We start from the raw sequence: 144,179 nt of genomic DNA, 5'->3' as shown, positions 1-144,179 counted from the left end.
TCAACTTTATTTTTGATCTGATATAAATGCAGCGATTTCCACGTAAAACTGTATATTTCGTTTTCACTTGGATGTAACTTTTACGGCGTAACATTAAAAAGTAATATTTTTCTCTTTAAACACTATATCTCATGAATTTTTGTTTCTTCCACATACAGCATATGTGGAAGTCACACTTTATTTTATCTGCGACTGCAACATTCATTTGTCGCCTGACAATGGCCTAAGAAGCCTAATGTAATTCAGCGAGCCAATAAATTATAGCCGCGCGGGATTAGCCGAGCGGTCTGAGGCGCTGCAGTCATGTACTGTGCAGCTGATCCCGGTGGAGGTTCGAGACCTCCCTCGGGCATGGGTGTGTGTGATTGTGTTTGTCCTTAGGATAATTTAGGTTAAGCAGTGTGCAAGCTTAGGGACTGATGACCTTAGCAGTTATGTCCCATAAGATTTCACATACATAACAAATTATACTTTATAGAACATCAGAATAGCATTTCCTATTTAGTGTAAACAATCTTGTAATTTCAATTCACACTAGCTCGGTTTTTCTCATAACTGTTACGTTTCACTTGATACGTTAAACTGAATACTAACACATTAGTACAAATAGTTTAATTGAAATAATCGTTTCAGGGCTCGCAGAATAACAATATCTCGGTCAGAGACGCCTAACAAGAGGATAAGAGCGGAAAAATAATCGACAAACACATAACTTTTTTCACAACATAATAACTACCCTTTCTATTTTAATTATTTTAATATGACTACATGACGCACACTTTATTGACATTTTTGGTGCCTTTTCGTGATGTTCAGAATGCATAGAATTTGAGTTTATATCTCCAAACGCAACTGTTTGTGGATTCATTGTCACATCTGAAGATGTCACATCTGAAGATTGTAGAGACACCTCGTATCAATGTCCACTAGTTCTAATAAAAATGGTGTCGGAACAACAGAAAGCGTTTTGTGTTCTACGTTTTGAGCAGTGCGGGTCAGTAATAACTGTTCAGCGTGACTTCCGTAATAGGTATGGTGTGGATCCTCCTACAGCACAGAGCATTTAGACGATGGCATGAACAATTCTGAGAAACAAGTTGTTCGTGTAAAGGCACATCGCCGGGCCGTCCCCGAGTGTCTGACACAGACGTCGAACGAATCCGCCATAGTTTCACAAGGAGTCCGCAGAAATCAGTTCGCCGTGCGGCTCGACAACGTTTAGTTCTTGGCAAGATGGAGGATGACAGTTTTCTTCCGCGCTAAGTGTTTATTGACGAGGCAACATTCCATTTAAATGGAAAGATGAACCGTCATAATGTGAGAATATGGGAACAGAACGATTATATGAAGTTCTACAACATGAGAAGGACTCTCTAAAATTTAATGCGTTTTGTGCAGATTGACGGGAAAAGGTGTGTGGCCCATTTTTCATTGCCGAGAACACTATTACAGCAAGTACATATCTCGATATGCTTGAGAATTTTCTTTTTCCACAGTTGGAGACATTCGAACGACTTCATTTACCAACAGGATGGGGAAGTGCGGGAATTTTTAAATCGGAAGATTACTGAACGATGGCTCGATCGCACTGGAACAAATGATTCAGCCTTACATTACTGGCCTCTAAGGTCACTGTACCTGACTGTATGTGTTTATTTCTTGTGGGGGTTTATAAAAGACTCTGGTTATGTGCCTCCGCTGCCAACAACAATGAATGAACTGATACATCGCTTAACAGCAGCTGTGGAAGCTGTAACTCAAGACATGCTCCCTACAGTGTGGGAACAATTTGAACATAGCACTCCCATATGCCGTGCATCTCAAGAGTAGCGTATGAACACCTATGGAAAGGTATGAAAAAAATTATTTTTGAGTTTTCTGTTCATCAAAAAATAAAATACATTGTATATTTTTATCAGTTTCAGAAATATAGACTTGCCAAATAATTGCCGGATAATTCTTTTTGGTACACCCTGTATAGTAGTTTACCCTTACGAGAAATTAATCTATCTGGTAAAAAGTATTCGGACACCCCATTTAATGTGGAATTAAGCACTAGATGTTACGAAACGTGGAGCCTCAAGTTTAAAGGTAGGCAGTGAGTACCGTGTTGTCAGTAGAGAAACAGTAACAGGAGAATGGGCGATAAGGGTAGCACAGCGACTTTGAATATGGAATAGTCACTGGGCGTCACCTGACTAACATTTCAACATTTCTAAAACCAAGACCAGTGAGTCCTCAAGTACTGATGGCCACGGACCGTCCAGCAATGCAGAAGGTAGCTGGAAAAAATTGCATGAAATCAGCAGAAGGAATCGCTCTGAGCTCCGAAGTCCAACCAGCACTCGACCTAGCACAGCAACTGTATGTATGGAGTTAAAAATAACGGTGTAAATGGTCCAGCAGCGCATCATAACCCACACTTTTCTGTAGTCAATGCCAAGCGACGCTTGAGGTACTGTAAAGTGCGAGGCCACGGGGCAGTGGATGCCTGGAAACGAGTGATCTGTAATGATGAATCACGCTACATCCTGCAGCAATCTAGTGGAAGTGCTGGGGTTTGGCGAATGCCTGGCGAATTTTACTTGCCATCATTAGTAGTGCTAACAGCGAAGTATGGAAGTGACGGTGTTATGGAATGGATGTTTTTCGTGGCTATGATGTGTTCCCATTATTGAGCGTAAGAGCATACTAAATGCGGAAGCATTGTGAACTGCGTACAGTAGTTGAACCGTTCAGAGACGATGACTGTATCGACATGACAAATGCACCTTGTCATAAAGCAGTATCTCTAAAGCAAAGGTTTATGGACAATACCACTCCTTCCCGGAGTCTGGAAAGAACCCAAAGAAATCTCTTTTAGATGAGTTAGAACGTCGACTCCGTTCCAAACCCTCGTGTCCAACATCACTACTGTCTCTAATCTGGGCTCTTGCGGGGAAAAGGGCTGTCAATCCTCCATAGACTTTCAGACACCACATTCAAAGTGACTCCAGCAGAGTTCAAACCGCCTTAAAGGTGTATTGTAGAGACACCTCGTATTCATGTCCATGTCCATTAACAGCTATCCGGATACTTATGATCAGATAGTGCACACTGTCGAAACTTCAACAGTAAGGCACATCATGATGAACGCCTATTTTGTAGCGTCTGCCACTGGAGATGGCTGAACATTATCGATAGTTGATCTAATTTTACTTCTGTTTCTGCAAAACATCTGTCTGCAGATGCCTAAAGAGTAGCAGTTTTCGAGAGCAGATTGTATGCAGGACACTTGGTCTGTGCCTCAGACGCACGAGACTATGTCATCCAAGCTCAGCACTGAGGATAAGGGATTTTCGATTGTCACAAAGATCGTAATTAGAACATTAAAATTAGCAGAAATGTGCTCTTCTCAAATAAGCACGTTTTTGATTATTTTCAGTTTGAAGAATGCTTACAGTCACACATGTCTTCGGAGGAATTACAGTACTTAATACACTTACATGAACATTAGTGAAACAGTCACGATTGTTGATATGTTTCTAGCCTGGCTGACTGTCATGTTGTAATGACTTCATAGCTTTGTTAGTGGTATATTGCTAACGCACAGAGGTACAGAGCTGAGATGGTGCAATAAGTACAACTTATGAAACGTGCAGACTTATTTATCGTGGGCCATAATACCTGTCTGCATCGAACTGCTCCCGTGAATGGATTTCTCGCAGGTGAAGACCAACTGGCAACATCTCAGTAGTAAAACGAGCCGTTACTGTTTTTGTCATGATGCACGAAATAGAATTACCAGAGATTTTACGTGACTTTCTCACGTTTCCAAACTGTCAGTTAGAAACAGGACCAGTATTTCTTACGCGATTGTCACGTTTCATTTGTTATGCAGCACACGAGGTTAGAAACATATGGAAGAAAACAATGAAATGTACAAAGATCTTAACAATATTAATTGGCATAACTTCACCACATGATGGAGATTTAAACATCTGAAACGCGTAGTATAAATGAAATACAGTGTGACTGTTTGGAATAAACTTGTAACTGTAAGTGATTTTTCTGTCAGTCATCACAACATGACAACAATATTTAGTAGGGAACACTAACTTGAGATACTGAAAAATATTATTTATTTCGTCACATACTGGCATTTGGCTTCGTATACCATCGTCAGGTGACAACTGAATGTCACCAAGAAAGATAAAACGACAGACGACTTACACAGATATTATACAGAAGAATGATGTGATGTAGAGTGTTTTCAAAGGAAAGTATTCTGCTTTTATTTCACATAGAAGTAGCTACATTTAACTTCATTAAAATAAAGTCTTTTATAACAATATCATCACATTTCAGAGATGGAAAATAAATTTGAATTTACAGTTTACGTATTTTCAGTTACAAAAATATTAGATTACAGTTTAAAAGTCAACTTTATTTTTGATCTGATATAAATGCAGCGATTTCCACGTAAAACTGTATATTTCGTTTTCACTTGGATGTAACTTTTACGGCGTAACATTAAAAAGTAATATTTTTCTCTTTAAACACTATATCTCATGAATTTTTGTTTCTTCCACATACAGCATATGTGGAAGTCACACTTTATTTTATCTGCGACTGCAACATTCATTTGTCGCCTGACAATGGCCTAAGAAGCCTAATGTAATTCAGCGAGCCAATAAATTATAGCCGCGCGGGATTAGCCGAGCGGTCTGAGGCGCTGCAGTCATGTACTGTGCAGCTGATCCCGGTGGAGGTTCGAGACCTCCCTCGGGCATGGGTGTGTGTGATTGTGTTTGTCCTTAGGATAATTTAGGTTAAGCAGTGTGCAAGCTTAGGGACTGATGACCTTAGCAGTTATGTCCCATAAGATTTCACATACATAACAAATTATACTTTATAGAACATCAGAATAGCATTTCCTATTTAGTGTAAACAATCTTGTAATTTCAATTCACACTAGCTCAGTTTTTCTCATAACTGTTACGTTTCACTTGATACGTTAAACTGAATACTAACACATTAGTACAAATAGTTTAATTGAAATAATCGTTTCAGGGCTCGCAGAATAACAATATCTCGGTCAGAGACGCCTAACAAGAGGATAAGAGCGGAAAAATAATCGACAAACACATAACTTTTTTCACAACATAATAACTACCCTTTCTATTTTAATTATTTTAATATGACTACATGACGCACACTTTATTGACATTTTTGGTGCCTTTTCGTGATGTTCAGAATGCATAGAATTTGAGTTTATATCTCCAAACGCAACTGTTTGTGGATTCATTGTCACATCTGAAGATGGAAATAATTTGGCACAACCGGTAATCTGAAAACTTTAGTAATTAGGCGATATTGATATAATACATTATTATATAAACTCAACATGGCACCTAGAAACAACCAATTGTTATTAACCGGTTTGTTGTTTTGGGGCTGTGTCTAGTTTTGATTCCTTTTTAAAACACGCAATTTTGGTTCCACATATTTATGAGTGCACATTCTGGATAATCTCGAATGAAAACTGTTTTGCTAGTAAGATTGGCTTAGCCCTGTAACACTTTAGAAATTATACACGCGAAATATGACCTAAATTTTTGATTGTACGTAAGTTTATGTTCATGGAGAACTCATTTCCACGACTGAATGGTGGTACAATGTACTGCCAGCTCACCATAGTCTAGTGCGATTTAAGGAAATGATTCGAGGAATATGCCACAGCGTGTACTTACCTTCGTGTATAATTATGCTCCTCAGTCACTCGACGGTTGTGTTTTGTATCTGGCTTATTTGTGTCCGCACCTTCCACCCATGTGATATCCGCATCTTCTTTTGTACGTAGCTCCTGCTTCCTTCGCCTACCTCGTTTTTGATATGGCCGTTTTTCTCCAGATACTTGTTCCTTCTGCTGCCTAGCATCCAGCGTTGACTTCTCGCTGAAACTGCACAAAACACCTTTTAAGTCCATGTCAGGTTTGTTCTTGGAGTGAGTTCTAACGTCTGCGACTATAAACAGCTTCTCTCCTCCATTCTCCCGCTGCTCACTGCAAGCATCAAAAAACTAATCAGTGCTCGCAATAAATTACTCTACTTAACTTAAAGCATTTATGTGTGCACACATACACTGGTGTGCAAAACTACTGGACGAAAATAACTTCCGTATGCTATGTCACTGTCATGCAACATATCTGAGTGAAACTTATACCCTACACTGCTAAAGTGTAGTGCACAAGGTAACTACGAGAAATAAGCAATGAGGTAACAGAATTGACACTTTTGTTCAAAGGCAATAATTACACTGAAGTCACTGCCATCCCTGATGGTCTCGTGAACATTACAAAAGGCGATGTAGTTCTTAGTACGGTGTCTGATCAACACGGACGGCAATGCGTACTCTGCAACGTGCACCAATGCTGGCGACAAAGTTGGTAAAGAGTTCTTTTGGGAGGGCGTCCCATTCCTCCAACAACGCATTGACAATTGCTGGATAGTCGTTGTTGCAGTACGTCTCACTAACGCATCGCACATGCACTCGATGGGATTTAAGTCGGGGGAACGAGCGGGCCAATTCATTGGCTGACTTTCCTCTCATTCAAAGATCCCCTCCACTTGCGCAGTTCGATGTGGTCGCACATTATCATCCATAATAATGAAGTCAGGGCCGAGTGCTCATCCGAAAATACGCAAGTAGGGAACGAGTACAGTGTCACACTAACACTGGTCAGTGAGTGTACCGTATTCAAAGATTTGGAGGTCAGCAAGCCCATGCAACGTTGTGTCTCCCCACACCACAACATTTGGACCACCAAAACGATCACGTGCGACAATATTCCTGGGTGCATTACGTGTTCCCACCCATGTGAGAGTACGTCCAGCATTTTGCAACATAATCACTTTGGCGGTCCAGGTACTATGGGCGTACTGACATCCAAAACTTTGAACATGGAACACTCAGTGGTCAACATTACTGTGACTCTGTATCGCTTCCCCATGTGCACCTTTTAAGGGGTGTATTAGACCATGACCGTTGTCATGGATGATAATGGGCAACTGCAATGAACAGTGCAGATGGAGGACATCTTGGAAAGAGAAGATATTCAACGAATGAATTGGCCTGCCCATTACCACGACTTAAATCTCATCGAGTACGTGAAGGTTGCATTGGGGAGACGTATTGCAGCACGTCCAAAAGCAGCAACGACAATCCAACAGTTGTCAGTGCTGTGTTGGAGGAATGGGACGCCCTACCACAAGAACATCTTACCAGTATGGAAGCATGTACGACAGGAATGTAACGGTTGTTTGACAAGTACTCTCCCCACTGTACTTTTCGAAGTGCACTGTCGTCCGTGGTGATCTCACACCCTATTAAGAACCATGCCTCGCCTTTTGTAATGTCCAGGGTACCATGTAGAATAGAGGTGACTCCATTGTAATTACAGTCTTTGAATAAAAGTGGCATTTGGCCGCGGTGGTCTAGCGGTTCTAGGCGCTCAGTCCGGAGCCGCGCGGCTGCTCCGGTCGCAGGTTCGAATCCTGCCTTGGGCATGGATGTGTGTGATGTTCTTAGGTTAGTTAGGTTTAAGTAGTTCTAACTTATAGGGGACTGATGACCACAGATGTTAGGTCCCATAGTGCTCAGAGCCATTTTTGAAAAGTGGCATTTCTGGTTTGTCTCATTGCGTATTTCTTTCAGTTACCTTCTGTACAAACTGTAGCGGTGATTTCTCTGTATATAAACTCCGCCCGAACAGGCCATGAACACCGAACGGTACCGACCGGCCGTCGTGTCATCCTCAGACCACAGGGGTCACTGGATGGTAATACGGAGGGGCATGAGGTCATCACACTGCTCTCCTGGCCGTATGTCAGTTTAAGAGATCGGAGCCGCTTCGTCTCTATCAAATAGCTCCTCAGTTTACCTCACACGGGCTGAGTGCACCCCGCTTTTATTGAACTACGTTACTCGGCAGTGACACATCATGTGAAAGCTACTTTCGTCTTTAGGATCTGTAAAACGGTGCAGTTCCCATTTCGTCACCTATCAGGAGGTGTGATCACAACTGGTCACAGATCTTTAGCAGCAATGTTATGCACATGGTAGAGCATCTACTGGTAAATAATTTCAGAGAAGGAATGAATACTGAAAATTTATTTATTTAGTTTTTTATTTACATAAACAGCTTTCAACTTACGGCAACAACTTAATCTCATGCCAACTGATGAAAAAGACAATATGACAGGAATGTAACGGCTGTTTGGAAAGTATTCTCCACATTGTACTTTTCGAAGTGTGCCTTTCACTGCCAATTTCTAGGCCGTCTATTGAAGTACCTTCTCATACATGACACAACACCGTCCTTCGTAATTCTACTGTGCGAACAGTTCTTTCTTAAACGTCTTGGCCATCTCCACAGTCTTGGATGACCTAGCTTTTCCTAGGTTTTAATTCATACTAGTAAATGTCTTTCTATTAAGTTGACGATTTGTGGAAAAGATTTTTTTTCTATAGGGTAGTGCCACCTGTCTATGTGGGTGACAATTGTTTGTTATGAAGAAACAAAAGGGTTTACAAAAAATGTAGCTCACAGGAATTGCTCATTCGTGATCTCAAACTGCACAATGACATTTGGCTTAGGACCACCTACAATCTGCTTCACTTGACTCTGGAGGTTTGAGACATCGTCTATAACAAGAATTTTAAGACTAAAACAGCTCACAAATATGCAAGTGATTAGAGTCAGATCACTGCCTTCGTTTGAGCAAAAAAGGAATAACAAGTAGATGTGCTCTGTTTAAAGCAGAGCACAACGCACCAGACAGTCCAGGCAATCGGATAAATTACTTCGGGACACTTAATTACATTTTCTGAGAGAGATATTAACAAACCCTAAGCATTTCTCTGGAATGATTTCAGTTGAGACATCTTTTTGGAGAGTGTGTATTTTCTAGTGAGAGCGAAAAAAGTGAAACTTACTGACAAATAATTGGAAATGTGGAATGAAGAACTCAAGGTGGCTAACAAGAAATAAGGCCACAACCAAGGGAAAGAGTCCAGATCAACGAAGGACACAGGAGATTTAGAATTACTCTTACTGTGATGCAGTTTTTTGCCCCACACCTGATGTGAACCACTTCAGCATCTCCTGGAAAGACGTTCAATTATTAGGGCATTAGTATAAATGATGTCACTGTTATTAACCATTCTGTTCATATTTGCCAGGCCACAGTCCTATAGACAGCAGCTGCTGTACAGTGTAAAAACGTAACATATTGCCCCGAAAACGCTTTGTAACGAAATTCACTGTTTATACTTGAGTAAAAGATCCATCTGCTAATTTTTCATTATTATTATTATTATTATTATTATTATTAGAGAATGCCCCCATTGGAGAACGATAAATAGGTGATTTTCAGCCTTTCTTAGGGTTCTTCTTATTTCCCAATTATTTCTTCATTTTCTCCCCGAAGGCCTTATTTATTTCTGTGGTTAAATTTGGTTGGTATGGCTTTGGTTCCATCTCTGGAGTAAATTTCCACTTATCAATTTTTTTCTGAATGTATCTCTATCTGATGTGTTCGTCACGTCAATTTTTGCTTTTGTCAACTTCGGTTCCTTCTTAACTTCAGTTACCCTGAGTACCGACGCTCTAAGTGATGTCACATAGTCTAACAGACGTTTAGTTAGCCTTTTTCCAGGTAATCTGTCTACTTGTCCATAGAACTTCATTCTTCTCTTACTGATTTTAGTTTCGATGTTTGATACTTTTTCCTGTAGTCTCGATAGTTCGCAGTCTGTGTCCATCTTGTGTATATCATGGTTCGCCCAAGCCAGTCCCAAGCCCGGTTGTAAAAGGAGAAGGGGGAAACCTTGGTTCATCTCACCTGGGTGATACTACATTGTAAGGGTTCGTTGCCAGGATAACGGCGAGGATCTCAACGGCAGTGAAAGCGGTGATGCAGTTCATCGGAACGGTGGAACTGGAGGAAGAGTAATTTATTAATATATTTTATGGAGAGTAACTAACAGACGTACATCTATAAGCCAAAACCGATCAATTTTATGTAAACAGAAATAAATCTGACGCTCTTCAATTACAGTCCAGCAACTGGATCAACTGAACTATTTGTTTCATTGTTTGGAAAGGTTTTAATTAGCTGTACTGCTTTAATTAGCCAGTTTGATTGCAGTCTGCTGTACTTAGATACACAATCTGCTACACTATATGTAACTAACAAAAGTAACTGACGAAAAGTAGCTCCCGAAGCTGGAAAACATTACAAATCAATCACCAAAATAGATATCTTCCCTTCATGGGACTAAAAATCGTTTACTTCAGCATCAGTTAAGGGCAGCTACAGATATGATGGTGACCAAGGACTCCTACTGAGAGCACAAAAGCTATTGCCCAGCCACAGTCATTTCATGAAGTCAGGAGTTAGCAAATTATTCGCACTGAGGGACGCCATGTGCCATGTAGATTTCAGCACAATGGAAGTAACCAGTTGTAAGATGGCTATCAGTGGCAGCTGCAGTGCGTTAGGGGGGACCAGAAAATCTTCCATGTTGAACAGGTAGAGAGAAGGCCTCAAAGTTAAAGATGGGAATTTTCGAACTTAGTGATGATATCTGACAGGGCAGCTAGGGTTTTATGAGTTTCGATGGGGAAAGTGTAACTTATACAAGTTCCACTGTAAAGACCTTGCTACAATAAGCAGCTGATGGCTGATACTGTAAGAGTCTGGAATAATCTTGCTTCTTAATAATGCAGTGTTCCATGGAATAATTCAGCACAATGCGCAGACTAGGTTTTATGAGCATCCTGGACAAGTGCAAACAGCCACTGTCTGTATCTCAGCTGGCTGCAAGCCACGTACGAGTAGTGACAATACACTGCAGTGAGACGTGCTTGTGCACACTAAACTCAGCCTACTAATACCAAACAGATGTGCTGCATCCACAGACTGATTCCACGTCAGGTAAGGGCTGTTTCATTTCTGTAATTATATGGTCACATACAAAATATGAAGCACATACTGTACACCATACCTCATTTTAGTGTTATCAGCTTATCAGAAGGGTTTCACAAATATTCTTTTATTTTTTGAAGCCTTCAGCTGCCATTCTCTTTATTTCCAGTACGATTGTGCAATTTCGGCCTTAGGCCATTTTCAAGTATTTTATAGATGATTTTTTAGCAACAGATTATGTCATATACATCGTTGCTCCTATGAGATCATGTTATGCTCATACATTAGTTCGAGGTGTTCACGCTATTTTAGGAGCACGTGCAAATAACAGGCATGGAACTGCATCTCTAAACTGACAGTCCGGCATCTGTACAACACAATGCATGCACGTTTGCATGCTTGCATTCAACATTCCGACGGTTACACCAGTTATTAATGTACCTACATTTCACATTTTCTATGGCTGATCTCACGCTTACGTTAACCTGTGATCTTGAAATGTTAATAACTTCAGTGTATTACGTAGACAAATGTATTTCCGAAATTTTATTACTTTACGTTAATTATTTTTTGTTGTTGTACTTTCTCAGTGGCTTTCGACAGAGCCACAAGGGAACTTCAGCATGATAAACAGAAACACAACAACAGTGGTGCAAACCACAGGAAATGAGTATAGTTCAATTTTAAAAAAGCTTGGTGCCATAGTCCAGCACCAACAAACTTTGAAACTTTCTTTTCGCACGTCAGAAAATTCTCCACATCATTCAGTACAGCTTAGCAAAAACAGCAGCTCTGTATATTCTTTCCTGGTGACTCTGCCTTAGCAAGCTCAACGCTTATTACTTCAGTAAGAAACACATAACTAGGACCGTTACGTAAACACTGAGATACTGTTACAGGACTATAGGCAGCCCACAGTGCAAATACAGAAATTTCTTACTGAAGGCCATAATCGAAATCTGTAACTTCAAGTGTAGAATTGTAGTTGTTGGTTTCCAGTGGTAGAGTTGGAGCATCAAAATGGTTCAAATGGCTCTGAGCACTATGGGACTCAACTGCTGAGGTCATTAGTCCCCTAGAACTTAGAACTAGTTAAACCTAACTAACCTAAGGACATCACAAACATCCATGCCCGAGGCAGGATTCGAACCTGCGACCGTAGCGGTCTTGCGGTTCCAGACTGCAGCGCCTTTAACCGCACGGCCATTTCGGCCGGCTAGAGTTGGAGCATCTCTGTGGATAATTAAGACTCCACGCTTTTCTCTGATGGTATCAAATGCTGTTGATATACGCTCAGTAAGCTCAAGCACTGTCCCTACTGGTGTTGAATACACAAGGAACTTCACATAATACTAGAGGAAAAAATCAAGAGGAGTGAGGCCACGGAAGTGCACAGGGCAAAGAGCTGGAGATAAACTTTCAAATTACTATCTGCCTGAAGTTGTCTGTGAGATATATCTTGGCCTGACAAACAAAGTGCGCTGGAGCACGATTGTTCTGAAACCACAATCCAGAACGCAGCTGCAAGGGAATGTCCTCCAGAAGTTTAGGCATGGCAATGTCCAGAAAGTTGAAGTACCGTGCACCAATCAAACGATCCACTAAGAGGTGTGGTCCAGTAACGTCATCTCCAAAAATACCTTCCCTAATACTCACTGAGAACCTCACCTTGTAATATCTCGCACAGGTACTGCGAGGATTTCTAGCAGCGCAGTGGAGTAGGAGGGCACTGTGAGCTCTGGTCCAAAAATTGCTGATGTCAGCATCACGATTCTTCGAATCGTTAATGACAGCATTAGCATTCCTGAAATCGCACTGTCAGTGGCATTTTCTCCTGGAATTCCCTCCCCTATGCTTTCCCCATTCCTCCTACTGTGCCCAATGGCGTTACGTTTATGTGTTGCTGTCATCGTGCTCCAAGCCATTCGCTGTAGGGTCCTGGGGCACTGGCATTTCGGTCAATGGCGTGCAGGCAGGGACCCCCATCCCTCCAGAAATTTTAATTTTTATAATTCAATTGTGTAAGTGTCATCATTTCTTTGTTGTCTGTACATACATCCACACCTCATGTGCTCAACTGACTAGACACTTGCATTCATAAAGAAGACTAACAGGTCTAGGCCGGCCAGTGTGGCCATGCGGTTCGTACAAACATACCGCCGTTTGAGTCTCGCACGGATTTCCGTATGGAGGACATAGTGATAGACATCCCTGGGGTTGTGAAGCAGCTGGATGGGTTGAAAATAAATAAATCGCCAGGTCCTGATGGGATTCCAATTCGCTTCTACAGAGAGTACTCTACGGCATTGGCTCCTTACTTAGCTTGCATTTATCGCGAATCTCTTGCCCAACGAGCCGGCCGCAGTGGCCGTGCGGTTAAAGGCACTGCAGTCTGGAACCGCGTGACCGCTGTGGTCGCAGGTTTGAATCCTGCCTCGGGCATGGATGTGTGTGATGTCCTTAGGTTAGTTAGGTTTAAGTAGTTCTAAGTTCTAGGGGCTGATGTCCACAGATGTTAAGTCCCATAGTGCTCAGAGCCATTTGAACCATTTTGAACAGGTCTATTAGTAGTAAACACCCATCAGAGGAATACTTTCAAAGCCTTCTGTATCAAGACTGGAAAGACGTGATAATGGAGGAACAGATGACCACAAACCAGTGGAATATTGTGCAACAAGTAAGGGCATTGCAACAATATGGTAACAAGATGCAGAGTGCCAGTAAAATTTGTTGTATTAGCTGAAATTGTATCCCTTTTATAAAATGTCTGTCCAGTCTTCCACCACGCAAGGAGCAGTTGTGAGTTGTGCTGGAAATACCTGTCAGTAAGTAATCTTCCATCTCTAGTTATTATTATTACTATTATTATCATTATTATTGTTATTTGTCATTATTATTATGTGTTTATGTTGTTATACTTAGGTCCTTGTTACTATTGCAGCACTACCAGAACACTGTTGCCTGAACCATCAGAACAGCTGCAATAATCCACAGCACAAAGGGCAACAGACAACATAAAGATGTTCCATATACTTATGCACGCATCACAGCAGCAGCCTTCCACATACACTCCTGGAAATTGAAATAAGAACACCGTGAATTCATTGTCCCAGGAAGGGGAAACTTTATTGACACATTCCTGGGGTCAGATACATCACATGATCACACTGACAGAACCACAGGCACATAGACAGAGGCAACAGAGCATGCACAATGTCGGCACTAGTACAGTGTATATCCACCTTTCGCAGCAATGCAGGCTGCTATTCTCCCATGGAGACGATCGTAGAGATGCTGGATGTAGTCCTGTGGAACGGCTTGCCATGCCATTTCCACCTGGCGCCTCAGTTGGACCAGCGTTCGTGCTGGACGTGCAGACCGCGTGAGACGACGCTTCATCCAGTCCCAAACATGCTCAATGGGGGACAGATCCGGAGATCTTGCTGGCCAGGGTAGTTGACTTACACCTTCTAGAGCACGTTGGGTGGCACGGGATACATGCGGACGTGCATTGTCCTGTTGGAACAGCAAGTTCCCTTGCCGGTCTAGGAATGGTAGAACGATGGGTTCGATGACGGTTTGGATGTACCGTGCACTATTCAGTGTCCCCTCGACGATCACCAGTGGTGTACGGCCAGTGTAGGAGATCGCTCCCCACACCATGATGCCAGGTGTTGGCCCTGTGTGCCTCGGCCGTATGCAGTCCTGATTGTGGCGCTCACCTGCACGGCGCCAAACACGCATACGACCATCATTGGCACCAAGGCAGAAGCGACTCTCATCGCTGAAGACGACACGTCTCCATTCGTCCCTCCATTCACGCCTGTCGCGACACCACTGGAGGCGGGCTGCACGATGTTGGGGCGTGAGCGGAAGATGGCCTAACGGTGTGCGGGACCGTAGCCCAGCTTCATGGAGACGGTTGCGAATGGTCCTCGCCGATACCCCAGGAGCAACAGTGTCCCTAATTTGCTGGGAAGTGGCGGTGCGGTCCCCTACGGCACTGCGTAGGATCCTACGGTCTTGGCGTGCATCCGTGCGTCGCTGCGGTCCGGTCCCAGGTCGACGGGCACGTGCACCTTCCGCCGACCACTGGCGACAACATCGATGTACTGTGGAGACCTCACGCCCCACGTGTTGAGCAATTCGGCGGTACGTCCACCCGGCCTCCCGCGTGCCCACTATACGCCCTCGCTCAAAGTCCGTCAACTGCACATACGGTTCACGTCCACGCTGTCGCGGCATGCTGCCAGTGTTAAAGACTGCGATGGAGCTCCGTATGCCACGGCAAACTGGCTGACACTGATTGCGGCGGTGCACAAATGCTGCGCAGCTAGCGCCATTCGACGGCCAACACCGCGGTTCCTGGTGTGTCCGCTGTGCCGTGCGTGTGATCATTGCTTGTACAGCCCTCTCGGAGTGTCCGGAGCAAGTATGGTGGGTCTGACACACTGGTGTCAATGTGTTCTTTTTTCCATTTCCAGGAGTGTAGAATTTATTTGGACTGTCAAGTAATCAGAAGAGTTACAGCACGACAAAGATTAGCTATTACTGTAAATGTCACTTGTAAATTGAAGATATACATGCAAATAAACATATCCTATAGATATTGTTTTTTATTTGCAACCCTATCCATCATTAATAGCACACACAAGCTTGCAATTTATACAGGGCCTGCAATAATATGTAGTTGAGCTCACAGCAGCAGAGTCTTGTAACTGTCAGCTGTATCACATTATCACATTGACACAGGATGTGTCCACCCACTTATATATCAAGTACACCCACTTGCAACAATGCACTAAATAATAACTTTGTGCGATAAATGGAGAGAATACATACACAATCGTTGCTGTCTTAATGAAATTAAGATATGAAGCATCGAAGGAATAGGATGTGGGTGTTTGTCAGAACACATTAACTTTTTACACATATTCCAGTTATGCAACATTCACTGTAGTGAGAAGCATAGTTAAGAAAAAGGCTATGTAAGACAATTTGAGCCGGCCGAAGTGGCCGAGCGGTTCTAGGCACTACAGTCTGGAGCCGCGCGACCGCTACGGTCGCAGGTTCGAATTCTGCCTCGGGCATGGATGTGTGTGATGTCCTTAGGTTAGTTAGGTTTAAGTAGTTCTAAGTTCTAGGGGATTGATGACCTCAGATGTTAAGTCCCATAGTGCTCAGAGCCATTTGACCCATTTGAACCAAGATAATTTGACAGCATGAAATAATGACATCACAGCATAATCTGCTAAATGGCTGAGAATGGTAGCTCAATGGACCAAATTTAGAAATTGGCAAACTGGTATTATTGGCTGTAGAATTGGCAAATTAGTAGGACAACAAATTCAGAAACCGGTAAAACGGGTAGGAAATTGGCAAAACCGGCTGTAAAATTGGATAACTGGTAGGATGCCAAATCCGGAAATTGGTAATATTGGCTGTACAGTTGGAAAATTGGTAGGATGACAAATCTGATAATTTGTAAAATTTTCTGTAAACCTGGAAAATTGTTAGGATGTCAGATCCCGAAATTGGTAGGATAGGCCAAAATACATATGTACCAATCAAAAGAATTAAACACTTTATGCAGATGTGTAAGAGCCTCCTTTTTTGCAGATCTGCATTACAGAAAAATATTTGAGTGCTGTGAATTAATGATTGCTGCAGACAAACTGAACCACTGGCTTCCAAAGGTTAGAGTTTGACTTGTAAAATATTTGTTTGACTCCGATGTTGGTTAGGCACCAGCAGGCCTGGACGCTCATTCCTGCATATCTCAGCCTGTCCCTGCACACAAGCATTTCTACCGAGTCTGTCATTGATAAAAGTACTGACTAAGTACTTTCGCAAGCCTCAGCTTGTCAGGACTTGTTGCAGATGAAAATTCTACCATTGTGTGTAAACCAGCGTCTATCCACTGCAAAGATGTTATATTAAAGCAGCAGGAGGAACATATTTTATCATGACAATATTGTCAAATAGGGATATTAACGAATTTTGATTGAGTTCTACAAAAATTTTTATTTTGTAGATCTTAAGAACGTGAACCCATGTATCTAATGCAAACTGTTGTCGACCTGTCTATGGCTTCGATTATTTAATTAGCAAATCAAGGCACTGTTGTATAGTAGCAGACACCAAGTATTGAAGCATATGTTTGATCTGTTTTGTGCATCAAGTGTCAATTTATACACTACCCAATCACATTAATGTGACCACTTGTCAACGTCCTGAAAAACCACATTTTGCTCTACTACACATGCAGGAAGAGAGTCAGTCAGGTTCAGGAGGGTTCCATGAATCTGAAATTACACTTCCTGATTTCATATTTCGATGTATTTGCTGACAATCTGGGTACAATCAGTGCGAAACAAGGAGAGAGCCGTCTATGAAGAAACGCATGATAAATTCGAAGAGACAGGAAGTCGATAACAAACGAACAACATTTTACGGATGTGCTGTTTACAAAATGTACAGAAACATTAAATTTGATAAAAAAGAAACTTACAAGTTCGTTTGTAACGATTATACAAGTAACTATTGTATAACTTTCCTGACTTCTAAAACTCACCAGCGATCGATATTTCTGCTACACTTTGTAAACAAAATGGATCTTCGAGTGAAATATTTCTGCATCTACATTGGGGAATAACGTATTAAAATACACACAGCTGGCTTACCAGAAACATTAAATTCTTGAAACTTCCTGGCAGATTATAACTGTGTGCCGGACCGAGACTCGAACTCGGGACCTTTGCCTTTCGCGGACAAGTGCTCTACCAACGGAACTACCCAAGCACGACTCACGCCCCGTCCTCACAGCTTTACTTCCGCCAGTACGTCGTCTCCTACCTTCCAAACTTTACAGAAGCTCTTCTGCGAACCTTGCAGAACTAGCACTCCTGAAAGAAAGGGTATTGCGGAGACATGGCTTAGCCACAGCCTGGGGGATGTTTCCAGAATGAGATTTTCACTATGCAGCGGAGTGTGCGCTGATATGAAACTTCCTGGCAGATTAAAACTGTGTGCCGGGCCGAGACTCGAACTCGGGACCTTTGCCCTTCGCGGGTAAGTGATCTATCAACTGAGCTACCCAAGCACGACTCACACCCTGTCCTCACAGCTTTACTTCCGCCAGTATCTCGTCTCCTACCTTATAAGCTCTTTTGCGAACCTTGCAGGACTAGCATTCCTTGGTTAACACTAAAGCGGATCCAACTTACTGCCCAAACTACACTGAAAATTAGCTAAGCAAAAAATGGCTGTATCACGAACAGCAGTTCACCATACATTTTGGAATGCATCTGGTATAACATTACGATTAGAAGGCCTACCAACTGCACAACACAAACCGTTGTCACCTTCTGTTGTAATACAGTGAAAACTTGAGGGGGCAAAGTTGTCTTCCCTCAGTAATAGACTGTAATGCTGTTCCCCGATTAAAGTAAGCATTACAAATTGACATACCGACTATGGCTTCTCACCATCAAAACAGTAGTTCTTGCTAACTGTGCTTTCTATTTTTTTTTTCCGGCCGGTGCGGCCGAGCGGTTGTAGTCGCTTCAATCTGGAACCGCGCGACCGCTACGGTCGCAGGTTCGAATCCTGCCTCGGGAATGGATGTGTGTGATGTCCTTAGGTTAGTTATGTTTAAGTAGTTCTAAGTTCTAGGGAACTGATGACCTCAGATGTTTAAGTCCCTTAGTGCTCAGAGCCATTTGAACCATTTTTCTATTTTTTATTTGACCTTCATAACCCTTTACAGACCTGCCGACTCTTTTCACAACGTCTTCTTCGCCTTTTTTCTCCATCTTTATTATAAATACAGTTTTCAGAATGAGATTTTCACTCTGCAGCTGAGTATGGCTCGATCGCACTGGAACAAATGATTCAGCCTTACATTACTGGCCTCTAAGGTCACTGTACCTGACTGTATGTGTTTATTTCTTGTGGGGGTTTATAAAAGACTCTGGTTATGTGCCTCCGCTGCCAACAACAATGAATGAACTGATACATCGCTTAACAGCAGCTGTGGAAGCTGTAACTCAAGACATGCTCCCTACAGTGTGGGAACAATTTGAACATAGCACTCCCATATGCCGTGCATCTCAAGAGTAGCGTATGAACACCTATGGAAAGGTATGAAAAAAATTATTTTTGAGTTTTCTGTTCATCAAAAAATAAAATACATTGTATATTTTTATCAGTTTCAGAAATATAGACTTGCCAAATAATTGCCGGATAATTCTTTTTGGTACACCCTGTATAGTAGTTTACCCTTACGAGAAATTAATCTATCTGGTAAAAAGTATTCGGACACCCCATTTAATGTGGAATTAAGCACTAGATGTTACGAAACGTGGAGCCTCAAGTTTAAAGGTAGGCAGTGAGTACCGTGTTGTCAGTAGAGAAACAGTAACAGGAGAATGGGCGATAAGGGTAGCACAGCGACTTTGAATATGGAATAGTCACTGGGCGTCACCTGACTAACATTTCAACATTTCTAAAACCAAGACCAGTGAGTCCTCAAGTACTGATGGCCACGGACCGTCCAGCAATGCAGAAGGTAGCTGGAAAAAATTGCATGAAATCAGCAGAAGGAATCGCTCTGAGCTCCGAAGTCCAACCAGCACTCGACCTAGCACAGCAACTGTATGTATGGAGTTAAAAATAACGGTGTAAATGGTCCAGCAGCGCATCATAACCCACACTTTTCTGTAGTCAATGCCAAGCGACGCTTGAGGTACTGTAAAGTGCGAGGCCACGGGGCAGTGGATGCCTGGAAACGAGTGATCTGTAATGATGAATCACGCTACATCCTGCAGCAATCTAGTGGAAGTGCTGGGGTTTGGCGAATGCCTGGCGAATTTTACTTGCCATCATTAGTAGTGCTAACAGCGAAGTATGGAAGTGACGGTGTTATGGAATGGATGTTTTTCGTGGCTATGATGTGTTCCCATTATTGAGCGTAAGAGCATACTAAATGCGGAAGCATTGTGAACTGCGTACAGTAGTTGAACCGTTCAGAGACGATGACTGTATCGACATGACAAATGCACCTTGTCATAAAGCAGTATCTCTAAAGCAAAGGTTTATGGACAATACCACTCCTTCCCGGAGTCTGGAAAGAACCCAAAGAAATCTCTTTTAGATGAGTTAGAACGTCGACTCCGTTCCAAACCCTCGTGTCCAACATCACTACTGTCTCTAATCTGGGCTCTTGCGGGGAAAAGGGCTGTCAATCCTCCATAGACTTTCAGACACCACTATCAAAGTGACTCCAGCAGAGTTCAAACCGCCTTAAAGGTGTATTGTAGAGACACCTCGTATTCATGTCCATGTCCATTAACAGCTATCCGGATACTTATGATCAGATAGTGCACACTGTCGAAACTTCAACAGTAAGGCACATCATGATGAACGCCTATTTTGTAGCGTCTGCCACTGGAGATGGCTGAACATTATCGATAGTTGATCTAATTTTACTTCTGTTTCTGCAAAACATCTGTCTGCAGATGCCTAAAGAGTAGCAGTTTTCGAGAGCAGATTGTATGCAGGACACTTGGTCTGTGCCTCAGACGCACGAGACTATGTCATCCAAGCTCAGCACTGAGGATAAGGGATTTTCGATTGTCACAAAGATCGTAATTAGAACATTAAAATTAGCAGAAATGTGCTCTTCTCAAATAAGCACGTTTTTGATTATTTTCAGTTTGAAGAATGCTTACAGTCACACATGTCTTCGGAGGAATTACAGTACTTAATACACTTACATGAACATTAGTGAAACAGTCACGATTGTTGATATGTTTCTAGCCTGGCTGACTGTCATGTTGTAATGACTTCATAGCTTTGTTAGTGGTATATTGCTAACGCACAGAGGTACAGAGCTGAGATGGTGCAATAAGTACAACTTATGAAACGTGCAGACTTATTTATCGTGGGCCATAATACCTGTCTGCATCGAACTGCTCCCGTGAATGGATTTCTCGCAGGTGAAGACCAACTGGCAACATCTCAGTAGTAAAACGAGCCGTTACTGTTTTTGTCATGATGCACGAAATAGAATTACCAGAGATTTTACGTGACTTTCTCACGTTTCCAAACTGTCAGTTAGAAACAGGACCAGTATTTCTTACGCGATTGTCACGTTTCATTTGTTATGCAGCACACGAGGTTAGAAACATATGGAAGAAAACAATGAAATGTACAAAGATCTTAACAATATTAATTGGCATAACTTCACCACATGATGGAGATTTAAACATCTGAAACGCGTAGTATAAATGAAATACAGTGTGACTGTTTGGAATAAACTTGTAACTGTAAGTGATTTTTCTGTCAGTCATCACAACATGACAACAATATTTAGTAGGGAACACTAACTTGAGATACTAAAAAATATTATTTATTTCGTCACATACTGGCATTTGGCTTCGTATACCATCGTCAGGTGACAACTGAATGTCACCAAGAAAGATAAAACGACAGACGACTTACACAGATATTATACAGAAGAATGATGTGATGTAGAGTGTTTTCAAAGGAAAGTATTCTGCTTTTATTTCACATAGAAGTAGCTACATTTAACTTCATTAAAATAAAGTCTTTTATAACAATATCATCACATTTCAGAGATGGAAAATAAATTTGAATTTACAGTTTACGTATTTTCAGTTACAAAAATATTAGATTACAGTTTAAAAGTCAACTTTATTTTTGATCTGATATAAATGCAGCGATTTCCACGTAAAACTGTATATTTCGTTTTCACTTGGATGTAACTTTTACGGCGTAACATTAAAAAGTAATATTTTTCTCTTTAAACACTATATCTCATGAATTTTTGTTTCTTCCACATACAGCATATGTGGAAGTCACACTTTATTTTATCTGCGACTGCAACATTCATTTGTCGCCTGACAATGGCCTAAGAAGCCTAATGTAATTCAGCGAGCCAATAAATTATAGCCGCGCGGGATTAGCCGAGCGGTCTGAGGCGCTGCAGTCATGTACTGTGCAGCTGATCCCGGTGGAGGTTCGAGACCTCCCTCGGGCATGGGTGTGTGTGATTGTGTTTGTCCTTAGGATAATTTAGGTTAAGCAGTGTGCAAGCTTAGGGACTGATGACCTTAGCAGTTATGTCCCATAAGATTTCACATACATAACAAATTATACTTTATAGAACATCAGAATAGCATTTCCTATTTAGTGTAAACAATCTTGTAATTTCAATTCACACTAGCTCAGTTTTTCTCATAACTGTTACGTTTCACTTGATACGTTAAACTGAATACTAACACATTAGTACAAATAGTTTAATTGAAATAATCGTTTCAGGGCTCGCAGAATAACAATATCTCGGTCAGAGACGCCTAACAAGAGGATAAGAGCGGAAAAATAATCGACAAACACATAACTTTTTTCACAACATAATAACTACCCTTTCTATTTTAATTATTTTAATATGACTACATGACGCACACTTTATTGACATTTTTGGTGCCTTTTCGTGATGTTCAGAATGCATAGAATTTGAGTTTATATCTCCAAACGCAACTGTTTGTGGATTCATTGTCACATCTGAAGATGTCACATCTGAAGATTGTAGAGACACCTCGTATCAATGTCCACTAGTTCTAATAAAAATGGTGTCGGAACAACAGAAAGCGTTTTGTGTTCTACGTTTTGAGCAGTGCGGGTCAGTAATAACTGTTCAGCGTGACTTCCGTAATAGGTATGGTGTGGATCCTCCTACAGCACAGAGCATTTAGACGATGGCATGAACAATTCTGAGAAACAAGTTGTTCGTGTAAAGGCACATCGCCGGGCCGTCCCCGAGTGTCTGACACAGACGTCGAACGAATCCGCCATAGTTTCACAAGGAGTCCGCAGAAATCAGTTCGCCGTGCGGCTCGACAACGTTTAGTTCTTGGCAAGATGGAGGATGACAGTTTTCTTCCGCGCTAAGTGTTTATTGACGAGGCAACATTCCATTTAAATGGAAAGATGAACCGTCATAATGTGAGAATATGGGAACAGAACGATTATATGAAGTTCTACAACATGAGAAGGACTCTCTAAAATTTAATGCGTTTTGTGCAGATTGACGGGAAAAGGTGTGTGGCCCATTTTTCATTGCCGAGAACACTATTACAGCAAGTACATATCTCGATATGCTTGAGAATTTTCTTTTTCCACAGTTGGAGACATTCGAACGACTTCATTTACCAACAGGATGGGGAAGTGCGGGAATTTTTAAATCGGAAGATTACTGAACGATGGCTCGATCGCACTGGAACAAATGATTCAGCCTTACATTACTGGCCTCTAAGGTCACTGTACCTGACTGTATGTGTTTATTTCTTGTGGGGGTTTATAAAAGACTCTGGTTATGTGCCTCCGCTGCCAACAACAATGAATGAACTGATACATCGCTTAACAGCAGCTGTGGAAGCTGTAACTCAAGACATGCTCCCTACAGTGTGGGAACAATTTGAACATAGCACTCCCATATGCCGTGCATCTCAAGAGTAGCGTATGAACACCTATGGAAAGGTATGAAAAAAATTATTTTTGAGTTTTCTGTTCATCAAAAAATAAAATACATTGTATATTTTTATCAGTTTCAGAAATATAGACTTGCCAAATAATTGCCGGATAATTCTTTTTGGTACACCCTGTATAGTAGTTTACCCTTACGAGAAATTAATCTATCTGGTAAAAAGTATTCGGACACCCCATTTAATGTGGAATTAAGCACTAGATGTTACGAAACGTGGAGCCTCAAGTTTAAAGGTAGGCAGTGAGTACCGTGTTGTCAGTAGAGAAACAGTAACAGGAGAATGGGCGATAAGGGTAGCACAGCGACTTTGAATATGGAATAGTCACTGGGCGTCACCTGACTAACATTTCAACATTTCTAAAACCAAGACCAGTGAGTCCTCAAGTACTGATGGCCACGGACCGTCCAGCAATGCAGAAGGTAGCTGGAAAAAATTGCATGAAATCAGCAGAAGGAATCGCTCTGAGCTCCGAAGTCCAACCAGCACTCGACCTAGCACAGCAACTGTATGTATGGAGTTAAAAATAACGGTGTAAATGGTCCAGCAGCGCATCATAACCCACACTTTTCTGTAGTCAATGCCAAGCGACGCTTGAGGTACTGTAAAGTGCGAGGCCACGGGGCAGTGGATGCCTGGAAACGAGTGATCTGTAATGATGAATCACGCTACATCCTGCAGCAATCTAGTGGAAGTGCTGGGGTTTGGCGAATGCCTGGCGAATTTTACTTGCCATCATTAGTAGTGCTAACAGCGAAGTATGGAAGTGACGGTGTTATGGAATGGATGTTTTTCGTGGCTATGATGTGTTCCCATTATTGAGCGTAAGAGCATACTAAATGCGGAAGCATTGTGAACTGCGTACAGTAGTTGAACCGTTCAGAGACGATGACTGTATCGACATGACAAATGCACCTTGTCATAAAGCAGTATCTCTAAAGCAAAGGTTTATGGACAATACCACTCCTTCCCGGAATCTGGAAAGAACCCAAAGAAATCTCTTTTAGATGAGTTAGAACGTCGACTCCGTTCCAAACCCTCGTGTCCAACATCACTACTGTCTCTAATCTGGGCTCTTGCGGGGAAAAGGGCTGTCAATCCTCCATAGACTTTCAGACACCACATTCAAAGTGACTCCAGCAGAGTTCAAACCGCCTTAAAGGTGTATTGTAGAGACACCTCGTATTCATGTCCATGTCCATTAACAGCTATCCGGATACTTATGATCAGATAGTGCACACTGTCGAAACTTCAACAGTAAGGCACATCATGATGAACGCCTATTTTGTAGCGTCTGCCACTGGAGATGGCTGAACATTATCGATAGTTGATCTAATTTTACTTCTGTTTCTGCAAAACATCTGTCTGCAGATGCCTAAAGAGTAGCAGTTTTCGAGAGCAGATTGTATGCAGGACACTTGGTCTGTGCCTCAGACGCACGAGACTATGTCATCCAAGCTCAGCACTGAGGATAAGGGATTTTCGATTGTCACAAAGATCGTAATTAGAACATTAAAATTAGCAGAAATGTGCTCTTCTCAAATAAGCACGTTTTTGATTATTTTCAGTTTGAAGAATGCTTACAGTCACACATGTCTTCGGAGGAATTACAGTACTTAATACACTTACATGAACATTAGTGAAACAGTCACGATTGTTGATATGTTTCTAGCCTGGCTGACTGTCATGTTGTAATGACTTCATAGCTTTGTTAGTGGTATATTGCTAACGCACAGAGGTACAGAGCTGAGATGGTGCAATAAGTACAACTTATGAAACGTGCAGACTTATTTATCGTGGGCCATAATACCTGTCTGCATCGAACTGCTCCCGTGAATGGATTTCTCGCAGGTGAAGACCAACTGGCAACATCTCAGTAGTAAAACGAGCCGTTACTGTTTTTGTCATGATGCACGAAATAGAATTACCAGAGATTTTACGTGACTTTCTCACGTTTCCAAACTGTCAGTTAGAAACAGGACCAGTATTTCTTACGCGATTGTCACGTTTCATTTGTTATGCAGCACACGAGGTTAGAAACATATGGAAGAAAACAATGAAATGTACAAAGATCTTAACAATATTAATTGGCATAACTTCACCACATGATGGAGATTTAAACATCTGAAACGCGTAGTATAAATGAAATACAGTGTGACTGTTTGGAATAAACTTGTAACTGTAAGTGATTTTTCTGTCAGTCATCACAACATGACAACAATATTTAGTAGGGAACACTAACTTGAGATACTGAAAAATATTATTTATTTCGTCACATACTGGCATTTGGCTTCGTATACCATCGTCAGGTGACAACTGAATGTCACCAAGAAAGATAAAACGACAGACGACTTACACAGATATTATACAGAAGAATGATGTGATGTAGAGTGTTTTCAAAGGAAAGTATTCTGCTTTTATTTCACATAGAAGTAGCTACATTTAACTTCATTAAAATAAAGTCTTTTATAACAATATCATCACATTTCAGAGATGGAAAATAAATTTGAATTTACAGTTTACGTATTTTCAGTTACAAAAATATTAGATTACAGTTTAAAAGTCAACTTTATTTTTGATCTGATATAAATGCAGCGATTTCCACGTAAAACTGTATATTTCGTTTTCACTTGGATGTAACTTTTACGGCGTAACATTAAAAAGTAATATTTTTCTCTTTAAACACTATATCTCATGAATTTTTGTTTCTTCCACATACAGCATATGTGGAAGTCACACTTTATTTTATCTGCGACTGCAACATTCATTTGTCGCCTGACAATGGCCTAAGAAGCCTAATGTAATTCAGCGAGCCAATAAATTATAGCCGCGCGGGATTAGCCGAGCGGTCTGAGGCGCTGCAGTCATGTACTGTGCAGCTGATCCCGGTGGAGGTTCGAGACCTCCCTCGGGCATGGGTGTGTGTGATTGTGTTTGTCCTTAGGATAATTTAGGTTAAGCAGTGTGCAAGCTTAGGGACTGATGACCTTAGCAGTTATGTCCCATAAGATTTCACATACATAACAAATTATACTTTATAGAACATCAGAATAGCATTTCCTATTTAGTGTAAACAATCTTGTAATTTCAATTCACACTAGCTCAGTTTTTCTCATAACTGTTACGTTTCACTTGATACGTTAAACTGAATACTAACACATTAGTACAAATAGTTTAATTGAAATAATCGTTTCAGGGCTCGCAGAATAACAATATCTCGGTCAGAGACGCCTAACAAGAGGATAAGAGCGGAAAAATAATCGACAAACACATAACTTTTTTCACAACATAATAACTACCCTTTCTATTTTAATTATTTTAATATGACTACATGACGCACACTTTATTGACATTTTTGGTGCCTTTTCGTGATGTTCAGAATGCATAGAATTTGAGTTTATATCTCCAAACGCAACTGTTTGTGGATTCATTGTCACATCTGAAGATGTCACATCTGAAGATTGTAGAGACACCTCGTATCAATGTCCACTAGTTCTAATAAAAATGGTGTCGGAACAACAGAAAGCGTTTTGTGTTCTACGTTTTGAGCAGTGCGGGTCAGTAATAACTGTTCAGCGTGACTTCCGTAATAGGTATGGTGTGGATCCTCCTACAGCACAGAGCATTTAGACGATGGCATGAACAATTCTGAGAAACAAGTTGTTCGTGTAAAGGCACATCGCCGGGCCGTCCCCGAGTGTCTGACACAGACGTCGAACGAATCCGCCATAGTTTCACAAGGAGTCCGCAGAAATCAGTTCGCCGTGCGGCTCGACAACGTTTAGTTCTTGGCAAGATGGAGGATGACAGTTTTCTTCCGCGCTAAGTGTTTATTGACGAGGCAACATTCCATTTAAATGGAAAGATGAACCGTCATAATGTGAGAATATGGGAACAGAACGATTATATGAAGTTCTACAACATGAGAAGGACTCTCTAAAATTTAATGCGTTTTGTGCAGATTGACGGGAAAAGGTGTGTGGCCCATTTTTCATTGCCGAGAACACTATTACAGCAAGTACATATCTCGATATGCTTGAGAATTTTCTTTTTCCACAGTTGGAGACATTCGAACGACTTCATTTACCAACAGGATGGGGAAGTGCGGGAATTTTTAAATCGGAAGATTACTGAACGATGGCTCGATCGCACTGGAACAAATGATTCAGCCTTACATTACTGGCCTCTAAGGTCACTGTACCTGACTGTATGTGTTTATTTCTTGTGGGGGTTTATAAAAGACTCTGGTTATGTGCCTCCGCTGCCAACAACAATGAATGAACTGATACATCGCTTAACAGCAGCTGTGGAAGCTGTAACTCAAGACATGCTCCCTACAGTGTGGGAACAATTTGAACATAGCACTCCCATATGCCGTGCATCTCAAGAGTAGCGTATGAACACCTATGGAAAGGTATGAAAAAAATTATTTTTGAGTTTTCTGTTCATCAAAAAATAAAATACATTGTATATTTTTATCAGTTTCAGAAATATAGACTTGCCAAATAATTGCCGGATAATTCTTTTTGGTACACCCTGTATAGTAGTTTACCCTTACGAGAAATTAATCTATCTGGTAAAAAGTATTCGGACACCCCATTTAATGTGGAATTAAGCACTAGATGTTACGAAACGTGGAGCCTCAAGTTTAAAGGTAGGCAGTGAGTACCGTGTTGTCAGTAGAGAAACAGTAACAGGAGAATGGGCGATAAGGGTAGCACAGCGACTTTGAATATGGAATAGTCACTGGGCGTCACCTGACTAACATTTCAACATTTCTAAAACCAAGACCAGTGAGTCCTCAAGTACTGATGGCCACGGACCGTCCAGCAATGCAGAAGGTAGCTGGAAAAAATTGCATGAAATCAGCAGAAGGAATCGCTCTGAGCTCCGAAGTCCAACCAGCACTCGACCTAGCACAGCAACTGTATGTATGGAGTTAAAAATAACGGTGTAAATGGTCCAGCAGCGCATCATAACCCACACTTTTCTGTAGTCAATGCCAAGCGACGCTTGAGGTACTGTAAAGTGCGAGGCCACGGGGCAGTGGATGCCTGGAAACGAGTGATCTGTAATGATGAATCACGCTACATCCTGCAGCAATCTAGTGGAAGTGCTGGGGTTTGGCGAATGCCTGGCGAATTTTACTTGCCATCATTAGTAGTGCTAACAGCGAAGTATGGAAGTGACGGTGTTATGGAATGGATGTTTTTCGTGGCTATGATGTGTTCCCATTATTGAGCGTAAGAGCATACTAAATGCGGAAGCATTGTGAACTGCGTACAGTAGTTGAACCGTTCAGAGACGATGACTGTATCGACATGACAAATGCACCTTGTCATAAAGCAGTATCTCTAAAGCAAAGGTTTATGGACAATACCACTCCTTCCCGGAATCTGGAAAGAACCCAAAGAAATCTCTTTTAGATGAGTTAGAACGTCGACTCCGTTCCAAACCCTCGTGTCCAACATCACTACTGTCTCTAATCTGGGCTCTTGCGGGGAAAAGGGCTGTCAATCCTCCATAGACTTTCAGACACCACATTCAAAGTGACTCCAGCAGAGTTCAAACCGCCTTAAAGGTGTATTGTAGAGACACCTCGTATTCATGTCCATGTCCATTAACAGCTATCCGGATACTTATGATCAGATAGTGCACACTGTCGAAACTTCAACAGTAAGGCACATCATGATGAACGCCTATTTTGTAGCGTCTGCCACTGGAGATGGCTGAACATTATCGATAGTTGATCTAATTTTACTTCTGTTTCTGCAAAACATCTGTCTGCAGATGCCTAAAGAGTAGCAGTTTTCGAGAGCAGATTGTATGCAGGACACTTGGTCTGTGCCTCAGACGCACGAGACTATGTCATCCAAGCTCAGCACTGAGGATAAGGGATTTTCGATTGTCACAAAGATCGTAATTAGAACATTAAAATTAGCAGAAATGTGCTCTTCTCAAATAAGCACGTTTTTGATTATTTTCAGTTTGAAGAATGCTTACAGTCACACATGTCTTCGGAGGAATTACAGTACTTAATACACTTACATGAACATTAGTGAAACAGTCACGATTGTTGATATGTTTCTAGCCTGGCTGACTGTCATGTTGTAATGACTTCATAGCTTTGTCAGTGGTATATTGCTAACGCACAGAGGTACAGAGCTGAGATGGTGCAATAAGTACAACTTATGAAACGTGCAGACTTATTTATCGTGGGCCATAATACCTGTCTGCATCGAACTGCTCCCGTGAATGGATTTCTCGCAGGTGAAGACCAACTGGCAACATCTCAGTAGTAAAACGAGCCGTTACTGTTTTTGTCATGATGCACGAAATAGAATTACCAGAGATTTTACGTGACTTTCTCACGTTTCCAAACTGTCAGTTAGAAACAGGACCAGTATTTCTTACGCGATTGTCACGTTTCATTTGTTATGCAGCACACGAGGTTAGAAACATATGGAAGAAAACAATGAAATGTACAAAGATCTTAACAATATTAATTGGCATAACTTCACCACATGATGGAGATTTAAACATCTGAAACGCGTAGTATAAATGAAATACAGTGTGACTGTTTGGAATAAACTTGTAACTGTAAGTGATTTTTCTGTCAGTCATCACAACATGACAACAATATTTAGTAGGGAACACTAACTTGAGATACTGAAAAATATTATTTATTTCGTCACATACTGGCATTTGGCTTCGTATACCATCGTCAGGTGACAACTGAATGTCACCAAGAAAGATAAAACGACAGACGACTTACACAGATATTATACAGAAGAATGATGTGATGTAGAGTGTTTTCAAAGGAAAGTATTCTGCTTTTATTTCACATAGAAGTAGCTACATTTAACTTCATTAAAATAAAGTCTTTTATAACAATATCATCACATTTCAGAGATGGAAAATAAATTTGAATTTACAGTTTACGTATTTTCAGTTACAAAAATATTAGATTACAGTTTAAAAGTCAACTTTATTTTTGATCTGATATAAATGCAGCGATTTCCACGTAAAACTGTATATTTCGTTTTCACTTGGATGTAACTTTTACGGCGTAACATTAAAAAGTAATATTTTTCTCTTTAAACACTATATCTCATGAATTTTTGTTTCTTCCACATACAGCATATGTGGAAGTCACACTTTATTTTATCTGCGACTGCAACATTCATTTGTCGCCTGACAATGGCCTAAGAAGCCTAATGTAATTCAGCGAGCCAATAAATTATAGCCGCGCGGGATTAGCCGAGCGGTCTGAGGCGCTGCAGTCATGTACTGTGCAGCTGATCCCGGTGGAGGTTCGAGACCTCCCTCGGGCATGGGTGTGTGTGATTGTGTTTGTCCTTAGGATAATTTAGGTTAAGCAGTGTGCAAGCTTAGGGACTGATGACCTTAGCAGTTATGTCCCATAAGATTTCACATACATAACAAATTATACTTTATAGAACATCAGAATAGCATTTCCTATTTAGTGTAAACAATCTTGTAATTTCAATTCACACTAGCTCAGTTTTTCTCATAACTGTTACGTTTCACTTGATACGTTAAACTGAATACTAACACATTAGTACAAATAGTTTAATTGAAATAATCGTTTCAGGGCTCGCAGAATAACAATATCTCGGTCAGAGACGCCTAACAAGAGGATAAGAGCGGAAAAATAATCGACAAACACATAACTTTTTTCACAACATAATAACTACCCTTTCTATTTTAATTATTTTAATATGACTACATGACGCACACTTTATTGACATTTTTGGTGCCTTTTCGTGATGTTCAGAATGCATAGAATTTGAGTTTATATCTCCAAACGCAACTGTTTGTGGATTCATTGTCACATCTGAAGATGTCACATCTGAAGATTGTAGAGACACCTCGTATCAATGTCCACTAGTTCTAATAAAAATGGTGTCGGAACAACAGAAAGCGTTTTGTGTTCTACGTTTTGAGCAGTGCGGGTCAGTAATAACTGTTCAGCGTGACTTCCGTAATAGGTATGGTGTGGATCCTCCTACAGCACAGAGCATTTAGACGATGGCATGAACAATTCTGAGAAACAAGTTGTTCGTGTAAAGGCACATCGCCGGGCCGTCCCCGAGTGTCTGACACAGACGTCGAACGAATCCGCCATAGTTTCACAAGGAGTCCGCAGAAATCAGTTCGCCGTGCGGCTCGACAACGTTTAGTTCTTGGCAAGATGGAGGATGACAGTTTTCTTCCGCGCTAAGTGTTTATTGACGAGGCAACATTCCATTTAAATGGAAAGATGAACCGTCATAATGTGAGAATATGGGAACAGAACGATTATATGAAGTTCTACAACATGAGAAGGACTCTCTAAAATTTAATGCGTTTTGTGCAGATTGACGGGAAAAGGTGTGTGGCCCATTTTTCATTGCCGAGAACACTATTACAGCAAGTACATATCTCGATATGCTTGAGAATTTTCTTTTTCCACAGTTGGAGACATTCGAACGACTTCATTTACCAACAGGATGGGGAAGTGCGGGAATTTTTAAATCGGAAGATTACTGAACGATGGCTCGATCGCACTGGAACAAATGATTCAGCCTTACATTACTGGCCTCTAAGGTCACTGTACCTGACTGTATGTGTTTATTTCTTGTGGGGGTTTATAAAAGACTCTGGTTATGTGCCTCCGCTGCCAACAACAATGAATGAACTGATACATCGCTTAACAGCAGCTGTGGAAGCTGTAACTCAAGACATGCTCCCTACAGTGTGGGAACAATTTGAACATAGCACTCCCATATGCCGTGCATCTCAAGAGTAGCGTATGAACACCTATGGAAAGGTATGAAAAAAATTATTTTTGAGTTTTCTGTTCATCAAAAAATAAAATACATTGTATATTTTTATCAGTTTCAGAAATATAGACTTGCCAAATAATTGCCGGATAATTCTTTTTGGTACACCCTGTATAGTAGTTTACCCTTACGAGAAATTAATCTATCTGGTAAAAAGTATTCGGACACCCCATTTAATGTGGAATTAAGCACTAGATGTTACGAAACGTGGAGCCTCAAGTTTAAAGGTAGGCAGTGAGTACCGTGTTGTCAGTAGAGAAACAGTAACAGGAGAATGGGCGATAAGGGTAGCACAGCGACTTTGAATATGGAATAGTCACTGGGCGTCACCTGACTAACATTTCAACATTTCTAAAACCAAGACCAGTGAGTCCTCAAGTACTGATGGCCACGGACCGTCCAGCAATGCAGAAGGTAGCTGGAAAAAATTGCATGAAATCAGCAGAAGGAATCGCTCTGAGCTCCGAAGTCCAACCAGCACTCGACCTAGCACAGCAACTGTATGTATGGAGTTAAAAATAACGGTGTAAATGGTCCAGCAGCGCATCATAACCCACACTTTTCTGTAGTCAATGCCAAGCGACGCTTGAGGTACTGTAAAGTGCGAGGCCACGGGGCAGTGGATGCCTGGAAACGAGTGATCTGTAATGATGAATCACGCTACATCCTGCAGCAATCTAGTGGAAGTGCTGGGGTTTGGCGAATGCCTGGCGAATTTTACTTGCCATCATTAGTAGTGCTAACAGCGAAGTATGGAAGTGACGGTGTTATGGAATGGATGTTTTTCGTGGCTATGATGTGTTCCCATTATTGAGCGTAAGAGCATACTAAATGCGGAAGCATTGTGAACTGCGTACAGTAGTTGAACCGTTCAGAGACGATGACTGTATCGACATGACAAATGCACCTTGTCATAAAGCAGTATCTCTAAAGCAAAGGTTTATGGACAATACCACTCCTTCCCGGAATCTGGAAAGAACCCAAAGAAATCTCTTTTAGATGAGTTAGAACGTCGACTCCGTTCCAAACCCTCGTGTCCAACATCACTACTGTCTCTAATCTGGGCTCTTGCGGGGAAAAGGGCTGTCAATCCTCCATAGACTTTCAGACACCACATTCAAAGTGACTCCAGCAGAGTTCAAACCGCCTTAAAGGTGTATTGTAGAGACACCTCGTATTCATGTCCATGTCCATTAACAGCTATCCGGATACTTATGATCAGATAGTGCACACTGTCGAAACTTCAACAGTAAGGCACATCATGATGAACGCCTATTTTGTAGCGTCTGCCACTGGAGATGGCTGAACATTATCGATAGTTGATCTAATTTTACTTCTGTTTCTGCAAAACATCTGTCTGCAGATGCCTAAAGAGTAGCAGTTTTCGAGAGCAGATTGTATGCAGGACACTTGGTCTGTGCCTCAGACGCACGAGACTATGTCATCCAAGCTCAGCACTGAGGATAAGGGATTTTCGATTGTCACCAAGATCGTAATTAGAACATTAAAATTAGCAGAAATGTGCTCTTCTCAAATAAGCACGTTTTTGATTATTTTCAGTTTGAAGAATGCTTACAGTCACACATGTCTTCGGAGGAATTACAGTACTTAATACACTTACATGAACATTAGTGAAACAGTCACGATTGTTGATATGTTTCTAGCCTGGCTGACTGTCATGTTGTAATGACTTCATAGCTTTGTCAGTGGTATATTGCTAACGCACAGAGGTACAGAGCTGAGATGGTGCAATAAGTACAACTTATGAAACGTGCAGACTTATTTATCGTGGGCCATAATACCTGTCTGCATCGAACTGCTCCCGTGAATGGATTTCTCGCAGGTGAAGACCAACTGGCAACATCTCAGTAGTAAAACGAGCCGTTACTGTTTTTGTCATGATGCACGAAATAGAATTACCAGAGATTTTACGTGACTTTCTCACGTTTCCAAACTGTCAGTTAGAAACAGGACCAGTATTTCTTACGCGATTGTCACGTTTCATTTGTTATGCAGCACACGAGGTTAGAAACATATGGAAGAAAACAATGAAATGTACAAAGATCTTAACAATATTAATTGGCATAACTTCACCACATGATGGAGATTTAAACATCTGAAACGCGTAGTATAAATGAAATACAGTGTGACTGTTTGGAATAAACTTGTAACTGTAAGTGATTTTTCTGTCAGTCATCACAACATGACAACAATATTTAGTAGGGAACACTAACTTGAGATACTGAAAAATATTATTTATTTCGTCACATACTGGCATTTGGCTTCGTATACCATCGTCAGGTGACAACTGAATGTCACCAAGAAAGATAAAACGACAGACGACTTACACAGATATTATACAGAAGAATGATGTGATGTAGAGTGTTTTCAAAGGAAAGTATTCTGCTTTTATTTCACATAGAAGTAGCTACATTTAACTTCATTAAAATAAAGTCTTTTATAACAATATCATCACATTTCAGAGATGGAAAATAAATTTGAATTTACAGTTTACGTATTTTCAGTTACAAAAATATTAGATTACAGTTTAAAAGTCAACTTTATTTTTGATCTGATATAAATGCAGCGATTTCCACGTAAAACTGTATATTTCGTTTTCACTTGGATGTAACTTTTACGGCGTAACATTAAAAAGTAATATTTTTCTCTTTAAACACTATATCTCATGAATTTTTGTTTCTTCCACATACAGCATATGTGGAAGTCACACTTTATTTTATCTGCGACTGCAACATTCATTTGTCGCCTGACAATGGCCTAAGAAGCCTAATGTAATTCAGCGAGCCAATAAATTATAGCCGCGCGGGATTAGCCGAGCGGTCTGAGGCGCTGCAGTCATGTACTGTGCAGCTGATCCCGGTGGAGGTTCGAGACCTCCCTCGGGCATGGGTGTGTGTGATTGTGTTTGTCCTTAGGATAATTTAGGTTAAGCAGTGTGCAAGCTTAGGGACTGATGACCTTAGCAGTTATGTCCCATAAGATTTCACATACATAACAAATTATACTTTATAGAACATCAGAATAGCATTTCCTATTTAGTGTAAACAATCTTGTAATTTCAATTCACACTAGCTCAGTTTTTCTCATAACTGTTACGTTTCACTTGATACGTTAAACTGAATACTAACACATTAGTACAAATAGTTTAATTGAAATAATCGTTTCAGGGCTCGCAGAATAACAATATCTCGGTCAGAGACGCCTAACAAGAGGATAAGAGCGGAAAAATAATCGACAAACACATAACTTTTTTCACAACATAATAACTACCCTTTCTATTTTAATTATTTTAATATGACTACATGACGCACACTTTATTGACATTTTTGGTGCCTTTTCGTGATGTTCAGAATGCATAGAATTTGAGTTTATATCTCCAAACGCAACTGTTTGTGGATTCATTGTCACATCTGAAGATGGAAATAATTTGGCACAACCGGTAATCTGAAAACTTTAGTAATTAGGCGATATTGATATAATACATTATTATATAAACTCAACATGGCACCTAGAAACAACCAATTGTTATTAACCGGTTTGTTGTTTTGGGGCAGTGTCTAGTTTTGATTCCTTTTTAAAACACGCAATTTTGGTTCCACATATTTATGAGTGCACATTCTGGATAATCTCGAATGAAAACTGTTTTGCTAGTAAGATTGGCTTAGCCCTGTAACACTTTAGAAATTATACACGCGAAATATGACCTAAATTTTTGATTGTACGTAAGTTTATGTTCATGGAGAACTCATTTCCACGACTGAATGGTGGTACAATGTACTGCCAGCTCACCATAGTCTAGTGCGATTTAAGGAAATGATTCGAGGAATATGCCACAGCGTGTACTTACCTTCGTGTATAATTATGCTCCTCAGTCACTCGACGGTTGTGTTTTGTATCTGGCTTATTTGTGTCCGCACCTTCCACCCATGTGATATCCGCATCTTCTTTTGTACGTAGCTCCTGCTTCCTTCGCCTACCTCGTTTTTGATATGGCCGTTTTTCTCCAGATACTTGTTCCTTCTGCTGCCTAGCATCCAGCGTTGACTTCTCGCTGAAACTGCACAAAACACCTTTTAAGTCCATGTCAGGTTTGTTCTTGGAGTGAGTTCTAACGTCTGCGACTATAAACAGCTTCTCTCCTCCATTCTCCCGCTGCTCACTGCAAGCATCAAAAAACTAATCAGTGCTCGCAATAAATTACTCTACTTAACTTAAAGCATTTATGTGTGCACACATACACTGGTGTGCAAAACTACTGGACGAAAATAACTTCCGTATGCTATGTCACTGTCATGCAACATATCTGAGTGAAACTTATACCCTACACTGCTAAAGTGTAGTGCACAAGGTAACTACGAGAAATAAGCAATGAGGTAACAGAATTGACACTTTTGTTCAAAGGCAATAATTACACTGAAGTCACTGCCATCCCTGATGGTCTCGTGAACATTACAAAAGGCGATGTAGTTCTTAGTACGGTGTCTGATCAACACGGACGGCAATGCGTACTCTGCAACGTGCACCAATGCTGGCGACAAAGTTGGTAAAGAGTTCTTTTGGGAGGGCGTCCCATTCCTCCAACAACGCATTGACAATTGCTGGATAGTCGTTGTTGCAGTACGTCTCACTAACGCATCGCACATGCACTCGATGGGATTTAAGTCGGGGGAACGAGCGGGCCAATTCATTGGCTGACTTTCCTCTCATTCAAAGATCCCCTCCACTTGCGCAGTTCGATGTGGTCGCACATTATCATCCATAATAATGAAGTCAGGGCCGAGTGCTCATCCGAAAATACGCAAGTAGGGAACGAGTACAGTGTCACACTAACACTGGTCAGTGAGTGTACCGTATTCAAAGATTTGGAGATCAGCAAGCCCATGCAACGTTGTGTCTCCCCACACCACAACATTTGGACCACCAAAACGATCACGTGCGACAATATTCCTGGGTGCATTACGTGTTCCCACCCATGTGAGAGTACGTCCAGCATTTTGCAACATAATCACTTTGGCGGTCCAGGTACTATGGGCGTACTGACATCCAAAACTTTGAACATGGAACACTCAGTGGTCAACATTACTGTGACTCTGTATCGCTTCCCCATGTGCACCTTTTAAGGGGTGTATTAGACCATGACCGTTGTCATGGATGATAATGGGCAACTGCAATGAACAGTGCAGATGGAGGACATCTTGGAAAGAGAAGATATTCAACGAATGAATTGGCCTGCCCATTACCACGACTTAAATCTCATCGAGTACGTGAAGGTTGCATTGGGGAGACGTATTGCAGCACGTCCAAAAGCAGCAACGACAATCCAACAGTTGTCAGTGCTGTGTTGGAGGAATGGGACGCCCTACCACAAGAACATCTTACCAGTATGGAAGCATGTACGACAGGAATGTAACGGTTGTTTGACAAGTACTCTCCCCACTGTACTTTTCGAAGTGCACTGTCGTCCGTGGTGATCTCACACCCTATTAAGAACCATGCCTCGCCTTTTGTAATGTCCAGGGTACCATGTAGAATAGAGGTGACTCCATTGTAATTACAGTCTTTGAATAAAAGTGGCATTTGGCCGCGGTGGTCTAGCGGTTCTAGGCGCTCAGTCCGGAGCCGCGCGGCTGCTCCGGTCGCAGGTTCGAATCCTGCCTTGGGCATGGATGTGTGTGATGTTCTTAGGTTAGTTAGGTTTAAGTAGTTCTAACTTATAGGGGACTGATGACCACAGATGTTAGGTCCCATAGTGCTCAGAGCCATTTTTGAAAAGTGGCATTTCTGGTTTGTCTCATTGCGTATTTCTTTCAGTTACCTTCTGTACAAACTGTAGCGGTGATTTCTCTGTATATAAACTCCGCCCGAACAGGCCATGAACACCGAACGGTACCGACCGGCCGTCGTGTCATCCTCAGACCACAGGGGTCACTGGATGGTAATACGGAGGGGCATGAGGTCATCACACTGCTCTCCTGGCCGTATGTCAGTTTAAGAGATCGGAGCCGCTTCGTCTCTATCAAATAGCTCCTCAGTTTACCTCACACGGGCTGAGTGCACCCCGCTTTTATTGAACTACGTTACTCGGCAGTGACACATCATGTGAAAGCTACTTTCGTCTTTAGGATCTGTAAAACGGTGCAGTTCCCATTTCGTCACCTATCAGGAGGTGTGATCACAACTGGTCACAGATCTTTAGCAGCAATGTTATGCACATGGTAGAGCATCTACTGGTAAATAATTTCAGAGAAGGAATGAATACTGAAAATTTATTTATTTAGTTTTTTATTTACATAAACAGCTTTCAACTTACGGCAACAACTTAATCTCATGCCAACTGATGAAAAAGACAATATGACAGGAATGTAACGGCTGTTTGGAAAGTATTCTCCACATTGTACTTTTCGAAGTGTGCCTTTCACTGCCAATTTCTAGGCCGTCTATTGAAGTACCTTCTCATACATGACACAACACCGTCCTTCGTAATTCTACTGTGCGAACAGTTCTTTCTTAAACGTCTTGGCCATCTCCACAGTCTTGGATGACCTAGCTTTTCCTAGGTTTTAATTCATACTAGTAAATGTCTTTCTATTAAGTTGACGATTTGTGGAAAAGATTTTTTTTCTATAGGGTAGTGCCACCTGTCTATGTGGGTGACAATTGTTTGTTATGAAGAAACAAAAGGGTTTACAAAAAATGTAGCTCACAGGAATTGCTCATTCGTGATCTCAAACTGCACAATGACATTTGGCTTAGGACCACCTACAATCTGCTTCACTTGACTCTGGAGGTTTGAGACATCGTCTATAACAAGAATTTTAAGACTAAAACAGCTCACAAATATGCAAGTGATTAGAGTCAGATCACTGCCTTCGTTTGAGCAAAAAAGGAATAACAAGTAGATGTGCTCTGTTTAAAGCAGAGCACAACGCACCAGACAGTCCAGGCAATCGGATAAATTACTTCGGGACACTTAATTACATTTTCTGAGAGAGATATTAACAAACCCTAAGCATTTCTCTGGAATGATTTCAGTTGAGACATCTTTTTGGAGAGTGTGTATTTTCTAGTGAGAGCGAAAAAAGTGAAACTTACTGACAAATAATTGGAAATGTGGAATGAAGAACTCAAGGTGGCTAACAAGAAATAAGGCCACAACCAAGGGAAAGAGTCCAGATCAACGAAGGACACAGGAGATTTAGAATTACTCTTACTGTGATGCAGTTTTTTGCCCCACACCTGATGTGAACCACTTCAGCATCTCCTGGAAAGACGTTCAATTATTAGGGCATTAGTATAAATGATGTCACTGTTATTAACCATTCTGTTCATATTTGCCAGGCCACAGTCCTATAGACAGCAGCTGCTGTACAGTGTAAAAACGTAACATATTGCCCCGAAAACGCTTTGTAACGAAATTCACTGTTTATACTTGAGTAAAAGATCCATCTGCTAATTTTTCATTATTATTATTATTATTATTATTATTATTAGAGAATGCCCCCATTGGAGAACGATAAATAGGTGATTTTCAGCCTTTCTTAGGGTTCTTCTTATTTCCCAATTATTTCTTCATTTTCTCCCCGAAGGCCTTATTTATTTCTGTGGTTAAATTTGGTTGGTATGGCTTTGGTTCCATCTCTGGAGTAAATTTCCACTTATCAATTTTTTTCTGAATGTATCTCTATCTGATGTGTTCGTCACGTCAATTTTTGCTTTTGTCAACTTCGGTTCCTTCTTAACTTCAGTTACCCTGAGTACCGACGCTCTAAGTGATGTCACATAGTCTAACAGACGTTTAGTTAGCCTTTTTCCAGGTAATCTGTCTACTTGTCCATAGAACTTCATTCTTCTCTTACTGATTTTAGTTTCGATGTTTGATACTTTTTCCTGTAGTCTCGATAGTTCGCAGTCTGTGTCCATCTTGTGTATATCATGGTTCGCCCAAGCCAGTCCCAAGCCCGGTTGTAAAAGGAGAAGGGGGAAACCTTGGTTCATCTCACCTGGGTGATACTACATTGTAAGGGTTCGTTGCCAGGATAACGGCGAGGATCTCAACGGCAGTGAAAGCGGTGATGCAGTTCATCGGAACGGTGGAACTGGAGGAAGAGTAATTTATTAATATATTTTATGGAGAGTAACTAACAGACGTACATCTATAAGCCAAAACCGATCAATTTTATGTAAACAGAAATAAATCTGACGCTCTTCAATTACAGTCCAGCAACTGGATCAACTGAACTATTTGTTTCATTGTTTGGAAAGGTTTTAATTAGCTGTACTGCTTTAATTAGCCAGTTTGATTGCAGTCTGCTGTACTTAGATACACAATCTGCTACACTATATGTAACTAACAAAAGTAACTGACGAAAAGTAGCTCCCGAAGCTGGAAAACATTACAAATCAATCACCAAAATAGATATCTTCCCTTCATGGGACTAAAAATCGTTTACTTCAGCATCAGTTAAGGGCAGCTACAGATATGATGGTGACCAAGGACTCCTACTGAGAGCACAAAAGCTATTGCCCAGCCACAGTCATTTCATGAAGTCAGGAGTTAGCAAATTATTCGCACTGAGGGACGCCATGTGCCATGTAGATTTCAGCACAATGGAAGTAACCAGTTGTAAGATGGCTATCAGTGGCAGCTGCAGTGCGTTAGGGGGGACCAGAAAATCTTCCATGTTGAACAGGTAGAGAGAAGGCCTCAAAGTTAAAGATGGGAATTTTCGAACTTAGTGATGATATCTGACAGGGCAGCTAGGGTTTTATGAGTTTCGATGGGGAAAGTGTAACTTATACAAGTTCCACTGTAAAGACCTTGCTACAATAAGCAGCTGATGGCTGATACTGTAAGAGTCTGGAATAATCTTGCTTCTTAATAATGCAGTGTTCCATGGAATAATTCAGCACAATGCGCAGACTAGGTTTTATGAGCATCCTGGACAAGTGCAAACAGCCACTGTCTGTATCTCAGCTGGCTGCAAGCCACGTACGAGTAGTGACAATACACTGCAGTGAGACGTGCTTGTGCACACTAAACTCAGCCTACTAATACCAAACAGATGTGCTGCATCCACAGACTGATTCCACGTCAGGTAAGGGCTGTTTCATTTCTGTAATTATATGGTCACATACAAAATATGAAGCACATACTGTACACCATACCTCATTTTAGTGTTATCAGCTTATCAGAAGGGTTTCACAAATATTCTTTTATTTTTTGAAGCCTTCAGCTGCCATTCTCTTTATTTCCAGTACGATTGTGCAATTTCGGCCTTAGGCCATTTTCAAGTATTTTATAGATGATTTTTTAGCAACAGATTATGTCATATACATCGTTGCTCCTATGAGATCATGTTATGCTCATACATTAGTTCGAGGTGTTCACGCTATTTTAGGAGCACGTGCAAATAACAGGCATGGAACTGCATCTCTAAACTGACAGTCCGGCATCTGTACAACACAATGCATGCACGTTTGCATGCTTGCATTCAACATTCCGACGGTTACACCAGTTATTAATGTACCTACATTTCACATTTTCTATGGCTGATCTCACGCTTACGTTAACCTGTGATCTTGAAATGTTAATAACTTCAGTGTATTACGTAGACAAATGTATTTCCGAAATTTTATTACTTTACGTTAATTATTTTTTGTTGTTGTACTTTCTCAGTGGCTTTCGACAGAGCCACAAGGGAACTTCAGCATGATAAACAGAAACACAACAACAGTGGTGCAAACCACAGGAAATGAGTATAGTTCAATTTTAAAAAAGCTTGGTGCCATAGTCCAGCACAAACAAACTTTGAAACTTTCTTTTCGCACGTCAGAAAATTCTCCACATCATTCAGTACAGCTTAGCAAAAACAGCAGCTCTGTATATTCTTTCCTGGTGACTCTGCCTTAGCAAGCTCAACGCTTATTACTTCAGTAAGAAACACATAACTAGGACCGTTACGTAAACACTGAGATACTGTTACAGGACTATAGGCAGCCCACAGTGCAAATACAGAAATTTCTTACTGAAGGCCATAATCGAAATCTGTAACTTCAAGTGTAGAATTGTAGTTGTTGGTTTCCAGTGGTAGAGTTGGAGCATCAAAATGGTTCAAATGGCTCTGAGCACTATGGGACTCAACTGCTGAGGTCATTAGTCCCCTAGAACTTAGAACTAGTTAAACCTAACTAACCTAAGGACATCACAAACATCCATGCCCGAGGCAGGATTCGAACCTGCGACCGTAGCGGTCTTGCGGTTCCAGACTGCAGCGCCTTTAACCGCACGGCCATTTCGGCCGGCTAGAGTTGGAGCATCTCTGTGGATAATTAAGACTCCACGCTTTTCTCTGATGGTATCAAATGCTGTTGATATACGCTCAGTAAGCTCAAGCACTGTCCCTACTGGTGTTGAATACACAAGGAACTTCACATAATACTAGAGGAAAAAATCAAGAGGAGTGAGGCCACGGAAGTGCACAGGGCAAAGAGCTGGAGATAAACTTTCAAATTACTATCTGCCTGAAGTTGTCTGTGAGATATATCTTGGCCTGACAAACAAAGTGCGCTGGAGCACGATTGTTCTGAAACCACAATCCAGAACGCAGCTGCAAGGGAATGTCCTCCAGAAGTTTAGGCATGGCAATGTCCAGAAAGTTGAAGTACCGTGCACCAATCAAACGATCCACTAAGAGGTGTGGTCCAGTAACGTCATCTCCAAAAATACCTTCCCTAATACTCACTGAGAACCTCACCTTGTAATATCTCGCACAGGTACTGCGAGGATTTCTAGCAGCGCAGTGGAGTAGGAGGGCACTGTGAGCTCTGGTCCAAAAATTGCTGATGTCAGCATCACGATTCTTCGAATCGTTAATGACAGCATTAGCATTCCTGAAATCGCACTGTCAGTGGCATTTTCTCCTGGAATTCCCTCCCCTATGCTTTCCCCATTCCTCCTACTGTGCCCAATGGCGTTACGTTTATGTGTTGCTGTCATCGTGCTCCAAGCCATTCGCTGTAGGGTCCTGGGGCACTGGCATTTCGGTCAATGGCGTGCAGGCAGGGACCCCCATCCCTCCAGAAATTTTAATTTTTATAATTCAATTGTGTAAGTGTCATCATTTCTTTGTTGTCTGTACATACATCCACACCTCATGTGCTCAACTGACTAGACACTTGCATTCATAAAGAAGACTAACAGGTCTAGGCCGGCCAGTGTGGCCATGCGGTTCGTACAAACATACCGCCGTTTGAGTCTCGCACGGATTTCCGTATGGAGGACATAGTGATAGACATCCCTGGGGTTGTGAAGCAGCTGGATGGGTTGAAAATAAATAAATCGCCAGGTCCTGATGGGATTCCAATTCGCTTCTACAGAGAGTACTCTACGGCATTGGCTCCTTACTTAGCTTGCATTTATCGCGAATCTCTTGCCCAACGAGCCGGCCGCAGTGGCCGTGCGGTTAAAGGCACTGCAGTCTGGAACCGCGTGACCGCTGTGGTCGCAGGTTTGAATCCTGCCTCGGGCATGGATGTGTGTGATGTCCTTAGGTTAGTTAGGTTTAAGTAGTTCTAAGTTCTAGGGGCTGATGTCCACAGATGTTAAGTCCCATAGTGCTCAGAGCCATTTGAACCATTTTGAACAGGTCTATTAGTAGTAAACACCCATCAGAGGAATACTTTCAAAGCCTTCTGTATCAAGACTGGAAAGACGTGATAATGGAGGAACAGATGACCACAAACCAGTGGAATATTGTGCAACAAGTAAGGGCATTGCAACAATATGGTAACAAGATGCAGAGTGCCAGTAAAATTTGTTGTATTAGCTGAAATTGTATCCCTTTTATAAAATGTCTGTCCAGTCTTCCACCACGCAAGGAGCAGTTGTGAGTTGTGCTGGAAATACCTGTCAGTAAGTAATCTTCCATCTCTAGTTATTATTATTACTATTATTATCATTATTATTGTTATTTGTCATTATTATTATGTGTTTATGTTGTTATACTTAGGTCCTTGTTACTATTGCAGCACTACCAGAACACTGTTGCCTGAACCATCAGAACAGCTGCAATAATCCACAGCACAAAGGGCAACAGACAACATAAAGATGTTCCATATACTTATGCACGCATCACAGCAGCAGCCTTCCACATACACTCCTGGAAATTGAAATAAGAACACCGTGAATTCATTGTCCCAGGAAGGGGAAACTTTATTGACACATTCCTGGGGTCAGATACATCACATGATCACACTGACAGAACCACAGGCACATAGACAGAGGCAACAGAGCATGCACAATGTCGGCACTAGTACAGTGTATATCCACCTTTCGCAGCAATGCAGGCTGCTATTCTCCCATGGAGACGATCGTAGAGATGCTGGATGTAGTCCTGTGGAACGGCTTGCCATGCCATTTCCACCTGGCGCCTCAGTTGGACCAGCGTTCGTGCTGGACGTGCAGACCGCGTGAGACGACGCTTCATCCAGTCCCAAACATGCTCAATGGGGGACAGATCCGGAGATCTTGCTGGCCAGGGTAGTTGACTTACACCTTCTAGAGCACGTTGGGTGGCACGGGATACATGCGGACGTGCATTGTCCTGTTGGAACAGCAAGTTCCCTTGCCGGTCTAGGAATGGTAGAACGATGGGTTCGATGACGGTTTGGATGTACCGTGCACTATTCAGTGTCCCCTCGACGATCACCAGTGGTGTACGGCCAGTGTAGGAGATCGCTCCCCACACCATGATGCCAGGTGTTGGCCCTGTGTGCCTCGGCCGTATGCAGTCCTGATTGTGGCGCTCACCTGCACGGCGCCAAACACGCATACGACCATCATTGGCACCAAGGCAGAAGCGACTCTCATCGCTGAAGACGACACGTCTCCATTCGTCCCTCCATTCACGCCTGTCGCGACACCACTGGAGGCGGGCTGCACGATGTTGGGGCGTGAGCGGAAGATGGCCTAACGGTGTGCGGGACCGTAGCCCAGCTTCATGGAGACGGTTGCGAATGGTCCTCGCCGATACCCCAGGAGCAACAGTGTCCCTAATTTGCTGGGAAGTGGCGGTGCGGTCCCCTACGGCACTGCGTAGGATCCTACGGTCTTGGCGTGCATCCGTGCGTCGCTGCGGTCCGGTCCCAGGTCGACGGGCACGTGCACCTTCCGCCGACCACTGGCGACAACATCGATGTACTGTGGAGACCTCACGCCCCACGTGTTGAGCAATTCGGCGGTACGTCCACCCGGCCTCCCGCGTGCCCACTATACGCCCTCGCTCAAAGTCCGTCAACTGCACATACGGTTCACGTCCACGCTGTCGCGGCATGCTGCCAGTGTTAAAGACTGCGATGGAGCTCCGTATGCCACGGCAAACTGGCTGACACTGATTGCGGCGGTGCACAAATGCTGCGCAGCTAGCGCCATTCGACGGCCAACACCGCGGTTCCTGGTGTGTCCGCTGTGCCGTGCGTGTGATCATTGCTTGTACAGCCCTCTCGGAGTGTCCGGAGCAAGTATGGTGGGTCTGACACACTGGTGTCAATGTGTTCTTTTTTCCATTTCCAGGAGTGTAGAATTTATTTGGACTGTCAAGTAATCAGAAGAGTTACAGCACGACAAAGATTAGCTATTACTGTAAATGTCACTTGTAAATTGAAGATATACATGCAAATAAACATATCCTATAGATATTGTTTTTTATTTGCAACCCTATCCATCATTAATAGCACACACAAGCTTGCAATTTATACAGGGCCTGCAATAATATGTAGTTGAGCTCACAGCAGCAGAGTCTTGTAACTGTCAGCTGTATCACATTATCACATTGACACAGGATGTGTCCACCCACTTATATATCAAGTACACCCACTTGCAACAATGCACTAAATAATAACTTTGTGCGATAAATGGAGAGAATACATACACAATCGTTGCTGTCTTAATGAAATTAAGATATGAAGCATCGAAGGAATAGGATGTGGGTGTTTGTCAGAACACATTAACTTTTTACACATATTCCAGTTATGCAACATTCACTGTAGTGAGAAGCATAGTTAAGAAAAAGGCTATGTAAGACAATTTGAGCCGGCCGAAGTGGCCGAGCGGTTCTAGGCACTACAGTCTGGAGCCGCGCGACCGCTACGGTCGCAGGTTCGAATTCTGCCTCGGGCATGGATGTGTGTGATGTCCTTAGGTTAGTTAGGTTTAAGTAGTTCTAAGTTCTAGGGGATTGATGACCTCAGATGTTAAGTCCCATAGTGCTCAGAGCCATTTGACCCATTTGAACCAAGATAATTTGACAGCATGAAATAATGACATCACAGCATAATCTGCTAAATGGCTGAGAATGGTAGCTCAATGGACCAAATTTAGAAATTGGCAAACTGGTATTATTGGCTGTAGAATTGGCAAATTAGTAGGACAACAAATTCAGAAACCGGTAAAACGGGTAGGAAATTGGCAAAACCGGCTGTAAAATTGGATAACTGGTAGGATGCCAAATCCGGAAATTGGTAATATTGGCTGTACAGTTGGAAAATTGGTAGGATGACAAATCTGATAATTTGTAAAATTTTCTGTAAACCTGGAAAATTGTTAGGATGTCAGATCCCGAAATTGGTAGGATAGGCCAAAATACATATGTACCAATCAAAAGAATTAAACACTTTATGCAGATGTGTAAGAGCCTCCTTTTTTGCAGATCTGCATTACAGAAAAATATTTGAGTGCTGTGAATTAATGATTGCTGCAGACAAACTGAACCACTGGCTTCCAAAGGTTAGAGTTTGACTTGTAAAATATTTGTTTGACTCCGATGTTGGTTAGGCACCAGCAGGCCTGGACGCTCATTCCTGCATATCTCAGCCTGTCCCTGCACACAAGCATTTCTACCGAGTCTGTCATTGATAAAAGTACTGACTAAGTACTTTCGCAAGCCTCAGCTTGTCAGGACTTGTTGCAGATGAAAATTCTACCATTGTGTGTAAACCAGCGTCTATCCACTGCAAAGATGTTATATTAAAGCAGCAGGAGGAACATATTTTATCATGACAATATTGTCAAATAGGGATATTAACGAATTTTGATTGAGTTCTACAAAAATTTTTATTTTGTAGATCTTAAGAACGTGAACCCATGTATCTAATGCAAACTGTTGTCGACCTGTCTATGGCTTCGATTATTTAATTAGCAAATCAAGGCACTGTTGTATAGTAGCAGACACCAAGTATTGAAGCATATGTTTGATCTGTTTTGTGCATCAAGTGTCAATTTATACACTACCCAATCACATTAATGTGACCACTTGTCAACGTCCTGAAAAACCACATTTTGCTCTACTACACATGCAGGAAGAGAGTCAGTCAGGTTCAGGAGGGTTCCATGAATCTGAAATTACACTTCCTGATTTCATATTTCGATGTATTTGCTGACAATCTGGGTACAATCAGTGCGAAACAAGGAGAGAGCCGTCTATGAAGAAACGCATGATAAATTCGAAGAGACAGGAAGTCGATAACAAACGAACAACATTTTACGGATGTGCTGTTTACAAAATGTACAGAAACATTAAATTTGATAAAAAAGAAACTTACAAGTTCGTTTGTAACGATTATACAAGTAACTATTGTATAACTTTCCTGACTTCTAAAACTCACCAGCGATCGATATTTCTGCTACACTTTGTAAACAAAATGGATCTTCGAGTGAAATATTTCTGCATCTACATTGGGGAATAACGTATTAAAATACACACAGCTGGCTTACCAGAAACATTAAATTCTTGAAACTTCCTGGCAGATTATAACTGTGTGCCGGACCGAGACTCGAACTCGGGACCTTTGCCTTTCGCGGACAAGTGCTCTACCAACGGAACTACCCAAGCACGACTCACGCCCCGTCCTCACAGCTTTACTTCCGCCAGTACGTCGTCTCCTACCTTCCAAACTTTACAGAAGCTCTTCTGCGAACCTTGCAGAACTAGCACTCCTGAAAGAAAGGGTATTGCGGAGACATGGCTTAGCCACAGCCTGGGGGATGTTTCCAGAATGAGATTTTCACTATGCAGCGGAGTGTGCGCTGATATGAAACTTCCTGGCAGATTAAAACTGTGTGCCGGGCCGAGACTCGAACTCGGGACCTTTGCCCTTCGCGGGTAAGTGATCTATCAACTGAGCTACCCAAGCACGACTCACACCCTGTCCTCACAGCTTTACTTCCGCCGGTATCTCGTCTCCTACCTTATAAGCTCTTTTGCGAACCTTGCAGGACTAGCATTCCTTGGTTAACACTAAAGCGGATCCAACTTACTGCCCAAACTACACTGAAAATTAGCTAAGCAAAAAATGGCTGTATCACGAACAGCAGTTCACCATACATTTTGGAATGCATCTGGTATAACATTACGATTAGAAGGCCTACCAACTGCACAACACAAACCGTTGTCACCTTCTGTTGTAATACAGTGAAAACTTGAGGGGGCAAAGTTGTCTTCCCTCAGTAATAGACTGTAATGCTGTTCCCCGATTAAAGTAAGCATTACAAATTGACATACCGACTATGGCTTCTCACCATCAAAACAGTAGTTCTTGCTAACTGTGCTTTCTATTTTTTTTTTTCCGGCCGGTGCGGCCGAGCGGTTGTAGTCGCTTCAATCTGGAACCGCGCGACCGCTACGGTCGCAGGTTCGAATCCTGCCTCGGGAATGGATGTGTGTGATGTCCTTAGGTTAGTTATGTTTAAGTAGTTCTAAGTTCTAGGGAACTGATGACCTCAGATGTTTAAGTCCCTTAGTGCTCAGAGCCATTTGAACCATTTTTCTATTTTTTATTTGACCTTCATAACCCTTTACAGACCTGCCGACTCTTTTCACAACGTCTTCTTCGCCTTTTTTCTCCATCTTTATTATAAATACAGTTTTCAGAATGAGATTTTCACTCTGCAGCTGAGTATGCGCTGATATGAAACTTCCTGGAAGATTAAAACTATGTGCCGGGCGAGACTGGAACTCGGGAAGCCGCGCGGGATTAGCCGAGCGGTCTCAGGCGCTGCAGTCGTGGACTGTGCGGCTGGTCCCGGCGGAGGTTCGAGTCCTCCCTCGGGCATGGGTGTGTGTTTGTCCTTAGGGTAATTTAGGTTAAGTAGTGTGTAAGCTTAGGGACTGATGACCTTAGCAGTTAAGTCCCATAAGATTTCACACACATTTGAACATTTTGAAATCGGGACCTTTGCCTTTCGCGAGCAAGTGCTCTACCAACTGAGCTACCCAAGCACGACTCACGCCCCGTTCTCACAGCTTTACTTCCACCAGTACCTCGTCTCCTACCTTCGAAACCTTACAGAAGCTCTTCTGCGAACCTTGCCCGTGAAAGGCAAAGGTCCCGAGTTCGAGTCTCGGCCCGGCACACAGTTTTAATCTGCCAGGAAGTTTCAACTACAGATTTGTTCGATATATAAACTGTTAAACAATGTTGTCCTTAAATTAAAAATTTCCATTTATTTCTTATATCTTGAAACTTTATACTGTCCTCTTTCATTGAAATAACATGTAGTAATAACATTTTAGATTAGAATGTCAAAGGTAACTGCAAACCCTTTGAATGAAACAAAGTAAAAATCATGTCAGTTTCTTTTGAAAAACCTGTTACTCTTTCAGAGAACCTCAGTATCTCTCAAAATGTTTGACACAGTTGCTGTGTTCCCTATGGTAAACAAACATTGGGTATTACAGGGTGACAATTATTGAACTATGTGAAATAAACTTGTCATAACTTCTGAACCGTTTGCGTTAGGACATTCACACTGCACGGTTGGCCGCGGGGCATGATGGGAATTATTGATGGGGATATGATTTGGTTTAGCAACGAAGCCCACTTTCATTTGATTAGATTCGTCAATAAGCAAAATTGGCGCATCTGGGGAACTGAGAATCCGGATTTCGCCATCGAGAAGTCTCTTCATCCTCGACGGGTAACTGTATGTCCAGTCACGGAACAATCGTTGCGATATTCCTTGATGGCATGGTGACTACCGAACCGTACGTGAAGGTTTTCGAAGATGATTTTATGTCCATTATCCAAAGTGACCCTGAGTTCGACAAGATGTTCATGCAAGATTGATCTCAACCCCATCGAAGGAAGAGAGTGGTGGATGTCCTAGAGGAGCACTTTGGGGACAGTATTCTGCATCGGGGGTGCACAGAGGCCACAGGCATGGGCCTCGATTGGCCGCCGTATTCTCCAGATCTGAACACATGCGACTCCTTTTTATATGGGCTATGTTAAAGACATGGTGTGCAGCAATAGCCCAAAACAATTGCTGAGCTGAAAACAGCCATTAAGGAGGCCATCGACAGCATCGACGTTCCGACACTTTAGCGGGTCATGGCAGGCATTCGAACATATCATAACCTAAATCTGAATATCTGTAGTGACGTTTACATCATGAATAAAGTGTCTGCGCGCCGTATTTTGTAATTAATTTAGGTTTTTCTTATATAGTTCAATAACTGTAGACCTGTTATGTAGCAGCCGTCACAGACTAAAGCCCCTTAAGTAAATAAATCAAACTCTTATGCTAAAGCTGCTCAGAATAGCGTGTAGCCACCATATGCCGTCACAGTGACTCGAAATCTATTTCTAAATATTTCTTTCTTTTTTTCTGGGCCTCCTTACCCCCCTTCTAATCCGATCTTCGCTCTACAATTACGCTTTCTTCGGCAAGCTTCTTCCCTACTTTTTTAGTTATTGCTCAATTTTGTTTTCTGTGCTCTTTTTGCACATCCGTGCGTTTGTAGATATTAAATGGATATAGAAAATGAGCACTTTTTCTATTGGCAAATTAAACATTACATATCTTGCAGAAAATTAATTTGGTGGTCCTGTTTAAACTTGCCGCTTTTCCTTAAAATGACATGAAATTATACTTCTTCACCACGAATAAATTAAAGACATCTTCTAAATCTGACTGGATAACAAAAAATAACACTTCTGCTAATGCTACTCAATATTGCGTATGGCCTCCTTCTGCTTCCACAACGGCTCGAAGTCTGTTGAGCCCTCAACTCTAGCCACATCACTCGGGCATTCGGTTAACTCGTTTCAAGCGTAATGAATCACAACAGAAAGCTGGCGGTGAGTTGACAGTGAATGTCCCTTTTCGTTTATAATTATAATCATCTCTGCCCATATATTCTCAACTGGATTCGTGTCACCTCCTTTAGGTGGCCATTCCAAAACAGTAACATTTCTATGGTCGTCGAACCACCTCTTAACTACACGTGACATGCACTATGTGATCAAAAGTCTCCGGACACCCCCCAAAAGCATACGTTCTTCATATTAGCTGCGTTGTGCTGCCACCTACTGCCACGTACTCCATATCAGCGACTTCAGAAGTCATTAGACATCGGGAGAGAGCAGAATGGGGCGCTCCGCGGAACTCACGAACTTCGAACGTGGTCAGGTGATTGGGTGTCACTTGTGTCATACGTCTGTACGCGAGATTTCCACACTCCTAAACACCCCTAGGTCTACTGTTCCCGATGGGATAGTGAAGTGGAAACGTGAAGGGACACGTACAGCACAAAAGCGTACAGGCCGACCTCGTCTGTTGACTGACAGAGACGGCCGACAGTTGAAGAGGGTCGCAATGTGTAATAGGCAGACCATCACATAGGAATTCCAAGGTGCATCAGGGCCCACTGCAAGTACTATGACAGTTAGGCGGGAGGTGAGAACACTTGGATTTCATGGTCGAGTAGCTGCTCATAAGCCACACATCACGCCGGTAAATGCCGTACGACGCCTCCCTTGGTGTAAGGAGCATAAACATTGGATAATTGAACAGTGGAATCACGGTACACAATGTGGCGATCCGATGGCAGGGTGTGGGTATGGTGAATGCCCAGTGAACATCATCTGCCAGCGTGTGTAGTGCCAACAGTAAAATTCTGAGGTGGTGGTGTTACGGTGTGGCCGTGTTTTTCATGATGGAGAGGCCTTGCACCCATTGTTGTTTTGCATGGCACTGTCACACCACAGGTCTACATTGATGTGTTAAGCACCTTCTTGCTTCCCACTGTTGAAGAGCAATTCGGGGATGGCGATTGCATCTTTCAACTCTATCGTGTACCTGTTCATAATGCACGGCCTGGGGTAGAGTGGTTACACGACAATAACATCCCTGTAATGGACTGACCTGAATCCTATAGAACACCCTTAGGATGTTTTGGAACGCCGACTACGTGCCAGGCCTCAGCGACCGACATCGATACCTATCCTCTGTGCAGCACTCTGCGAAGAATGGGCTGTCTTTCCCCAAGAAACCTTCCAGCACCTGAGTGAACGTATGCCTGCGAGAGTGGAAGTTGTCAGCAAGGGTAATGGTGGGCCAACACCATACTGAATTTTAGCGTTACTGATGGAGGGCGCCACGAATTTGTAAGTTATTTTCGGTCAGGTGTCCGGATACTTTTGGTCACATAGTGTATGACTGGGCGATCATGTTTGAACATGGTCTGATCATTGCGAAATCTGTCGGTCACATAAGTCAACAAGACGTTCTCTAGAATGGAAATACAATTGCGCGCATTCGGTTTTCCTTCCAATTCCCATAGGATCCCTCATCCTTTGGCCGGTTTCCATGCCCATGCCGTTAATGATTCCCTATCATTTCTTCGGTATCTTTAATTATATCTCGTATCATACCTAGCACCTTTTCACCGGTAAACAAGTACTCTTCCTGTCGAGGCCGCACAGAAAACTTTTTCGACCGTATAAGAACCACCCGCCTGCCAAACTGGACAGTTCTACTAACTTTTGCATATGCAAAAGCAAGGCGGGCTTCTCTGTGGGAAATAGATAATGTCTCTTTCTGAGTGGCGTTTTTTGCTCGCAGTCCACCTTCTCTTAGACGACGAATGACGGTTCTGCTACTATAGGGAGGCTCAAAGCTTGCTGATTTTATCGTGCCTTGAGGAAAGGATTATTTTCACTGAAACGGCATATCTGCCGAACCTGAGCTGTTGCTGTTTTGTGGCGATCACCAGTAAGATGCTGTTTGTTCAGGTTAACATCTTCTTCCTTTCGTCTGATCCACCTCGCAACCCCCGACTTGTGAAAACCCATAGTCGTTAATATATAGCCATTTGAAAATCCTTGTTCATGTAGTGCTGATAGAGCACTCTTGTCTGCTTCAGCCAAATGAGTCATTTACCGTTGACTGAATCCTCCGTTGTGTATAACACATGCTGCGAATACACTGCTAGCCAGCGCTCAATCAGATTTCCCCACTCCGCAACTGCAAGCATAACACTGATTGGTGAAGCATGTAACATGGAAATCGGTGATACCAAAAAACGGCAATGGGTGACAGCAACGAGGAATCTCCAACCTGTACCCGTGTCATTACACAGAAGAGCAACTTATAATGTGTTATACTGCTTACAAGGGAATGGTCCTTGTTGTCATATATTAATCTGTTTCCGTCTTATTTTTAGGTTGCTGGTAGCTAACGTCACACAATACCCAGATACCAAAAATTAGCTCCGGACACAGACTACACTTTGTACGAAAGGAACTTTATAAATTTTTGCATCGTTTCTTTACCTGAAACAGTCCTTTATCATAATCAGGAGTCTCGTGAGGCGGGAGGTGGTACCACGTTTGACACTACTGCACAATGACAGAAACAAGCACAAAACACACAGTGGTCCTGACTCAGTTTAGGAAGTTTCCGGTTCGTGCTGTCACCTGAAGCATTGCATTTAGATTTACGAGGTGCATTCAAGTTCTAAGGCCTCCGATTTTCTTTCTCCGGACTGGAAAGAGATAGAAACATGCGCATTGTTTTAAAATGAGGCCGCGTTCATTGTCAATACGTCCCAGAGATGGCAGCACCGTACGGCAGATGGAATTTTACCGCCAGCGGCGAGAATAAGAACTGTTTTAAATACTTAAAATGACGACGTTTTCCTTACTTGAACAGCGTGCAATCATTCGTTTTCTGAATTTGCGTGGTGCGAATCCAATTGAAATTCATCGACAGTTGAAGGAGACATGTGGTGATGGAGTTATGGATGTGTCGAAAGTGCGTTCGTGGGTGCGACAGTTTAATGAAGGCAGAACATCGTGTGACAACAAACCGAAACAACCTCAGGCTCGCACAAGCCGGTCTGACGACATGATTGAGAAAGTGGAGAGAATTGTTTTGGGGAATCGCCGAATGACTGTTGAACAGACTGCCTCCAGAGTTGGCATTTCTGTGGGTTCTGTGCACACAATCCTGCATGACGACCTGAAAATGCGAAAAGTGTCAACCAGGTGGGTGCCACGAATGCTGACGGACGACCACATGGCTGCCCGTGTGGCATGTTGCCAAGCAATGTTGACGCGAAATGACAGCATGAATGGGACTTTCTTTTCATCGGTTGTGACAATGGATGAGACGTGGATGCCATTTTTGAATCCAGAAACAAAGCGCCAGTCAGCTCAATGGAAGCACACAGATTCACCGCCACCAAAAAAATTTCGGCTAACCGCCAGTGCTGAAAAAAATGATGGTGTCCATGTTCTGGGACAGCGAGGGCGTAATCCTTACCCATTGCTTTCCAAAGGGCACTACGGTAACAGGTGCATCCTACGAAAATGTTTTGAAGAACAAATTCCTCCCGGCACTGCAACAAAAACGTCCGGGAAGGGCTGCGTGTGTGCTGTTTCACCAAGACAACGCACCCGCACATCGAGCTAACGTTACGCAACAGTTTCTTCTTGATAACAACTTTGAAGTGATTCCTCATGCTCCCTACTCACCTGACCTGGCTCCTAGTGACTTTTGGCTTTTTCCAACAATGAAAGACACTCTCCGTGGCCACACATTCACAACCGTGCTGCTACTGCCTCAGTGATTTTCCAGTGGTCAAAACAGACTCCTACAGAAGCCTTCGCCGCTGCCATGGAATCATGGCGTCAGCGTTGTGAAAAATGTGTACGTCTGCAGGGCGATTACGTCGAGAAGTAACGCCAGTTTCATCGATTTCGGGTGAGTAGTTAATTAGAAAAAAAATCGGAGGCCTTAGAACTTGAATGCACCTCGTAATATGACTTCAACAGTAAGAGAGAAAAATCAGAACAGGTTTTAAAAGACACGAAGGACCACTGATCATACTCTAGTTAGTTTAGCTTTAATCGTAACAAATTAGTTTTCACTGACAACTGCAGGTTACAAACGTCAACAGCCAGAGACAATTTTCACCGCATGGCTAGGATATGGCAGAACTTAGGTCAGCTCGGATTAAGGTGTGCTCCCTGTAAAACATTATCATACAAAAACTTTCATAAAAAATATTGAATCTTCATCTACAGTATCTTGTAGAATGCGCATTGGTCGAGGAGCATGAGATGCACCTTACAAGAACATTGCACCACTTGAACCTGGTCTAACATCGATTCTGGCAACTAAAGATTCTTCGTACTTTTTAAATATCTACATTATAATCTGTCATCAGTTACCTTAGTATCTGTTTCCTATTACGCTCATGATTACCATCAACCTATTGGTGTGGCAGCGGACCATCACATCCCCTCGCTGTGCTGCTAACTTGGGGATGAAAATCCTTGACTGGGTTCGATCCCAGGTCGTTCGGAGACGGTTCGGCGAAAAAGTCTGTATGTGATTTACAGATGGTTTTCTACCTCGTCTAGGCGAATGGTGGCAAAAAAGATTACTAAATCTTTACTTTAACTCCAAATTTAGAGATATTTCAACACACATGCAAAGGCTATTCGAAATAACACTAAGATAAATTTACTGTATACATCATAGGTATTTACACTATTAAAACTTTTATTAAATACACTGAAGAGCCAGAGAAATTGGGACACCTGCCTAATATCGTGTAGGGCCCCCGTGAGCAGAAGTGTTGCAACACGACGTGGCATGGACTCGACTAATGTCTGAAGTAGTGTTGGAGGGAACTGACACCATGAATCCTGCAGGGCTGTCCATAGGAGTACGAGGGGCTGGCGATCTCTTCTGAACAGCACGTTGCAAGGCATCCCATATATACTCAATAACGTTCGTGTCTGGGGAGTTTGGTGGTCAGCGGAAGTATTTAAACCCAGAAGAGTGTTCCTGGAGGCACTCTGTAGCAATTCTGGACGTGTATGGTGTCGCCTTGTTCTACTGGAATTGCCCAAGTCCGTCTGAATGCACAATTAACATCGATGTATGCAGGTGATCAGACAGGATGCTTACGTACGTGTCACCTGTTGGATCGTACCAAGACGTATCAGGGCTTCTATATCACTCCAACTGTACATGCCCAACACCATTACAGAGCATCCACCGGCTTGAACAGTCCCCTGCTGACATGCAGGGTCCATGGATTCATAAAGTTGTCTCCATACCCGTACACGTCCATCCACTCGATACAATTTGAAACGAGACCTGTCCGACCAGGCAACATGTTTCCAGATATCAACAGTCCAGTGTCGGTGCTGACAGGCCGACGCGAGGCGTAAGGTTTTGTGTCGTGCAGTCATCAAGGGTACACGAGAGGGCCTTCGTGTCCGAAAGCCCATATCGATGTTGTTTCGATGAATGGTTCCCATGCTGAGGCTCCGAAAACCCAAATCGATGATGTTTTGTTGAATGGTTCGCACGCTGACACTTACTGATGGCCCAGCATCGACATCTGCAGCAATTTGCGGAAGAGTTGCACTTCTGCCGCGTTGAATGATTCGCTTCAGTTGTCGTTGGTCCCGTTCTTGCAACTTGCAAGTGCTTTTTACGGCCGCAGCGATGTCAGAGATTTGATGTTTTATTGGGTTCCTGATACTGACGGTAGACTCGTGAAATGGTCGTGCGCAAAATCCCACTTCATCGCTACCTCGGAGACGCTGTGTCCCATCGCTCGTGCGCCGACTACAACACCATATTCAATCTCACTTAAATCTTGATAACCTGCCTTGTAGCAGAAGTAACCGATCTAACAACTGCTCTAGAGTTTGTTATCGTATATAGACGTTGCCTACCGCAGCGGGGTATTGTGCCTGTTTACATATCTCTTTATTTGAATACGTATGCCTATACCAGTTTCTTTGGCGCTGTAGTGGATATTTTCATTATTTTGCTAATATCGTAATTAGAGTGAATAGTTATTTAAAATTTCACACAGTATCTTCACTTCGACAATCTATCGATTGTCATTATCACTCAGAGGACTTAAATAGTGTGTATCATATAGAGAATTCTGATTTTTTCAAAGTATATTTTTCCGAAACTGACAGCGAAACCTTTTGCTTCTTACATATCAGCAAAATATTTCCGGTCTATGACGTTGAACTGTAATCACCAGCAACTCTGACATATAGATCACGGAAATTTTATGAGATTACATTCCTCTTCTGTTCGAAGTCTTCTGCAATATGTCCTTCTGAACACGCTAAAAAAATCGTCTGCTGTACTCACTTCTGAAGAGGCTGGCAGATACAGCGATAATATAACAAATAGCTGCAGTCTTATTGTTTTTTCTGTTTATACGTCACACAATCTTTCAGTTCTACTTTCAGGCACTTAAGTGTCTTGTCTACAGATACAAATAATGAATTAATAAACAATAAAACAGCTATCCTGACGTTCAAAAAATATATAACTGACGTGACTTAATTGACGCATAATTTCCTTTTTAAAAGTTGCTGCTCGCCGCAGCTTTCGAGGTTATTGTACTCCACATTCAACAAAATAGAACTTTAGTGCACCACACAGAACGCTTTTAAAGCATAACGACTTGTTACTTATGTTACGAAGTTGAAGAGGTTATCCATAACGTGTAGTTCAGCAAGGAAAGGAGTATGGCGAACTACGTCAACTAATGAACAGGCTCTCCGAAAATAACCAAACGTACAATTTCGGTCTCATTCGTTGCAGTAGGTTCATTGCATAATAACATAAGTGGGAGCAGAGTCCATTACCATGGAAACCAGGCCTAATAAAGCAAACTTTCTGCAAAAGAAACGAAATTTCCAAGCACAAACACTGAACAATGGTGGAAAGGCGATGCATTCTCTACTCTACTCAATCACAGCGCATGTTGCGTCGTCAAGTCGGTCCTTAAGGCCAGCGAGAGCTCTGCACCAGAGTAAACTGCGACGTTAGACAACACGATGAGCGGGCATAACCAAAATTTTCTTCTTACACGGCAACCTACTGCAGCTTAAATTCATGGAATAAAGTTCAGTTTGTCTCAGACGTTTTAAAAATGCTTCTTACGTTAGGTGTATCAGTAACATAAAACTGTTAAAAGATATCTCAGAGTGCCATAACACCTGAAAAAGTTTCTGTGATAACTTAACACATATTGTTTACAAATAAATAGTTCTCGTGTTATCACTGCAGTCGGGGTAAACACAATACCTGGTGACAGTAGAATGTACATCTCGTTGGTGTCTTGAAACCCGATGGGTATATGCGATATAGAACTTCTTGTTCTACGTATATCACAAAATTACTCTCCCCTTAATGCATTTCCCTTTCGAATATAGGTAAATTTTCAATCACGAGACATAATACCGTGAAAACATGCCAGCATTAAAAATTTAGATGCATAATTGTTTTGTAGACTCGGCATTGATAGATACAGCAGAATAATTCCATACTTACGAACTTAAAAAAGCAGATGTCTTTGTTCCCACAATTATTCGGTTGGAGCTAGAATGTAAGATGACCCTGAATTTCGCTATGCTTACACGACTCGGCCAGCTAATCTGCACCGAGGATATTAACACTCATTGAATTTTCACTAATAAGAAGAGATGCGAATTTTCCCTCAGTGAACCCACCTTCATTCAGCATATGTAAAATTCACGACTAAGAATTCCCATACGCAAAAACATCGGGGCAATTCTCAGCCCCTGTCGAGAAAAAACATTCAACGATTGATGGTGCAGTGTAACACACTCTAGGCACAGTGGAGGTTCAGCAGTAAGCGCTCTGCTCCTGCACGCGGAATCGAAGCTAAGAGTTCACATATATGCTAATTTTTCAGTTTGTATCCATCCGAGCTGTTATATTATCTTTATTGTTGTGTTTGATATTTATAAATGTGTGCGTCACTTTATGTTTCTTCAAATCTCTGTTTAATAAAATCCTTTATATAGAAATATGATCTGTCAGTCGAACACATTCATACTATGATTCATAGCATCTCGGCTTCATTCTGCTGGTGGCAGTGATGATCTACGCAGAATATCTGCAACGCAGATTTTCCATTTATAGTGGGATGTGAACTAAGGACACAACTTCATCCAGCGATTGAAAAATATATTTTTGTTAGTCGTCCAGCAGTTTTCATAAATTTTACGTATAATATTCCCTTTAAAAAGGGATATGAGCAGGTAGAACGGACAGTTCAAATTTTTGGACACTATCTTCCCTTAAAACGTAACTTACGAGTTTCTGAATATCAAATACATCGAGCGTAAATTTTTTATTCGCTTAAATAAGATTGCATTCAAAAAATAAAACTCCCAGGAAACTACGTTGATCCTACGACGTCATTTCACGCATCACTGCGCTATCAATCCCCAAATATAGTCTGAACATATTATGTATTCTGGACAGCATCGATAATTTAGGAATCCGATTTTCTCGACATTGGTCCAAAGTTGCATGAACTTGAGTTATGTCTAATATGGATCGAATGGGTGAGCAAACTTTCGTTCACTCTCCTGTAAGAAGAGAGCTATATAACTTAGCATTACCGAATTTTGAACTTCTCCAGGAACATAATGTTTATGCAGAAGTGACAGACGCCGTCCGGAAACCATGCACTGTATTGAGATCTACATATTAACCGAGGATCTCTACAGTTTAAGGCTGTCCTACTACATCAACGTTCGTAGCAAAATAAGAGTCAATTTCTGAATCCAAGAGATCAACATATGAATCATTTAAATATCTAATGGTTTTTTTTATTTTTCTCCTTATTTTCACACAGTACGACGGCCACTACAAAGAAAAAGTTGAAAATTTGAATCTTACGCACGTAATTTATTCTTACATGTTACCTTACATCTTCGCCGTTCACAATGTCAAATTAATGCCTGCCTCTTGGGAAGGATTACAGAGTTCGTAAAAGACAATTATTAAGAAGTCTGCTTTCTAGAAATACTGTGTGTGTGAGGGGGGGAGAGGGGGGTGGGTGTTTGTGTGTGTATGATCTTGCGGGTTGGAAAATTGGAAATTGTTTGGTAAGCTCTATGGGACGAAACTGCTGAGGTCATCGGTCCTTAGGCTTACACACTACTTAATCTAACTGACGCTAAGGACAACACACACATCCATGCCCGAGGGTGGACTCGAACCTCCGAGGGGGGGGGGGGGGGGGGTGCCGCGCGAATCGTGACAAGGTGCCCTAGACCGTGCGGCTACTCTAGGCGGCTCTTGCGGGTTGGTTTTTGTTTGATGTATCAAAGATTGTGAAGAACGCCGGGCTCCGTCGTCATTCGGAATTCTCGTCAAACGTGCTGTCCTCCTCCCACTACTGAATGGAGCGTAATCGGCTTACAAGGGAGGGACTGACGTGTCGGTCTTCGACTTTGATGAAGTTTTGCAAGAATGTTCCATATTGAAAATAAAGAGACACGTGTTTCGGGTTTTTGTTAGACACTCCCGAGTTATTGAAAAACATCGAGGTCAAAGTTTAGGACGTAAAATCGTGTTTTCACGCTGTACCTTGCGTACTCGCTGGTTCGTGTTCGAGTCTGGTAGTGTTCGCGTCTTGGCCGTGTTTCTTTGTTTCATTCGATATTTCTTTCGGGCAGTCCATTTAGCAACCTGAATCATGTATGTTTTCCACGAGCAATGCGGAATGATTTTGTTAGTGTGCTGTTTATGGTCCGAGAACTATTTATGGTTTGCCTGTTTATATGATAAGTTTCACCCCATTCACTGTGAAAACGCTCGCGAACATACGATAAGCTGGGATTACGCAATAATTTACCTATGGTATATTTTTGTTCTTTATATACAATGAAAAGAATTTTAAATATATATACTTATTTCATTATTAATCACGTCTCCCGATGTTTTACTTCTATAAAAGGCAAAGAAAAGTACTCCCGTTATCAGAATATTATCAGATACACCGGACAAAAAGTTGAATGAAAGAAGGCAATATTCACGAATCGAACACGCATCCGCAGTCTGGTAGCCTAACACCTTCACCGCTTTTGTGTGTGTGTGTGTGTGTGTGTGTGTGTCTTGGTTCTACGCAGTTGGTTGGGGCGGACGTCGTAAGACACCTGCTCTAGTAGAACGCTGAATATTTCAGTTATCCCTCTGATCGAACACGCTGAGCTACCGTGCCAATATCACTAGATCGTGGGCCTATCGTTCCTATAGGCGAAGAATTATGTGCAAAGAAGGTGCAGGATGAAAACAAAGCTTTCCATCATCAATTAGTGTCACATCTTAACTTTCATTACCGTCTTCATTCACAGAAACTTCGACAGAAGGGATGGATAATAAAAAAAAGTGTCATTCGTGAATATCTTAGTGTATAACACTGCGGTGAAACGTGCAAAGCAGTTTGAAAATCCGTTTGCGATGTCCGATGCAGAAAAAAATGTGTGAGTTGTTTTCCTGGCTGTGATCTTCGTAAATGACAGTTTTCTTAGTTTTCCCTTCGTGTAAGATTTACTAATCACACATGTGACTGTATGTTTGTAGCACTTTGTCTGCTAGCTTTTTATGGTATGTACCAGACAGCAAAGCTTTGCAGTTGAGCATAACGTATAGGAGAGGGGTTTCGCGCCTTCTGTCATCGACTGCACATAATCTGTATCAAAACACCCGCTTCCCCAACTCATAACGTAAATAACACCATCCAACTGGTGTTATGCTACACAGCAGTCTTGTCACCACAACCAAGACTTAAGGGTGTGTGAGGGGGTGGGGGGAGTGGGGGAGGGGGGGGGTAGAGGAGGCTCAAATATCGCATGCTGGCCTCTTGACATTCCAACGCGAACGTAACAATTTTTGCAGCAGACCATGGAAACAGGTTAGGACATTCAGATATCCGAAATGTGTTTTTCTGTAGAATAAGCATACAAATGGTTTGAAAATTCGCTAGGAAATCTCACAATTCCACTGCTGAAAAGACTGTGTCTAAATGGAATGTGATGCGTACACAATCGGAGTCTCGACTTAAGCCAAACTGTGCTAAATGACAAGGAACTAGCATGTGGTTCTTGGTCCCTCCCCTCCCTACTAAATCTAGATTGTCGTAACTCTGATCTGTAACATAGCCCGAGTTATAAGTGATGTTAGAAGGTGATATTATAAGCAAATAAAATCGAATATTGCAGAACAAAAAAATGGCTCTGAGCACTATGGGACTCAACTGCTGTGGTCATAAGTCCCCTAGAACTTAGAACTACTTAAACCTAACTAACCTAAGGACAGCACACAACACCCAGCCATCACGAGGCAGAGAAAATCCCTGACCCCGCCGGGAATCGAACCCGGGAACCCGAGCGTGGGAAGCGAGAACGCTACCGCACGACCACGAGATGCGGGCTATTGCAGAACAGACTCCTATTACATTAATATGAAAGTCCGAGAATCTTTTACAAACACACAGGTGAAAAACAAAAATTGCCCATGGTCAGATGCGAATCTGCTTCCTTTTGTTTCTGAACTGCCAGGCTCTTCTCGCTATGCTATACAATAATTAAACAAAATAACACTTCCACTTATCTTTTAGCAACGATCTGACGGCTTTTTTTAACGGTGAAATGTCATTAGCTGACATTTAATTATAACAGATCGTAAAAAAAGAGTGACATGTTTGCGATAAATCCAATGCGCCGTTGCGTTGAAAGTTGAATTGGCTTCTCCCGAGCTAATCAGCAGATATGGGCACTCTGGACTCGCAAAACATCATGGTAGCATAGACATAGCGACATCTGTAGGATTCCTTGATAGATGAGCATCCCCATTTCCATTCACACTCGACTCCTGTCTAATGGCAATAATGAATATTTTTATTTTTAATGGGAAGTTATGTAATTTTACTGCATATCTGGCGGCATTTTAGGCATTATTTTAATATCACGTTCTAACTGGCTAGAGGGGAGTGGAGAGGTAGGGGGAGCTGGTACAAAATATAACTGGGTTAGTTAGACTTTGTAATTTCTCGGCAGATTAAGACTGTGTGCCGGATCGAGACTCGCACGCAGGACCTTTGCCTTACGTGGGCAAGTACTCCACCAACTGAGCTACCCAAGCACGAATCAGAACCCGTCCTCACAGCCTTATTTCAGCCAATACCTCATCCAATCTTCACAGAAGCTCTCCTGTTAAGAAGCACTTGTCCGTGAAAGGCAAAGGTCCTGAGTTCATGTCTCTGCCCCGCACACAGTTCTAATCTGCCAGGAAGTTATATATCAGTGCACACTCCGCTGCAGAGTGGAAATTTTACTCTGGAAACATCCTCCAGGCTGTGGCTAAGCCATGTCTCCGCAATATCCTTTCTTCCAGGAGTGCTAGTCTTGCAAGGCTCGCAGTAGATCTCCTGTGAAGTGTGAAAGGTAAGAGATGAAGTACAGCGAAAGTAAAGAAGTGAGGACGGGTGTCTGAGTCATGTTTGGATAGCCAGTCGGAAGAGCACATGCCCAAGAAAGGCAAAGATCCCGAGTTCGCGTCTCGGTGCAGCAGGCAATTATTATAGCTGTGACTTACTAAAAGGATAAAAAGAAAATCTTGTAAACAGGACAAGGAAATTTATCTTACAGATAGAAAGCGTAATCATCCAAAAACAGTGATCTGAACTGTATTACTAAAAGTTATTAAAAAGTCCAGAATTATGTACATTATGTCTGAGATAGCACCTCTGATAACAAAATTAAAACAATTTGGAATATTGTTAAAAGTGAAACAGAGCAAGAGAGAGCACACGAAGACTGTATTTGTAACAAACTCAATGAAAATTTTGTTAACTAAAAGTCGGAAGTAGAAAACATTTTTAACAATCATTTTTAAGGGTTATAGAGAAAAATACTGAAGAGGCAGTACCTACATAATTTGATACAATTGTAATTCAACATACCTCTCCTATTGAAACTACGAAAAAAATAAATTCACTCAAACATAAAAGCTCACATGGAATTGACGGCATTCCTAATACAGTACTAAAAGCTTGTTGCCAACACATAAAAGTATTCTCAGCCACGTATGTAGTAGCTCACTGAAACAGGGCGTTTTTCCAGATAGACTGAAGTTAAATCATTGCATAAAAAGCGGGATAGGTCTGGTGCTAACAACTACCGCCCAATATCACTTCGGCCAGCTTTACCCAAAATTCTTGAAAAAGGAGAGTAATCTATAGTAGCTTCACAGATTTGTAAAAATAAAGTGCTAACAAAATGTCATTTTGGTTTCCAGAAAGGCTTTTCAACAGAAAATGCTACATGCTTTCACTGATAAAATATTAAATGCTCTGAATAACCAAATATCACCCATTAGGATTTTTGTGATCTCTCAAAGGTTGTGATCATCAAATTCTTCTAGACAAGCTTAAGCATTGTGGCATTAGTGGGACAGTGCACAAATGGTTTAAATCACATTTAACTGGAAGGATGCACAAGGTTGAAATTAACACTACAGATAGTCTCCAATCATCGGCAGAGTCCTCTGTCTGGGGAGTTATCAAGAATGGTGCCCCACAGGGTTCAGTCTTGGGTCCCTTACCATTCATGGTGTACAGGGTGATTACAAATAAAGTTAAAATTTCAGACCGCTGTAGAAATAACACCACTGGTCAGAACGATGGTAAACTGCAACCGAATATTATCGGAGAAGGGGGGAAACGTATGACAGAAGAAAAATAAATAGTTACAAGATGTCGCAATAGATGGCGATGTAAGCATCACAATTTAATAGTGGTCGACTACAATGACAAATGAATCATACAACAATGCCTAAGGTGCACGTTTGACGTTAAACAAACTGTACTACTCAGTGTGCATGGGTGTACAGGTGTGATACTGCCAGTTACGTAAGCCCATCCAACACAGTAGGTCATATAACATCGAATGTGAGAAATCGGTTTTTAATTGTCCTGAAGGCAAAAACCGCATAAAAAGCATCAATCACATCTGTTTTTAATTGTCCTGAGGCCAAAAACCGCAAAAAGCATCAATCAAAATCAAATCGGATTTTTAATTTTCGTGTGACTGGAGCAAAACATGCTCAATATGCTGTCCATCGTTTTCTGCAACAAGTTGATATCGAGAAACAGCATGTTCCACAACTGATCGAAACGTTTCCGGTGTCACGTTCAGAATGTGTTGCGCAATGCGTGCCCTAAATGCAGCTAAGTTTACAATCGGAACACTAACCACAACATCTTTCAGATAACCTCACAGCCAGAAGTCACACGGATTAAGATCAGGTGATCAGGACCGCAAGGCTGCAGGGAAATGGCGGCTGATAATTCTGGCATTTCCGAAATGGCGCTTCAGCAGCTGCTTAACTGGATTTGCAATGTGCGGAGGTGCACCACTTTACATAAAAATGATCCCATCCACACATATACGCTGTTGGAGAGCTGAAATGATGTGGTTGCGCAAAACACACTCAAAGCGATTACCAGTGACGGTACAGGTAACAGGACCAGAAGCACCTGTCTCTTCGAAAAAAATATGGCCCTATGATAAATGATGCCTAAACCCGCACCACACAGTGACCTTTTCAGGATGAAGTGGTACTGGTTGATATGAATGTGGATTTTCCTTTGCCCATATTCGACAAATCTGTGCATTGACATATCCTGTCAGATGGAAGTGGGCTTCGTCTGTGTACAAAATCTTCCATGGCCAGTAACTGTCCACTTTCGTGCGAGCAAGAAATTATAAAGCAAAGGTTTCTCTTGCCGACAGGTCAACAGAAAGCAACTTGTGCACATGGGTTATTTTGAACGGATAGCAAAGAAGGATGTTTCGTAGGATATTACGCACCGTGCTCATGGGTATATCCAATGTTCGGGCAATTCTCCGTTCACTACATGTTTGCACACCACCACTTGTCTCCTCCTGCATTTCTGTGGTCACTGCCTCCACTGACGTCGAATATATTAGTTTCCTCCCTCTACCAGGTTTGTGCTAAAAAACTACTTGTCTTTTCGAATTTCCGAATCATTTTCTCCAGACCCATGGCACCATCGGACCAACACCTTCTTTCAAACCCTTCAGTGTCCAGAATCTCTACAGATAGATGTGTGCACAGTTATCATTTTTGTAATACAGCTTTACAAGCAAAGGACGATCCTGCATTGAGAAAGTCATGGCGAAAGTCGCGACGCGAAAGGAGCAAAACTCGTGTACCCGGCGTGCTTATACCAACTTCAATGGGTCGTGTGCATGACAGGTGTTTCTACTTACGTATTCTGACACATACAGCGCCATCTATTGATCAATTTTCACACTATTTTTTCTCTTCTGAAATATGTTTTCCCCCTTCTCCGATAATATTCCGTTGCAATTTGACGCCAATCTCACCAGTGGTGTTATTTCTGCAGAGTTTTGAAAGTTTAACTTCAATTATATCACCCTGTATATTAATGACTTGCCACTCTACATGCATGAAGATGCTAAGCTAGATCTTCTTGCTGATGATGGAAGTTAGCAATCACACCCAAAAAACAAGAATAGTAGCTGAGGAAACTGACAATAATATCTGTCAAAAAATTATTAAGTGGTTCTCTTGGAATCTTACTAAATTTTGTGGGAAAAACTGTACATGGAGTTGTGTACAGTAAATGGAATAACATTGTTGATAAATATAGATTTCGAACAGAAGTCTGGTGCTTAGGCAGAATCTCCAAAATTTCTGGGTGTGTACACTGATGAGAAATTGAACTGGAATAAACACACTGATGATCTGCTGAAATGTTTGACTTTACCTACTTATGCTATTGTGGTTATCACAGATTTTGGTGATAAACATATTAAATTAGCCTACTATGCCTATTTTCATTCAATGCTTTCATATGACATCATATTTTGGAGTAATTCATTACTAAGAGAAAAAATATTCATTACACAAAAGCGTGTAATCAGAATAATAACTGGAGACCACCCAAGATCACCATGCTGACACTTATTTACAGAACAAGGGATATTCACAATACTTTCACAAGACACATAATCACTTACGAAATTTGTTATTAATAACCCATACCAAATCAAAAATAATGACAAGGTGCATAGCTACAACACTAGAAGAACAGATGATGGTCACTATTCTGAGTTAAGTCTGACTTTGGCATAGAGAGGGATAATTTCTGCCACAATAGTCTTTGGTCATTTACCAAATGGCATTAAAAGTCTGACAGATATCCAACCAGCATTTAAGAACAAATTAAAAGACTTTCTCAGTTACAGTTCCTTCTACTTAATAGATGGATGTTTGGATATGAAATAGTAACTCTAAAAATAAAAATTGTATCATGGAAAAAACCCTCATGTTAAACTGGCACATTCTTCATAATTACGAAATGTTGTATTCATGATCTACGCAACAAGTATTAATTTAATGTAATTCAGTAGAGTCTAGTTAAACAGAAATCACGTGCATATACAATGATCAAGACACTAAAGAAGTTAGAAGAAATGTTGTATATTTGCTTTGATATCTACAATGTAGTAGAGGTACGATTATAGTGCATTTATTTCTGGAAAAGTGTATTGCTTTTAGTGCCTGTTAAAACACGTGAACACATTTTTCTAACTCATGTTGTATGTTCAGCATTTGTAGGGAACATAGCACTATTTTTTGTACTACACTCTTTGCCACAGTACCGTAGTTCAATGTATTAGTAGAACTGGACTCCACTGAATGTTCTTACAGGTTAATACCTAAATTCATATGTAACTGTAGTGCTCTAAGAGGTGTTTTCTTCTTTTCATAGAGTAAACATTCTGCACATGCTCCGTCTTTGTAGTTTCAAAGTGTCTGTGATTGTTGTATTTACTTACTTAGCATACTCACGTAACAAGTCAGAAAAACCTTCTCATCTGTTCGAAAGTCACATATAATATGTCCTTCAGATCAAACGACATTCATACATATTCTTTTGTCAATAGTAAGTACAGCAGAAATCTTCCCCCACTGCAAAACTCAGCCTAATATAGCAGACTGACATAATATAGCCTTACAGCATTAGGTGCAATAATTGATCCTGGTATGTAGCTGGTGTACATGTATATCGTGATATGTAGTATACACTTAAATGAGAACTGTATCTGTCATCAAATGCAGTTAGTAGCATTACAAATCCCACTGTATTGCTACGCCTATTCACTGCAGCTGCATTACAGATCTGTTGCAGAACAATTTTCAGTAATATTAAACACAAAGGAACTATACATACTATGTAATGATTAATGTACTGGTTATGTTATACAAAACATATTTTAGTTGCTTCATCTTCCTGCATAGTAATTCGGGAGCGCGACGGTTCAATCCCGTGTCCGGTCATCCTGATTTAGGTTTTCCGTGAGTTCCCTAAATCGCTCCAGGCAAATGCCGCGATGGTTCCTTTGAAAGGGCACGGCCGACTTCCTTCCCTAATCCGATGACACCGATGACCTCGCTGTCTGGTCTCCTCCCCACAAACAACCCAACCCAATCCTGCATAGTAGTAGCAGTAGCACGTCACAAAAGTCACAATCCATACTTAAGCTACGATAAACAATATCGGTCAGTAAAGGACAGTTGCATATCCTTTTTGCGTTGAGATCAAGTAGCATTAGTCAAATATAGAACCACCTTCTCCATTACCTGTTCTATACCGTCCTTCACTGCTACTAACAGTTATCACTTATAACATGTCACCATCTTACTCGTTCATTACAACACTCTCCATCAACTCAAAAAAACTACCCAGCACTCCTGTTCCTTCATCTCACATGAGCACTGTATCTTTAAATTGAAATACTTTTACTCTATATACAGAAAAATTCATCTTTTTGTAAGATATGAACAGTGAGTGGTTAGCTTCTTCTAAATATTAGTCCACTTAAATAGAGTGTTACTTTTTTAACAGGAATTGAAGGAGAAAAGTCACAACGATTAAGTTCATATATCATCCTAATGTATGGTATATTGATTTCTTTAAACTTAAAGCTTTAATGACATCTTAGATAAGTGCAGATGGAACACAAAGAAAGAAAAAAAATCGAGTTTGAGATGAGAATACTCAAGGATGCAGAAATGGTTAGTCTTTAAACCTTAACTGAAAAAACCAAAACACCTTAATACTAATTTCATCACTTTCTGATCTGAATCCACGACTGACACATTAAAAAGAAGTGGAAATAAATTTCCAGTATAGTAAAGGCATGATTTGTAGTTATTACTGTGTGTGTGTGAGAGAGAGAGAGAGAGATTATTTACGCCAAGCAGACTTTTGTAAGCATCTCTGGGCACAAATTGTATCCTAGAATTATTCCGAATCATATGGTATTGAATTTATATAAGCCTTCCCCCTATTTATCATACATGGGTGTTAATAGTGGTGGTAGTAGTAGTAGTAGTGGTAATATAGTTAACATTGTTTTCAGTTCAGCTTCAAATGCAAGTACAAATGCAAACAGCAAATAAATAGATAAAATGTAACAAACATGTCAAAAATAAATATTGATCTTATATCTAATTTCATTTTTTAAAACCTACGTGTGTAGCCAAAAATCTGATCAAACTTCGTCCCCCATCCAGTTGGTAGCAAAGTGATGTAATTTACTACGTTGTAAATTTTCATTCTATTTCTGTGATTGACCAAATTGTTCAGCTACACTCAAGACACATATACTTCCTCTACCTTAAATTTATTCTGCAGTTGATTTGTTTTTTGCACTCACCCTTTTGATGACTTTCCAGCATCGGGCTTGGAGCGAGGGATTACTGGTTTTGTAGGTGAAGCGTCGTCCCTGCAACATACAGAAAACTTGACCACTTGTAACAAACGACATGTGGGAAAATAATGTCAAAATCTAATGACCAAATGCAGTCATTAAGCCTGTAAAGTCATTGAAGAACTGATGAAGATGTGGTGAAGAGATGGTAAGAATACATTGAGAAATTATACTGTGGATGTAATAGGAGAAGAACAGGAAGCAGACGTAGCTGAGAAAGCAAACGACATTCTTCAAGAAGAATATGAGAAAACTCTTAAAGATCTCCAGGAGAACAAATCACTGGGTTTTGATGATATTCCTACAGAACTAATCATGAATGTTGATGACAACATGAAAACGATGCTGCTGAAATTGATTAGGTCCATCACAACCCAGATGAGAACCAACCGACTTCCAGAAATGCATCACAGTTTCTATAATGAAGAAGGTGACAGCTACAAAATATGAGCAGCACCAAGCTTAAGCCTAACATTAAAAATCTCGGCCCAAACAGACCTCAGAAGGTCTGGCGATACCAAATGACTGCCATGTCAACTTCAGCTGATAAGTGTCACTGGATGTGAATATGGAGGGGCATGTGGTCAGGACACCACTCTACGTTGTCAGTTTTCGTGACTGGAGCCGCTACGTCTCACCCAAATAGCTCTCTAATTGGCCTCAAAAGGGCTATGTGCATCACACTTGCCAACAACGCTAGGGAGACTCAGACGGTAACCATCCAAGTGTTAGCCAAGCCTGACAGTGCTTAACTTCGGTGATCTGACGGACACAGCTTTTACCATTGCAATAAGGCCATTGGCAAGCCTTATTCTGTATGAATTAAAATTCTCATAAAAATCATTCTGAGGAGAGTTGAAGAGAAGATGAAGGATATGCTGAGTAAAGATCAGTTTGGATTCAAAAACGGATTAGAAACAAGAGAGGCGCTTCTGTCATCTACATCTACATCTACATACATACTCCGCAATCCACCATACGGTGCGTGGCGGGGGGTACCTCGTACCACAACTAGCATCTTCTCTCCCTGTTCCACTCCCAAACAGAACGAGGGAAATATGGCTGCCTATATGCCTCTGTACGAGCCCTAATCTCTCTTATCTTTGTAATCTTTCCGCGAAATATAAGTTGGCGGCAGTAAAATTGTACTGCAGTCACCCTCAAGTGCTGGTTCTCTAAATTTCCTCAGTAGCGATTCACGAAAAGAACGCCTCCTTTCCTCTAGAGGCTCCCACCTGAGTTCCTGAAGCATTTCCGTAACACTCGCGTGATGATCAAACCTACCAGTAACAAATCTAGCAGCCCGCCTCAGAATTGCTTCTGTATCCTCCCTCAATCCGACCTTATACGGATCCCAAACGCTCGAGCAGTATTCAAGAATAGGTCGTATTAGGGTTTTATAAGCGGTCTCCTTTACAGATGAACAACATCTTCCCAAAATTCTACCAATGAACCGAAGACGACTATCCGCCTTCCCCACAACTGCCATTACATGCTTGTCCCACTTCATATCGCTCTGAAATGTTACGCCCAAATATTTAATCGACGTGACTGTGTCAAGCGCTACACTACTAATGGAGTATTCAAACATTACAGGATTCTTTCTCATATTTATCTGCATTAATTTACGTTTATCTACATTTAGAGTTAGCTGCCATTCTTTACGCCAATCACAAATCCTGTCCAAGTCATCTTGTAACCTCCTACAGTCACTCAACGACGTCACCTTCCCGTACACCACAGCATCATCAGCAAACAGCCGCACATTGCTATCCACCCTATTCAAAAGATCATTTATGTAGATAGAAAACAACAGCGGACCTACCACACTTCCCTAGGGCATTCCAGATGATACCCTCACCTCCGATGACCACTCACCATCGAGGGCAACGTACCGGGTTCTATTACTTAAGACGTCTTCGAGCCACTCATATACTTGGGAACCAATCCCATATGCTCGTACCTTAGTTAGGAGTCTGCAGTGGGGCACCGAGTCAAACGCTTTCCGTAAGTCAAGGAAAATGGCATCCGTCTGATACCCTTCATCCATGGTTTGCAAGATATCATGTGAAAAAAGGGCGAGTTGCGTTTCGCAGGAGCGATGCTTTCTAAAGCCGTGCTGATGCATGGACAGCAACTTCTCTGTCTCAAGGAAATTCATTATATTCGAACTGAGAATATGTTCGAGAATCCTGCAACAAACCGATGTTAAGGATATTGGTCTGAAAGTTTGAGGATTCGTCCTTCTACCCTTCTTATATACAGGCGTCTCCTGTGCTTTTTCCAGTGGCTCGGGACTTTACATTGGGCAAGAAAAAAAATGGTCCAAATGGCTCTGAGCACTATGGGACTCAACTTCTGAGGTCATTAGTCCCCTAGAACTTAGAACTAGTTAAACCTAACTAACCTAAGGACATCACAAACATCCATGCCCGAGGCAGGATTCGAACCTGCGACCGTAGCGGTCACGCGGTTCCAGACTGCAGCGCCTTTAACCGCACGGTCACTTCGGCCGGCTCGTTGGGCAAGAGATTCGCGATAAATGCAAGCTAAGTAAGGAGCCAATGCCGTAGAGTACTCTCTGTAGAAGCGAACTGGAATCCCATCAGGACCTGGCGATTTATTTATTTTCAACCCATCCAGCTGCTTCACAACCCCAGGGATGTCTATCACTATGTCCTCCATACGGGAATCTGTGCGAGACTCAAACGGCGGTATGTTTGTACGATTCTCCTGCGCGAAAGATTTCTCAAATGCTAAATTTAAAATTTCAGCTTTCGTTTTGCTGTCTTCCGTGGCCAGGCCAGAATGATCAGTGAGTGACTGGATGAAAGCCTTCGACCCGCTTACTGATTTTACGTAAGACCAGAATTTCCTTGGGTTTTCAGCAAGATCTTTTGCTAAGTTATGACGGTGGTAGTGGTTGTATGCTTCGCGCATTGCTCTTTTTACATCATGAATCTCTACTAACTTTTCCCTATCCTCATTCTCCCAATCTTTCTTGTATCGCGAGTGCAACTGTCTTTGCTTCCTGAGTATTCTCCGAATTGCGCTGTTAAACCACGGTGGGTCTTTTCCGTCCGTAACCCACTTTTTCGGCACATAATTCTCCAATGCGTGATTTACAATGTGTTTAAAATTTGCCCATAATTCTTCCACGTCCATCGTACCAGAAGTAAATGAAGTCGATTCATTTACTAAGTGGGATGCTAACAACTGCTTATCTGCTCTTTCTAGTAAGAATACTCTCCTAGCCTTCTTGACTGACTTTTTAACTTTCGTAACCATAGTTGTAATGACAACATCATGATCACTAATCCCTGTCTCAACACTGAGACCGCCGATGAGGTCTGGTCTGTTCGTGGCTACCAGATCTAAAATATTTCCATTACGCATTGGCTGTCGATTTAGCTGCTCAAGACAGTTTTCGGATAATGTGTTCAAAAGTAATTCACACGACGGCTTGTCTGTACTACCTGTAATGAATCCATAGACATCCCAGTCTATTCTTGGTAGGTTGAAGTCGCCTCCGACTAATATAGCATGATCCGGGTACTCCTGCGATGCAGAGTGTAGACTCCCTTTGAATGATTCTAGAACTGTCACGGTGGAACCTGGTGGCCGGTAATAACACACAACAATTACCTTTATTTCTCGTAGCCCTGTTAAACGTGTCCAGATAACTTCACAATCATACTCTACTTCGACCTCAGTAGACACAATATTTTTCTCAACTGAAATGAAGACACCACCTCCTACGGTGCCTAATCTGTCTTTCCGATACACGTTCCAACCCTCACTAAATATTTCAGAACTTCCTATCTCAGGGTTCAGCCGGGTTCAGTCGCGAGAATAATTTGCGCGCCACACGCTTCCTGGAGGGCAGTAAATTCAGGAACTTTATTCCGAACACTCTGAAAATTTACTGCTAATATCTTGATAGCTGAAGTGTCTTTACACTGAGCGCGTCCTGATTTCCTTGCCTGCACGTCGACTGGTGAGTGTTCATCTGGACACCTCGCACTACTGCCTAGCCTAAAAAAAAAACCATGTGCACGCCACAAGTACTCTGCTACCCGAGTAGCCGCTTCCTAGGCAATGAGGCTTGTTAGCAAAAAGCAAATACAGGAAAATAAACAAGCTTCTATTGCCTTTGTAGACCTGAAAAAGGCGTCTGATAATGTTAACTACGAAGAGGTGTTCAGAGCGCTGCAGAAAGCAGGCCTAAAATGTAAACAGATGACGGTGATACTCAGCTTCTATTAGGACAATGAGGCTGTTATTGGGAATTGTCATTAGAAACAAGAAGCAAACATTACAAAACGCGTGAAATAGGGATGTGTTATCCCTCCTCATATATTCAAAGCTTACAATCAGAAAGCTATAGACCAAGTTCGTGAAACTATTGAGATGGAAATCAAAGTCAAAGAGTGCTGTAGAACTGTTGGTCTTGAAGGCATCAAAGGCCCCTCATTCTGCCAACAGCTAGTATGATGATTTTCAAGAAAGATGATCCACACATAAGCTGCGGCGAACATACTATGGGCCTTGTGAAAGACATTATGAGAAGCAAAATCTAGCGAAGAGACGTTAAGTCTCTTACACTTCCAAAGCTCTATAAGTGACCTTCTGGTTTACTGCCTGCTAAGGAAAGGGATTTGTCGGTTCTCATACAGTACTTGAGGACTCTGTAAATCGCACATTGTACGAGTCTTTGTAGGAACTTTATGTGCACACAGAAGATCAACCAGCAGTGGAAAATGTTCATATTGACACCGATGGCGGTTCTGATGATTATGACGATGATTAGTTACAAGGAGTGTCTAACTTTCAATACTAACTCGTATTCTGTATGTAATAAATACTCCTACGTGCGGATTAAGTATTGTTGTATTGTTTCGATTGCCTAGGATTTCCACAAAAAGACAAGTTTAAAGGTTTTTTTTCATATTATCTCAACTATTCTGTTAAAATATGTATTTTTTATGTTCACTGGAGAGCTGTTATAGAACACATGGTACAAAACAAATATCAACTTGTTTCATTCGGCACAAATGAAGCTAAATAGTTTTTTTAAGTTCCTGAAAACTGTGGTTTTTGGACTTGTCTGAGTCGCGAAATCAACTGTTAGATTTTAAAATGAGGATAAATTTTTCTGGTGTTTAGTTCATCTATATAAAATTCTTTCGCCCAAGTCCTTCTCTGCTTCTCTAGGTATTTTACATCCAATCCTGCTGTTTCCCTTGTTTTTTAGAGTATTTTCTGGCTTTTATAGGGTGGTGATGTTTTGTAGGTTGTCGATTTAGTTTAATCCTTAGTCTGTCTATATTTCGGTATTGCGGTTGAGATGATTTTTTTTTCTGCACAGGTTTTAATTTGTAATACCATTTATGGGGGTCTTACCTGTGATTTCAGAGTGCGGTTATAGTTTGATGTCCATCGTTTCTTTACCCGAATGAATAAAGCTCAGGTGGGAGGTCAGTTCTTTCCATTTCTTTTTTCAGCCTTTGTTTAGTTTTATTATTAACCGTTTGGTAATTTCTCTCTTACCAGCCTCTTGGTCTTCTAAGTAAAGGGTTTGGATAGGTTCGTCCCAGTCTAACACGTAATACTTTATTACTTCTCTTTGGATATTACTGTGCAGGCGGTCACGTGTTTCGAGGAATTTGGGAGTGTTTTACTAGTAATTTTTAGTTAGTAAGTTTTCTCTCTTTCATGCTTCAAGTTGGCGTCTGTTCGCGGAACGGCTCCCGTGACTTGCACACTGTAACCAGCCTAAGACGGAGAGTAGGCACTCTTTTCAACCAGTACCCACAGCGATAAACTGAAAGTATTGGTAGCTGATCACGTGAAGTTATGGAGGATATGGGCACAGTGCCGGACGAGTCTCAGCCTCTGGCATGACAACACACAACCTTTCCTCACGCTCCTAATACTCTGGACTTCAGTCCACAGTAACTTAGCCATGATGGCTTCTGCAAGCAGCTGGTGCCATTTTCACCTTCCCTAGACTCGTCCCTTGTACTCCGAGTACCAAAATATACCAGGCTGTCTAATTATTTAATTCATATGTTATCATTTGAAACTACCCTTATTGGGTGCCAACTCCCCTGTACCTGTGCAAAACTGATGACACTCCTTTGCCACCTCCCACATTATGATCCATAAATGGCTATATGTTGTCATTGGTTGGGGATGTAGTAAGCCTATGTGCAACCTGGCCTTTCCTGGCTTTTGTTGGTCAACACTATGTGCAAGGGCTCCCTTCTCATGCTACCCGACACATTGCTTCACTGATGGATGGTTGAGCAGCCACCAGATGTTTGTCGACCAACATACCCGTGAGTGCTGAGTCAGGTCGGCAGCCAATGCGTCAACTACACTGAGACACAGTCATCGCCTTTCGGCCATGCTGTTCTTCAGTCGACTTGTAATGAACAGCCCACACTGGGCAGTCCGCCACTGGGGAACCTGCTGCCGCCGTTCGAGGATACGAGTTTCGCCACTGAGGCATGCCTTCGTTTCGCCTTTGCACTTCGTTGACGATTATGAATTCCTCACAGCATCGCACCACTACACTCTGAACAACTGTTGCCACATGCCACACTTACAGTAAGTGTTCTACACCTTTCAGTTTCGCACTGTCGACTTGCAGGTGGAATGTAAACGGGACAGCTGAGACGGATTGGGGAATTGTTTTTTGTACAGTTGTCGAGCTCCAGGATACGCTGTTTCCTTTTATTGTCTTATGATTTTGTAGTCAGCTATTAAGTTTTCGTACAATTATTTGTACCTATGCCTACAACATCCTCACAAATAGAAGGCAGAGTAGAAGGCGGCAGTGCTTTGCAAGAATAGATGTATGAACTTACGCTTATGAAAGGTGACATAGAGGACACGCTGCAGCAGATGCGGGTGCAACTATCAGTGCCATGGAAAGATTAGAATGATCAGGTTATCCCTGAAGGGCCTAGGGAAACTGGCGCCTACTCTAGTGCCACACAGCCTAACACAGTGGGCAGCACTTTGCTTTTACTCTTGCCCCTTCTTTTTCGCGGACACCCACAGAGAATATGCATTGTTATTCATCTTTATTCGTGCCCAGACAGCTTTCTGCTATATGTGGCATCCCTATAGCCGACGGGTGATGCACATAACAATGCGGAGTTAGTAGATGTGTTAAAAATTGCAGAAAGATTCGATGTTTTTCAAAGGTGTTGACAGCGAGGTATTTAAATAAGAGAAGTGTGAGCTATTATAAGGGCTAATTGTCCACTCTTAGGCGGAGGCACCGAGAAGAGTTCAAAAGTTTTGTGGATAGGATTCGCACAATCTCATGTCATACTCGTATGCCTTGGGGCATGATGTGACATGTAATGAAGTCTTGTTGGAAGAGGCCAAAGTATAAGCTGTGTGGGGAGACTCGGAGATTTGTTTCGATCCCCTTTCACAAAAATGGCATTTGCGATATACTCGGAAATGAGACAAACTGCATGCGATTCAGGCGGCTGGCTCACATCTCTGATAGATGCCAGGCCCGTTGTTGCCCTAACTGCACGAAGATTCTTCATTTCAGCATTAACTGCTAACTGCCTCAGATCACGAAGTGGATCTAACTTTGGCCGAAGTGTGTTTCGGAATTATAGAGGCAGTGAGAGACCAAATCAAGCAAAAACGAAAGCCGGCAAATCTAGTCACCCCGCCACACCAACAGTAAGAACAGTGAAACCTGTCAATTTTAGTGGGTTAAAAGAACATTCTCAGGAAAATTCATAGAAGGTGAGTTAGAAGTCTGACTTATACAAGCGCCGAAGTGAGCGCTGTGTTTTTACCCTCTGGTGATAATCAGAAATTATGCATCTTTGCTGTCACGACCCGACGTATTTCAAAGAAAGACAGTAGGCTGATATAGAGGCAACAATAAGGGCACGAGGGACAGGTGGGTTCCGATGAGTATCGATTGCATGGAATAATGCAATAGAATCCCTACTTCATCTTCACAGTTTCTGGACCACCCGAGGGAGGAGGGCTACATGTCACGATATCGATATTGAGTGAGTGGCTGGTGAAATACCAGGGACTGAAACCCACGATACAAGCCCATACAACCAATGTATAGAAGGACACTTTGTAATATTTCTTACCACAATATAACTACACTTTTCATCACATACCTAACATAGTACACTTTTATTATGTAAAACTAATGCGGCATTTGTCTCCTGCGCATTTTTATCTAGTGTAGAGCTAAAGACGCGGCATGATATTAGGAACTCCAGCAATTTGCTCCACGACCCCCTCTTGTAACGTCCTTGTGCCAGTTAACCAACCTATTCAGCAGTTGCATGCCCAGTAACTCTCTCTTGTTCGTAGTCAGATTATTATCTGTGTGCTTACACTAGCTCATCTTTAGTGAGATCTATTGTTGATGTGTTACTGGTCATCACTGCATGTTTTCCTCATAAAATTTAAAAATAGTGTTTCTACGCTGTTGTAGTCCCTGCATCTGGTATTTATGCTTGTTCGTATTGTTCGGTGTATGTAGTTGAGTGAAAGTCCTTCAGATGTCAAAACTTTGGACGCGGGCAGCAGTTCCACTCGAATTCCTTCACACACGTTCAAGCATACCATTCTCGAACAGCCGCACCACCTACTGTAATTAACCGATCGCCACTCAGCCGTACCGAGCGACGTGGCGCAGTGGTTAGCACACTGGACTCGCATTCTAGAGGACGACGGTTCAATCCCGCGTCCGGCCATCCTGATTTAGGTTTTCCGTGATTTCCCTAAATCTCTCCAGGCGAATGCCGGGATGGTTCCTTTGAAAGGGCACGGCCGACTTCCTTCCCTGTCATTCCCCAATCCGATGTGACCGATGACCTCGCTGTTTGGTCTCTTCCCCCAAATAATCCAGTCCAAACCACTCAGCCGCCTACGGTGGGATCTTGGGGCATGACTGTGAGACAAAGGAGAATGTGGAAGCGAATCTTAATTCGAAATAATATATCCTGAGTGCGGAAAACGATGGTCATAGCAGAGTTTGGGGGACATTTTCATTAGCGAGTGTTAAGGATGGAGATTATATTGACTATGTGTACTGTGGCAGGTGCTCTACTCTCCTGTGTTACAGATCTGCCAACACACAACTGAAGGCAAATGTCAGCAGAAAAAACAAACAGTAAGAAGTGAAGCATTATCAGTTTCAGTGAAAGCTGCGATAACTACAAAATGCAAAAAATAATGTGCCAGAGATTTTCATATATTTACTTAATATTAGATGGAGGATATCACACTTTGTCAGGAGCTTGTAGACCGGTTTCAGAAGTGGAAGATGTGGACGCCTCATCCTACGACAGTAGCACGGAACATTGACAGACAAGCCGATGAAATATAGACAAGTATGGGGCCCATCATAGTGAGGGCCGTAGCTGCAAAGCGTGTGCATGTACGGTGGATATATGGACCGATACATAACGCAAACGGTATGTATCTATTGAATCGCGTTTTATTGATAGATTAGGCATTGCGAAATACACTGCCCAGTCACATTAATATGACCACCTGTCAAAAGCCTGAATAACCACCGAGATGTGCATGAAGAGTGTCAGTGAAGTTCTGGGAGGTACGGACATGGATGTGGAGCCGTGACCATTCCAGTGCTGTGGCCAGCTGCGCTAGGTTTCTCAGTTCGGTTTATGGGGACCTGCACGTCATGGCTTGTAGGTTTTAGTAGGATTCTGAAATTTAATAACCCACAAACTTTAACAGATATGGAAATGAAACTTTAACGAAACAATTAATATACCGTGGACTGTGATAACTGATTTTTATCTTATATAAGATGTACGTGTAATTTCTATTTTATGTACACTGTACTTCCACAGAATTCAAAATAAAATATCAAAACAAATTTTGTTTTCTTAATAAATCACTAGATGGAACAGTAACCCAGAAACATTTATCAATTTGTTGTTTTGTGTATTTTTAAATGTTTTCTAGAAGTCAATTTTTTCGCCTAATAATTTAAGTACATACGAGGTACTCCAGTTCATACGAGTACTTACTATTTAATATGTTGTTGAATAATGTGGTTCACTGTGTTGGCAAAATTTAGTTTTTGTAGCTTTAATATCAGATGAGATGATACGTAAGTATGCAAAAATATTGATTATGGGCAATTGAAATTAAATATTTGCATGTCATTTTCTTCTCAATGATGACATGTCAAAATACAGGGTGATTCAAAAAGAATACTACAACTTTAAAAATGTGTATTTAATGAAAGAAACGTAATATAACCTTCTGTTCTACATCATTACAAAGAGTATTTAAAAAGGTTTTTTTTTTCACTCAAAAACAAGTTCAGAGATGTTCAATATGGCCCCCTCCAGACACTCGAGCAATATCAACCCGATACTCCAACTCGTTCCACACTCTCTGTAGCACATCAGGCGTAACAGTTTGGATAGCTGCTGTTATTTCTCGTTTCAAATCATCAATGGTGGCTGGGAGAGGTGGCCGAAACACCATATCCTTAACATACCCCCATAAGAAAAAATCGCTGGGGGTAAGATCAGGGCTTCTTGGAGGCCAGTGATGAAGTGCTCTGTCACGGGCTGCCTGGCGGCCGATCCATCGCCTCGGGTAGTTGACGTTCAGGTAGTTACGGACAGATAAGTGCCAATGTGGTGACGCTCCATCCTGCTGAAATATGAATTGTTGTGCTTCTTGTTCGAGCTGAGGGAACAGCCAATTCTCTAACATCTCCAGATACTGTAGTCCAGTTACAGTAGCACCTTCGAAGAAAAAGGGACCAAAAACTTTATTGGCTGAAATGGCACAGAAAGCGTTCACCTTAGGCGAGTCACGTTCATACTGAGTTGTTTCCCGCGGATTCTCAGTTCCCCATATACAGACACTGTGACGGTTGACTTTCCCGTTAGTGTGGAAAGTTGCTTCATCACTAAACACAATCTTTGAAACGAAAGATTCATCTGTTTCGCCTAGTCAACAGCGCCTCAAGCGAACAAATGTACAACTAAATGAAACTTTATAGCTCCCTTAATTCGCCGACAGATAGTGCTTAGCTCTGCCTTTTGTCGTTGCAGAGTTTTAAATTCCTAAAGTTGTGGTATTCTTTTTGAATCACCCTGTATTTCAGTCCCATAATGTTGTTAATTCTCAGTGTCCCCCTTTTCATCTTCTTTAGTTTTCTTTCTTTTCTTCGTTATTGTGGCCTCCTTTATCATGCTTTCAGCGGCTTTTTTTCAACCTCAATCGTATGTTGCCTGTCCACTTGTAACAGCTCACTTTTCACATTGTCTCCAGTTCTGATGCCTAGTCTGCTCATTGTTATTAATGTGCTTGTTACACCATTATTACAACGTATTGTGGCATCCATCACACCAATATGAAAAGCTGATATGCCAACAAAAGCAGATTTTGGCATGCATTCCCAACTACTCAAGCTTTCATTTGGATCTTGTGTTTTGTCATGTAAACATCTTTCCAGTAGTTTAAAATCTGAAAGAACTCTGTATATTGGCTTTAGTTCTATCATAACAGTTTCTGTCATGAGGTGTGCATGTGTATGTTGTTGTCGTCTATTTGCTTCACACCTATTATGCTTGCACAATGAAGTATAACATTTTGGACAGAGGCCATGCTGTGGATGTTCCTCAGTGGATACTCTGTGAAATGGAGTGGCCAAAATTTCTTTTCCTATTTTACTGACATTTCTACTGTTTCTCCTCATGGACAGACCATAATATTCTGAGGTTTTCTATTTTTGATTTAGTGAATGTGCCTTGTCTACCAATTGCTTTGCCATCAAAGAGGTTTTTTTCATATCGTGTTCTTGCAGAGTTCCCCAAATCTTACCGCATTTTCTTCTGCACATATCCTATTCAATTTTTTAATTTCAGTTTCACCATATGGTTTAGCACCCACAACACTATTAAAACTTTAGAGTCAGCATCACCAAGATAGTGAGTGTATCACACACCATGTCTTGCAATTGACCTACTAAAAACAGAGATGCCCCCTTGCTTTCCATACCACCACAGAAACCTTCAAAGTTTTTGTCACATTTGTGTTCATTTACTTTATTGGCAAAACCTTGGCAGTGTTTTTTCATATATTCATAGCCCTTTCTGTACCTACAGAGGTAACTGTGATAACTCCATTCACCGATGTAGGGCCTCTCTTCTGCCAGGGACTGTACCATGCAACAACATTATCAGTAAACTGACAAAAATATCCGCAGTTTTTTTCACTATCTTCTGCATAGATGCTTCACTGACTTCTGTTAGGTCATTATGCAAATGTTTATAATACTTTTCAAATCTGACAGATGTCAGTGTACGTTTTGTTACTTTACACACTTGACATTTCACTACAATTTTGCTGGATAGACATCTTCTCTTACTTATGTCTTCAATAAAGATAAGAAATTTTTCACTACAACAGTATTTACATTTAGTAACAGACAAAAGCAATTCTGAAAGCTTTCACGTACTAATTTAAATGTAACCGTTATTTTCACTATTTATAACACCAATATGTTGTTCATTTTCCGTAAGATGTTTCAACTTGCGCTGTGAAGCACTGTCTGGCGAACTTTAAGGCCTGCCCGCCGGGGTGGCCGTGCGGTTCTAAGCGCTACAGTCTGGCACCGCGTGACCGCTACAGTCGCAGGTTCGAATCCTGCTTCGGGTATGGATGTGTGTGATGTCCTTAGGTTAGTTAGGTTTAAGTAGTTCTAAGTTCTAGGGGACTGATGACCTTAGAAGTTAAGTCCCATAGTGCTCAGAGCCATTTGAACCATTTTTCTTTAAGGCCTAACCTCACTTGGCTGCAGCGTAACTATTTCTCCACTTTTACGATAGCCAACAAGGTGCTTCTCTTAATTTTAGTAAATTTTACGACCGCAGTTAAAAGTCTTCGTTTTTGGGATTTTACAATGTAAAATGGTAGAAACACGTTGTCACTACATAAGCTTACAACACCAACGCATGCGCAAAACATAAGTAAACTCAAGTAATGTATCTGTATCGACAGAAAGAATAAGTCCCTGATCAGAGTACATGCGATATGTTCTTCAAGGATATAATACAAACCAGTTGCTATGGAAATAGAGGCGCCAGAATTAAATAATGAGATACTACTGGCAAGGTTTCCGGTTTCACAGTGGTGTGACAACTAGACATTCACAAGTCGTATCTGCTTTAGAAAGGCATTAATACACTAAAAGCATATATTTTTGGAATGAGGAAGAATCAAAGGACTTTATTAAATTTAAAAAAAAATCATTTTTTCGACCCTCATGACATCCAGGTCCCCTTAAATCCGGGGAAATAGTGGCCAGGGGAGTATGACAAATTCAGCCTGCACATACACTGCGAGTGTTTGACACGTTGTATTGTCCTGCAGGTAAATGCCATACTACAGAGGAAAAACAAACTGCATGGAGGGATGGACATGGTCCCCAATGATAAATTCATACTTGTGTTCCTCCATTGTTTCTTCTACAGTGACGAAATCACCCATGGAACGCCACGAAAACGTTTGCCAAACCATAACACATGCAGAACGTTTGCTTTCAAAATTTTCATGCCGTACACGCCAACGGTCATCTGTCCGATAGAGCGTAAGACGTGGTTCACCTGAAAAGGTCACTTGTCACCACTCGGTGGACGTCCAGTTGTGGTATTGATGTGCAAACACCAGCTTTCATCGCCGATGAACAGCAGTCAGTGCGGTGTATGATCCAGGCGCATGCTGCGAAGACCCATAACCAGCAACGTTCGCTGAATGGCCATTGAGGAGACACTGTCGGTAGCCCCTTGGTTCGTCTGGAAGGTCAGACGCTCAACAGTTGCACGCCTATTCATCTGTACAAATCTCCGCAGCCGCCATTTACCCCTGCCATCTATGGCCCATGGCGCACCACAGTTCTCTCGACGCTGGTTTTGTATAGCGCTATTTTGCCATGTACGGTAAACACGGGCGATGTACTTGAGCACAATATTACGGAAATGGAAGAGGATGTAGATGAAGATGAAATGGGAGATATGATACTGCGTGAAGAGTTTGACAGAGCACTGAAAGACCTGAGTCGAAACAAGGCCCCCGGAGTAGACAACATTCCATTAGAACTATTGACAGCCTTGGGAGAGCCAGTCCTGACAAAACTCTACCATCTGGTGAGCAAGATGTATGAGACAGGCGAAATACCCTCAGACTTCAAGAAGAATATAATAATTCCAATCCCAAAGAAAGCAGGTGTTGACAGATTTCAAAATTACCGAACTATCAGTTTAATAAGTCACGGCTGCAAAATACTAACGCTAATTCTTTACAGACGAATGGAAAAACTGATAGAAGCCGACCTCGGGGATGATCAGTTTGGATTCCGTAGAAATGTTGGAACACGTGAGGCAATACTGACCCTACGACTTATCTTATAAGAAAGATTAAGGAAAGGCAAACCTACGTTTCTAGCATTTGTAGACTTAGAGAAAGCTTTTGACGATGTTGATTGGAATACTCTCTTTCAACTTTTGAAGGTGGCAGAGGTAAAATACAAGGAGGGAAAGGCTATTTACAATTTGTACAGAAACCAGATGGCAGTTATAAGAGTCGAGTGGTATGAAAGGGAAGCAGTGGTTAGGAAGGGAGTGAGACAGGGTTGTAGCCTCTCCCCAATGTTATTCAATCTATATATTGAGCAAGCAGTAAAGGAAACAAAAGAAAAATTCGGAGTAGGTATTAAAATCCATGGAGAAGAAATAAAAACTTTGAGGTTCGCCGATGACATTGTAATTCTATCAGAGACAGCAAAGGACTTGGAAGAGCAGTTGAACGGAATGGACAGTGTCTTGAAAGGAGGATATAAGATGAACATCAACAAAATCAAAACGAGGATAATGGAATGTAGTCTAATTAAGTCGGGTGATGCTGAGGGAATTAGATTAGGAAATGAGACACTTAAAGTAGTAAAGGAGTTATGCTATTTGGGGAACAAAATAACTGATTATGGTCGAAGTAGAAAGGATATAAAATGTATACTGGCAATGGCAAGGAAAGCGTTTCTGAAGAAGAAAAATTTGTTAACATCGAGTATAGATTTAAATGTCATGAAGTCGTTTCTGAAAGTATTTGTATGAAGTGTAGGCATGTATGGAAGTGAATCGTGGAAGATAAATAGTTTAGACAAGAAGAGAATAGAAGCTTTCGAAATGTGGTGGTACAGAAGAATGCTGAAGATTAGATGGGTAGATAAAATAACTAATCAGGAGGTATTGAATAGAATTGAGAAGAAGAGGAGCTTGTGGCACAACTTGACTAGAAGAAGGGATCGGTTGGTAGGACTTGTTCTGAGACATAAGGGATCACCAATTTAGTATTGGAGGGCAGCGTGGAGGGTAAAAATCGGAGAGGGAGACCAAGAGATGAATACACTAAGCATATTCAGAAGGATGTAGGCTGCAATAGGTACTGGGAGATGAAGAATTTTGCACAGGATAGTGTAGCATGGAGAGCTGCATCAAACCAGTCTCAGGACTGAAGACCACAACAACAACAACACGGTAAACTTCAACCACGATGGCACCATTCCTTTCGGAAAGGAAAGCCAATGATCATGCTCTTTTGGATGTGACGTCTGACAATCGCTCCTTTTCCGTATCACGACAACGACTGCACTGTTTTTCGCGTCCCCCGATACGCTTCATACACCCGCCACTGCTAATGCTGCCACCTGCCGTCTGTGAGTGGCTATTGGACGTTAACTTCGAGCACAGGCTGTGGTCACATTAATGTGGCTGGACTGTGTATAATATTAGTGACAACTCTCTTTTATGAGTAGAAACAATCTGGGAAATTTATTAATAACTACATTAAGGAAACATTATTTTACTTAGGAGAAAATCCACAGCAGTTTGCTAACATTTCATTAGACTCTGACGCACGCACCAATACATGCAAGGCATTGAAATCTTTTCACCACTGCACATGTTTTGAACACAGTCCTGAACATATGTGCCACGACGATTATCGAGAATATATGGTTGCTGTAGTTCAGTCCACGATTTATGCTTCCAAAATACTGTCCGTTTCATGAAGAACATTTGTGAAGCAAAATATGGAGAGTTAGAGGAGCAACTTGTTTACCTTGTAGTAGTCAATACGATGAAAACATTGAAATGGTTGTCGAGAAGGGTGTGTGAAAAACTTAATGGATACAAACACTGTAAAAGAACTTGTGACATTTTTGGAGCAATTGAAAAATGCAACAGATCTATTCGAAGGCGAGAAGTATCCTACTATTAGATTGTTTTACTATGAGTGAACATACTGAAAAGTCAGTGTAACGCAGGGTCCCACGATGCTGAAGTACGTTTAAGTAACTATAGGCGTAGTTTTCTCTTTTAATGCACGCTGCGTGTCCAGTATCACTGGTATTCGGCAATACAGTGCAACCGTGTTATTAGCGTCTATTAACTGTACATACTACAAGCGATGAAACACGGCGGTCTCTCACTTAGAATAGAAAGTCTATGCTTGGTGTTCCACAGAAAATCAATATTTTTGCCTCCGCCCATCCAGTTACTAAAAACGTCGTCCGTTTCTGACAAAGATGAAACATTAAATATTGAGCGCCCAGTTTGTCATGAAGTATCAGTTCCACATAAGCTAGAGGAAAATTCTAATGAGACAGTAAACCACACTCTGCTTTGTGGGATCTGCATACAGGGTGTTACAAAAAAGTACGACCAAACTTTCAGGAAACATTCCTCACACACAAATAAAGAAAAGATGTTATGTGGACATGTGTCCGGATACACTTAATTTCCATGTTAGAGCCCATTTTAGTTTCGTCAGTATGTACTGTACTTCCTCGATTCACAATCAACATGTGTGGGCTGACGAGAATCCGCACGCAATTGTGCAATCACGTCATCAACACAGATTTTCTGTGAACGTTTGGGCAGGCATTGTTGGTGATGTCTTGATTGGGCCCCATGTTCTTTCACCTACGCTCAATGGAGCACGTTATCATGATTTCAAACGGGATACTCTACCTGTGCTGCTAGAACATGTGCCTTTACAAGTACGACACAACATGTGGTTCATGCACGATGGAGCTCCTGCACATTTCAGTCGAAGTGTTCGTACGCTTCTCAACAACAGACTCGGTGACCGATGGATTGGTAGAGGCGGACCAATTCCATGGCCTCCACGCTCTCCTGACCTCAATCCTCTTGACTTTCATTTATGGGGGCATTTGAAAGCTCTTGTCTACGCAACCCCGGTACCATTGTATTGTGGACGGCTGTGATACAATACGCCATTCTCCAGGGCTGCATCAGCGCATCAGGGATTCCACGCGACGGAGGGTGGATGCATGTATCCTCGCTAACGGAGGACATTTTGAACATTTCCTACAACAAAGTGTTTGAAGTCACGCTGGTACGTTCTGTTGCTGTGTGTTTCCATTCCATGATTAATGTGATTTGAAGAGAAGTAATAAAATGAGCTCTAACATGGAAAGTAAGCGTTTCCGGACACATGTCCACATAACATATTTTCTTTCTTTGTGTGTGAGGAATGTTTCCTGAAGGTTTGGCCGTACCTTTTTGTAACACCCTGTATACTTATTTAGGGCCACCGAGCGAAAGTCAGCAGCCAAAAAATGTATCTGTTTTCGGCGTGACTAGGCTGCGGACCGCGTCATGCTCAGTCTACCGATAATGTTGACTTGTATGTATTTAATCCGAATGCGTAGTAGTGATGACGACAATCCGCTTGATTGGTAGAAGCGCAACAGTTGTCTCATTCTCAAGCTATCTAATTTAGCGAGAAGACTCTTTCGTGTTCCAGCCTCAGATATGGCTAGCGGAAGAAGTTACAGTCGGCAAGGAACCTTATGTTGGACAGACGAAGCAGACTTGATCCAAAATGAGTCGATGATATCCTGACAATCCGTTGTGTTTACAACCTTAACGGAGAATAATTTAAAGGCTATTTTGTTTCTGTTACATTTCTAACGCCAGGAAGATACGTCTATAGCACAACTAAACTGACCTGAGTATAGTTAAATGAGCTGGCGCAAGTATGTCAGAAGAACATCAACCTGCAGACACACAGAGCTCACAACAGAGCGTCAGACCGGCCGGTCTCTGCTCCGCACATGCTACGTCGTTCGACCACAGCACGCCCGCTCCGCGCATTCATACTCACCCACGAAATGCCTGAGTGCAGTGCGCCCAATTTACATATCTCTAGTGGCCATGCACTGCAGTTCTCAGCAAGAAGGAGCTACTGGCAACAACAGTAAGACGCAGGAATTGTTCAGACCCTCTGCACACTGTGATCTGGTGACAGCAGCCCCTCATGCTGCAGGCGGTGATTTGATGTAGGAAAAGAATACAGTGATCAGACAAAGAATTATGACCACTGCCCACCGCGACGTTGGATGCCACCTGATGGCGTTGCGGGCACGTGGTCCGGTAACAAAAGTATGCAAGCGGAGCATACCTGGACAGGGGATGCATTCCGAAGAGCAGGCTGCTGTGACCGAGCGGTTCTAGGCGCTTCAGTCCGAAACCGCGCTGCAGCTACGGTCGCAGGTTCGAATCCTGCCTCGGGCATGGATGTGTGTGATGTCCTTAGGTTAGTTAGGTTTAAGTAGTTCTAAGTCTAGGGGACTGATGACGTCAGATGTTAAGTCCCATAGTGCTTAGAGCCATTTGAACCATTTGAACCTTGCGAAGATACGGGCTGCAAATGGGGAAATATATCCAGAAAAGTGACTTTGACAAAGGGCATATTATTATGCAGGGCCTGTGAACGAGTACCTGAAATATGGCGAAGCTCATCGAAGTTTCACATACTACCGTCGTGAGCACCTAGGGAAAGAGGTAGAAGGGCAATGAAACTTCCACTAGGGGCTAAACGGTTAGACATCTACGAGTCTTCACAGAACGTGGGGTTCTGAGACTTGTCTGCTTTGTAAAGTAGCATACATGGTGCTCTGTGGCATCTGCCGAAAGAGCACAATGCTGGTGCACGGACAAGTGTTGCGGACCACACCGTTCATCGTACATTGTTGAACATGGAGGCTCCGCTGTAGACCACCCTACGTGTTCACATGTCGACGCAACGACATCGTCAGATACGACTGCAGTGGGAACGGGACCATCGGGAATCGACCGTCGATCAATGGAAACGTGTCGGGTCTCCGGGTGAATGACATTTTGGCTACACTAGGTTGATGGTCGTCTCCACAAACCCCGTCATCGAGGTGATCGGCGGCTCGAATCGTGCAGCGCGCCACGGACGCAAGCTGGTGGGAGCAATATTATGCTATGGGAGACATTCTCCTGTGCTTGCATGGAACCTGTGGTAGTAATCGAAGACAGGCTGACAGCTGCCAACCACCTGCAACCCTTCATGCTCGATGTCTTCCCCGACGTCGATGTCATCTTTCAACAGTAGAATTTCCCGTGTCTCGCAGCCAGAACCGTGCTACAGCTGCATAAGTCCATATCGCTATCCCACGACTTTCATCACCTCAGTGTACAGCATTACAGTGTCGTGATACATCCTGAAACTTCCTGGTGGACTAAAACTGTGTGCCGTACTGGGACTCGAAACCGGTACCTTTGCCTTTCGCGGGCAACAGCTCTACCGAGTTTTTTTAATTATCTGAGAGGTTTCTTCAAGTGTCGAACTAACTGCAATTTCTTAATGGTTTGAAGCAATCCCTCTTATTAATTAATTTTTTATATAAAGTCACGTTCAGCTACAGGATGGAGGAGACAAAGTGGGCAGGGATCGAATCTCGAGGCAAGGGCTCGATGCCTACCACCTTCCATCGCTGAGCTGCACACTCACACGGCTTTTTTTTCACATATATACATTGGAAAAAGAAATTAAAACTAATCGACCCATCCGCAACTCTGAAAACCCATCAAGGCGATAAAGGATGACAGGCGGACAGAGTCAGAGGTGTAGGCACGTCATGTTTCGTACCGAGGGGGCGGGCGACCGCCACGACGTGAACACTGCAAATTAGCGGGGGCATGATATAAACGCTGTTAAGATAATTGGCAAAATACGTGCGATAACGGGAACCGCGCGCAACCTCTGCATGTGCAGTCTGCAAGCACGGCCAAAAATCGAGGCGCGAATGGTTAGTATCTCCATATAGATATGCCAAGCTCCATCCCTTTATCCAGAGAACCGCACGAGACTTTGTGGCAGGCAAATACTTCACTAGTGGGTAAAAGACGGACTATACAGTTGACAGATAGACAGTTGAAGCGGTGGTGATCATCGTCGACACGACGACAGACGGCGCAGAGGAGAGAACCCGACAGTCCTATGAAATGGAGCCTCCTATTAGTTGGATACTTCCCACACGTCGAATAACACCAAGTCGACCTGATATGCGCCGGAAAGACACTGTAATGAATGTATCGCCAAATCAGAGTCCACCACAACAATGGGAACTTGCACTCTACGTCGTTGCGCAAAAAAAGTCGTACAACTCCCTTGGCCGCGGCCGGCGCGTTCGTGGCAGTTCGGCTCAAGTAGAGCTGAGTCCCGAAAAGAACGCCGCGATGTGTGCTACCGACCGGGACCGGCATGTAATGGTGCGTAATGGAAGCCTCGACACCGTGTCATTGTTTATACCGGGTGTTACAAAAAGGTACGGCCAAACTCTCAGGAAACATTCCTCACACACAAACAAAGAAAATATGTTATGTGGACATGTGTCCGGAAACGCTTACTTTCCATGTTAGAGCTCATTTTATTACTTCTCTTCAAATCACATTAATCATGGAATGGAAACACACAGCAACAGAACGTACCAGCGTGACTTCAAACACTTTGTTGTAGGAAATGTTCAAAATGTCCTCCGTTAGCGAGGATACATGCATCCACCCTCCGTCGCGTGGAATCCCTGATGCGCTGATGCAGCCCTCGAGAATGGCGTATTGTATCACAGCCGTCCACAATACGAGCACGAAGAGTCTCTACATTTGGTACCGGGGTTGCGTAGAAAAGAGCTTTCACATGCCCCCATAAATGAAAGTCAAGAGGGTTGAGGTCAGGAGAGCGTGGAGGCCATGGAATTGGTCCGCCTCTACCAATCCATCGGTCACCGAATCTGTTGTTGAGAAGCGTACGAACACTTCGACTGAAATGTGCAGGAGCTCCATTGTGCATGAACCACATGTTGTGTCGTACTTGTAAAGGCACATGTTCTAGCAAAATGGTTCAAATGGCTCTGAGCACTATGGGACTTAACAGCTATGGCCATCAGTCCCCTAGAACTTAGAATTACTTAAACGGAACTAACCTAAGGACATCACACAACACCCAGTCATCACGAGGCAGAGAAAATCCCTGCCCCCGCCGGGCATGTTCTAGCAGCACAGGTAGAGTATCCTGTATGAAATCGCGATAACGTGCTCCATTCAGCGTAGGTGGAAGAACATGGGGCCCAATCAAGACATCACCAACAATGCCTGCCGAAACGTTCACAGAAAATATTTGATGATGACGTGATTGCAAAATTGAGCGCGGTTTCTCGTCAGCCCACACATGTTGATTGTGAAAATTTACAATTTGATCACGTTGGAATGAAGCCTCATCCGTAAAGAGAACATTTGCACTGAAGTGATGATTGACACATTGTTGGATGAACCATTCGTAGAAGTGTACCCGTGGAGGCCAATCAGCTGCTGATAGTGCCTGCACACGCTGTACATGGTACGGAAACAACTGGTTCTCCCGTAGCACTCTCCATACAGTGACACGGTCAACGTTACCTTGTACAGCAGCAACTTCTCTGACTGACATTAGGGTTATCGTCAACTGCACGAAGAACTGCCTCGTCCATTGCAGGTGTCCTCGTCGTTCTAGGTCTTCCCCAGTCGCGAGTCAGGCTGGAATGTTCCGTGCTCCCTAAGACGCCGATCAATTGCTTCGAACGTCTTCCTGTCGGGACACCTTCGTTCTGGAAATCTGTCTCGATACAAACGTACCGCGCCACGGCTATTGCCCCGTGCTAATCCATACATAAAATGGGCATCTGCCAACTCCGCATTTGTAAACATTGCACTGACTGCAAAACCACGTTCGTGATGTACACTAACCTGTTGATGCTACGTACTGATGTGCTTGATGCTAGTACTGTAGAGCAATGAGCCGCATGTCAACACAAGCTCCGAAGTCAACATTACCTTCCTTCAATTGGGCCAACTGGCGGTGAATCGAGGAAGTACAGTACATACTGACGAAACTAAAATTAGCTCTAACATGGAAATTAAGCGTTTCCGGACACATGTCCACATAACATCTTTTCTTTATTTGAGTGTGAGGAATGTTTCCTGAAAGTTTTGCCGTACCTTTTTGAAACACCCAGTATAACGTGGCCATGAAAAGTGCCGTCGCACGATAGTGTATGTTCGTAAAAAGCCCTCCTGCACCGGTGGGAATGCCGCTTGAATACAACGTCCTATCGTAATTAGCATCGGTAGAACCTGCGTAATATGAACCTTTCCGAGAAATGTGTTGCATTACTTGCTGAACACCACTCGTATTAGACTGCTTTCCGCAGTATCCTCGGTAGAACCTGCGTAATATGAACCTTTCCGAGAAATGTGTTGCATTACTTGCTGAACACCACTCGTATTAGACTGCTTTCCTCAGTATCCTGGCAATCTTTACATGTAAGTTTAATATTTCGTTGTACTCTATGAAATGATTCAGTTACTCGATACAAGAACATCAGTCCATTCTCTTAATAAAGTAGCTCCATCTCACTGACAGCAAATTTTTTTAGACATTCCTGTTACAACCACTAAGATAATTTCGGAAGTTGCACATTTTAATTGATGACTCCCAGACCAGTGAAATGATATATCTACTCCACCCGTTGCGCACATGGGATTTGTGGGTTATAAAGGACAAAATATTGATCTACATTCTGATATGACTACTAGTTAAAATTATGCATTTATAAAATCTACTGTATTCTTCCTCATCCGTTTTGTAACGATCTCCAACACAGCTTCAGTACCAACAGTAATCAACTTCACTTGCTTCACCAATTTTTTTCCTAGAATTCCTACGTAACTGTACAGTGAATAGCTAACGCTCTCCTCAATGAACTAACTCGTAAAATTTCAATTATTAATGTAGTAGAGTCGCCATTTACGTTATACCCCTTTCACTGGATGCACCACCATGGCACTCTGTAATGCACATCGGGTGATGTACTGCAGTTCACTACCATCAAATCCTCAGTCACATGCTACTAAGTGAATGATGCCTCCATCCATCACCAGTACAGTCGCCTCACCATTGCAACCATACCGCCCCACCATTCCACTAGGCTTCAAAGCCTGCTCTACACAGGCAAGCTGCTCCATTTCAATCTCCCTGTTAAAAATTATGTCCCTTAACTTGTCCAGTTTTGCATTTTGTGGATTTATGCTTCCACATACTAAATTTCAGTTTGTTTAACGTTTTAGTTCCTTTAGTCTGTAAGCCCCTATACGGGCAACACCTTTTTCCACGGGAATTTCTGTCGCAATATTGAAAACATTGTGAATCACTATTCCTGCAGAAGGGGAAAGAGCTGTAGAAGCGACCAACAATTTGGAAGGATTTGGGAGCATTTTATTACTGATTTTGAGATGTTACGTTTTCTTTGTTTCGTGATCAAAGTTGGCTCCTGTTTCCGGGACTGTTACCACGACTTATCCACTGAAACTGGCGTATGTTGCAGGACAAGAATAGTTTGTACCGGTTAGAGACCACTGGCGAGGCACACTTTACAGGCGTCGGCTACAGTGACCAATAGTAAGTGTGGGAAGATGGTCATGTGATGATCTGAACGATGTGGGCGCAGCTTTGGTTACATAGTTTCTCTTTTGAGCTTCCAAACTGACAACACGAAGTCTTTCTTCGCGTACTTAACACTCCAGGCTTTAGTCCGCCGAAAATTAATCGTATTGTATTGTATGGAACCGCGGTCTAGAAACGACGGAGAGGCTTCTTCACCGCCGTAGCCCTCAGTGGTTCACAACCACACAACAGGCTACAACAGTCCACTCACCCCAACGCCGCCCCATATCGAACCCAGGGCTATTGTACGGTTCGGCCCCCAGTGCAGCCCCCACGGAACGTCCCACACCAGATAAGCGTAACCCCAATGTTTGCGTTGTAGACTAAATATGGTGTTCGCGTACGTGGAGAAAGTGTTTGCGCAGCAATCGCCAACATAGTGCAACTGAGGCGGAATAAGGGGGACCAGCCCGCATTCGCCGAGGCAGATGGAAAACTGCCTTAAAAATCATCCACAGACTGGTCGGCACATCGGACCTCGACACTAATCCGCTGGGCAGATTGGTGCCGGGGACCGGCGCGCCTTCCCGCCCGGAAAGCAGAGCGTTAGACCGCACGGCTGATCGAGCGGGCAAATTAGCCGTAATGATTTTGCAAACAGCTAGTGGCATTTTACCATATCTAGGCGTGACCCTTGTGTCCCAAGAATCGTAATATACCAGGCTTTTTACCTGTTCAATTTTCCTGACATTATCTGAAACTACTCTTGAATGCACACTCCCTCCTCCTACCCTGCACCTACACATTGCATTTAGCTGCATGTAAAATAGTTTCCAGTATTCTTTTCCAATTTCTAGCCTTTGGAGTTATCGAGTGCAGAATGTTTTCCTCTTCTTCTGTATGCTGTGTGCAGTTACCTGTTTGATAGTTCCATCTATGTTTATTCATGAATTTTATGTCTGGTATTTCAACAATAATGTTGATTTTTGTGGGGCAGGTTAGCTTCTTTTATTGAGTGAACAATTGGTAGTTTTTTCTCGTTAGTGGAGAAAGTGGATAGGTCAGCAACTGTTTCGATCTGGCATCTACCTGATCTGAACGTTATAAACTCCTTGGCATGGTAACATGAATACAGTTCTTATGTGTTGATCCATTCGAACAATTTTTCTCTATTTTCGTCTGTATTTATGTATACCAAGGCGGTGTTTCGGCTGTTAAAATTTCCCATTTATCCACATGACCTAGTCACCATGGCTATCGCCACTTTACATTAGGTGGCTTTATAACTGAACGTGCCCAGTACCAGAAAGTAGACGGAAGACGGGGTATAGGACTGAGTGCGGAAGTGTTGCCGATGTACGGAGATGCATATACAAGGTTTTTCTTAGTTGTGCGTCTAGTCATTCATGATGTAGTGTGGCTGTTGTAGAGAGCTGTAATAGTGGGGCACTATCATTCCACCGTAATTCCTTATATGTCGTTAATTTTCCAGCAGATTAGCTCATACAATTCCAAATGCTGTTTTTACATATATTTTGGATTCACGGATATGTGAGATGAGTGTTAATGTTGTTTTATATCACTAATATATCCTTACATCCTTACATACGTTAATACGGGATTTCCTCCGGGTAACATATAAGGGCCAATACTGTTTCTGACCTAAATCGATGACTTGGACAACTGTGTTAGTCATGGGGAAAAAGTTACGTTTGTTGATGATTAAAACAGGAGAACTACTAGCAGAAAAAGCAAAGAAACCCTCAAGCAAATTTACAATTGGTCAACATGCAATAAAGTGACATTGAACACTAAGAAGACAAGTATCATGATTCTAGTTTGAAAAGGGAAAATGACACTGTCAATTTAAATGTAGATGGAAGCTATAAAGACCACGTAACAAACACAAAATTTCTAGGAATTAATATCGGTTCTCATCTGAATTGGTGTGAGCACAGAAAGATACTTGCATACAGCATGTCATCGGCATGTTATCATCAGCGTCTAAATGCCAATGTCCTTTAGTTACACATTTTTCATATAAACGCTCAGTTCTTTGCTAAGGAATTCTTTTCTAAGAAACAAATGCACAAAATACGAACACAGTTATCAAATTACTGAACAGGGCCATAAGAATAATAACCCTAAGCAATGTTTCACCTCATGGCAAAGATCTCTTCCAATCAGTTTACACATCAAAAGTAACATCGATAATTACTGCACAAATAGCTCTGTCCGTGACTATGGAGCAAGAGTAAGAAGAAACCTACATTTTCCGAGAAAGAATACACATAAAACAAAAAGCAGCATTTTCTACCAAGGAATAAAGCAGCACAACAAACTGTCCAAAGACATTAAAGAGATAACAAAAACAAACTGATTTAAAAAGAAAGTTAAAAGATGCCTTTTAAGCAATAGATTCTATACACTGAAGGACTACTTAGATACCGCACAGCAGGGGTTTGGAGAAAATATAATATAAACAGACAATACTAGCGATAATAAAACGTCCATCATTTCACACAGCACTGTCACACTAAGTTTTTTTCTTTCTTTTCCTCTCTTTCTGTAAAAACATACTCCAGAAGCTGTGCAATGTATAACATCCTGCTCAATAGAAATAAAGGTTCCTTTTTTCGAAACCCCGTAACTCCCACCCATTGCGACACGTCAGTTTGATATTTGGCTCGAAGGTGCGTACCACGTTCCTCTGCAATGGGACACTAGCGTGAAGCCCTGCGACGCTTGAAACAGAAAGGTGTCGACACATGCCGACAAAATGCCACAGCTCGGAAGTTCACGTGACGTGTAAGGTGGGTTAATGATTTCATATTCGCACAACATTTCAACACAATTCTGCCTAATGCCACCGTGGACGTGTCACAGGATCCGAAGGTGGTCACACTCTCTTTTACCAACATTTCACCCCTTCCTTTTACTCCTCTGCTACGGACTTAAGAACCGTGACGCCGACCGTTGAAGTCACCCGGTATTATTATGAGTTCCCGAGAAAAGCATTCCAGACACAACGCCACTCAGAATCGGCACGAAAAGGTCGCACGTGTGGCATAAATGGCGTCAATGGAACCACCCCTTTCCCTGGGGCGTTCATTCTCACACGTTTCGCTGTCGAATACGGCAGTTAGCAGTGCAGTGAGGTACCGGAAGACGTTCTTCACAACCTTGGGCACTGCTGATAACCTCGGGCCCCATCGAACGTTGAGCCCGTGCGCGACAGCATTTTTTCCTCTTGTGTACAGGTTGGAACCAGGGGCCGTTCAATATTATCCGATGAAATTTGCACGTGATCCGAGGCAGATAACAGTACTTTTGTTTTTTTGAGTGTTCCTACTTTGTGACCTTCCGTAGTGTGATGACGGGGGATTGCGACATTGACACATGTTTGAATAAAACGGCAAACAGTCCCTCTAAAACCCAGAGATTGGCTCTGAAAAGAAATTAAGAATGTAATGGACACCCTCAAAAGCAAAACTTTCATGGTTTTGATAATATCTTGAGTGAAAATACTGTTCTTCCCATACATGCAATGTTTCCCGTCACATAGGAAACACATCACTATCGCAGGGATACTTTCATACCAACTGAAGTATACTATTGTCAGACCACTTCACATGAAATGTAGTTAGACAGATATTCATAATTCCCAAAATATGTCATTACTTACGCCATTCAGCAAGGTACTTGGAAAAATTATCTGTGCCTGAATCGTAACACACTTCTCTCAAAATAAGATACTCAATCAGTCTCAATTTGGTTTTCAAACATGTGTCTCCACAGAACATGCTATTTTGCAATCCAGAAACCAGATTATATAAAAATGGAATGACTAAGTATTGCCAGCTCGTATCTTCTATGAGTTGTTAAAAGCATTTCATTGTGCAGTTCACATTATTCTCATACAGAATCTAAAATGTCATTGTTGTTAGAGATCTCGTTGGCGACTGACTTCTATCTTACCTGAAAGAAAGGATACAGAGAGTCGCATTAAGAAACTCAGGAGGTGTACACAAAGAAACAACGTCTCCAGAATGGGAAATAATCACTACATATGTCCCACAGGGGTCTACACTGTGTCGCATTTATTCTTGTTATATACAATGCCGGAAAAAATGATACACATGGAAAGATGACGTCGATTTTGAGCCGATGATAGCATATGCCATCTGGGCGATAGTAGATGTATTGATAATGGTTTCACTTTCTCAAGCCAACAGATAGCGTTATGCTATAGCTATCAGAACGCCGTCTGTATCTACCCTTTAATAGGGAATGCTCACGGCCTGAAGGCTCAGGCTAGTGCAAACGTGTGAACCAAGCAGGAAACCATGCCATAGAGACCCACTCGTGCTTCCTACGGCCAGCAGAGCTAGTTTAAAATGGGTCACTGGCCTTCCAAGTGGCGAGGTGGTCTTTTCGGAGATTTCCCACACAAGTTGCACGTGGTTCACTTAAACGTTTTGACACACGTAGATGAGGTTCTGGACGTCCACGCTGCGCAGACGTCCGCCAGTATCATTGTATTATAAGAGCAGCAGTGGAAGACCATACAGCTATCACAGCACAGGTAAGAGGGTTTGTGAGCGCAGACGTATCAAAACGAACCATTGCGAACCGATTATCAGCAGTGAGAAGATGGGCATGCACACCTCCTGCCCGTCTTCCACTCACGCTACAACATCGAAGTGCACGGTTCGACTGGTGCCGTCATAAGATCACTTCATCGACGAAAGCAGATTCTGCCTGTAGGCAAATGATGGCCGTTTGCGGGTACGATACACATCTAGTGAGCGCTGTCTGTAAAGTGAATTCGTCCAAGACCCACAGGCCCCATCCCAGGCCTTATGGTCTGGGATGCGATAAGATACAATTCTCGTCCTCCTTTGGTGTTTCTGGAGGGGATGCTAACCAACACTCGGTACGTCCATAATGTTGATAGATTCATTTTTTTGCCTTTCTTGTAACAGGAATATGATGTGTTGTTCCAACAGGATAATGTTCGTCCACGCACTGCCCTTGAAACTCAACTCAGTATGTTCTGCAAGACGCGCAGCAACTTTCGTGGCCAGCACGATTCTCGGAATTGTGTCCAATCGAGAATATGTGGGATATGATGGGACGAGAAATGACTCCTGCAGCTCATCAACCAACTTCTCTTACAGAACTAGGTGAACAGGTTCTGCAGACGTGGCATAACGTATCCCACGGCAGTATTCGCCATCTGTACTACGAGCTGGATGCCAGAGTCAGCACCTGCACTGCCACCTGTGCAGGCTACACCACAAACTAATACGGATGTTTCAGCATGGGTCGATACCTCGTACCTCAGGACCGCTTGTGCTATTGATCTGTAAATGTGCATCATTTCATATCGTCCATATACACTGTAGTAACAAAAAGTTTTGAGTAAATTTGAAGCCTCTAAAAGTGTGTACTAATTGTTTTTCTGGTATTATGTAAACGAACATTCATCATAAACCAAGACGCTAATATAGTTCTCCTTGCTGATGAAACAAGTTTTATAATCATATATAATGGCATAACATCAGTACTCAAAATGTAAATAATATTTTCTTGATAATTAATAACTAGTTCCCTGCAAATGGGCTGTCACTGAACATAGATAAAACGCAATACATGCTCTTCAGTACTGTACAAGGCCTGACCACACCATCAGTAACAATTCATGAGGGCAAATCAATAAATGAAATAGGATATTTTAAATTATTAGATGTTTAATTGGTAAAAACATCTACTGGAAGCCACATGTTACAGATATGCTTAAGCGTCTTGGCCATGCAAGTATTGTGTTACAGATAATATCAGATATGTAATATTAAAATGTAAAAAGTTGGCTTACTTTACTTAGTTTCATTCACTAATACCTAATGGTGTCGTAATCTAGGATATATTACCACTGAGAAAAAATATATCTCTTTCACAGAATTGAGTAATAAGGATAAACTGTGGTGCCCATTCTATAACCTCAAGTATACAGCTTGTTAAACAGTTGGACATACCATGTTTTAGCGTATGCAATACAGTAAGTTATAAAAAAACATTTGACATATTTTCCTTCATAAGCTGTCCGAGGGTATTCTTCCCTGACGTCTTTCACGGTTTGGATTTCACCACATTTGCAGAAGGGCGTATTTTTATTGCCACATTTATGCAGAAAATTGGCACATCTACCATGATGGATCCGTATTCTGTTTAGATTTGACCAGGTTTTACATGGTGCCTCAAAACCCGGAGGCTTTTGGGTAATACATGGAGTTTCGTTCTCTACTACGTAGTCCACTGTTGATACCAGGCTTTAGTCAAGCTCACTTTTTCCTCTGTAGCTGTAATTGCCGTTTTGATAGGGAGCTTTCTGGATCGAAGGCGGTTATGGGCAGCGTATTCAATGTCCTCATGTTTTGGTAGGTTATTGTTGCTCAGGATCTCCTTCTTTTCTCTCGTGAGTGCGTTTATAAGAAGCAAATTTGGCGGTGGTATATGGCTCAGCACTGATAGCCATTCCGCAAGAGTAGATTTGATGACTCCTGCGATCATTCTCATTGTGTTATTAAGCTGAGCGTTAGTTTTATGAGTGTGAGGACTGTTAAGCCACACTGGCGCACAGTATTCAGCAGTTGAGAAGACAAGGCTCACAGCAGATGAGCATAGGACAGAGCCAGATGCTCACCATGTTGTTCCACAGAGTTTTTGTATAATATTGTTAATCGATTTTAATTTCTCTGTTATTTTTGTTATATGCTCTTTAAATGTGATAGTTTTATCGAGTGTCACACCCATATACTTTGGTGTTTTATTGTGAGTAAGCCATGTTCTCAAACTTTCTTCTAAGCTCCCTTTTGGCAAATTTGTTGTTCAGATCAAAGCATGTAGCCTCTGTTTTGCTGGCGTTTGGTTGGAGGCGACATTTTCGGAAGTACCTTTCCAATTTCTCCAAGCAGCCTGCAAGGACATCCTCTGATTCTTCAAATGAGCTACATCTTGTTGCAAGTACCCAGTCATCAGCATAGCAGTGCTTTTTAGATCTCGTCTCTTGCATGTCTGCAATAAATGGACTGAATAAGAGTGGTGCAAGTACCGGTCCTTGTGGCAGGCCGTTCTTGAGTTTTCTTGGTGAACTTACATTGGACACCATTACAACCTGAAATTTTCTGTCATTCAGTATGTCATTTAGCAAACGAGCTGTTGATTTGCATAAAAAAAAAGAGTTGGAGCCCCTCCACGTCCACAACGGCATGATGGACAACTCAAAAGGTCTACTGCCATCTCTGCATAAGGGTTAGTGTTCACTAAAGTGGGTTGTCGAAGGATGTAGGTACTGCAATGTTTGAGTACGTCTGATTGAGGTCAACCATTTATATGCGCTCATCTGGAGGCAGACGGGATCGAAAGTCGAACGAAGGGTAGCGGTTTGAAGGGCAGAGGGAAAAAAGTGTCAAGGCAAGCGCCAAGGGAAAAAAACCTCTGCGATAGTTAGGTCGGGTATTAAGAGCAGTAGCGGATGTCTTGCTGACTGCAATAGATCATGCAAGGATGAGTTAAGTTAGAAGCGGATACCACGCAATGGGATACCATGGTTCAAATGGTTCAAATGGCTCTGAGCACTATGGGACTCAACTGCTGAGGTCATTAGTCCCCTAGAACTTAGAACTAGTTAAACCTAACTAACCTAAGAACATCACAAACATCCATGCCCGAGGCAGGATTCGAACCTGCGACCGTAGCGGTCTTGCGGTTCCAGACTGCAGCGCCTTTAACCGCACGGCCACTTCGGCCGGCTGGGATACCATGTCATACCATATGTTCGTCATAAGAGATCAGTCCGTGACGGTGCTGCTGCAGAGTGTGCTGCAGTCTGAGCTGTGGGAGTCCCCTGCCGCGCTGTCAGTGCTGACTTAGCGTGGGAAGGCCCAGGTCGCCCATCGGAGTCTGGTGGGCGAGTGTCGAAGCCAAGCGCTCGGAGACGTGTGGTCTCGTAGTGGCACCACTCCTCGGTCGTTCGCTGCGCTGCCAGGCTCAATGAGGGCCGCGGCTGAGAATTCCCCGTGTAGCGGACGACGTAGCCCGTGCCCTAGAGCGTCCTAATAGCCCTGGTAGCACACTCGTCGGAGCATAGCCGCTCGGAACCGATGGACTTCGGCGTTGTTGCGGCGCACTCCGTCTTATTATTCGGGGTGTCCCGTGTGTCCGCCATGGTGTGTCCTTCCGCCGGCTGCTCCATAGGGGAGCGGTGGCAGGCGTCTTCTCTTCGCCTGTGGCGTCCGCACAGATGTCGTGCGCCATCTGCGAGCGCAATTGCCGCATTTGGCTGCATGCCTCCTCCGTCTCTACAGTCAGAGTGGCCTTAAAAGCTGCCCTATCTGCGTCCACGGCGGCTCTGAAGGCCGCAATCGCCTGCTCCGCCGCGGCCGCGGCCGCCAGCATGGCGCGCATCTCCTGCACTTGCGGCGCTTGCTGCGCTACCGCCGTCGGCCGGTCCCCCGCGCCACTCTCACTGGCGCGATATTCCGGCCGCCTGTGGATAGTGGGAGCTGTCTTCTCTCCTTCCGCTTGCGTCTTCGTTCGGCGGCGCTTACGGCGCCGTCGTCGTGGCTTCTCGGTTAGCACCTCGTCTCCAGCGCAGCCGTCGCTGGCGCAAGCCGGCCACGCCAGTTTGCCACATGTGGCCCGCCGCAGCGAGCACAAGTTGGCGCCTCTTCTCGTCGTCTGTCACAGGCGCGGACGTCGTGCGAGCCGGCGCACTTTACGCACCGCGGCGAGTTGTGGCAGTATTTAGCCACATGCCCTTCGGCTTGACACCTGAAGCACTGTGGTTAGGGGGAGAGCTTCGGCGGTCACAAGAAAGCCTAATAACTTCCTTATCCCGAAGATATCGCTGCCATCCGTCGCAGTTCCCACTGCGACGATGTACAGCGGCGGCCTCTTCTTATTCGTCCGGTTGTGCAGGTTAGTAGTTGCACCCCGGAATCCAGTACGTGATACCCCTCTTGGACCATCTTTTCATCACCGATCCAAGGCCTGATCAGGGCCTCGGATTGCTTCTCGCCCTGTTTCGGCGCGGTCGTCTTCTCCACAGTAGGTGGACCAACTATGCAGGCGGCCACAGCGCTCTTCAGTGCGCGGTGGTCGGCCACGCTCGCTGTCTCCAGCTGGATGATGGCGTCTGAGTCAAGGGACTCTTACGTTTACTTCTTCCCTGCAGCAGCTGGCTATGACATCATATATCTCTGTCCACGACCCTCTACTGCACTGAATGTACAGAGGGGGGAGAGGCACATGATGCTCGTCGCGCTTCCGCTCCACATTCCTGCCGAGTTGAGGTGCCCGAGGCTTCTTCTCTGTGTCTGCCTTCTTCCTCTGCCCGTTTCTGCCCATTCTGTGACGCGAGGACACGACAGTTTTGCTGTGTCGTAATAACGACGCACGACAATTTGCTTATCTCGCGCCACAGTCCAAGCACAGCTTCACTGCTCTTCTTCTGGCCAAGCACAGTGCGCCTCCGCCGCTGTAGCGCAACTTTGCATCGGATCACACGAGGTAATTTAAAGATCACTGCTTCTCGCCAGACAGTGTTGTAGGCGGCTGATAAATCAATGAATGCAGCAGAGGATTTAAGCTTTCTTTGAAATCCTGCTTCAATATAAATTGTAAGCGGGAGAACTTGGCCAGCACAGTTTCGTTTTGGTCTGAAACCTGCCTGCCCGACTGGTATTATATCAAATATTTTCTGAAACATTCTTTTGAAGATGAGCCTTTCACGTAACTTGTACGTTACTGATAATAATTCAATATGCCTGTAGCTCTCAGGTAGGTTTGCTGCTTTCCATGGTTTTAGGATGGCTGTTATGTTTGATCGTTTGAACTCTCTGGGTAGATTACCAGTGATATTCTTGAGCGCTGATTCTATTTCTTCAGATGTGAAATGGAGAGCACATTCAGTCTCTGTCACCTGATTCCACATATTTCAGAGTTCACGTTTTATTTGTATTGTGTATACTTTGTTTCTTGGTGTTCTGGACGTTGCTATTATGTGGGAGGGTATGGTACTTGGAGAGATGTTTGGTTTTTGCCGTTGAACAGGCGTTCCGCTTCCTAATTTTCTTAGCTAAGTCCATGCCTGACGGCTTGATGTATGAAAGTTCAGACTTCCCACCGTTTACAGCCATTTCTGTTGTCTCGCATCATCGAGGATATGGAGGAGCTCGTCTGCCACTTCTTGATCACCCAACTCAAGAAAGTTTTGTTAGAGGCTTTTACTGTTTTCGGACTCCCTGGGATATATTCCCATCGGTATTCTCTGGAAATGCACTTCTTAGCGGTGCTTGTAACTGGTCAGAGAAATCTACCATAGGTTTTGCTGATTGGTGGTATCCAACGCAGGCATTTATCAAGATCTCCTGGGAACTTCTCCCAATTTGCTTATTTGAAATTCCACCTAGGGCGAGGTATAGACGACACAAGTGGAAGTCGGCCACCCGTCTCTAGAGCAGAGCTAGTTAGCCTCCGCGTGGTGCACCCTGGATAACGCTAAATGAACTGGCAAATACTGGCGGTCAGACAAATCAAGAAGGTTCTCCTGACCACTCAAGACATAAAACAGTTCAATATACTGATAACAGCCTACAGTACTTTTACTCTCTTACAAAGTTTCTTATCATATATCAACTGCGGTTTGAAACAACAGTAACATTTACAACTAAAATAGTAGAAAAAGAAATTATTTGAATTATTCATCACTCAGCCTTAGTGTGACATGAAAAAGAGTGGGGCACTCAGCCATAAAAATAATACACCATGTGCACAGTCATATTATGAAATTAATGCATAGAAAAATAGCTCCAAACACAAACTGAAATCTTATTAGCTTGACAACTTCATGGATGAAATCCTGAAAATGTGGTAGTAATTATGTAGTGCACCATTTTGTGTGTGTGTGTGTGTGTGTGTGGGTGGGTGGGTGGGTGTGTGTGTCTTTAAGAAAGGTAGAGAACTGAACACAACAACAATATCCTCAAGAATTAATGCAATGGTCAGCATGTTGCCATATATCCCATTTAAATTGATGTACTGCAATTGTAAAATTGACTTGTTACATGTCATAGTGTGATACCAGAGTTATGATCTGTAGATCATAATAATAACTAGCTCAGTAACAAACATTAAAGAGACATGTGTAATAAGTGAAAATTAATTAACAATATAATTGAGGAAATTAGCTACAATTATTATTATCTGTATGAAGATTATTTCTGCCAAGAGAATTTTGTAAATGCTCTTTGGCACAGGTTATATCTGGGTATTATTTTGTAGCATATGGAACTGGTTTTGTGTCAGCCTTCCTTTCATTAATGCTGCACAGATATTACTGGTGGTAATATTGCTGTTTACAAACTTTACAGTATGGAAGATGCAGATATAAGTCCACAAGACAAACAAATACCGTAATTAAAATGGGTCAAAAATAAATAATTAACTTACATTTTATTATTTAAAATGCTTGAGTGTAGCCAGAAAGACTGCAATGGCAATTCCCCCCTATGCAGTTGGGAAAAAAACATAAAGTTTTGTCATTTTGTGTGTCATTAACCAAAATTTTGGGCTACACTCATGTAATGCACACTTCCACTGCTCTGAATTTATTTGGCAGCCAGTTTGCTTTGTAAACTCACCCACTTGAAGACGGAAAGAGGAGGCTGCGTTGTAGGACTACTTTGTTCCGGATTTCCTTTCTGTGCAATGCCTCTTCCCTGCAACATACAGACATTCTCAAGTACCTGTAAGAAACTGTATATGGGGAAAGAAAGATAGAAGCCCAAGTAGAAATGCAGATGTCAAAGTTCCTAATATAGTTTTAGAACTGTAACTTGGCTCTAGCAAGTGTGGAGCATGTCACATCAGGACACAAGGGGCTGTATACAGAAAAGCGTAGCATACTTATGGCTGCTGTCAAGATGACAAATGCGATCCCTTGTAATGAGTATGGAGCTTTCTCTGTGGCATACGATTATTCGTAAGTGGGCTTTTGTTATGCAGCTCCTTACATAAACGAGCATGTACAATCGATGCGTCCAATTTCACTCTAATATTTCTTTTCTTGGAGGTTTTCCTTGATACTACAATTGAAAACAAAAGCCAAGTAACCGACAACGCCCAATCTCAGTAAAAATAAAATCTACAGTAATATGAACAATCTACATTAATACGAACAATCATCCACAACAGATCCAGCTTCCAGACAGAAGCAAGCAAGTTTCACATACTTTTTGCCGAGATTGAACGTAGTTTCAATAAAATGAGAGTTCAATATACATGAACTATAAAAAAACAACTGGTGCACAAAAAGACTACAGATCAATCACAATGGACCCACTGAATAATAAATAAAAACAGAACAGTCCATAGACACATATGCAGTTTTACTGAAACATTACAATACTTTAAAAATTATACATCAGGAGCAATAAGACACAACCACCATTAAACAGGAAACACTTTCAGCGGAAAAATACTGCACAAATTGACATTTAATATCAAAGTAATCCACAGGCTTGGAAATACCATAAGAAAACGAGGAATAAAGGAATACAAAACACATTCAGAACAGACAGCATGCTAACAAAATCACAGCACAGAGGGTTGAGAAAAATTGTGTCACGAAATTTTAAACCTGGATAGCTGATGTCAGTAGGAACTAAAATTACTAATGTTGTGTAGGTCGACATCGCACCATTTTTAAACTACGGAAACTTGGCGCCACGCTGTCCAATTAGCAGTGAGACTGCCCTGTTCCTGTTCGTCGGTTGACGGGCAGCGCTATTGCCGATTCACACACACAAACGTCCCTCGAACCGTCACTGCCCCAATGTGCTACGCACAGGCTGTTTGTCTCCACCTCACGTCTGAGGCATTTACACGTAAGCTTCGCTTCAGAGCACATCACATCGCCTGCGATTTAGTCATACAGTAAGTATGGCGGCACAGTATTCGTTTGAAGAACAACGAGATATGATTTTTGTTTACGGACTAGCCGACGGCAATGTGCAAGAAGCTCAGCAAACGTCTACAGCAATTGATCAGAGACTTAACGAAACAGGCTCGTTAGCGGGATTCAAGGTGATGCTGGGAGACCTCGAACAGGACGGGATGCTGCATTTGAAGAGACTGTTCTCGAGCTCTTCGAGGAAGCACCTACGACAAGTACTCGAGGGGTTGGACATCGGTATCACCAATAGGTTAGTCGGGGAGGTTTTGAGGGATGACGGCCAACATCCATTCAGTTTCCACACTGTCCAAGACCTAAATCCTGTGGCGGACTATCAACACAGGCTAGGGTTTTGACGGTGGTTTCTGCGATGTGTTGCACGAGATCCCGACTTCCCGCCATTTTGTTGTTTACCGACGAGTGCACCTTCCATCAGGATGGCCTTTACAGCACTCGAAAACTTCATTACTGGGTGACCATCTGAAAGGGATGGTCCATCTACTTTCTGAACTTAATGGGGTAAATTACCTTTAGACCCATGTGCTAGCAGCATGATGGGGTGCCCACATGTAACAGTTGTGCTGTGCACGGATATTTATATGAACTCCGCGTAATTGGCTGAGGTTCTGGTAAGCCATGGCTCCCGCAATCACCAGACATCACGCCACGCAAACACAATCGTTTCAGTCAGAGTGTCCATATTAACGAAGAAATTTTGTTTATCTGGGACAACTCAGATAGTGAATCACTTATCGCGTACTGAACACGATTATTTGCTAGATACAACATACGATAAAGACAGCGAGGCTGCAGGGCATTATCGTCAATACATGTTTCTCCATTACAGTTCATCCCACAGTAGTATCAGCTGTCAAATGGCGTATCATTGAGAAAGGCTGCTACATGGAAAATGGAAAATGTGAAAGTAAATAACAAAAAGGAGGAAAATTCAAGAAGAAGCCACATTCGTTCTATGTAAGTCTCAAGTACAAGCGCCTTTAACTTCTCTACAGTTCTTAAATACCATAGGACACGAACATAATCTGTAACTGGGAATGGTCCACTGTAACACAGAGACGAAGCACACTGCTTTCAGTTGCCACATCAATCATTAACCATTACACGAGAAGACGTCCATGAGTTTTATTTATTTTATGTGACCAAAACAGAAATTTTTCCACAAGTTATATTGGATTCTCATGGCAATCAGTGTGTTAATTCGCATTTAACATAACATCCTGTAGCAGTAATAGGAGATTTGAGTAACTGCACCATTCGGTATGCCTAACTGCATGTCTAAAATTCGAAAGCGACAGCAGTCCTTCAGGTCGGGTCACATGGCGTGCACCGCTCGCTCCTTTGGAAACATGTTATTGGATTCTGTTCAATTTTTGACCTGTATTATAACTACTGTGTTATCACAGCAGGCCGTTACAGGGCAGTGGTGTACTGAAGACTGATAACAAAATCATTCTTGTACAATTCGTTACAAAAAAATGTCAGTTTACAGCACATTGGCTGTAAAAATTGATTATCAGATCCTAAGTTGAGTAACATCCTGCTCATAATATTATGCATTACCCAAAGCTGGCTGTAGCTTATGAATTTTATTGCCCATTCCGCATGAACTATAGTAACATGCTAGCTGCCTCACTGCAGCACCAGTGCAGTCCACCCAAGCGCAACTGACTTTACTGTGAAAATTGCTCAGTTGGTGGTCGCATCCCTTTAGCACAGGCTAGCATGAACGGAATATTCTATTGGGCCCTTACCAGTATTTTACTTCAAACCTCTTAAATATTAAATCTATGCCATAACAGCTGCTCTTATCAGTTGAATCTCTCACCCCACTTGCACATCAGTCTATTTAGGATGCAACTGGTAACTAGTGCTAGCCACCCAGTAGTGACAGCTCATGCCATCCTGTTGACAGCACCTTCCATCCTCTCCTGCTAATGGTAACTCACACTAGACTGATACTACAGTTGGACAACCCTACTTACTTCCAAGGAATTCGCCCATTCATTGTTACAACATGATTTAATTGTAAAGAAATGTGGAGAATCCATTGTAGAACCCCTAACCCACATAATAAATGCATCCTTTACAAATGAAGTTTTCCCTGAGCTGCTAAGGACTTCTAAAATTACCCCACTTCACAAAAAGGGCCCTAAAAATGATGTAGCCAATTACAGGCCCATAGCACAACTCAGCTCATTCTCAAAAGTATTTGAAAAATTATTTTACACCAGATTGGAAGACTTTACTAATAAACTATCCTTATTAACAAAACACCAGCATGGTTTTAGAAAGCAAAAGACAACTACCACAGCTATTTATGAGTATCTCAACAAAACCTTAAAAGCACTGGATAATAAGGAAATCACTACTGGTAACTTTTTAGATTTATCCACAGCCTTTGATGTAATTGACCATACCATACTCCTTAAGAAGTTAGCAAATAAAAGTATAAGAGGAATTGCAAACAAATGGTTAGAATCTTACCTGTCAAACAGATTTCAAAAAGTTGAAATTAATTTTGAAAAAAAGAATACAACCACCCATCAATCTACCGTCCACTCCTCTGGCAAAATGCCTATTATATATGGTGTGCCACAAGGCTCAATCCTGGGACCCATGCTGTTTCTGCTATACATTGATGATATAAGCACGAAGCTTGCTACAGGACATACCACACTATTTGCCGATGACACGAGTATACTAATAACAGGTATTGATACAGAGGACCACAACCAAAAAGTTAAACCACTTATGTCGTCACTCAGCAAATGGTTCAGCGAGAACAAACTGATTATAAATATATAGAAAACAACGTACATCAACTTCAGACTCTCATCCCAAAAACAAGAAATGCCTGATGTGATTCTGAATAACCAAGAGCTTATGTGTGTGGACTCTGTCAAGTTTCTTGGCATATGGCTTGAAGAAAATCTTAAGTGGGAGACTCACACAAATTATATCCCAAAAAAGCTATCAACTGTGTGTTACACTTTAAGGATACTCAAAAAATCGGTCACAAAATCTGTTCTCATACATGTATATTATGCTTACTTCCATTCTACATTACAGTATGGAATCATATTTTGGGGGAACTCACCTGGAGGTAGATATATTTTCAAAATGCAAAAAAAGGCAATACGCATAATATGTAATCTAAGACATAACGAATCATGCAGACAACATTTCAAAACAAATGGCATTATGACACTGCCCTCTGCTTACATTTATAATATCGTCTCATTTGTCAAGTCATACCTGTTAAACAATGACTGCACACTAAAATTCAATGGAGATACTCATAATTATGCAACAAGGCAGCAATCTGACCTACATATGATTCAGTCTAGAACTACCTGCTACCAAAAAAGTGTTTTAAATGTTGGGGTACAAATGTATAATAATTTACCAAATGAAATCAAAGCAACAAAGAACCCAAGAGCCTTCACACATAAGTTAAAAAAATATCTCTTGGACCATTGCTTTTATGCAGTTGATCATTTTTTTGAAAGGGGTTAAAATTGTAAACAATTTTATGATAAATGTTCAATTAGGTCTCAAAATTATATACTGTGCATGTCTATTAAATATACAGGATTATTATATACTGTGCATGTCTATGAAATACACTGGACTACTTTACTATTACATTTGTATTGGCTGTTTGTATTTTACCATACAACATTTGTATTTACTGTTTTGTTAAAGATAGCTAACTTCCTCATTACAAAATAATGTAAAATTAATTTATTAAAAATTACTTGCAAATATGTTCTCTTGACCTGTCCAATATCGTATGTACAACCTTACAATTCTATGATTTGCATTAACTGTTTTGTTTAAGATAGATTATTTCCTTGCTACAAAATAATGTAAAAATTAATAAAAAAAATTACTTGTAAATAGCTTTCTTGACCTGTCCAATATCATATGTACAGCTGTACAATACTATGATTGCCTGGATCAATTAAAATACAATACAATACAATACATGCCAACACCAAAATCTTCACACTGGCAAGAAACCTTAATTCAACATTGTTCAGCAATTTTGCATGAAATATTTGCAAATTATACACACAAATATCCTTTCTGAATCAGTTACCTATTAGCGAAAACTGTATCATAATCCTCATCTACCCAGATACCTGCAAATGTGAACGTAACAACTACAGCGATGTGGATTTACGCTGGGCTAACATTGAATCTGCCTGGCGGATTAATGACAGGTTGTTCTTGAGCCAGCCTGTTAATGTATTTTACATCTATGGTGTTCTTTAATAACTAAAGTCTGTATTTTATGTTCAGTGTTTGGTAATACACACCTGTGTGTGGTTTCTCTGTATGTTGTTGTTTTTGTTGTATGTGCTTTGTATTGAACTGGTACCTAATAAACCATGTGTATTTCCAAGAATGCAAATATTCGTTTACTAACAAAATTTCAGCAGATTATGAGCCCAGGTGCCTGTTAAAAGGACACTTGTATGAAAATAATAACGTAACTCTGTGCGAAAAGTTTTTAAAGTTATCTCCAAGAAGACTTTTTTGAAGTTGTTAATTCCACGCAACCAATGCTGGATTCAATGAGAATTATCAACATCGGACTTCTGGAAGGCAAAACAAATTGGGAAACCTGGAAATACAAAAGAAGTATTTGTCTGCGAGGAATTCCTGGCGCACATGATGTTGTGGTTCAAATGGCTCTGAGCACTATGGGACTTAACTTCTGAGGTCATTAGTCCCCTAGAACTTAGAACTAGTTAAACCTAACTAACCTAAGTACATCATACACATCCATGCCCGAGGCCGGATTCGAACCTGCGACCGTAGCGGTCTCGCGGTTCCAGACTGCAGCGCCTAGAACTGCACGGCCACTTCGTCCGGCTGATGTTGTGGAAGGCAGGTTAGTGAAACCTAGTATTCATTCAGAAAGTGCTACTGTTGAGCAAAGGGCGATCTACAAAAGTGCATTACAAGATTTTAACAAAGCAGACAGCAACGCTCTATTTGTTTTGACTACAAATATGTCGTAAGAAACTTTGCAGAAAATAATGTGTCTAAATACAGCGTGTGAAGTGTGGACAGAATTACGCAAAATATTTGATGGTGTCTCTGAAGACAAAGTTTACAACCTTTGTTTGCAGTTCCTTAGTTACAAAAAGGCTCGTGAAGATGATATTGCGACACATCAGCCTATTTCCAAACTGAAAAATTTGTGGAGTGAATTGAAACAGGAAATGGCTAAAGATATGGTAAATAACTCAGAAATGACTGATTTGTTTTTGCCTTGTAAAATATTAGGTGCACTACCAGAAGACAATTTTTTCGTTTAAATCTAGTTGGATGCTAATGTCTAGAAATGACAGAACAATTTATAATTTAACAAATCAACTGTTTGCATATGAAAAAGCTTTGAGTACAAAGGAGGATGATTTTAGTAAACACGAAGCCGCCACTACAGATTCATCAAGGCTATTATTTCAGCAAGTAAATCCAATGGAGAGAAAGTAGAAAAAGAGATTAATATGAAATTACTGCAAGTAATGCAACCATGCAATTAAAGTGTGCAGAAAGTGGGCAGCTGATGGCAAACCTCCAAAACCAGATTCCACAGATACAAATATGCTACTTCTTGCTGTGACATCTTCTGTGATGAACTCTGAATGTAGAAATGAGGACTAGTACATAGACAATGGTGCAACAAGTCATATTACAAATGATAGGAATTGTTTCAACACATTTCAGCCTTTTCTACCAAAACATTTAGGTACTACAGCTAATGGTGACATAATTGAAGCAACTGGAATAGGTTCAATAGACATTGAAACAGGAGTTGCAGGAAAATGGAACAGAATTACCTTCACAGATGTATGGTATGCACCTCAGATTCACAAGAATCTATTCTCTGTTCTTGCAGCATAGAATAAACATCCAGAAAGTAAAGTCACATCAACTGCAGAAGTTCGTCATCTTGATAATGTCACTAGATTGGTAGGTGTCCGTGATTGCTTTCGAGGCCTTTTTAAACTTTCTGCAATAAATGTGAAACCTAGCTCCCTCAGTGAAGTTAATGCCACTCACAGGGACAATACATTGCAGCTTTATCATGAAAGATTTGGACAACAGGACAAGTGGCATGTGAAGCCTGTATTTCGTAGCGAGTTAAATATTGAGGTGGAAATGGACAGTGAACCTTGTGAAGGCTGTATTTACGGCAAGGCTCATCGATTACCATTTGGCACCAGAAAAAGGACAGCAGAACCAGGTGAGCTTATTCACGCTGATGTATGTGATCCGTTACAAGTACCTTCTGTGTCAGGGCACTGGTCTTTTGTTCTTTTCAAAGATGATTGTACATAGTTTAGGGCAACATATTTCATATGAGAAAAGTCTGGAGTTGCAGAAAAGTTAAGGCAGTTCATAGCTGAAGCAAAAGCTGCTGAACATACCACCAAGGAACTTCAGAGTGCTAATGGAAAAAAATTGACAACAAACAAGCAAAAGAGATTCTTCACAAAGAGGGTATAATTCAATGCCTCACAATGCCATACACTTCAGAACAAAATGGGTGCAGTGAAAGAGAGCACCGCACATTTGTGGAAACTGCCACAGCCATAATGCATGCACATGGAAACATTCCACAGAAACTTTGGGCGAAGATGGTGAACACTGCAACCTACATTCTGAACCGAACAGGGCATTTCCGTATTCCAGGAACATCTCCATATGAACTGCGGTATGGAAAGAAGCCAAGACTGAAACATCTGTGGGTGATAGACTCCACCTGCTATGGTCATATTCCAAAACAACAGAGAAGGAAAATGGACCGAAAAGCACTGAAAGGTGTCCCTATTTCGATATGATAACAGTGAGGGTTACAGAGTTTATTGTGGAGAGGTGTGCAAACTCATTAGGTCACGAGATGTCATCTTTGAGGAGAGGCAACTGAAGAGTGAGAAAAGCTCAACTCTTCCAGTGAATGTTTTCAATCATCAGGATCCAGCACCTGAAACTGAAGACCAGTATGGTATTGATAGTGAGAATAAATAGGATGGCAGTTCCTTGGATGCAGGTGAATACCCTTACGAGGAAGATCAGGAAGACATAAGTGGAGAAGCTTTACCATGTCTGCATGATCGGTTAACCCTCAGACTTCCACAAAAATTTAATGATTATGTAATGCACCTCTCAATATCTTTCCAGGAACCAGAAACATACAGTGATGCCATGAAGTCTGTTCAAAACGATTTCTCGAAGAAAGCCATGGATTCTGAAATAAAAGCTCTTCAAGAAAATAAAACTTGGGATCTGGTTGACCAACCATATGGAAAGAGGGCCATTCCTAATAGATGGGTGTATAAAGTTAAAACAAATGCTGATGGCTCAGTCAATAAATTCAAGGCAAGACTGGTGATTAAGGATTATTCACAGCAGAGAGGAGTTGACTATGACCAGATGTTCAGTGCTGTAGCTAGACTGTCTACCACCTCAAGCACTACTAAGTGTTGCTGAGTGAGAGCATGAAACTTTTACAAATTGATGTTTCAACTGCTTTTCTTTGTGGTGATTTAAAAGAAACCATTTATATGCAACAACCTGAAGGATGTGATGATGGGTCTGGGAGAGTATGCCACTTGTGAAAAGACTATACAGACTGAAAGAGGCTCCGCATTGCTGGACTGAGAAGTTCAGTAATCATCTCACTAAATTGGGCTTCCAGAGGAGTGAAGCTGATCCTTGTCTTTTCATGAGACAGAAAGGCTCTAAGAATATATTCCTTGTGCTTTATGTTGATGATGGTCTGACTGCAGCTTACAGTGAACAGGAACTTAAAGACATTGTCAATGATTTAAGAGAAGAGTACCTGTATCATTTTTCTTAGGTCTGAAAATTGACCAACAAGAATGTGGAACTGTATGTGTAAGTCAGACTCATTACACAGAGAAAATACTAGAGCAATTCAACATGAAGAACTGCAAGGCTGTAACTGCACCCATTATAAAGGACAATGATACAGCAGAAAGTCCTTGCATCTCTGAATTTCCATACAGGCAAGCTGTTAGAGAACTGATGTTTCTGATATGTGGGACATGTGCTGACATTGCATATGCTGTCAGTGTTGTATCAATAAATCTTGAAAAACCAAGAGATTGTGATGTAGTGGAAGTTAAAAGAATCTTACGATATATGAGAAGCACAACAAATTATGGACTTATATATAAAAACAATTCTAAGAAGCAGGTTTTAGAGTGTTATAGTGATGCTGACCATGGTGGTGATCTTGGCTCTGGGCGCTCAATGTCAGGTATTCTTTGTCTGTATTCTGGGGCACCTGTCTCCTGGATTAGTCAAAGACAATCTTCTGTTGCCATATCCACAACTGAAGCCGAGGTTGTGGCTGCCAGTGAAGCTGCTTGGGAAGTTGTCTGGATCATGATTTTGCTGACAGAATTGGATCAGTTGGAGGCAACACCAGTTCTGCAGGTTGACAACAAAGCTACTATCTGGCTGGCGCAGAATCCCGAGTTTCACCAAAGAACGAAGCATATTCGTATAAGGCATTTCTTTGTTCATGAACTAATTAGTGCTGGTAAAATCACAGTTGCAAAAGTAGACACAGAAGAATAACTTGCTGATATACTAACAAAGCCACTATTTTCCATTAGATATCAGTATTTGTGTAATAAGATTGTACTTTCCAAGTTATTAAATAAGGGAGTGTGCTGATGTATTTTACATCTTTGGTGTTCTTTAATAACTAAAGTCAGTATTTTATGTTCAGTGGTTGGTAATACCCACCCAGGTGTGGTTTCTCTGTACATTGTTGTTGTTGTTATACATGCTTTGTGTTGAACCAATACCTAATAAACCATGTATATTTCCAAGTATGCAAATATTCATTTTCTAACAATATCTCAGCACAGTCAGCCCCATTGTGGCTTTTAGGTGGTTTTCTATACCTCATAAGGTGAATACAAGACAGTTCACTTCTTCTGCCTCAACTACATGCCATGCTAAAATATACACCACATCCCCGCATTTACTTTACAAACAGATACTCATAGATAAAATGTTCCCGTCCTGGACTTATTAATCACTTGCTCAAATCCAGCATCAGCATCAAAATCGGTATAGCAGTTTCTCAGATTAGCTCATACTTACAGACAGGAATTGCTGAGTGGGACCTTAAATTATATTTTTAAAGTATTTTTGTGTGAAAGTGTGTTTCATTTACAAAACATATGGACAAGACATTTGTAATCTGTACTTCCTCTACTACCAGTTTATTATGCAGTTGAGTTGTACTCACCTCTGTGACGATCGTCCAGTGTCATGCCATGGCTCCTTTGTGGGTAAAGAGTCCTCTCTGAAACACACAGAAAATCTCAGCCAACCATCAAAAACAGTATCTGGAGAAATAATTTAAAAAAGGGATGAATAAATTTGGTAATTTAAGTTGTTAATGCTTCTAAAAATGACAGCTGTTTCCTTGCAAGTGGTGAGCTTGTCATGTCCACACTACAATGAGTCAGTTCTTTTCCTCAAATGTCTTCTATATCTCCTAACAGTAACAGAAATTAATAAAACCATTTCTCAGTAACAGAAGAATGGAATCTCTCAGAACAGTAATCCAAAACAGAACTCACCATCCCACAAGAGAAACAGGCAGGTTTCAGATACTAATTACAGTTACTGATTACAGACCTGGTAACCTGATAGATCAAATCACACCACCTGCACATAAAATAATAGATGCACAAAAAGAATACAAGTCAGACACAGTAGACCAACTAAACTGTAAACAAAAAAATACTGTCTGAAGACACTTACAATTTGACTGAAGCACCCCATCACTTCAATAAAAAGTCAGCAGGAGCAGCAATACAATGAAACCATGGGGCTGGGACTCCCCAAAGAAGACAGAAAAAGGTACAAATTGGCATTTAATAACAAAACAACCAAAAGGGTGGGAAACATCAGAACAAATAAAGCTGTACAAGCAACATATAGAACAAATAATGCACCGCAAAACATGATAATGAGACATGCACTCAAGACTCAGAACAGAACATGCATATGACATAACCTGTAAATTCTTATACATGATGTTAACACACTTTCGAATAAAATGTCGAAGACAAGAAATAGGGGACAAGTGAAAAAATAGCGTCAACTCCTAAAACCACTAAAAATTTAAGGTACACACTGCACCTCACAACCATAGCAGTAGAAACATAATTACTCAATGACTAACAAACATGCATCTACAGATTCCTGAAAGTGTGACACACTGTCATCGACGAAACTGACTGAAAATACCTTTAACACTTTCCTTTCATTTGACCAACCCGCCACCTATATTTTCTAACACTAGTCATAGCTAAGTCATGATTCTGGGCACTAGAAAAATAAAACATGACACAGACATCACCATACTTTTAATTCCTCAATAATAAATTCTGTTTTCTAATTATTTAAGATAAACTTCATGATTTTACACTTTTGACAGTGCTGCATTGGAGTCTGCTGCATTTTCATGATGTTATGGAACTTTCGTTAAATACTAGATATACAGAAAAGTGGGAGGTATGAAATGATACCTTGTGTAACTCCTGTTTAAAACATAGTAATATTATAATTACAAACCTACCTGCACTGCATTGTACTTTGACAGTAACATAACTATCAAATAATGAATTCTCTATTATCAGATTGAATTCCACACCGAATGTTGTAATGAGGTTTTCAAGTTGTATTTAGTATGTTTTTGTAATTAATTATCTCATCAGATCTACAATGTACTACATACTGTAAGATGCAAATACAACTGTTTCAGTCAGAGTGGGCCTGCTATTGAACAGATTTCGTTTATCTCGGGTAACTGAGATACTGAATCAGAAAATCACTTATCGGGAACTGACTGCACCTTCCTTGCTAGGGATAACCGATGATAGATACAGTGACACTGGGAAGCCATTACAGTCAATATATTTGTCTCCATTAGAGTTCATCACACAGTAGTATCAGTTTTCAACTGGCACATCAGTGATGAAGGCAGCTACAAAGATAATGGAAAATGTGCAAGTAAATAACAAAAAGAAGAAAGGCTAAGCACACCAAGGTGCATTCACTGTAATTACAAGCACTTTAAACTTCTCTACAGTTCTTAAATACTGTACGACACAAAATCATTTGTTACTGGAGAAGTGATTCATAGTAACACAGAGACGAAGCACACTGCTCTCGGTTGCCACAGCAACACATACCTTTACATGAAAATATGCCCGTGAGTTGTATTTACTTCATGAGTCCAAAACAAAAATTTTCCACTTGTTATATTTACTTCACACGTTAGTCAATGGCTTTTAGCATGACATCCTGTGGCACTAATAGGAGGCATGAGTAACTGCACTGTTCCTAGTGCCTAACTGCATGAGTGTCTATAATCCGGAAACGATGAGTGGTACACAGGTTGGGTCACATGATGTGCACCGCTTGCACCTTTGGAGACACGTTATTGGAATCCGTTAGATTTTTTTTACCTGTATTATAACTAAAGTGTTATCATAGCATGCAGTTACAAGGCAGTGGTGCATTGAAGACTGATACCAAAAGTCACTCTTTGTACAATTCGTTACACCAAAATGTGAGTTAACAACACATTGGCTGTAAAAATTGTTTATGAGATCCTAAGTTGAATATTATATTGCTCATAAAATTATGTAGCTTTCAAATATTAGTGCCTGTTCCACATGAGTTATAGTAACATGCTGGCTGCCTCATGGTAGCACCACTCCAGTGCAGTCCATGCAGGGGCAACTGACTTTAGCATAAAAATTACTGAGTTGGCAATCGCATCTCTTTAGCACAGGTTTGCATGAACAAAATATTCTATTCAACCTTTACCAATATGTCCTTTAACACCCTATAAATATTAAATCTGTGCCATAAAAACTGCTCTTATCAGTCGAATCTCTTATCCAACTTGCTCATAGGGATGCTTACGATGAAACTGGTAACTAGTGCTAGCCACCTGGTAGTGACAGCTCATGCCATCCTGTTGACAGCACCTTCCACCATCTACTGCTAATGGTACCTCACACTAGACTGATGCTGCAGCTGGACAGCCTTACTTACTTCCAAGGAATTCGACCGTTCATTGTTACATGCCTACAACAAAATCTTCACGCTGGCAAGAAACCTTAATTCTACATAGTTTACCAGTTTTGCACAAAATATTTGTAAATTATACAGACACAAACATTCTTTCTGAAACACGTACCTATTAGCAATAACTGTATCATATCTTCATCTGTCCAGGTACCTACTAATGTTAATGTGACAACTACAGCTACGTGGTCTTGGGGTGGCAAACACTGAATTTCCCTGACAGATTAATGACAGGTGGTCCATAAGCTGGCCAGCCTCATTGTGATTTTTAAGTTGAATTCCACTTCTCATAAGGTGAATACCAGGCCAGTTCACTTCTTCTGCCTCAAATACATGCTATGCTAACATTTACATCACATCCCCACATTTACTTTACAAACAGACACACTAGATAAAGTGTACCTTTCCTAGACTTATGAATCAATTACTCAAATCCAGCACCAGCATTGAAATCGCTATAGCAGTTTCTGAGATTACTTCAAACATATAGATAGGAATTGCTGATTGGGATGTTACATTATGTTTTTATAGTATTTTTCTGTGAAAGTGTGTTTCATCAACAAAACATATGGACAACACATTTGTAATGTGTACTACTTCTTTTAGCAGTTTACTATGCAGTCGAATTGTACTCACCTCCATGAAGATCGTCCAGTGTCATGCTGTGGCTCCTTCCTGGACAAAGAGTCCTCTCTGAAACATACATAAAATGTCAGTTACCTGTGACAAAAACTGAACATAAACTAATAGATGCACAAAAAGAGTAAAAGACAGACACAGAAGACCAAGTGTACTGTAAACAAAAAGAAAACTGTCCGAAGGCACTTACAATTTGACTGAAGCACCCCAGCACTTTAATAAAAAGACAGCAGGAGCTGCAAGTTGTAGAAACCACACAACTGGGACTCCTCAAAGAAGTCAGAAAAAGGCACAAACTGACATTTAATAAAAAATAAATAAACCACAGGCTAGCAAACATCCGAAAAAATAATGCTGTACAAACAAAATATAGAAAAAATAGTGCATTGCAAAACAGGATAATGAGACATGCACTGAAGACACAGCACAGCACAGCACATGTATATGACATAACATGTAAATTCTTATAAATGACATAAACAAACTTTGGATAAAATTTTTATAATGAGGAAGTTAAAAAATAAGAGAAGAGTGAAAAATACTGTCAACTCAAAACACCACTAAAAATGTAAGGTACACACTGACCCTCACAACCATGGTGATAGAAACATAATTACTCAATGGCTAAGGAACACATACCTCCAGATTTCTGAATGTGTGACATTCTGTTGTTGACAAAAGTGACTGAAAAAACCTTTGACACTTTCTTTTCATTTGACCAACACACCACCTTGGTTGTCTAATCTGCGTCGTGGATTAATGACAGGTGGTCCTGGAGCCATCCGGCCTCATTCTGACTCTTAGGCTGTTTTCCACATCTCATAAGGTGAATATCAGTCCAGTTAATTACTTCTCCCCCAATACATGCTGCGCTAACAATTACACCACATTCTCACACTTACATTATAAGAAGACTCTCTGGATCAATGTTCCTGTCCTGGGCTCCTTAATAACTTACTCAAATCCAGCATCAGTATTAAAATCGGTATAGCAGTTTCTGAGATTACTTCAAACATATACGTAGGATTTTTTGAGTAGGAATTTACATTGTGTTTTTATAGTAGTTTTGTGTGAAAGTGTGTTCCATTAACAAAACATATGCAACACACATGTGTAATGTGCACTTACCAGTTTATTATGCATTTGAATTGCACTCACCTCTGTGAAGATCGTCCAGTGTCATGTCGTGGCTCCTTCCTGGACAAAGGGTCCCCCCTGAAACATACAGAAAATATCAGTCACCTGTGAAAACCTATATCTGGAGAAATAATTTAAAAGGGGGATGAATAATTTCAGAAATTTAAGTTGAAAACCCTTCTAAAAACAGTCACTGTTTCCTTGCAAATGTTGAGCTTGTCATGTCATTAACACAATGTGCCAGTTCCTTTCCTTTAATTTCTTCTAGCTCTCCCAACAATAATGTAATTCAATAAGACTATTCCTCAGTAACAGAGAATGGCATCTCTCAGAACAGTCATCCACAACAGAATTAACAGTCCTACAAAAGAAACAGACAGGTTTCAAATATTAATTACTGTTATTGAAAACCGACCAACTGACCTGATAGACCAAATCACAAGAACTGAACATAAACTAATACACGCACAAAAAGAATACAAGTCAGACACAGTAGACCAACTGAACTGTGAACAAACACTAAACTGTAAGAAAACACTTACAATTTGACTGAATCGTCCCATCACTTTAATAAAAAGACAGCAGGAGCAGCAAGTCACAAAAACCATAGAGCTGGGACTCCCCAAAGAAGTCACAAAAATGTAAAAAATGCATTTAGTAGCAAAATAACACACAGGGTGGCAAAAATCAGGACAAACAATGCTGTACAAGCAACATATAGAATAAATAATACACTACAAAACATGACAATGAGACATGCACTGAAGACCCAGCACAGCACATGAGTATGAGATAACCTGTAAATTCTTATAAACAACGTTAAAAAACTTTTGATTAAGATATTTGAAAAGCCAAAGAGGAAATTCAGAAAAAGTGAAGAAATATTGTTAACTCTTAAAAGAATAAAAAATTCAAGTTACACATTGCACCTCACAACCATGGTGGTAGAAACATAATAACTCACAGATTTCATAAAGTACGACATTTTGCCTTTGACGAAAGTGACTGCAAATACCTTCAACACTTTCTTTTCATTTGACCAACCGACCACCAAGGGCAGCTAAACATTGTCATGGCTGAGTCACCAATCAGGCCACTAGAAAAATAAAATGTGACAAAGACAGCTGCCTACTTTTAATTCCTCAATAATAAATTCAGTCTTCTAATTATTTAAGATAAACTTCATGATTTTTGTCATTTTTACACTTTTGACAATACAGCACTGTAGTCTGCTGCATTTTCATGATGTTGTGGAACTTTGGTTAAATACTATAAGTACTAATTATCCAGAAGAGCAGGAGGTGTCAAATGATATCTGGTGTAACTCCTGCTTAAAATAATCGTTATCTTATAATAACAAATGTACTTGCACTGCATTCTACTTTGGTAGTAAAATAACCCTCAAATGATGAATTCTCTTATTTTGGATTGAATTCCACACTGAAACATGTAATGAGGTCATCAACATGTATTTAGTATTGTTTTGCTGTTAATTGTCTCATTGGATGGACAATGTACTTTATACTGTAACACGCAAATACAATTGTTTCTTTCCAAGTGGTCCTGCTAATGAACAGATGACGTATATCTGGGGCAACTCAGATACTGAATTAAAAAGTCACTTATAGGATATTGATGGCAATTTAATTGCTAGAGACAACCGACAATAACTACAGTGATGCTAAGAGGCAATTACTGTGAAAATACCTCTCTCCATTAGAATTTATCACACAGCAGTATCAGTTGTCAACTTGTGCATCAGTGATGAAGGTAGCTACAGAGATAACAGAAAATGTGAAAGTAAATAATAAAATGATGAAAAGTCCAAGAACACCAAAGCATGTTCGATCTAATTACAAACACCCTAAACTTCTCTACAGTCCTTAAAAGCCATACAACACAAGTATGATTTGTTACTGGGACAGAGACTCACTGTAACACAGAGAAAAATCACAGTGCTCTCGGTTGCCAGAGAACCACAGACCTTTACATGAAAATATGCCCAAGAGTTATATTTACTTCATGTGTCCAAAAAAGAAAATTTTCCACGAGCTATATTTACTTCATGTGGTAAACAATGGCTTTCAACATAACATTTTCTGGCACTAATATGAGATGTGATAACTGCACCATTTCGTATGCCTTACTGCATGAGTGTCCAAAATTCGGAAGCGACAACCAGTATACAAGTCGCTTCACATGACATGCACCGCTCGCTCCTTTGGAGACTCGTAATTGGATTCCATTCTATTTTGTTGACCTGTATTATAACTACTGTGTTATCATAGACTGCCATTACAAGGCAGTGCTGCACTGAAGACTGATAACAAAACTCTCTCTTTCTACAATTAATTGCAACAAAATGTCAGTAAAAAACACCTTCGCTGTAAAAATTACTATCAGATCCTAAGTTGAGTAACATACTACTCATAATAGTGTGCATTACTCAAACCTGGCTGTAGTTTTTGGATTTTAGTGTCCATTCTACATGAGCAATAGTAAGATGCTGGGTGCCTCCTGTGGAACCAGTACAGTCAAGTACACCAAAGAGCAACTGACTTTAGCATGAAAATTGCTCAGTTGATGGTCGCATCTCTTTAGCACAGACTACCATGAACGAAATATTGTATTGGGCCGTTATCAGTATGTTGCTTCCAACCTCTTAAATATTAAATCTGTGCCATTACAGCTCCTCTTATCAGTTGAATCTCTTAACCAAACTTGCACTTTGTGTTATTTAGGGTGCAACTGGTAACTTGTGCTAGCCACCCAGTAGTGACAGCTAATGCCCTCCTGTAGACAGCACTTTCCAACATCTCTTGCTAATGGTACCTCACACTACACTGATCCTGCAGTTGGACACCTTTCCTTACTTCCAAGGAATTCGCACATTCATTGTTACATGCTAACACCAAAATCTTCACACTGGCAAGAAAACTTAATTGAACACAGTTCAGTAATTCTGCATGAAATATTCCAATATATACACACACACATTCTTTCCAAATCCGTTACCTAGTAGCAAAAACTGTTTCATAATCCTCAATTACCCAGGTACCTGCACTTTTTAATGTGACAACTACAGCGACGTGGATTTATGCTGGGCCAATACTGAATCTGAGTGGTAGATTAATGACAGGTGTTCCTTCTAGGTTGTTTTCCACATCTCATAATGTGAATAGCACGCCAGTTCACTTCCTCTGCATCAAATACCTGCTATGCTGCCATTTACACCACATTCTCACATTTACACTACACACAGACACTCTGAATAAAATGTTCCTTTCCTGGACTCTTTAATCACGTACTCAAATCTAGCATCAGTATCAAAATCGCTATAGCAGTTTCTGAGATTGCCTCACACATAGAGACAGGAACTGCTGAGTGGGACCATACATTGTGTTTTTATAGTAGTTTTGTGTGAAAGTGTGATCCATTATCAAAACATACGCAGTACACATTTGTAATGTGCACTTCTTCTATTACCAGTATATTACACAGTTGAATTGTACTCACCTCCATGAAGATCGTCCAGTGTCACGCCATGGCTCCTTCCTGGACAGAGAGTCCTCCCTGAAACATACAGAAAATCTCAGTCACCTGTGAAAAACAATATCTGGAGGAAGAATTTAAAAAGGGGATGAATTATTTCATCCTTGCAGATGTTGAACTTTTCATGTCAGGAACAAAGTGTGCCAGATCCGTTCCTTGAATGTCCTCTAGCTCTCCCAACAATAATACAATTCAATAAGACCATTCCTCAAAAACAGAGAAGGGCATCTCTCAGAATAGTCATCCACAACAGAACTACCTGTCTTACAAGAGAAACAGGCAAGTTTCATATACTAATTACTGTTATTGATAACCGGCCAACTAAGCTGATAGATCAATTCACAAGAACTGAACATAAACTAATAGATGCACAAAAAGAATATAAGTCAGACACAGTAGACCAACTGAACTGTAAACAAACACAAAACTGTCCGAAGACACTCACAATTTGAATGAAGCACCCCATCACTTTAATAAAAAGCCAGCAGGAGCAGCAAGTCACAGAAACCATGGAGCTGAGACTCACCAAAGAAGTCACGAAAAGGCACGAACTGACATTTAATAACAAAATAACCCACAGGGTGCCAACCATCAGAACAAACAATGCTGTACAAGCAACATATACAATAAAAGGTCCACTTCCAAACATGATAATGAGACATGCACTGGAGACTCAGCACATCACATGAGTATGACATAACCTGTATATTCTCATACACAACAGAATATTTTCCATTAGTTATATTTACTTCACGTGGAAGTCAATGGCTTTTAGCGTGACATCCTGTGGCACTAATAATAGGTGCGGGAAACTGCAACATTCCGTCTGCCTCACTGCATGAGTGTCTAAACGTCAGAAGTGACAACAGGTATTCAGGTCGGATCACATGATGTGCACTGCTCGCTTATTTGGAGACACGTTATTGGATCCCTCACACAGGGTGAGTCACCTAACATTACTGCTGGATATATTTCGTAAACTACATCAAATACTGACGAATCGATTCCACATACTGAACGTGAGGAGAGGGGCTAGTGTAATTGGTTAATAAAACCATACAAAAATATACGGAAGTATGTTTTTTAAAACAAACCTACGTTTTTTTTAAAATGGAAACCCATTAGTTTTGTTAGCACATCTGAACATATAAACAAATACGTAATCAGTGTCGTTTGTTGCATTGTAAAATGATAATTACATCCGGAGATATTGCAACCTAAAGTTGACGCTTGAGTACCGCTCCTCTGCTGTTCGATCGTGTGTATCGGAGAGCACCGAATTACGTAGGGATCCAAAGGGAACGGTGATGGACCTTAGGTACAGAAGAGACTGGAACAGCACATTACCACATTACATCCACATGCTAACACCTTCTTATTGGTCTTTTTCACTGACGCACATGTACATTACCATGAGGTGTGAGGTACACATACACACGTGGTTTCCGTTTTCAATTATGGAGTGGAATAGAGTGTGTCCCGACATGTCAGGCCAATAGTTGTTCAATGAGGTGCCCATCATTTGCTGCAAACAATTGCAATCTCTGGCGTAATGAATGTCGTACACGCCGCAGTACATCTGGTGTAATGTCGCTGCAGGCTGCCACAATACGTTGTTTCATATCCTCTGGGATTGTAGGCACATCACAGTACACATTCTCCTTTAACGTACCCCACAGAAAGAAGTCTAGAGGTGTAAGATCAGGAGAATGGGCTGGCCAATTTATACATCCTCCACGTCCTATGAAACACCTGTCGAACATCCTGTCAAGGGTCAGCCTAGTGTTAATTGCGGTTTGTGCATGTGCACCATCATACTGATACCACATACGTCGGCGCGTTTCCAGTGAGACATTTTTGAGCGACATTGGCAGATCATTCTGTAGAAACGCGATGTATGCTGCAGCTGTTTGGGCCCTTGCAATGAAGTGAGGACCAATGAGGTGGTCGCCAATGATTCCGCACCATACATTTACAGTCCACGGTAGCTGTCGCTCTACCTGTCTGAGCCAGCAAGGATTGTCCACGGACCAGTAATGCATGTTCCATAGATTCAATGCCCCATGGTTTGTGAAACCCGCTTCATCCGTAAACAGGTAGAACTGCAATGCAGAATTGCACTCGATGATTAAAGTCATCACCATGTAATTGCTGATGTAGCGACACATGAAACGGGTGAAAGCGGTGACGATGCAGTATGGGCATGACACTACTTTAACTCAGTCCACCGGCTCTCGCAGTGTCCCATGTACTCATGTGTGGGTTCATGGCAACAGTAGCTAACACACCAACTGCACCCACTTCTCCTGTGACGGGCCTGTTACAGACCCGTTTGCGTGCTACGACCATACCTGTTGCATATAGTTGGCGGTAGATGTTTTGCAATGTGCGGCATGTTGGATGCTCTCTGTCTGGGTACCGTTCTGTCTGCATACACCCTGCAGGCTTCAGCTGCATTTCGTCGACACTTGCCATAGATGAGTATCATCTCCGCCTTTTCAGGGTTCGAATACACCATGGTCACAGTTCCTACAACACTACACTGTCACAGACATCTGGTAACACGGTGTACTATGGTTGGTCTGTGTGCGGAGATGAATGCAGAATAACAATAGCAGCAAGAGCTACATGCAGACACTGCGACAGCTAGACCAAACCACAACAGTGCACTACAGCCACACTTGTAAACACGGTCGTCATCGTAAACATGTCACTGCAGATGCTGTTTGCCAACCGTGGCCCGTGTTTGTTACAACACGCAACTGAACGCCAGACCTTTCAAGCATCAACTTTAGGTTACAATATCTCCGGATGTAATTAACATTTTACAATGCAACAAACGGCACTGATTACGTATTTGTTTATATGTTCAGATGTGATAACAAAACTAACGTGGTTCTATTTTAAAAAATGTAGGTTTGTGTTAAAAAACATACTTCCGTGCATGTATGTATGGTTTGTATTAAACAGTTACACACATTCGGTCTATGGAATCGGTTCATCAGTATTTGATGTGGTTTACGAAATATATCCAGTGGTAACATTAGGTGACTCACCCTGTATATTGTTGACCCGTATTATAACTATTGGGTTATCACAGCATGCAATTACAAGGCAGTGGTGCATTGAAGACTGATACCAAAAGTCATCCTTTGTACAATTCATTACAACAAAATGTCAGTTAACAACACATTGGCAGCAAATATTGCTTATTAGATCCTAAGCTCAGTAATATACTACTCGTAATAATATGCATTACCCAAACCTGGCTGTAGTTTTGAAATTAGTGCCCATTCTACATGAACTATAGTAACATGCTGGCTGCCTCACTGTAGCACCAGTCCAGTGCAGTCCGCCAAAGTGCAACTGACCTTGGCGTAAAAATTACTCAGTTGGCAGTTGCATCTCTTCATCACATGATAGCATAAACGAAATATTCAATTGCATCTTTACCAGTAATAACTTCACACCTCTTAAATATTAAATCTATGCCACAGCTGCTGTTCTTATCAGTTGAATCTCCAACCCAACTTGCACTTCAAAATATTTAGGATGCAAATGTTAAATTGTGCTGGCCACCTGGTAGTGACAGCTCATGTCACACCATTCGCAGCAGCTTCCACCATCTACTGCTAATGGTAACTTACACTAGACAGTTGCTGCATTTGGATAACCTTACTTACTTCCATGTAATTATCCGATTCATTGTTATATGCCAACACCAAAATCTCCACAAGGGCAAGAAACCTTAATTCAACATAGTTCAACAATTTTGCATGAAATATTTGGAAATTATACACACAAACATTCTTTCTGAATCACGTACCTATTAGCAATAACTGTACCATAATCTTCATCTGCCCAGGTACTGGTACATGTTAATGTGATAACTACAGAGACATTTATGTAGGGCCAACACTGAATCTGCCTGGCGGATTAATGACAGATGGTCCTTGAGCCGGCCAGCCACATTATGGCTGTTAGGCTGTTTTCCACATCTCATCAGGTGAATACCAGGCCACGGCATTACTTCTGCCTCAAGTACATCCTAAGCTAACATTTGCAGCACATTTGCACATTTACTTTATGAAAAGTGTCTCTCGATTCAATGTTCCTGTCCCGGGCTCCTTAATCAATAACTCAATTCCAGCACCAAGAACAAAATCGGTATAGCACTTTCTGACATTACTTCAAACATATAGACAGGAATTTTTGAGTGGGACCTTACGTTGTATTTCTATAGTAGTTTTGTGTGTAAGTGTGTTTTGTTAACAAAACATATGGAAAACACATTTGTAATGTGCACTTCTTCTATTACCAGTTTATTACACAGTTCAACTGTACTCACTTTTGTGAACATCGTCCAGTGTCATACTGTGGATCATTCCTGGACAAAGAGTCCTCCCTGAAACATACAGAAAATCTCAGTCACCTGTGAAAAACAATATCTGGAGAAATAATTTAAAAAGAGGATGAATAATTTCAGTGATTTAAGTTGAAAACCTCTCTAAAAACAGCCGCTGTTTCCTTACAAATGTTGAACTTGTCATGTCAGTAACACAATGTGCCAGTTCCTTTCCTTTAATATCCTCTAGTTCTACCAACAATAATACAACTCAATAAGACTATTCCTCAGTAACAGAGAATGGCATCTCTCAAAACAGTCGTCCACAACAGAACTACCAGTCCTACAAAAGAAACAGGCAGGTTTCAGATACTAATTACTGTTATTGAAAACCGACCAAATAACCTGATAGACCTATTCACAAGAACTGAACATAAACTAATAGATGCACAAAAAGGCCGGCCGCGGTGGTCTCGCGGTTCTAGGCGCGCAGTCCGGTACCGCGCGGCTGCTACGGTCGCAGGTTCGAATCCGGCCTCGGGCATGGGTGTGTGTGATGTCCTTAGGTTAGTTAGGTTTAAGTAGTTCTAAGTTCTAGAGGACTGATGACCACAGCTGTTAAGTCCCATAGTGCTCAGAGCCATTTGAACCATTTGCACAAAAAGAATACAAGTCAAGCACAGTAGAGCAACTGGACCGTAAACAAACACAAATCAGTCCAAAAACACTTACAATTTGACTGATTCACTCCATTACTTTAATACAAAAGACAGCATGAGCAGCAAGTCACAAAAACCATAGAGCTGGGACTCCCCAAAGAAGTCACAAAAAGGCAAAAAATGACTTTTAATAGCAAAATAACCTACAGGGTGGCAAACATCAGAACAAACATTGCTGTACAAGCAACATATAGAATAAATAATCCACTACAAAACATGATAATGGGACATGCACTGAAGACCCAGCACAGCACATGAGTATGACATAACCAGTTAATTCTTATAAACATTGTTAAAAAAATTCGATTAGGATATTTGAAACGCCAAAGAGGAAATTTAGAAAAAGTGAAGAAATATTGTTAACTCATAAAAGAATAAAAAATTCAAGTTACACATTGCACCTCACAACCATTGTGGTAGAAACATAATAACTCACAGATTTCATAAAGTCCGACATTTTGTCTTTGACGAAAGTGACTGCAAATACCTTCAACACTTTCTTTTCATTTGTCCAACCTACCACCAAGGGCAGCTAAACATTGTCATGGCTGAGTCACCAGTCAGGCCACTAGAAAAATAAAATGTGACAAAGGCAACTGCCAACTTTTAATTCCTTAATAATAAATTCAGTCTTCTAATTATTTAAGATAAACTTCATGATTTTTGCCATTTTGACACTTCTGCTGCATTTTCATGATGTTGTTGAACTTTCATTAAATAGTATAAGTACTAATTATCCAGAAGAGAGGCAGGTGTCAAATGATATCTGGTGTAACTCCTTCTTAAAATAATAGTTTTGTTATAATAACAAATGTACTTGCGCTGAATTGTACTTTGCCAGTAAAATGACCCTCAATTGATGAATTCTCTTATTTTGGATTGAATTACACACTGAAACATGCAATGAGGTCATCAACTTGTATTTAGTATTGTTTTGCTGTTAATTGTCTCATTGGATGGACAATGTACTTTATACTGTAACACGCAAATACAAATGTTTCAGTCCAAGTGGCCCTACTAATGAACAGAAGACATATATCTGGGGCAACTCAGATACTGAATTAGAAAGTCACTTATAGGGTACTGATGGCAATTTAATTGCTAGAGACAACCGACAATAAATACAGTGATGCTGAGAGACCATTACTGTGAATATACGTCTCTCCAGTAGATTTCATCACACAGGAGTATCAGTTGTCAACTTGTGCATCACTGATGAAGGCAGCTACAGAGATAACAGAAAATGTGAAAGTAAATAATAAAATGAAGAAAAGTCCAAGAACACCAAGGCATGTTCGATCTAACTACAAACACCCTAAACTTCTCTCCAGTTCTTAAATGCCATACAACACAAACATGATTTGTTACTGGGGCAGAGACTCACTGTAACATGGAGAAAAATCACAGTGCTCTCGTTTGCCAGAGAACCACAGACCTTTACATGAAAATATGCCCATGAGTAGTATTTACTTCATGTGTCCAAAAAAGAAAATTTTCCACGAGTTATATTTACTTCATGTAGTAGTGAATGGCATCAGCATGACGTTTTGTGGCACTAATAGAAGATGTGCGTAACTGCACCGTTTCGTATGCCTAACTGCATGAGTGTCCAAAATTCGGAAGCGACAACCAGTATACAGGTCGGTTCACATTACATGCACCGCTCGCTCCTTTGGAGACTCATAATTGGATTCCATTCTATTTTGTTGACCTATATTATAACTACTGTGTTATCATAGAATGCCATCACAAGGCAGTGCTGCACTGAAGACTGACAACAAAACTCACTCTTTCTACAATTAATTACAACAAAATATCAGTCAAAAACACATTTACTGTAAAAATTACTATCAGATCCTAAGTTGAGTAACATACTACTCATAATATTGTGCATTACTCAAACCTGGCTGTAGTTTTTGAATTTTAGTGTCCATTCCACATGAGCAATAGTAACATAGTGGGTGCCTCACTGTGGAACCAGTAGAGTCCAGTCCAGTCCACCCAAGAGCGACAGACTTAGGCATGAAAATTGCTCAGTTGGTGGTCGCATCTCTTTAGCATAGACTACCATGAACGAAATATTGTATTGGGCCCTTATCAGTATGTTGCTTCCAACCTCTTAAATATTAAATCTGTGGCATTACAGCTCTTCTTATCAGTTAAACTCTTAACCAAGCTTTCACTTTGTGTTACTTAGGATACAACTGGTAAAATTGTGCTAGCCACCCGGTAGTGACAGCTAATGCCATCCTGTAGCCAGCACTTTCCAACATCTCTTGCTAATGGTACCTCATAGTAGCCCGATGCTGCAGATGGACACCCTTACTTACTTCCAAGGAATTCGCACATTCGTTGTTACATGCTAACACCAAAATCTTCACACTGGCAAGAAAACTTAATTGAACACAGTTCAGTAATTCTGCATGAATTATTTCCAACTTATACACACACACATTCATTCCAAATCCGTTACGTAGTATCTAAAACTGTTTCATAATCCTCAATTACCCAGGTACCTGCACTTTTTAATGTGACAACTACAGTGAAGTGGATTTATGCTGGGCCAATACTGAATCTGCATGGTGGATTAATGACAGGTGTTCCTTCTAGGTTGTTTTCCAAATCTCATAATGTGAATAGCAGGCCAGTTCACTTCTTCTGCATCAAATACATGCTATGCTAACAATTACACCACATTCACACATTTACGCTACACACAGACACTCCGAATTAAATGTTACATTCCTGGAGTCCTTAATCACTTACTCAAATCTAGCGTCAGCATCAAAATCGCAATAGCAGTTTCTGAGAATGCCTCACACATACAGACAGGAATTGCTGAGTAGGACCTTACATTGTATTTTTAATGTCGTTTTGTGTAAAAGTGTGTTTCATTAACAAAACATACGGACAACACATTTGTAATGTGCACTGCTCCTATTACCAGTTTATTACACAGTTCAATTGTACTCACCTCCGTGAAGGTAGTCCAGAGTCATGCCATGGATCCTTTCTGGACAAAGAGTCCTCCCTGAAACATTCAGAAAATCTCAGTCGCCTGTGGAAAACAATATCTGGAGAAATAATTTAAAAAGGGGATGAATAATTTCAGTAATTTAAGTTGAAAACCCTTCTAAAAACAGCCACTGTTTCCTTGCAAAGGTTGAACTGGTCATGTCAGTAACACAATGTGCCAGTTCCTTTCCTTTAATGTCCACTAGCTATGTCCTCTAGCTCTCCCAACAATAATACAATTCAATAAGACCAATGACATCTCTCAGAACAGTCATCCACAACAAAACTAACAGTCCTACAAGAGAAACAGGCAAGTTTCAGATACTAATTACTGTTATTGAAAACCAACCAACTAACCTGACAGATCAATTCACAAGAACTGAACATAAACTAATAGATGCACAAAAAGAATACAAGTCAGATACAGTAGACCAACTGAACTGTAAAGCAAAACAAAACTGTTCGAATACACTTACAAATTTACTGAAGCACCTCATCACTTTAATAAAATGACAGCAGGAGCAGCAAGTCACAGAAACAATAGAGCTGGGACTCCCCAAATAAGTCAGAAAAAGGCACAATCAGACACGTAGTAACAAAATAAATCTCAGAGTTGAAACATCAAAACAAATAATGCTGTACAATTAATATATGTAATAAATAGTGACTACAAGACATGATAATGAAACATTATGAATTAAGTCAAAAATGAGGTTTCAATTTTGAGATTTTTATTTAATCATGACAAGCCTGTTCCAACACTATTACCATCATCAGGTGATCTGAAACTATGGTTTTATTATAAACTATTATCTAGGGCATTTGGTAGCCCACTTCTCATATATGAGATTGACAACAATACATTAATGGAATTGTTAACTTACCTATAACATCACTGGTTAGTCACTCAAGCATGTTTCTTACATCTTTAAAAAGTTATTATTTGTTGTAGCTTTCATAGACTATATGTATTGGAAGGTATAGCCTGAATTTTATTTATTCTGTGTGACAATATTTTGTTTGACATCTAACAAACCCTGTTATAAGTTTACATCAGAGCAGTTACATATCAATTTCCATTACTTACCGTGTTGTTTATTTTTATCTGTGAATATGTTTGTGGTTTGGCTTAGCTTATGTCGTCGGTTGTATATCCATTTTCATGAAAAGACTGACACCAAAAGTCACTCCTTTTACAATTTGTTACAACAAAATGTCAGTTAGCAACACATCAGCTGTAAAAATTGTTTATCAGATCCTAAGTTGAGTAACATACTGCTCATAATATTATGCATTACCCACACCTGGCTGTAGTTTTTTGAATTTTAGTGTCCATTCAATATGAGCTATAGTAAAATACTGGCTGCCTCACTGTAGCACACAAGTCCAGCGCAGTCCACCCAAGCAAAACTGACTTTAATGTGAGAATTGTTCAGTTGGTGGTCGCATCTCTTTAGCAGAGGCTAGCATAAACAAAATATTCAATTGGACCTTTACAAGTACGTAGCTTCACACCTCTTGAATATTAAATCTGTGCCATAATAGCTCCTCTTATCAGTTGAATCTCTCACCCATCTTGCACATTGGGTTATTTTAGAAGCAACTGGTAACTTGTTCATTCTAACTGGTGGTGACAGCTAATGCCATCATGTTCACAGCACCTTCCACCATCTCCTGCTCATGGTACCTCACACTATACTGATGCTGCAGTTGGACAGCCTTGCTTACTTCCAAAGAATTCGCTCACTCATTGTTACACGCCAACACCAAAATCTTCACCCTGCCAAGAAACCTTAATTCAACATAGTTCAGAATGTTTGCATGATATATTTGCAATAAATACACACAAACATTATTTCCAAATCCGTTACCTAGTAGTAACAAATGTTTCATAATCATCAACTACGCGGGTACCTGCACATCTTAATGTGACAAAAAAAGCAACGTTGAAATATGCTGGGCCAACACTGAATCTGCCTCGTGGATTAATGACAGGTGTTCCTTTTAGGTTGTTCTCCACATCTGGTAAGGTGAATACCGACCAGTTCACTTTTTCTGCCTCAAATACATGCTATGCTACCATTTACAGCACAATCTCACATTTACTTTAACTTGTGATGTCCACCTGGTAGTGACAGCTCATGTCATACCGTTTGCAGCACCTTCCACCATCTACTGCTAATGGTAACTTACACTAGACAGTTGCTGCATTTGGATAACCTTACTTACTTCCATGGAATTAGCCGATTCATTGCTACATGCCAACACCAAAATCTCCACAAGGGCAAGAAACCTTAATTCTACATAGTTCAGCAATTTTGTATGAAATATTTGCAAATTATACACACAAACATTCTTTGTGAATCACTTACCTACTAGCAATAACTGTATCATAATCTTCATCTGCCTAGGTACCGGTACATGTTAATGTGATAACTACAGAGACATGGATTTATGTAGGGCCAACACTGAATCTGCTTGGCGGATTAATGACAGATGGTCCTTGAGCCGGCCAGCCACATTATGGCTGTTAGGCTGTTTTCCACATCTCATAAGGTAAATACCAGGCCACTGCATTACTTCTGCCTCAAGTACATCCTAAGCTAACTTTTACAGCACATTTACTTTATGAAAAGACTCTCTGGATTCAATATTCCTGTCCTGGGCTCCTTAATCAATAACTCAATTCCAGCACCAACAACAAAATCGGTATAGCACTCTCTGACATTACTTCAAACATATAGACAGGAATTTTTGAGTGGGACCTTACATTGTATTTCTATAGTAGTTTTGTGCGTAAGAGTGTTTCACTAACAAAACATATGGAAAACAGATTTGTAATGTGCACTTCTTCTATTACCAGTTTATTACACAGTTCAGTTGTACTCACTTTTGTGAACATCATTCAGTGTCATACCGTGGATCGTTCCTGGACAAAGAGTCCAGAAAATCTCAGTCACCCGTGAAAAACAATATCTGGAGAAATAATTTAAAAAGAGGATGAATAAATTCAGTGATTTAAGTTGAAAACCCTTCTAAAAACAGCCACTGTTTCCTTGCAAATGTTGAACTGGTCATGTCAGTAACACACTGTGCCAGTTCCTTTTCTTTAATATCCACTAGCTCTACCAACAATAATACAATTCAATAAGACTATTTCTCAGTAACAGAGAATGGCATCTCTCAGAACAGTCATCCACAACAGAACTACCAGTCCTACAAAAGCAACAGGCAGGTTTCAGATACTAATTACTGTTATTGAAAACCGACCAAATAACCTGATAGACCAATTCACAAGAACTGAACATAAACTAATAGATGCACAAAAGAATACAAGTCGGGCACAGTAGACCAACTGGACTGTAAACAAACACAAATCAGTCCAAAAACACTTACAATTTGACTGATTCACCCCATCACTTTAATAAAAAAGACAACATGAGCAGCAAGTCACAAAAACCATAGAGCTGGGACTCCCCAAAGAAGTCACAAAAAGGCAAAAAATGACTTTTAATAGCAAAATAACCCACAGGGTGGCAAACATCAAAACAAACATTGCTGTACAAGCAACATATAAAATAAATAATCCACTACAAAACATGATATTGAGACATGCACTGAAGACCGAGCACGGCACATGAGTATGACATAACCTGTAAATTCTTATAAACAACATTAAAAAACTTTTGATTAGGATATTTGAAACGCCAAAAAAGAAATTCAGAAACAGTGAAGAAATATTGTTAACTCCTAAAAGAATAAAAAATGCAAGTTACACATTGCACCTCACAACAATGGTGGTAGAAACGTAATAACTCACAGATTTCATCAAGTCTGACAACCCACCACCTAGGTCAGCTAAACATTGTCATGGCTGAGTCACCAATCAGGCCACTCAAAAAATAAAATGTGACAAAGACAACTGCCTACTTTTAATTCCTCAATAATAAATTCAGTCTTCTAATTATTTAAGATAAACTTCATGATTTTTGCCCTTTTTATACTTTTGACAGTGCAGCACTGGAGTCTGCTGCATTTTCATGATGTTGTGGAACTTTCATTAAATACTGTTGTTGTTGTGGTCCTCAGTCCCGAGACTGGTTTGATGCAGCTCTCCATGCTAATCTATCCTGTGCAAGCTCCTTCATCTCACCTACTGCAACCTACATCCTTCTGAATCTGCTTAGTGTATTCATCTCTTGGTCTCCCTCTACGATTTTTACCCTCCATTGCTAAATTTGTGATCCCTTGATGCCTCAGGACATGTCCTACCAACCGATCCCTTCTTCTAGTCAAGTTGTGCCACAAACTTCTCTTCTCCTCAATCCTATTCAATACCTCCTCCTTAGTTACATGAGCTACCCAACTAATCTTCAACATTCTTCTGTAGCACCACATTTCGAAAGCTTCTATTCTCTTCTTGTCCAAACTATTTATTGTCAATGTTTCACTTCCATACTTGGCTACATTCCATACAAATACTTTCAGAAACGACTTCCTGATACTTAAATCTATACTCAATGTTAACAAATTTCTCTTCTTCAGAAACGCTTTCCTTGCCATTGCCAGTCTACATTTTACATCCTCTCTACTTCGACCATCATCAGTAATTTTGCACCCAAATAGCAAAACTCCTTTACTACTTTAAGTGTCTCGTTTCCTAATCCAATTCCCTCAGCATTACCCGACTTAATTCAACTACATTCCATTATCCTCGTTTTGTGTTTGTTAATGTTCATCTTATATCCTCCTTTCAAGACACTGTCCATTCCGTTCAACTGCTCTTCCAAGTCCTTTGCTGTCTCTGACAGAATTACAATGTCGTCGGTGAACCTCAAAGTTTTCATTTCTTCTCCCTGGATTGTAATAGCTACTCCAAATTTTTCTTTTGTTTCCTTTACTGCTTGCTCACTATACAGATTGAATAACATCAGGGAGTGGCTACAACCCTGTCTCATTCCCTTCCCAACTACTGCTTCCCTTTCATGCCCCTCGACTCGTATAACTGACATCTGGTTTCTGTACAAATTGTAAATAGCCTTTTGCTCCCTGTATTTTACCCCTGCCACATTTAGAATTTGAAAGAGAGTATTCCAGTCAACATTGCCAAAAGCTTTCTCTAAGTCTACAAATGCTAGAAACATAGGTTTCCCTTTCCTTAATCTTCTTTCTAAGATAAGTCGTAGGGTCAGTATTGCCTCACGTGTTCCAACATTTCTACGGAATCCAAATTGATCTTCCCCAAGGTTGGCTTCTACCAGTTTTTCCATTTGTCTGTAAATAATTCGCGTTAGTATTTTGCAGCTGTGACTTATTAAACTGATAGTTCGGTAATTTTCACATCTGTCAACACCTGCTTTCTTTCGGATTGGAATTATTATATTCTTCTTGAAGTCTGAGGGCACTTCACCTGTCTCATACATCTTCCTCACCAAATGGTAGAGTTTTGTCAGGACTGGCTCTCCCAAGGCTGTCAGTAGTTCTAATGGAATGTTGTCTATTCCTGGGGCCTTATTTCAACTCAGTTCTGTCAGTGCTCTGTCAAACTCTTCACGCAGTATCGTATCTCCCATTTAATCTTCATCTACATCCTCTTCCATTTCCATAATATTGTCCTCAAGTACATCGACCTTGTATAGACCCTCTATATACTCCTTCCACCTTTCTGCTTTCCCCTGTTTGCTTAGGACTGGGTTTCCATCTGAGCTCTTGATATTCATACAAGTGGCTCTCTTTTCTCCAAAGGTCTCTTTAATTTTCCTGTAGGCAGTATCTATCTTACCCCTAGTGAGATAAGCCTCTACATCCTTACATTTGTCCTCTAGCCATGCCTGCTTAGCCATTTTGCACTTCCTGTCAATCTCATTTTTGAGACGTTTGTATTCCTTTTTGGCTGCTTCATTCACTGCATTTTTATATTTTCTCCTTTCGTTAATTAAATTCAATATTTCTTCTGTTACCCAAGGATTTCTACTAGCCCTCGTCTTTTTACCTACTTGATCCTCTGCTGCCTTCATTACTTCATCCCTCAGAGCTACCCATTCGTCTTCTACTGTATTTCTTTCCCCCATTCCTGTCAATTGTTCCCTTACGCTCTGCCTGAAATTCTGTACAACCTCTGGTTTAGTCAGTTTATCCAGGTCCCATCTCCTTAAATTCCCACCTTTTTGCAATTTCTTCAGTTTTAATCTACATTTCATAACTCATAGATTGTGGTCAGAGTCCACATCTGCCCCTGGAAATGTCTTACAATTTAAAACCTGGTTCCTAAATATCTGTCTTACCATTATATAATCTATCTAATACCTTTTAGTATCTCCAAGATTCTTCCATGGATACAACCTTCTTTCATGATTCTTGAACCAAGTGTTAGCTATGATTAAGTTATGCTCTGTGCAAAATTCTACCAGATGGCTTCCTCTTTCATTTCTTAGCCCCAATCCATATTCACCTACTATGTTTCCTTCTTTCCCTTTTCCTACTGTCGAATTCCAGTCACCCATGACTATTAAATTTTTGTCTCCCTTCACTACCTGAATAATTTCTTTTATCTCACCATACATTTCTTCAATTTCTTCATCATCTGCAGAGCTAGTTGGCATATAAACTTGTACTACTGCAGTAGGCGCAAGCTTCGTGTCTATCTTGGCCACAATAATGCGTTCACTATGCTGTTTGTAGTAGCTTACCCACACTCCTATATTTTTATTCGTTATTAAACCTACTCCTGCATTACCCCTATTTGATTTTGTATTTATAACCCTGTATTCACCTGACCAGAAGTCTTGTTCCTCCTGCCACCGAACTTCACTAATTCCCACTATCAATAACTTTAACCTATCCATTTCCCTTTTTAAATTATCTAACCTACTTGCCCGATTAAGGGATCTGACATTCCACGCTCCGATCTGTAGAATGCCAGTTTTCTTTCTCCTGATAACGACATCCTCCCGAGTAGTCCCCACCTGGAGATCCGAATAGGGGAATATTTTACCTCCGGAATATTTTACCAAGAGGATGCCATCATCATTTAACCATACAGTAAAGCTGCATGCCATCGGGAAAAATTACAGCTGTAGATTCCGCTTGCTTTCAGCCTTTTGCAGTACCACAACAGCAAGGCCATTTTGTTTAGTGTCACAAAGCCAGATCAGTCAATCATCCAGACCGTTGCCCCTGCAACTACTGAAAAGGCTGCTGCCCCTATTCAGAAACAACATGTTTGTCTGGCCTCTCAACAGATACCCATCCACTGTGGTTGCACCTACGATACGGCTATCTGTATTGTTAAGGCACGCAAGTCTCCCCACCAATGGCAAGGTCCATGGTTCATGGGGGGGGGGGCATTAAATACTATAAGTACTAATTATCCAGAAGAGCAGGAGGTGTCAAATGATATCTGGTGTAACTCCTGCTTAAAATAATTGCTATCTTATAATACCAAATGTACTTGCACTGCATTGTACTTTGGCAGTAAAATAACCCTCAAATGATGAATTCCCTAATTTTGGATTGAATTCCACACCGAAACATGTAACGAGGTTATCAACTTGTATTTAGTACTGTTTTGCTGTTAATTGTCTCATTGGATGGACAATGTACTTTATACTGTAACACGCAAATACAATTGTTTCTGTCCAAGTGGCCCTGCTATGAACAGAAGACATATATCTGGGGCAACTCAGATACTGAATTAGAAAGTCACTTATAGGGTACTGATGGCAATTTAATTGCTACAGACAACTGACAATAAATACAGTAATGTTGAGAGACCATTACTGTGAATATACGACTCTCCATTAGAATTCATCACACAGGAGTATCAGTTGCCAACTTGCGCATCACTGATTAAGGCAGCTACAGAGTTAACAGAAAATGTGAAAGTAAATAATAAAATGAAGAAAAGTCAAAGAACACCAAGGCATGTTCGATCTAACTACAAACACCCTAAACTTCTCTACAGTTCTTAAATGCCGTTCAACACAAACATGATTTGTTACTGGGGCAGAGACTCACTGTAGCACGGAGAAAAATCACAGTGCTCTCGTTTGCCAGAGAACCACAGACCTTTAAATGAAAATATGCCCATGAGTAGTATTTACCTCATGGATCTGAAACAGAAAATTTTCACGAGTTATATTTACTTCATGTAGTAGTCAATGGCTTCCAGCATGACGTTTTGTGGCACTAATAGGAGATGTGAGTAACTGCACCGTTTCGTATGCCTAACTGCACGAGTGTCCAAAATTCGGAAGCGACAACCAGTATACAGGTCGGTTCACATTACATGCACCGCTCGCTCCTTTGGAGACTCATAATTGGATTCCATTCTATTTTGTTGACCTATATTATAACTACTGTGTTATCATAGACTGCCATTACAAGGCAGTGCTGCACTGAAGACTGATAACAAAACTCACTCTTTCTACAATTAATTGCAACAAAATGTCAGTAAAAAACACCTTCGCTGTAATAATTACTATCATATCCTAAGTTGAGTAACATACTACTCATAATAGTGTGCATTACTCAAACCTGGCTGTAGTTTTTGAATGTTAGTGTCCGTTCCACGTGAGCAATAGTAACATGCTGGGTGCCTTGCTGTGGAACCAGTCCAGTCCAGTTCAGTCCACCCAAGAGCGACAGACTTAGGCATGAAAATTGCTCAGTTGGTGGTCGCATCTCTTTAGCATAGACTACCATGAACGAAATATTGTATTGGGCTGTTATCAGTATGTTGCTTCCAATCTCTTAAATACGAGGGCAGTTCAATAAGTAATGCAACACATTTTTTTTTCTGAAACAGGGATTGTTTTATTCAGCATTGAAATACACCAGGTTATTCCCCAATCTTTTAGCCACACAACACTATTTTTCAACGTAATCTCCATTCAATGCTACGGCCTTACGCCAACTTGAAATGAGGGCCTGTATGCCTGCACGGTACCATTCCACTGGTCGATGTCGGAGCCAATGTCGTACTGCATCAATAACTTCTTCATCATCCGCGTAGTGCCTCCCATGGATTGCGTCCTTCATTGGGCCAAACATATGGAAATCCGACGGTGCGAGATCGGGGCTGTAGGGTGCATGAGGAAGAACAGTCCACTGAAGTTTTGTGAGCTCCTCTCGGGTGCGAAGACTTGTGTGAGGTCTTGCATTGTCATGAAGAAGGAGAAGTTCGTTCAGATTTTTGTGCCTACGAACACGCTGAAGTAGTTTCTTCAATTTCTGAAGAGTAGCACAATACACTTCAGAGTTGATCGTTTGACCATGGGGAAGCACATCAAACAGAATAACCCCTTCAGCGTCCCAGAAGACTGTAACCATGACTTTACCGGCTGAGGGTAGGCTTTAAACTTTTTCTTGGCAGGGGAGTGGGTGTGGCGCCACTCCATTGATTGCCATTTTGTTTCAGGTTCGAAGTGATGAACCCATGTTTCATCGCCTGTGACAATCTTTGACAAGAAATTGTCACCCTCAGCCACATGACGAGCAAGCAATTCCGCACAGATGGTTCTCCTTTGCTCTTTATGGTGTTCGGTTAGACAACGAGGGACCCAGCGGGAACAAACCTTTGAATATCCCAACTGGTGAACAATTGTGACAGCACTACCAACAGAGATGTCAAGTTTAGCACTGAGTTGTTTGATGGTGATCCGTCGATCATCTCGAACGAGTGTGTTTGCACGCTCCGCCATTGCAGGAGTCACAGCTGTGCACGGCCGGCCTGCACGCGGGAGATCAGACAGTCTTGCTTGACCTTGCGGCGATGATGACACACGCTTTGCCCAACGACTCACCGTGCTTTTGTCCACTGCCAGATCACCGTAGACATTCTGCAAGCGCCTATGAATATCTGAGATGCCCTGGTTATCCGCCAAAAGAAACTCGATCACTGCCCGTTGCTTGCAACGCACATCCGTTACAGACGCCATTTTAACAGCTCCGTACAGTGCTGCCACCTGTCAGAAGTCAATGAAACTATACGAGACGAAGCGGGAATGTTTGAAAATATTCCACAAGAAATTTCCGGTTTTTTCAACCAAAATTGGTCGAGAAAAAAAATGTGTTGCATTACTTATTGAACTGCCCTCATATTAAATCTGTGACATTACAGCTCCTCTTATCAGTTGAATCTCTTAACCAAACTAGCACTTTGTGTTATTTAGGATGCAACTGGTAACTTGAGCTAGCCACCCGGTAGTTACCGCTAATGCCATCCTGTAGCCAGCACTTTCCAACATCTCTTGCTAATGGTACCTCATAGTAGACTGATGCTGCAGATGGACACCCTTACTTACTTCCAAGGAATTCACACATTCATTGTTACATGCTAACACCAAAATTTTCACACTGGCAAGAAAACTTAATTGAACACAGTTCAGTAATTCTGCATGAAATATTTCCAATTTATACACACACACATTCTTTCCAAATCCGTTACCTAGTAGCAAAACCTGTTTCATAATCCTCAATTACCCAGGTACCTGCACATTTTAATGTGACAACTACAGTGACGTGGATTTATGCTGGGCCAATACTGAATCTGTGTGGTGGATTAATGACAGGTGTTCCTTCTAGGTTGTTTTCCAAATCTCATAATGTGAATAGCAGGCCAGTTCACTTCTTCTGCATCAAATACATGCTATGCTAACATTTACACCGCATTCTCACATTTATGCTACACACAGACACTCTGAATAAAATGTTCCTTTTCTGAACTCTTTAATCACGTACTCAAATCTAGCATCAGTATCAAAATCGCTATAGCAGTTTCTGAGATTGCCTCACACATAGAGACAGGAACTGCTGAGTGGGACCATACATTGTGTTTTTATAGTAGTTTTGTGTGAAAGTGTGATCCATTATCAAAACATATGGACAGCACATTTGTAATGTGCACCTCTTCTATTACCAGTGTATTACGTAGTTGAAATGTACTCACCTCCTTGATGATTGTCCAGAGTCATGCCGTAGCTCCTTCCTGGACAATGAGTCCTCCCTGAAACATACAAAAAATATCAGTCACCTGTGAAAAACAATACCCGGATACATAATTTAAGAAGGAGATGAATAAATTCAGTAATTTAAGTTGCTAACACTTCTAAAAACAGCAACTGTTTCCCTGCAAGTGTTGACCTTGTCATGTCAGTAACACAAGTTGCCAGTTCCTGTCCTTGAATGTCTTCCAGGTCTCCTAACAGTAACAGAAATCAGTAAAATGATTTTTCAGTAACAAAAGAATGGCATCTCTCAGTACCGTCATTCACAACAGAACTAACAGTCCTACAAGAGAAACAGGCAAGTTTCAGATAC

The sequence above is a fragment of the Schistocerca serialis genome, chromosome 3 (genome assembly GCF_023864345.2).
Source record: "Schistocerca serialis cubense isolate TAMUIC-IGC-003099 chromosome 3, iqSchSeri2.2, whole genome shotgun sequence".
In the NCBI taxonomy this organism is placed as follows: domain Eukaryota; kingdom Metazoa; phylum Arthropoda; class Insecta; order Orthoptera; family Acrididae; genus Schistocerca; species Schistocerca serialis.
Note: the sequence above shows the minus strand (reverse complement) of the source record.